This window comes from Mytilus edulis, chromosome 8, assembly GCF_963676685.1.
Source record: "Mytilus edulis chromosome 8, xbMytEdul2.2, whole genome shotgun sequence".
Classification (NCBI taxonomy): domain Eukaryota; kingdom Metazoa; phylum Mollusca; class Bivalvia; order Mytilida; family Mytilidae; genus Mytilus; species Mytilus edulis.
The window spans coordinates 20795249-20919608 of record NC_092351.1 but is presented as its reverse complement, the minus strand read 5'-3'; the positions used below and the strand labels follow the sequence as shown (position 1 = coordinate 20919608).

General features: G+C 31.9%; 2 protein-coding genes across 2 annotated transcripts; one reads left to right on the top strand and one right to left on the bottom strand.

Moving 5' to 3' along the window:
• Positions 1-3316: 3316 nt before the first annotated feature.
• LOC139483989 (uncharacterized) lies at positions 3317-6024 on the bottom strand. Its single transcript, XM_071267708.1, has 3 exons — positions 5823-6024; positions 4742-5624; positions 3317-4139 (listed from the first exon to the last, which is right to left on the bottom strand). The coding sequence occupies exons 1-3, from the start codon at positions 6022-6024 to the stop codon at positions 3317-3319; spliced, it is 1908 nt and encodes a 635-aa protein (XP_071123809.1).
• A 17879-nt stretch (positions 6025-23903) lies between these two features.
• LOC139483988 (macrophage mannose receptor 1-like) lies at positions 23904-79185 on the top strand. Its single transcript, XM_071267707.1, has 11 exons — positions 23904-23937; positions 24102-24282; positions 26077-26171; positions 27485-27595; positions 28189-28528; positions 66563-66654; positions 67621-67734; positions 68367-68550; positions 73340-73434; positions 75050-75160; positions 76406-79185. Exons 1-11 carry the CDS (start codon positions 23904-23906, stop codon positions 76678-76680), a joined length of 1632 nt encoding a protein of 543 aa, XP_071123808.1. The 3' UTR covers positions 76681-79185.
• Positions 79186-124360: the final 45175 nt, after the last annotated feature.

Genomic DNA, 124360 nt, shown 5'->3' with positions numbered 1-124360 from the left:
GAACGCATCTATCCATCGAATTGGAGATAAAGGATACTACAGATACAGTTAAGTCAGCTTCATATCTTGACTTACATCTAGAAATTGACAATGAGGGTCGGTTGAAGACAAAACTTTACGACAAAAGAGATGATTTCAGCTTTCCAATTGTGAACTTTCCATTTCTAAGTAGCAACATTCCAGCAGCACCTGCATACGGGGTATATATCTCTCAATTGATACGATATTCCCGTGCTTGCATTTCCTATCATGATTTTCTTGATAGAGGGTTACTGCTCACAAGGAAGCTATTAAATCAAGAGTTCCAAATGGTGAAGTTGAAATCATCCCTTCGTAAATTTTACGGACGCCATCACGAGTTGGTTGACCGTTATGGAATAACCATTTCACAAATGATATCGGATATGTTCCTCACGTCGTAACTACAATCTCCTTCCCTTTCATGAATTTGACCTACCGAATTAGACTATTTACCGGATTTGTAATCACATAAGCAACACGACGGGTGCCGCATGTGGAGCAGGATCTGCTTACCCTTCCGGAGCACCTGAGATCACCCCTAGTTTTTGGTGGGGTTCGTGTTGTTTATTCTTTAGTTTTCTATGTTGTGTCATGTGTACTATTGTTTTTCTGTTTGTCTTTTTCATTTTTAGCCATGGCGTTGTCAGTTTGTTTTAGATTTATGAGTTTGACTGTCCCTTTGGTATCTTTCGTCCCTCTTTTATTCAAAATATCGCATCAGAAACAAATATCAGTAGTTTTCATACCTCAGACTGACTAATGTTACAAAATTATTTGTCTGTATCAATCAAAACTGACCATATTTGACAGCATCAACCAAAACTGACCATATTTGACCACATCAACCAAAACTGACCATATTTGCTCTTTTTTATACAACTCTTAAAGTCACATAGTAAATCTGTAATATTTTTATGTAAGGATGGAGTGTATAATCATTATAATACAAAAAAATCTATATTATAGGGTTATTGCATGAATATTGGGGAATATTGTTCCGAGTAGAATTTTATATTGCGCGTGCTTATATTTTTATTGTTTTGATTGTTCAATATAAACATGATAAAGGAAAGCAACATTGGAAAACAAAATTATGCTCGCATCAGTTTAAAGTGCCAGCATGTCCTCTTTTTAATCAAAATTTTGAATCGTAAACTAATTTCAGTAGTTTTGATATCTCAGACTGACTCATGGATATAACAAAATTATTTGTCCGCATCAACCAAAACCACGAAAACTGACCATATTTGACCGCATCAACCAAAACTGACCATATGTGACAGCATCAACCAAAACTGACCATATTTACACTTTATAATGTAAATTTAATATATATAGCCGCATAGTAAAGCACTTATACATGTAGTTACATATCACGATGGATTGTATAATTCAAATGACAGCAATATTGTAATACATTGGCTAAAAATAAATTTCACATCAATTTAGAGTACCAGCAATTTTCTGCAAGTCCTCTTTTTATTCAAAATATTGAATTGTAAACAAATTTCAGTAGTTTCGATATACATGTATCAGACTGAGTCCTTTTAACAAAATTATTTTACCATATCAACCAAAACTGAACTTATTTACACTTATCATGTAAATATATATACATGTATATGGCCTCATTGTAACTTAAACCAATAATATTTCTATGTCAGGACGGATCGTAAAAAAAAATGACACCAACTTTGGAACACAATACACCTATGTTGCTTATCCTGGCTGACCCGGCCTCTTGAACTTTTGAAGCATACAACAATAAATCATTTTTTGAATTATTCTTTCATCAAGTTGAAAATAAACTACGCTAAACCATTAAGTTTATTCTACAACTATCATAAACTTATTACCATGGTGATACGGTCTGATTAGTCAGAGGCTAGACGTCAGGTTCGGGTAAATCTGTTAATGGTATTTCATTCGTTATAAATACTATTTAATGGCTATTTCCGGAATGATTATGGGGAAAATGAAGATCATATTAACGTCTGATTGGCTAATAATGCGTCGTATGCATTATGTGTCAACGTGTCCGTATGTGCGGCCGGATAAAAAGCATGATAGTAGGTCATCGGTATAAATTGTAATGAAGTGTTCATTTGCTATCGTAAAGAGCTATTATAATGCTTATTAACGAAGCATTGTCAATATAGTGCAATCAGTTAAATCAATACAATTCTGTGATAATAAAATCATGTACGTTATCTTGAAATTATGTTGCAATTTTGGTACGAGGCTGTATATTTATGTATCATTGGTCAACTTTAAAAATAGAACAGTAATACACACAATCTACACTTTAAACTGTGTAATTAAACGATTGAATGATTGAGATACTTTAGTGTTAGATTTCTTCGTGAGCATAGATTTTAAATAATAGATATACAAAATGTATGCTCTAAGTATAAAAATAATAACCATTTTCATTTTTCATTGCTTGTACATATTGATTAGAAAATATGTTATTTCGTTTCCCGCGCTTTCATCGCTTCATTGATTTCTGGTGTAAATAAACAAAACCAGAAAAACAACTGAATGATTAGAAGAATACAAAACTCACAAGGTGAGCAATATGGTTTCTTGTGTGCAAAGAAGCCTACATCAAGCATCACGGTATAGTTATCGACAAGGGTTACAGTGACCTATAGTGTCAGCTTTTACAAGTTTACTGTTGACATCCCATAAATTGTACTGTGCATTATACAGGTTGGGAACAAACCCTTTATATGGTGATTATACCTGTATAGAGGGATAATCCTTCTATAGAGGGGTATTTTTGTTTAGACTGGATTTAAATCAAAATAGGGCAGAATGGCATTCTCTACTTATTATGGCAGTAACCTGAAACAGTTGATGCATCAATTGATGTACTTCTTCTTCTTCTTCTTCTTTAGGTTTTCAGTAGTCCTTCAATGATCTGGCGTGGCCTATATATATATATATATATATATATATATATATATATATATATATATATATATATATATATATATATATATATATATATATATATATATATATATATATATATATATATATATATATATATTTACAATATTTACAAAGACAAAAAACAAAAATATTTGGAAATAAATTTGAGGTGCGTAATTTAACTTTTTTTTTTTAAAAAGGTGATTTAAACTATGTACATAGGCTAATAATGAGTTGGATGAATTTGTGGAGAACAGCTGGCGTGAGCTGTTTTCTAAAAGTGTCAACTGTGGCGACAGCGACTGTTTGCATTGGCATAAGTTCCATTGAGTTATGGTATATGGAAAAAAATGAATATTTATATGTATCTTTTTTGGTTGAAATGTGGTCTAAAAGTATAATTATGGTTTTTGCGGGTTCTACTGTCTGATGGTATAGCTACGATTTGATGTACTATTTTGTAGAACATTATTAATCTTGTGCGTGTTCTTCTTTCCTGTAGAGTTGGCCAGTTTAGGGTGTTTATCATATCTGTCGGGGTACTGATGTTATGGTATCTGTTACAGACATATCTGGCAGCTCGCCTTTGGACCATCTCGATTTTGGAGGTTTGTTCAACTGTGTGAGGGTCCCACACTGAACATGAATATTCCAGTTTTGGACGGACTAGTGCCAGATATGCCTGAGTTTTAATGTTCTGACATGAGGTTTTTAAGTTTCTTTTTAATAAGCCCAGAGATTTGTTGCCAATAGCTATGATGTTGTCTGTATGTTTTGACCATTTTAGGTTTGCTTGAAGTGTAATGCCCAGATATTTAGCCGAAGAGACAAGTTCCAGTTTGTGATTGTGGTGAATATAGTCATGTTTAAATGGGTTTTTCTTCTGTGAGACTGTAAGGACTGTGCATTTGTCTGGATGGAAAGCCATCAACCAGTCTTGCTTCCACCTAGCAGCTGCATCTAAATCTAACTGGAGTGCATCACAGTCACTTTGAGATTTGATGGTTTTGTAGATGATACTGTCGTCGGCAAACAGTCTGAGCTTACTGGATTGTAAGTATTCTGGTAGGTCGTTGATATATACCAAGAATAATACTGGGCCCAGGACTGTGCCTTGAGGGACACCTGAGGTGACTGGAGCCAGGTCAGATGACTCTCCATCCAGGACAACTGTTTGTGTTCTGTCATTTAAAAAGGCAGCGACCCAGTTGAGTGTTTCTTTTTGAATACCAGGAAATACATGTTAATGATATTGGGCGGTAATTTTCTGGCTTGTATTTTTCCCCTTTTTTAAATGCTGGTGCTATATTGGCGTGTTTCCAGTCTGTTGGTGTTATGCCAGTTTCAAATGATGTTTTAAAGATTAGTGTAAGAATTGGAGCTGTTTGATCTTTGAGTTCTTTTAATATTCTATCACTGATGTTGTCTGGGCCAGTTGCCTTATGAGGGTTTATGTTGTGTAGTAGTTTTTTGACACCAGGTAAAGATATTTCAAGTGGTGTTATCACAGGGTGTGAGCTAGGACCTTTGTCTTGAATGGTGTTATTTGATTCAGTTGTAAACACTGATTGGAACTGTGTGTTGAGGATGTCTGCCTTTTGCTTTGTGTCTGCTATTAACTGTCCTTCTTTTTTTAAGGGAGCTACACCGGTGTTATCAGTGCGCAGCGATTTTATGAAGGAAAACAGTTTTTTTAGGTTTTGACTGATTGTTACATGGTTGGTCCGGTTCATTTATTGGTAAATCCAATATCATTTTTTCAATGTAACCCCAATATGCTAACCTTTGTTCTTTTTGTACTTGTTTTTTCAGATGTTTGTACTTGTCTGCATACTTGGTGTTTTGTTTCATTTTATAATATAATTTATTTTTCCTATTTATCATTTTCCTAAGGTTGTTATGAATCCAAGGTAGTCTGTTTTTGTATGTTAGGAACTTGTGTGGGATGTTGTTTTCCACTGATTGCGTAAGATTTGTTTTAAGTGTGTTCCACATATCATTTACATTTGTTTTGTCCTGTAGGTTTTGTAGATCATTGTATGTTTTTTCTAGATCTAACTTTATGTTATCCCAGTTAGCTTTATTGTATTTTAGTATTTTTCTGGGTTTTTCTCTCACCCTGCGTAACCAGATGTCAGGTTCTACATAGACAATGTCGTGGTCACTAAGGCCTATTGGTGGTAGTGTACTGACTTTGTTAATGTTAGAAGGATTATTGATGAGTACTAAGTCCAGGATTCTTTCTTTACGTGTTGGTATGTTAACTATTTGGTGTAAATTATGATCATAAAGAAGTTCTAAAAGTGAATTATGCTGTTCTTGATCTGGTTTCCCTGGTATTACTTCAGGGACAGACCAGTCAATGTGGCCTAGGTTGAAATCGCCACCTACTAATATGTTACTGTTTGAAGTTTGATTTATTCTACTTAACGATAAGTCTAATTGTTTTATGGAGTTCCCATCATCTGATGGTGGCCTATAATAACTTCCAACTAGCAGGTTTTTTGGACCCGATATGTTTATTTGTGCCCAAATGATTTCACAGTCAGTTTTTAGTTCTTGGATTTCTGTGCTAATAAATTCTTTGGTGACTGCAAGTAATACCCCACCATAGCTTTGGTTGTTTTTACTTGGTGGCCTATCAGTTCTATAGATGTTATAAAGATCTGTTGGGAAGTATTCAAATGAGGATGAGTTTTTGTCAAGCTATGTTTCAGTACCAAGGATGATATCTGGTTTTGCAGAGTCTATCAATTGTAGAAGTTCTGTTTTTTTTTTATTTCGGATGGACTGGAAATTAATGTTAAGAACTCTAATAGGTTTTCTGTTTTTATTTGTAGTACGCTGTTTCTTTTTATTTTTACATTGTTTAGGTATCGGTGATGATGTGGCTTTTGGAGCACCTGGGCTCCCTAATACTGAGTTGTCATTTAATGTGTCATATAGATTTGATGTTTCAATAGTCGAGTGGTTAAACAGACTAGTTGAGAAGTTGGGCATACCACATTGTATGCATTCCCAGCTGATGTTACTGGCATTCATACATCCATAGTGTTGAGGTGACATTCCTTGACAATCAATGTGATACCAAACATCACAACTGTCACAACAACGTGCTTTGTGTTTCCATGTAACAGCCTTTTGACATGTTCCGGCCACATAGGACCTGGGTTTGTTTCTGTGTCAAAGGCATTACTTAATTTAATATGCACATGCTTAGTTTGATGCTTATCTGACTAAATATAAAATCTATTGTTCACCATGATTGAAAGCTGTGATGATCAGGTAAATTCTACACACTTATGCCTGACTGAACAGAATTTCTATTGTTAGATTTAACATGAAATTTAAAGGTCAACTATACCTTTTGTTGTTGATCAGGTGTTCAGATAGGTATACAATAGATTGCAAGTTTTGTAACTTTAGCAAAAAACTGGTTATCCCAATTTTTAGTAAAGTGCATATATTGATGCATATAATGCTAGAGATTATAGCCAATATAACTAGAAAAGGCCATTTTGCCATAATTTGCTTTAAATCCAGTGCAAACAAAAAAAACCCTCTATAGAGGGATAATTCTATCCCTCTAAAGAAGGATTATTCCTCTATACAGGTATAATCACCATACAGATGGTTTGTTCCCAACCTGTTATACACCTTATCGCTAATCCCGGCTGACCCGGCCGCTTGAACTTTTGACGTCAACAACAATCACTTTTCCATTGTGGCGTCAGATATTTTGTTTTATGACGTCAAAATTTTACGGGAACCTGTGTGATATCCACTAATGGCGGACAAATAGCGATAAGGTGTATTATCACTGAGAAACAATTATGAGTTACCAAACTTGACAATGCATGTTAATAAAAAATCAAAGCTAAGTGTGCAGACAAAATAAGAAAAAATGTCCTTAGGTGAACGACTTTATATCAACATAACTGGATACAGATGTATGTCTAACCCCTCTATAGCTGGACGTCCTCGACTAGAGAGGAATCTCGACTATAGATGATATTATTATTGAAGGCAGCAAATTATACGATCATATCTTATTTCCTTCAAACCAAAAATACTTGCAACACAGCTGTCTCCCAAAAGATGTTCGGGGTAGACAGCTTGATGTATACTCGTACATGATGATTCTTTTGAGTTGTCAGAGGCAGATTTAGAGGGCGGTCCAGGAGGCCCCCCCCCTTTTTCTCAGAAAATTTGGTTGTTGGACCTGGGACTATTATAGTACATGTATAAGCAGTCATTGTCAATTGATATATCAACAGCACTGAGAACTGCATTTGATATGTCTGATTTCAATTTATTCACATCATCAGGTCTTACAATTAGTACATTTTTTCATGATGATATAATTACTATTTGGTTAATTATGTAGGGAATCACTGAAGCATGACGGGAGAAGTCTCCCCCCTTAATTGTCCTAGCTGACCTGAGAATCTGTCCCTTTTCAACCATTGACGTCATACAACAATTACTTTTCCATTGTAGCATCAGCAGAGGCGGATTTAGACTTTGAAATTTATTATGAGCATTCACCTTTCATAAACTTTTAACTATTGTACAGGTAGCTACATCTTCGCTAGCCAAGAGTTACGATCCACTCCCGTTCTCTTCACCCTTGGCGGATTGAGCTAACATTTCGGAGACACAAGGTAAGTATTTTTATTGGTTGCAGTAGAAGCTCGCTGCATCCAATCTAAAAGCGCCTATAACATGATCACGTGTAAATGTAGAAAGTGTTTGTAAACAATTGCCACGTGTTTATTGTGCAACAAGTCTTACCACACTAAACATACGACTATATTTAGTGACAACTCGAATATTTTTAATCAACCAATAGCAGTTCCTATGTATGTTTCATGCACAAATGCATGAATGTTGACGTATATTTTCGTTCCCGGCTTTACCAAGTGTGTAGAATCTAGACGTGATTTTACCTCCAAATTGAAGAGTTCAAGTGCTACCATTGGTCAAGAATAATATATTCGGAATGGGCGTGACTTTAATCTTCCGATAGATGGGGCAAAATTGATATCACAAATGTTAGCTCAATCCGCCAAGGGTGAAGAGAACGGGAGTGGATTGTAACCCTTGGCTAGCGAAGATGAGGTAGCTACAATTGTTGGTTTTTTTTTAATATTAACTTCGAATTCCTAATCCTTCCACGTCTTTATTAGTAGATGATACACTGCGGTTAATACGTAACTATTAGAAAGTCTGTATATAACATACCAAAATAAAGATCCTTATACATTTGTATAAGCACTAAGTACCTTCTTATACATACAAGTTAAAGCTAAAATGATTGACACATATCACGCCTGGATATATCTTAATATATATAATACGGGGCAATGTCCTTAAGTGATTAACTTGAAGTTGCAACTCTTTTAGTTCAATAAGTTAACCTTTCATTCTAATTACAATCAAAATAGTTAATTTAAAGTGTTTTAACAGCAAGTGAATGGCGAAGGAGTTTATATTTATCATTCCTCTTTGCGCATTATTCGTTAATGGTAAGGTACTGTTTTCCTAATTTGACAGATATTTGTATCAAATTTTTACAACTTTAATTAAGTCTGCTTCTTCTTTTAATTGGAATAACAATTTTGAAGGCAAAGAGTTTGTTTGTTTAAAATGAAATTATGTATGATTTTCTCAATTCTATTACATCACTGCACTCTCAAATTTTTGACTTTACAAAATATGACGTGATATTCATAATGTTTTATATGGCTTTGATTGGTTTGTTCGAAGCCAGTTGAAATGTAAGATTTCAGTCCAAATCATAAGTTCCTCTTTTTCAAGTGTCAGTTGAAATTCCTTCTCTTCATTGCGGTCCACCTATTTTGCTGACCAACCTATTTGATTTGATTTTTTTCTAACTGTTTTTGTGAATCAGGCCGTTAAATGTTTGAATATAAAACAAGCTTTTATTACTGAAAATGATCTAAACACCAAGACAAAGAACTTGTCCACGGTATGTATTTGTGCACTTACATTCTGTTAGAATGTTTGTTAATTCATAGAAGTTTTAACGCATTACATATCAATCTATCCAAAGGTAAAAGTGAAATGAAATATTTGTTTTTGCTTTCAGCCACATTCACATGCACTGGATCAGACTGGGTGTTGGATGGGTCTAAATGTTATAAAATCATTTCTGGCAGTCCGGAGGATGGTCAAGCTCAATGTAGCATCGAAAATGTAGGTGCTGCATTGATGTTAGCTCCAACAAATATAGCGGCTATCAATATCGGTGCTTTGTTGTAAGTAGAGGCTTGTATTTCATGTTATTAAGAATATCGATGTTTTGGTGTGTAAACATTCAGAGCACACAACAAATGCATGTACTAAGTCAACAATTTTATTTTATATCTGCTGTTTGTACTGTTGTTCTGCCCTGTATTTCATTTCTCTATTCATTTTTTTATTAATTTTTATCAAGCTTAAGCATACATTATTTTTTAAGAATAATCTTAGCTATGCATATATATTTTGACAAATCACTGCTAAAAGGTTTATAAGCAGTCATGAGAACCAAACTTCACAAACAGTGCCAATCTCGTTAATTCAAATGAGTCCACAGCATAGTTCCCAATTGCTTGAAACAGCCCAACATGGCTGTCGAACGAGTTTGAAAAAAAACGGTGGTCATAAGACGACTGAATTATCTGGAAAAAAAGGGGGGGGGGGGTAAATGAAATTTCGATTTTAGATCCAGATAATAAAACTTCATTAATATTAAGTCGCTAATAATAAGTCCCTGATCAGACATGAGGTTTTGGATAGTTGTGGTTAAACAAAACAGCGTGACGATGTCTTGCCAGCAAACAAAAGATGAGGACATAATATTAACCTTCAGCTAAGTGAATGATATTTTAGTCCATTTTTGTACGTGATGCGAAACAGTTTTTCAGTTCATTGAACAAACAAATTATTGGTGCAAATTGATGAGTAAATGGCACTGACGTCGGATTTTTTTCCCCGAGGGTTTTACCGACCCAGTAGTCATCATATCTGTGTTGACATTTTAAAGTATCATTGATATGTTCATACTTATGAATTAACAGTTTACAAAACTTTGAACTTTTTAAATACTGAGACTTTTCTACCTCAGGAATAGATTACCTTAACTGTATTTGGAAAAACCTTCAGCAAATTTTGGTCCTCAATGCTCTTCAACTGCTTACTTTATTTAGCCTTTTTTAACATATGTTTTAATCGAGCATCACTGATGAGTCTTTTGTAGGCGAAACACTCGTCTGGCGTAAATACAAAATTATAATCCTGGTTTCTATGATGAGGTTATTAAATTTTAAATGGTATATGTAAAGAAATGAGGATACATATATTTACAAGTATATTTAAATATACTCATTTTGAAATGAAGTAAATCGTGACAATTACAGGTCGTGGAAACATTTTATAATTTAAAAATTGAAGCGCTGATATATCCTGTTGACACAAAAGCAGACAAAGAAAAAGTAGTAATTAATATGCAAAAGGCACCTTCATTCATTAGGCTATATAGAGATATATTATGTTTGAGGACCACTTTATCAACGTATGTTGCATAAAAGAAAAATTTTATATAAAAATATATACTTAGTCAGTATCGCTGAATTTCATCCAAACGGTTTTGTACTTTTTTTCATCTTTGACCGACATTGATACAAGAGTATGTGTGCTTAGGAACAAATGTTATGTTCTGCATCATAAATATACATATTGGACCTCAACTTGAAAATGAGATTAATTGGATAGGGACAGAAATGTGACCTTGCAGCATACATGTTACACCTGTGGTGTTCGAAAAAAGGTGTTACAAAGGTTCTTGGCGTACATGAATCGTGCCTCTCTCACTACACGAGGCATTAAATTTCACGTCCCTATTCTTATAAAGTGGTGCATGAAATTACATCCTTCACATTCAAACTGACGTCAAATTTAAGAAACCATTCACTATCGACCAGTAAAAGACCAAGCATATTTCTATTCCCCAGTCATTCTCGGGGTATGCACAAGTTAGAAGTCATAGCATGCATGCAAGTTAACTTAAGTTGACCATGCATTCTTGGCAATAATCTTAGTGACCAAACACGACACGGCCTCGCTTGGATGTGTTCTAAGTCAGCATTGAAATGACAACGATTTTAAATACTATGAAAAAAGTGTTGTAAGCCCGATCTTCGTGCGTACAATACTTATTGTTTTGTTTTTTTAATTTTCATCAGCTACTTCGGGGTCATATCAGTATATTATTATAAACCAGAAGAAATCAAAATAGATCAGACAAAAAATGGTTGTCAACGACCCTTCCCAGCTATTAATTATTTATTAATTGGTTTTTACTATAATTTTTTTTCAGGGGGAGATGCAGTCTTTTTGTGTTCCAATCATAATGTGTTGGTAAAGTAACCAACCTCTCTATTCACAAAAAAATATAAAACTAATATAAAAAGATGAGCAATATCATCTTGTACAATAAGGTTATACTCATTTATGCATTGAAGTAAAACAATATCTTAACAGGATTTTGCAACATATTTCAACTCTGAATGATACGTAAACGAATATGAATTGGTGTTGGTAATTGCTGTAAATCTGTTTGAAATGCAACCAATATCAGTTACAAAAATACATTCGTATCTCTCAAAAATTGCAAAATAAGTTATAAATAATAAACTTGTTTATCTTTACCAGTAGGAACAATAGTAAAAATATATAATCCTAAATAATAAGTCTTTTAATTTTTAACAAAGACGATAATAATACATAAGATTGAAGGTTGATTCAAAAAAGATTTGAGTCGCTGGATATCATGTATGCACTGGTTTAAATGTTTTGATTGTGCCCATATTAGTTTGTACGGAGAAAAATGTAACAGTTCTTTTCCATTCGTTTGATGTGTTTGACCTCTTAATTTTGTCATTTGATTAGGGACTTTTCGTTTTGAATTTTCCTCGGAGTTCAGCATTTTTGTATATAAAACTTTAATTAGATGTGGATACTGAAAACTTAAAAAAGAGTTATTGGTGAATTTACAATCTCAATCGTTAAAACATTGTACCAAATTTTTCAAATCTTTATACCACTATTCCACATACTAAACTGAAAGCTCGACTGAAAGAACTCGTCCGCTTATATCTCTTTAACAAAAAGGGCACTAGACGTTTTAAATATCTAGTTTTGGGCTGGAATTCACCTTACTTTGTGAAAAATCATACAGAGTCAAGGAAAAAATATACGGACGACGGTATCACTGCCATACTGGACTTTTTAATTGACAAAATATTTGTTGAATTTGGAGGTTTGGTCTTCAAACAGACTATTTAAATCCCAATGGGTACCAATTGCGCTCCTCTTTTTGCAGATTTGTTTTCATATTCCTATGAAGCAGAATTTATCCAAGGGCTTGTACAGAAAGGAGAAAAGAAATTAGCTCAGTCTTTTAATTTGACCTTTCAGTATATTGATGATGTACTATCTCTGAGAATAGATTCAGTGATCACTTACATTTAATATATCCAAGTGAACTTGAAATTAAAGATACTACCGACACTGATAAATCTGCTTCATATTTATACCTTTTTTCTCGAAATAACTACTGATGGTAGGTTGAATACCAAAATTTTTGACAAACGCGATGATTTTAATTTTCCTATAGTCAACTTTCCATTTCTGTGTAGCAACATCCCTGAGGTACCAGCATATGGAGTATATGTGTCTCAATTGATAGAGCTAGTTCAAAGTACGTTGATTTTGTTGAACGAGGAATACTGCTTTTTCAGAAGTTGTTAAGACAGGGCTATGAATCAATCAAATTTAGGTCATCACTCAAGAAATTTTACGGTCGCCATCATGAGTTGAATGGCCATTATGACAAAAGTGTGTCAGAAATCATATTTGATATTCTTCATCAGTCATAACAACCTTCCATCATTACCGAACTTAACAAAGAAATAACACGACGGGTGCCGTATACGGTGCAGGAAATGCTTACCCTTCCGGAGCACCTGATTTCACTCCCGGTTTTTAGTGGAGTTCGTGTTGTTTCTTAATTATTCATTATAACTGTTGATGTAAATGTCCTTTGGTTTTTTTAGCCTTTGTTTACTCCTTGGTTTTGATTGTTATTGTCTTTAATGAAACGAGTATTTTTATATAAAGTAACCATCATATGGAACAAAAAACTAAATAAATGACATATGGAAAAAAGTAAAATAACAAAATTAACGCACTCCAAGGAATTTAAATATATATTTCGGATTTCTTATTGCTAATTTCAGATTCTTAAAAAGTACAGTTACATACCTTCTGGCGTGTACATATTTTAGTTTATTCTATAATACTAATTAAAAGCTTTTTTTAAGAATAGCTAAAATTAAACTTTTAATTAAAGTAAGGCAGTATTCAGATGTGCTATTTGAATTGTTAACACAATTCTCATTGGTTTAGTTTAATTTTAAATACATTAAAACTACAAACAAACTTTTAAAATTTGCTTTTATTAGGATGCACTACATATGATATATATATACTCAATTTAAGACGGCGGTTGACGCCGGTTAATATTCACGAAAAAAAAAACATGTGTTGTTGCCAAATTTACTTTCAAATTAAACTAGTGCTAGTAAAAGTTTAACCATAAAAATACCAAATATCGAGGAGAATCCAAAACGGAACTTTTGTTTCTTTAGATTTCGTTAGCAATTTTTTCACAAACACATTAATTAGATTTTTCACGGTGTTGAACAGTTTTGATCAAAGGGAGGCGTGATTTGCATATGGCCCAAAATGGTATGAAATTGACGTTTAGTTGGCACTCTGAGAAAAGACAGGTTTTACAGCATTATAGCGTCTCAAATGTCTATTCAATTTCAAATATTAATTTGGAAAAATCAATGATTCAAACTTAGCTTCATTTAATTAAAAAGTGTGAGGACTTGAAATGTCAAGATCTTTTTTCAATGCAAAACAGGATATTAAATATATAATGCTGAGCTATTGAATGTTATCTAGCTGTTAGGCGTCGAACCATAAATAACATTTCAAGGATCTATTGTAGATTTACATGTATTATTAGAATTATTTAAGAAACATGATTTTCCATTGAAATTGGTATGTAGGTATTTATATCAATACCGTTGCCGTTTCAGCCGACAGACCTGATACAAAAGATGACGTATCATAACAAAAAATTATTAGAAATATATAACAAACTAAATTTGGGCCTTCTTCGTTAATGTCGTACGTAAATTTTAGCTTTCATTACTTTTTTTCGACGTTTTATTTTAAATAATATGGAAACAGTCAGGTCTTACTTTTTAAATTTGTTATAAAACCCGCTGCCCCTGCAGTAGCGTCAAATTGAATTAAAGTTAATCGTAACGTGTCTCTTCAATAACGCATGCTTTTTGAATCATATAAACAGTTTTCGTGTATTAAAACATGTTTTCAAGAGAACTCCGTGAAATGTCAAAGACTGGAAATATTGTTGGATTTTATCGACAATGTATTTTGAATACTCTATTAATATGTATTATTCATATTATTCTCAAATGTATGTATATTAAATCTTGTCTATTTGTCAAGGTCAACGATCAAGGTAATTTTATAGCAGTTATGTATAAGGCAGTGATATTTCCATTTAACGTGTTACCTGTGAAATTATTTTTTTAAATACGTTGTCCTGATGTCATTTTCTTGTATGAGGTCGGAACTAAAGCATCTGTGAATAGTACTAAGTCTTCATGTTTTATTTATTGAATGAGTTATAGATAAAAACGTCTGCAGTGTGTGTTTCTCTAGATTAAAACATTTTACCTTGATGTTTTTTCTTTAATCGGGTACTAGCTAATTATATCACAAATTTAGAATATAATTTTATTTGTTCATTGATAATAAAAGTAAAATAGTGAAATAATAATTTGCTTTTTAACAGCTTGTATAGTTCCATTTTGTCAAAAAAAGCTAAACAAAACATGGATGATGAATTATCTACTTGTAAAAGAATATACCGACCTCGTTGAATCTGTATATGCATGTTAACTTCAATTAAACACCTCACTTAGTAATATATAACTCATGAATTATGCATGTTCAGTTATTAAAAGGAACAGAATGAAAACATTAAAAATAATGTGAGGGTAAGTATTTTGATTGACTGAACCCATTCACATGACTTCATTGATATACAGGTATATATGAAATTAAACATGCCTATAAAATCCAATTGCACGAGCTCGCTTTATATTTAGATCTCTATTTATGTTTACATCGTTCATATATGTCATCGGAGGTAAACTCGATAGCTAATTAGATGGCGTTTAGACTTAAATACATACTAAACAATGAAACATATTATCGAGCCAATGCCTAGTTAATTGTTTATTTCAGCCTTTTTATGATTTGAATAAATGGTTTGATATGTTATTTATCAAATGTATCAATTTGAGTCAAATCGTTGAACATTAATTTCAAATGAGCTTTTTTTTCAATTCCATGAGGTATGTATTCAATTTAAATGACTAAAATTGTCCTCTCTGTCGCTCAGCTATATCTCGTCTGCTGACAATGGCCAGAGGCTCCTGACTTGGGTAAGGCGCAAAAATGCGGCTGGGTACATGCATAGATCAACGATTTGCATCTGTTCATTACCAATATAAATTGTTGAGGTAGTCCGCGGTAATCACACCTTCAAGAAATGCATACCACTAGATTTTTCACTATTCTTGTTCAATCTCAATTTGTTGCACCGGTTAAGAGCAATTTATATATCACGTTCTTTTTCAGTCTATAAATCTATATCATAGGCGTATAACAATTTACTGATATGTTCGCTTTACACTTGGATATCTCTGTTCAAATCTTTAATTTAAACAGTCATTAAAGTCATAAGAAACCTCAAATTAAAAAAAATAATGCATATGATTTTTTATAACTCAATGGATAGTTTTAATTATAAAACTTATGTACATATACTTTTTTCTGAAGAACATTCTTTAATTTATTCATATTTAATAGTTTTTTTAGAAGTTTACTTCATATTTACCGTATGCAAAGTGACCTCAGTGTGACCCATCTCGTAAAAATCCGTTGATCGCAATACGCATAGATGTCCTTAAAATAAACTATTATCTGAATTTACATGTTAAACACGTGCTCAATTTCCATGCTTTTTTGTTGCTTTTTTGTTGATTGTTGACAAACAGGTGACAATCATTAAACTTCGGCTTCAAAACACGAAAATACCTGCCATATGTTCACAATAATACTGACCGATTGAAAAAAAATGACGATTATACGAAATGTATGCAAAAAAAATGAAACATTCTTGAACAGAAGACTAAGTTTATGATGTTTGTATGCATTGGTTCAAGAATTGGAAGAACATTATTTTTCACCGGTCACTCGTTTTTTTATGACTTTAATGAAGAACGAAAAAGCGTTAATGAACGGTCCTCTCCCTGTGGGACACCATTTGTAAAAAGGAACCAGTTCGTTTTCAATTCGTTGATACGCACACAAGATTTAGTGTTTTCATATAAACTGCAAGATAAAGCGTTGTAATTGTAACCATCTATTTTTGTCTTCAATGCTCTTCACTTCGTACTTAGTCCTTTCTAACATTTTTGATAAGTCTTTTGTAAACGAAACGCGCGTCTGGCGCAAAAAAGAAATTTCAATCCAGGTATCTATGATGAGGTTATTTTCATTCCAAAATAAAGGTTTATAATGTAGTAAATTGCGATCGATAAAATCTAAAGCTGTCTGCAAATCAACGAACATTACTTTCGAATTAATCACATTGTTTTTTACTAATACTATTAATATGTTTAATGTGAACACATGGTACAAACATGATCTATCTTTTTTTCGAACAAATTATATAAACATATTCAAGGTTATCTGCTATTTAAACTCGAACTATAACACTTGACTACTACACAAAGCAGACGGATACCACGTTAGTTTAAAGGAATTTGTTTTTGTAATTGTTTACCTTTTGGAATCGGATAACAAATAGCCTTTCCTCACATTGAGGGTTATTTCCCAATTTCGAAACATAATTGGAATAACTTGTGTAACACAGACATAACATTATTACTCTTAATAATTTCATTATGCTAATGTGCACTGCCTGGCAATTTCCATTCCTTTAAATTAAAACCAACCTTTTTCACTTCGAAATTATTTCATTATAATTTTTGTATTGCTCAACAAGAGGGTTGACCAAAATGTCTCCTTGTAACTGCTTATGTTACATATCATTCAAATTAAAGGCATCATCATAGTAAGTATAAGCGTTTATGTTTCTATACAAATTCGAGAAATCCGATTCCTACTTATGTAAATCTGCTGTTCTGTCACGCGTTATATCACCACATCCTAGATAACACCAAATTGGTACAGTGAAACCTGTGTAAACTAAGCCTCTTCGGGACTTACGATTTTGTTCGGTTTCAGCCGATGTTCGGTTTTATCAGGTTCAAAATGCACACAATTTGATATGACGGTGCTTACGAATATGTTTGGTTTATACAGGATTTGGTTTAGTCAGGTATCACTGTTTATATATTATATTTATCTTACGTCTTATCGATGTTTAGGGATATGATTGGTTAAGGGACTACACGTGGTAACTGTATATACTTGATATAGGGTGTCCTAAAACATATGGTTAGTAACATGTACCAAATGGGGTTAGTACCATCGTTCAAAACCAAAACAAGATGCACGTCTCTTCATAAAAACAACACGGTGTTGAGGGAAAATTTACAATGTTTCAACAGACCACGTAATTGGTGATGAATGATTGAAATAAGCTCACAAAACATATTCAAAGCTAGCTAGTTGTTCGTGTTGGCATTAAGGAGTTACTTCCCTTTCAAAACAAAAAAAAGAAATCTGAACGGTTTCAACAGATGAAGAAATTGATACATGTAATCATCGATTGAAATAAATTCGTAAAACACGTACAAGTGACAACTCTATGACAGATTAAATACAACGGATCACCAATGATAGTTATACAAGGCTGAAAACACATTATTTATATTATATAATTTGTCTAAATAACAGTCCAACAATGTTAGATCTGTATATTTACGGAAGCCGGGATTCTAACTCGTGCTACTGAGATAACTCACTATTCTCGACGCACTAGACCACTCGACCATTAGCTATAGGTTGCACCTTGTAAATACAGCTGTTTCTCAAACCACGCCTCTTTTGGGGAGATTTAGAATATTCATAGAAAACTAATATTTGTTTACATACTGGTTCCCAGTTATGATCTCTGTGTTCCATCTCATAGAGACATAACTTGTGAATGTTACCAATAAATATACATGTGCAATTTGTTAATATTGAAATCTGTGGTAACCTTTTATTTGAGGTAACGGTAGTTAAAAAAAAAATTAGTGTTAGTTTAAACTGTTAGAAGTTCAGGCCATATAAACGTTTGAAAATATGCCGCACAGCCCTATATTTTGACCTTTGAAAAAAATTGTAGTGCATATAAACTTTCATTTCTAGGATAAGATTTTATATAAAACTTTATAGTAAAAGTGGTACAGTTTTAGCCGTAAAAGGAGTTCCTATGGGAAATTGCATTGTCTATATTTACAGAAATGCAACATATAGGCTCTACAATAATAAAGCTTTTAGTGGCCGGGTGTTACATTTCCTCGTGAGTTTTCAGAATTATCTATCGTAAAGGATCTTACAAATCAATGCAGGATGCAGTCACAGAAATAATTATAAAAGGCTTGCACTAAAACAGAAACGACAAAGATAAGAATTACTTGCAGTATAATAATTCAAACGTAATAACTGAAACAAAAGGCTAAATCGAGAGTTAATGTCGACTTAAAAGTGACTAATTCAAAAGGCAAAGTCAAATAGTAAATGGTTAATTCAAAAGTATAAATTTTAAAGTCGACTAATGAATCGCTAATTCGAGAGTTAATATCGCCTAAAAAGATGGCATAATACAAGTACATTCTACCCAGAATATCAAATAAAAAAGTTTCAGCGTCTCTTCTCAATGGTGAGGACGCTGATGGCAGGTAATATGTAAATACATATAATGAAGTGCTTATCCCAATTGGCCATCGATAACTTTGTCCGCAGCACATGCAAATACGTAATTTCTAACGATTAAATTGATTCCCGTGACATAGTATGTCTACTCCAAAGTATCTAAAGTTGAAATTATTCCCTCGTAAATGTTACGGACGCCAAAGCTAGTTTCTTGACAGTTTGGGAATATCTATTTCACAGATGAAAGCAGATATGTTCCAGATGTCGTAACGACAATCCCGTCCCTTTTCCGCCGAATACGACCTACCGAATAAGAACGGGTGTGTAATAATATGAGCACATAACGGGTGCCACATGCGGAGCAAGAACTGCTTACCCTTCCATGATATAACCCCAATTTTTTGTTGAGCCTCTTGTTGCTCAGTCTTTGTGTTTGTATGTGGTGTGTTGTGTAATTTTGTTTTTCTGCTGGTCTTATTTTTGTTTTAGCCAGTCGGCAGTTTTTTTGACTTATGAGTGTGAATGTCCGTTTGGAATCTATCACTTCTGTTTCGTTTGGAATTTGTCTTTTGACCTCAGCGTTTATCGGAACATTTACTTCTCAAATATATCGTGTTTTATTAGCATATATAGTTTTAAAATAAAGCACAATATAAACTAATGTTTTTTCAATGCACGATAAAATTTTGGCAAAAGTATGAACATACATGTATGTTGTGTATTTTTTATTTTTTTATATAACTTCCATATTACAATACTGCAGCAAACCAAACATGTATTTTAAATAAAAATGGTAGTTCAAAATATTCATCTTTCACTAACATCTGTCATTTTTGTGTCTTAACTTTTAGGTTCCTTCCATTTATTGTAAATTTTCATACATAAAAAACAATTTTTCTTACTCTTAGTATGCATGCCAGTACCACATGAATCTTTTATGAATGTAAAATGTGAAATATATTTGTAGCCCGAATGACAAAACATGGGTTGGACTTCGATTCAAAAATGGCGATGAATGGATCTGGGATAATGGATCAACAGGGCCGATCAATTGGGACAGTAAGTATAAAATATTCAACATTCCTCCCTTCAAAGTGGCAACAATTATCTGATCAATTTGTTTTTAAAAGGACATTTCTGTTAAAAGGGAAAGTGAGGTAGTGGTATACAAGTTTCGTTTGATAATATCACTTTTTAATATCTCATGTCGTGTGTAAATGATTAAAGAGTCGGTTCTTTTGAACATATTAAGGTATACTCGATAGGCAGAATAAACTAAAAATAGCATGACTTCTCTGATAACTTTGATATATGTCAAAAGGAGGTGCATATATAGTCTCGATCTATCATTTCCAGATATGTGTTCCCTGCAGATGAGAATGAATCGTAATTTTGTAATGTACTTCTTCAGTGTCAGGAATGTACAATATTAAGTTCAGAAAATAACAATTCATCAATTTTATTTTATTTTAAACTCCAACATTTGCCTGTATGTCCCTATTCAAGTCAATGGTCACCATTCTGGTATTGCATTATTTTGGTCGTTATTGTCGTCCTTGATGTTGTCTCGGAAGTTGTGGATGTTGTTTATTATTGTAGTTTGTAGAAATGATTTTTGATAAGTTCTCTTACCCCTTATATAATTTTTAATTCTGCATTGCAATTCGTAACAGAACTAATGTTTTGCTCACTTGATCATTTTAATAAACACATATAGTGTATACACTACCAGAACGTATACACATCCTGTGACAGTTTATCGGTTCTGTTTTTCAAAACGGTGATTGGGGACTTGCTAATTTGAATTGTCCTCGAAGATCAGTTTTTTTTTGTGATTTGATTTTACTTTTTCTTAAATATTCCAAAAATAATCTTAATCTCAATATGAGAGGTACATTATGTTATTTGCATTTTTTTTAGCAATGGCATACCAAATCTGCTAATTTTCGTTCCAACTCAGTTTTTTACAGTATCATGTATTTGTTTATCAATAATGAATATAAACAAAACAAATAAGATTGCATTTGAAGTCAACGTGCAATTCTATGACACAGAAATACAAAAATTCATAGTCGTAGTTTAATTAATTATTTACACAATGTGTCAGGCTATATATAGTTGTTATCAAATAGTTCGTTTCTATGTTTGTTTGTGTTTATTTTTGTTGCACTTCAGTGTTCTTTTTTTTCTCTAATAGTTAAAGTGTTTTCCTCGGTTTTTGTGTGTGACCCGGATTTGGTTTTTTTTCTAAATCGATTTACCAATTTTAAAAACCTGTATACTATTTTTGCCTTTCTATATATTGTGATAAATTTAACAGAAACAACTAAAGAGACTATGATTTTATACATACATCGTTCTCCAACGTAATCTTGTTGTTTATGCCTGTTACTTACTTAATATAATGAAGATTTGTTTATTAAGGTGATCCCGTGTTGCCTCAATTGTGTATTGGTGTTGTTGGTGCTTGGGCTGATAATTTAAACCTTGGCGACATGTATGATCGATTCTGCTTTAGTAGAGATGGACTTATTTGCCAGACTAAAACCGACACATCAGGTATATGTTCATTATAAGATATTGTTTATCTAAAATGTGGATTATGAGGAACTTATCTTTTGATATTTATTCGAATGCAAACTATTCAATTTTTTTTTTTTGAGAAATATCATTATTCCTAAATCATTACTTAGTTTTCCAAACATTATTTTATATATGATCATATATGTATCTCGTACAATTTACAAAAAATAATGATTCTTTTAACGCAGATTAGTCTAAGCTTTTGAAAACATGCACGTTAATATATCTATGTCATTCGAACTCAGGGCCTGGTGAATAGTAGATTCAATCTCAACAATCCATCATCTCCTTACTGTTTTATCAATTTTACGCGCTTAAAGAATATCAGTTTTTAGTCTGCTTTAGGGTCGACATTTCTACTAAGCTGTTTTTTTTTTATATCATCCAAGCAAAACCCAATTCCAAAAATTCAATGGTTGCCAATGTTGTAACAACATTTTATTGTTTATCTAATCACATAATGCATGTTGTGCATCTGACCACTGTTTCAATCAGTTCTGCCCAAACGTTCAATCGTTTTTTAAGAGAAATCATTGTGAAAGCTTGAAGAAACCTTGCATGTACAATACAATCAATTCTCCATGCTAATCACACCCCTGTTCAAAGTAGTTATTGGCAAAGTATGATCCCCTTTTCATGTTTTTGTTACGGATATGACTTATTTGTTCTATTCATTTTCTGACTAGATATAGCTTCAAAGTTTTGAAGTAGACATTTCTTATTTATTACATGTTACTAACTAATAAGTAGTTCCATGCATGTGGCATTCGCCGTTTAAGGTATCGTGTCGACGCAAACATCCATTGGTATTCGTAACATTAATTAAATGCGTACCGATTATTAATATTTATTATAAGAGATTTAATTTTGGAAAATGTAAAAAGACAAATATAAGTTTTCAAAACAAAAATATAGAAACCAATAAACATTAAATACTGTACTACATTAACACATGAATCAGTACCTTGTCCTCGTTTTATTCATGTTTGCCACGTTCACGTGTAGTAACTGTTGTGTATGTATTTATATAACAGCACAGGTAGATGCTTGACATTGGCATAATTTTGTAAAAGTACATGTAGTAGACTAATGTTGTGTAAGCCACATGTATTCCTTGATTACTGTCGAAGTACGTGTATTTCCTTTGCTTGGAAACCAAATCTAGGTTGCCATTAAAACAAGACTACATCATGACCAAACTTTCATTCTGTTCAGTTGTACTCTAATGCAATAAAATTGTTTCACTAAAGCGCAATTATCAAGACTTTAGTATGAAAAGAAATTCTCAATGTTTGCTACCTAAATAATACGTCACGAATGAAAAGGGCATAAAGCCTGTTCAGACAGAAATAAAATATCGCTTCTGGTTGTCAAACCTTACTATCATTTAAAAATTAAATGCGCCTTTTCTTTATATTCATTGGATGTAAAAGAGTTGACAATAGTACATTTTACACAGTTGTGCTTCTTTCCAATCAATGTTTGCCTGGTCAACGCTTTAACAACCATTTGAATTTACTAAAAGAAGAATTCAATAATTGACATAACATGCCTTTGATTGGAATCATAAAACACAATTGATATCAAGTCTATCTTTCATTTACCTATGTACTTTATTGTGGAAGCTCGTGTCATCATGAATGGTACATTTCAGTTTGAAATGAAAGTTAATTTCAGAATGATGCCAAATTGCTGTTGACCAATCAAAATAACATATCATAACGAAACATACATGTAATATAATTGTTATCAGGTCCAGATAATATTTCATAAGAATTCAATATATAGATGAATCGTTTGAGGGTGTATTCAGCACTATACCTAAAAAACTGTCGTTTATGTTTTCTTGTTTTTATCTCTAAGTTATGCGTTTATCTTTTTACTGTTTTTATCTTATTGATAAGTTATGCCTAGATGAAAATCATGTGTAAACAAAAAAGTTTTAAATCGTTGATAAATAAGATATGGCCACCCAAATATGGCATATGTCACATGGTAATTGATTTTTTAACCGGAAATACATGTATTTTTTTTCTAAATTTAGCCTAAATTGACATAAGCATAGTTAATATGATTTCAGGCAATTTTGAGTTGAGTTGATTGATTCCCTTCACTTGCAGGTTTTTGTTTCTTAATATGAATTTTAGTCTAAAATAAAATCGGGGGTATTAGATGAAGCAATCAAAATGAATATGATTGGTCAAATATTTTTAGATTAAAAAATGTAAAAAAATATAAGTTTAAACAATGAAAGTAACGTTTAATATCTTCCATGCGTCCGAGACCATTTTGTCTGATAAATGTATGATATTGAATGTTTAAAACAAGTTCCAGGTATGTGTTTTGTTGATACCTGATTTTCCTGACATACGATTTTTGTAAATTTCAATAGAACGTTAGCAATGCATAAGCGTTATTAATTAAATTTCCGTGAAAAAGATGAAAATTAACAAACACGTATACCTTTAGAGACAACCTTTGCTTATGACTTAATACAGGTTCCTGTGAATCCGATTGGACAAAAATTGGATCTCTTTGCTACAAAAAACTACACGAGAGTGGTTCTGGTGTAACCTATAGTGAGGCAAGAATACTTTGTACTAATGAGAATGCCAAGGTAATGATGCCACAGTCAAAGAATGAAGCGAAATTAATTACAACAACTCTAAACTGTGGTTTGTAAGTAGTAATGATTTGTGGAAGAAATGAATTTAATACAACATAACATTTTTTGATAATAGATTGTATGTCTTTTTGGTGTCTTTTTGGGTTAAGCCATTTCAATTGATATTTTTGGTGTATCTTTCAATAATGTGACGATATACTTTTGTTACAGATTCAAATGTATAGGTGATGGTTTGTACATTTTAAAACGTTTAAACCCGCAACATGTGTTTGCACTAGTGATGAGTCAGAAACCTGATGTTCAGTGGTTGTCGTTTATAAAAGTGTTTCTCGTTTAACCATTTTTTTAATAGATTAAATCATTGGTTTTCTTGTTTGTATATGGTTTTACACTCAGTCTGGTAATTTTCTGGGCCCTTTATAGAATTTTGTAGTGTATGAACCAATGATCGGTGTTGATGACCGTACTATGACCTATAATGTGTTCATATTTACAAATTGTGACTTGGATACAGACATGGCTCACTATCTTTAATTGTTTTTACATAGGCGGTAATGGTAACGTTTTTTCCTGTAGCTCAGTCCATATCGTAAATTTGGATATGTATGATAGCTCGTTTCGAAGCTGTGACATTTTCACATATGTGGTTAAATTTTCGGGGTACGAAGTGAGATTACTTTTCCCGTAAATTAGCAAACCCCGAACATCCTTTTGTGATGCGGCTCCATGTGGTAAAATATCCCCTTTTCAACACAATAAGTTCTTTGAAAATTTAATACTCTGAACACATTCAATAGCTCCATAGTTTTTACACATTTATTCTATGTTCCTCTACTTTCCTAATCACCACAAATAATTAAGTTCAGTTATTTGTTAAAAATAGAAACATGTCCAATATCACTACACAGAGATTTTTTCTTTACACGTGACTTTTGAGTTCCTCATTTCGAGGCGCATTAGGGATGTTGTCCCACATGTTTCATTTGCACTCATACCACATATGTCTATTTACAACAAAAGAGATGATTACAGCTTGCCAACTTTAAACTTGATATTTCTATGTAGTAACAGTACTAGTCAAGCCTCGCTTGCATAAAGAGTATATATCTAGAAGTTGATACGATATTCTAGGGCTTTTATTTTCTATCATGAATTCCTTGTTAGAGGGTTGCTGCTTACAAGGAAGCTTTTAAACCATTAATTTCAAACGGTGGAGTTGCAATCATCTCTTCGTTAGTTTTTCTGACGCCAGCATGGGTACTGGTTAAACTGTACGGAATATCCGTTTCACAGATGATAACGATGTGTTCCTAATTTCATTACTTCGAATCTGTCCCCTTTTCTGGAATGAGACTTACCGAATTACACTTATTCCAGGGTTTTTCCTAAGATGAACACCAAGACGGGTACCACATGCACATTTAGAGTAGAATCTGCTTACATTTCCAGTGCATTTCACATCATCCCTGTTTTTGGTGGGGTTCCTGTTGATCAGTCTTTAGTTTTCTATGTTGTGTTTTGTGTACAATTGTGTGTCTGTTGTTCTGATTTTTAGCCATGGCATTGCCAGTTTATTTTTTACTTTAAATGTACCTCTGGTAATGTTTGCCTCATTGGTACAAGCTCCGCTGTATTCCTCATGTGAAGCTTTTACATGAAACTAAACGCATATTACTTAAGGAACAAATCTTCAAGAAGATGACGACAGTTGGTTCTCAAAGGAATAGCGATTAAAAAACAGTGTTTTTAATACATAATAAACAATATATTTTGTCTTTAAAATATATGTATTATTATCATATTATCTTATCATCATTTTTAAATTATTAAATATCTTTCCTTTTAAGGAACTGTTGGGTAGGATTAGCTGATTTTGATGCAGATCATATATACACATGGGAAGACGGTACTGAGGAAAGTCAATCGAATCTCTATTTTGGTAGTAAGTATGTTATATTGTTTTACATTAATATTACATGTTTCTTGTCGTTTTATAAGCATTATGATCATCAATTTTCATGATATCAATTATTTTTTATTTAAATTGAGAATGGAAATGGGAAATGTGTAAAAGAGACAACAACCCGACCATAGAGCAGACAACAGCCGAAGGCCACTAATGGGTTTTCAATGTAGCGAGAAACTCCCGCACCCGGAGGAGTCCTTCATCTTGCCCCTCAACAAATATATATACTAGTTCATTGATAATGGATTTATAGTATTGCTTTTATTATTAATGTATCTTTTTTTTATTGTTATTCATTTCATTTTTATTACATATTTATATTATAATAAAACTAATTAGGTCTTTCTGAGAAAAATACCTTTTGTATTTGTTCCGATTTTTACTTTTTTAATTTACTTCTTCTTCCATTTTTATTTCTTGAATGCAACTTTTGTTTCTCAAGATGTTGCTTGAAAGTTTGGTATATGATATTGCATAGTTTCGGGGCCTTTAAAACCAATCCCGCTTAACTAATAAATTTTTACAAAATTGCTCGTTACAAATGTTTATCCTTAGGATTTTATGTGCAATTTTGACTTTCTAAATTATATGTGTATATGAAGCTATCACCTTGATTACCTATAAGATTTTAAAAGAACACATTTAGACTCTAGATAAAGCCTAAATGTTAAATATTGGTCATGTTTTTGTGATGTCAATTGTAAATTAAGATTGTCTTTTACAAAGGAGGCTCTGTTTTGGTATAAATGTGTATCTCGCATTATTAAGCCATGTATTGTCTCATAAAACCTTTGCTTGCTTGGATGAAAAGTACAACCGTACGTCTCAATTCTTCAGTGAGCTGTTGTATTTTTTCTTGTATCATTGGACGTCTTATTACTAATTTTGGCTTCAGAGTCGAAATTTTGAACCGGGTTTATCATTTTTCTGGGTACAGAGTGTATTAGGTATCTATTGTCTTTTTAAGACATGAATACATATTTTCTCACAAGCTAGCTGATTGCAGTATAGTCTTACGATAATAAGTCTTATAATATCTTACGTCAAATAACTTTTTATTAACCGCCTGGTTGCCATCTTTGAGCCTGCGATATTTGTGTGCGTGTCATGTACAAGAGAATGAAAATATTTTTTTAAACGACGGACTTGAATACCTAGATTTGAAGCTTGGACAGACGGAATTTCGAGTAATTGCATGTAAAGCATTGTTTACATTCAGGATACCTCAATATCTTTTTTTTTGTCACGCTTGTATAATTTGATTAAATGTTTTGTGTTCTAATTTATAGATAATGAGCCCAACCATCGAAATCTAGATTACATCTGTGCATATATAGAGAATGATACATTTTTTAACAGAGAGTGTACAGCAACAGAAAATGTCATTTGCGAGATAGCAGGTACAGTAAAAGTGTTGCACATTTGAGAAAATAAATAAGCTGACATATATGCGTAAATAAAACACAAACATAACATAAATGAAAACATGCATAATACAAATAAAGACATGGATGATACAAATGAAACATATGCATAATATAATAGATACTCAACGTGCATACATCATGCTAGCCATTTAAAACAATTATCTAGCCAGCAACATTTTTATTCGTAAACAATGTATACGTATTCTGCAGTTTTATATAGGATAGTGTTGAATTACTTTGTAATTCTAATGGCGGGGCGAAAGATACTAGAGGGACAGTCAAACTCATAGATCGAAAATAAACTGACAACGTCATGACTAAAAATGAAAAAGAAAAACAGACAAATAATAGTTCACATGAGACAAAAAAGAAAACTAAAGACTAAGCAACACGAACCCAACACAAAACCTGGGGATGATCTCAGGTGCTCCGGAAGGGTAATCAGATCCTGATCAACATATGGCATCCGTCGTGTTGCTATGTTATAACAAACCCGGTAAATTATATAATTCGGCAGGTCACATTCATGCAAGGGACTGTATCATTTTTTCCATTGACTGTTTAAGCAATTGAAAACTTGTCAACCACGACAACAGTCCAATTCTCTATAGAGACAGAACGAACATTAGCTGATATAACAACAATGATGAAAACATCTCCATTCACGACCAATCCTTCAACTGCGGCTACAGAATCAACTACTTTACATTACACCACCGCATCTGGAAATCCAGGCAAAGAAATGCACACAAAAGACATGCCAAGCACATTGCAAGCACTTACTGTGTCAGCAACCCAGTTGACATGCATCAATAAATGTACAACTCACAGCTCAAGTTATGTTAATGGAACCGCTGGTGCAATTATGAATATGCCTTACAAAGTTGATGTAAAATCATTATCATCGTACCGCAGACGCCACCAAAGTGCTCCTGATTCACGAATGTCTTCATTTTATATAGGATGCGTCGGTAGTGTTATCCTTGTAATGTCTTTTCTTTTGATAATAATGCTGGATTTTCTACCGAATGCATAACTTTAACTAGTTTTGGATAAAAATGCGTTTTAGATAAACCAAGCATTATACAATGTATTTATTATACTGTTCCTTCAATTTATAAAAAGAATACACTTTTTTGAATTTCGTTCTAAAAGTAAAATCACAAAAATACTGAAAATACTGAACTCCGAGGAAAATTCAAAATGGAAAGTCCCTAAATCAAAAGCTCAAAGACATCAAATGAATTGATAACAACTGTCATATTCCTTACATGGTACGCGCCTATGAACTTATGTATCTTCCAGTCATTTGTTTATGTTATTAATGTTAAATTCAAATACCGCTGATGGTGATGTATAACGTGTGTGTTTTTCGGTATATACAATGTACATAATTGGGTTCGGGGATGTGGTATGATTGATAATGAGACTACTTTCAATGAGAGACCAAATGACACAAAAATTGTCATTGTACGGCCTTCAACAATGGGCAAATCGAAAACTGCATAGTCAACTATAAAAGGCCCTGAAATGACAAATGTAAAACAATTCAAATTATAAAACTAACGGCCTAATTAATGTACAAAACAGAGGACAAAAAAATATTTAACACATTAATAAACGACAACCATTACATAACAGGGTACTGATCATGACTTGGGACAAGCACACGCATACAGCATGTAGCGGGGTTAAACATGTCAGTGGGATCCAAACACTCCTAACCTGGGACAATGGTGTAACAGTTGTCCTTAAGAAAGAACTAAAAAAAATCAGTACACAAATTCAAAAGATGGATGCAAATAACATACATCCAACTAAAACAGAAAGTGGACGTGGTCGGGTACTTGTATATCCCAACAACCAAAAGACACTATGCCCTGATCTGAGGGTACTGAACATTTCTGATAGTTAGTTCAAAGCCACTTTCAATATGATCAACTTATACATGTGATAAATAAATCGTGCATCGAAAACTAAGAGCGCACAGTTTTCACCAAAAAGAATCCTACTCACATATGTTACTTGATAAATCAATAAGATAGGAGGAGTGATTTGGTATAAAATGAGGGTTAATCACTGTAGAACCATTGTTGAAAGTTTTATTTGAATGAAAAAATTAGAAGAACAGATATTTTAAGTTGACGTCATCTTTTGTAAGTTTAAGTAGTTACTATTACTATATTTTGCCTTACGCCTGTATAGCTGCTTGAATGCTTGAAATTGCAAAATGTAAAAAAAGAAAGCCAAGGAGCTGTATATGATTTAGTGGGTTTTTTAAAGGTGTGTTCTGACTTCGTGTTAAACTTAAAATCCTAATTTAACGACAATATATCAAGTCGATCATCCTTGAATATTTATACATCAAACGACATAAATAGTTTATGCAAAATATAGAATTGGTGCTAAACGCCTGCAAATACAAGTTATCACAACTTGGTTATTCACCTGATTTAAATTCAAATTATCTGGATCTTTTTAAAAGTTCACTAAAGGCAGTTATAGCATGAACAATATGAGACCTCTGCAATACTTACTACTTTCAACTCTTAAAGTCTCAATTTATTTGTTGACTGTAAACGATTTGTTGAATGTAATTGTACATTTTTTTAGATTTATTTGTCGTTAATCATGTTACATGTTACTATTTTTGATAGCTTTGTGTAGATCTGTAATGTTACAAATCGTGTCTTTATTTTGATATTGTAATGATGTGAATAAGTGTGGGTTGACAGCGTGTGTCATGCATGGCATGCAAAGCAGACGAAGATAGATTTTCTTGTTAATACATACGATCCTGTTTCTTTTCGATTCTTTCTCTTTTTGGCTCTTGTTACCTTAATCAGAATGTTTCGATTAGATTTATTAGAATTGAACAACGTTAAAATACTGTTACTTCTAAATGGCGCGGAAACTAATCAAACGAACAATAAAGCGTCAAAAACACGCAAGAACCAAACCCCAGTGCAAAAAGCTTCCTCAAAATGCAAAATACATACAATTATGTCTTGATTGTTTTTTTATACTGTTTATGTCGCATATGTGTATTTGTTTAATTAAAAGTTTTATTCAATCAAAATGAATTGTGTATATCATGCCGATATTCAATTTTATCATATGTTTAGTACAAAATACAGCAATTTTGTATATCTAATAAAGGTTCTTTTTTCCAGTCTGTATCACCTACCCTGTATCGCATACCCCGTATCGCATGGCTAAACCCGTATCGCATACCCCGTATCGCATGGCAAAACCCGTATCGCATACCTGGCATGACGTCACAATTCGAATGACGTCAACGTTTGACATATGACGTTCAGTTGCTGTATTTCCTGGCATAGGAACAAAAATTATGAGTTCCGATTAAAAAAAAATGTCCTATCATTTCCAAAAATTATTACCCAGTAACTTTACGATCGATTTTTACAAAGACACAATAAGATATAAAATACATGTATATGAAGTTCAATTGTTTATTTGGTCATAATTTTGGTGAAGTTTGTTTTCATTACCTGATGGATTAAACACAAATGTTAATTTTTACGGTTTAATTTTTGGTTAGAATACATGTAGATAGCAATTTTTTCAAGAAATATTTGTCTTGCTGTCCAACTCTTCAGTAAATTAAAATGATCATGAATGATATCATCGCCAAATAAACAATAAAACTTTTAACATTTCTACATCTTATATTTATTTGATAAATGTTAATTTTAGTTGAAATAATAGGACAGTATCGTCAGTGGATGCATTTTAATACATGGTCTTCAACATATATTGAGAATGTAATAAGATTATAGGGGGCATTACGATGTGGATATTAAGCAAATAAGGATGTCTATAAAAAAAACCAAGTTAGCTGGAAAAATACAGGGAAATCATAATAGAATTGAGAATGGTAATGGGGAATGTGTCAAAGAGACAACAACTCGACCATAGAGCAGACAGCAGCTGAGGTCCACCACTGGGTCTTTGCTAACTTATAATTTCAGACGATTTAAAACAAAAAAATGGATATCCCATAAATCTGATTCTATGAAAATATATGATAAACAGAATAATACATGGCAAAATCCGTATCGCATGCTGTATCACCACTCGACCAATATCAGCCCTCGGGACCTTCGGCCCTCGGGACTGATATTGGTTTCTCGTGGTGATACAGCATGCGATACGGATTTTGTCATGTATTATTCTATATATTCCTATGATAGGATACCTCTATACATAACAGAAAAAGGTAAAATATCAAAAGTACCAATATCCATGGAAAATTCAAAAGGAAAGGCTTATATCAAATTAAAAGCTCAAATACGTCAAACGGATTGAAAATAAATGGTATATTCCTAAATTAGAACAGACATTTCCTTACTTTATGCGCCTTTTATCGATATGTTGTTTTTTTTAAATATGAGTAGGGAAAATATAGTCTGTATAGCTGTGAATACAAGGAATGTTCTGATACATCAGCATTTGAGGAAAATAGTGTAACAGTAAAAAGCCACAAATATTATCTGAATGTACAGAGGCGTGTGACAATGTCAAATTATTAAACGTTCTTTTCATGTTTACTTAATGTGGTAATTTTAGTTTCGAGTATTATGGTAATATAATTTGACAATTGATGGTCCTCTTTTCAGATGAAAACAGGTGTTAATCGTACTTTATATGTATACTAGAACACACCCGCGAAATCGCGGGCATTCAGAGCGTAGTTTAAAGTATGTAAAGTGTTGTTGGAAGAATTTTGTAAAATACAGAATGACTGGAGAATTTCAGCAAAAGTATCATAAGACATAGGTTATTGGTGACAGGAATTTTTTTTTTTACTCTCCACCTTTATTTCCAAAGATCCCAATTTTTGGTTTTCTATCAACTTCAATATGAACATACAACATTTAAGTAAGGAACCTGTAATTCAGTGGTTGTCGTTTGTTTATGTGTTACATATTTGTTTTTCGTTCAGTTTTTGTACATAAATAAGGCCGCTAGTTTTCTCGTTTGCATTGTTTTACATTGTCATTTCGGGGCCTTTCGAAGCTGAGTATGCGGTATGCGGTATGCGGTATGGGCTTTGTTCTTTGTTGAAGGCCGTACGGTGACCTATAGTTGTTAATTTCTGGGTCATTTTGGTCTCTTCTGGAGAGTTGTCTCAACATGGCAATCATACCACATCTTCTTTTTTTTGTAATCAATGAATTTTGTAAAAGATTTAATGACTGGAGATATCAAAAGTTCACATGAATAATTTTAGCGCTTATCTGTATATTATGAACATGCATTACTGTATTAATAAAGCATATACAATGTATGTATTTACTCAGTTTCAATTCTAAGTCAAGTTACTAATCGATCCATGGTGATCATTGATATAGTATACAGACCCTCTCTATTTAATAAACTCTGTGACCGACGTGGATAGTAAACTTGAAAATGATAGCAGATAAAATTCTGAAAATACACTTTATTCGTAGTATATGTATGTTCAAAGTATACAGAAAAACGCAAATCGGAAGTATAATGTGACTTAAAATTTCGTCCAATGACGGGACAATATCCGGATGCCTTTTTACTCATTTTTCTCCTAAAATAACTCAATCTGAATAATCATATGAATGGATGACAAATACGACTATGCACTGTATCTATAGGACACAGAGGCGTATTGATTAATTTATTGTTGAAAGAAGAGAAGCGACACACAAAATGAGGTCTTCTCGTTTAATAGTATAGATATGATTGGTTTCTTATATGGCACCATTTATACAGGATCATGTAAGAGTAAACACGATATTGTTGACTTTCACTGGACACAACATCGATATCTAAGTCGATTTTGCTTAGAAATATTATTGTATCGTATTCTTTCGAATGTACTATATCGTGATTTGATTCGACAAATTGTATATGTGCTATAAGACTTTTATTATTTGATAATTACATTAAAAGCTATACCTCTGACATGTCTGAGACAGTTTAAAACAAAAACGTTATCGTGTTTAAGATGATTGTTTGCAATCATGTGTAATAGACCATAATATACAGTGATCTTGATCAGTCCATTTTTTTTAGTAGTGTGAATCAATCAATATGTTGGCTATTTAACACACAATTTAATTCCTCTGTTGTACAAAACAGGGGGCATTTTGTACTGCTAAATGTGAAATATTCCTTTTTTAGTTGTCTTTATCGTCATGGGGTTAGTGCATACTCTTTACTCGTTTTACGATATGTTACACTATTTTGAAAAAAAAGTAAGCAGATTAATCAATTTACTACTATTCATAAGCCTTTGACAACAGACATATTTCGGTATGTATCGTCTATTAACAAAGTACTGATGGCTAGCCATATGCAAAGATTTATGAGTAACAATACCACACTGTTATACCTAAACCTGTTCTTGGCGTTGTGAAACAGAATAAAAAACACAACACAACTAAAATTCTCAGTACAACTTTTGCAAAATGGATAACATGTTCAACTAAAGAAATAATCCAATGCAATGTATCATAGTTAGAGCTCATCCCACTAACACCAAGCATTTGGCTCTATTTTCTGTTGGTGAAAATAAGCATTGGTTCTGGATACGTGTCACTGATACAAACAACCTAATATCTTCAAACGAAAAAAAAACGATGATGAAACAAATTTCATAAAAACCTCATTACAAATGTTATACGAGGACGAACATGAATGGTTTCTCAATATAACATATCAGCTACATTTAGAAGGTGTAATCAATCATACCAGCTGTCCCGCTGATAAAATCTAGAAACGTTACAGTTTCATGTCGTCTATACATTGTAAAAAAACACGAACTTCAATCAATTGGACCATTTAGTATTTGGAGTTGATAAACAACACAATCATTAACTGCATAAGTGTAATAAAATACTAGATAATATATGATTAATTATTGAATTTAAAAGTTAAAAACAATCATGTCTTGAAGACATACATTATACATGCATATTACAGAAGATATATACAGAGATACTAAGGTTCTTGGCATGGTAAGTCAGATATTTTCATAGTAAAAGCGCCGTTGTCTTGTGTGGCAATATTTATAAAATGATGTGAATGATTTTGAGTAGTACAAGACAGGGATAAGGTGGTCTTTCTCTCGTTCTTTTGTCCATAACGTTTGATTTTGTCATTTTTTATGGACTTCCCCTCTTTTTATTTTCCTTGAAAATTGATCCAATACTTCCTTGGAAAGCTTCGTGTAAAAAGTAAAATCACAAAAAAATCTGAATCTGAAAATATCAAACGCAAAGTCCCTAATCAAATGGCAAAATCAAATGATAAAACTCTTCAAACGAATGGACAACAACTGTCATATTCCTGAGTTGATACAGGCATTTTCAAATGTAGAAAATTGTTAATTCACCTTGTGTTATAGCGCTAAACCTCTCACAGTCGCATCCAATTCCATTAAATCAACAACGAAACAGACATAATAGGTAAATAGTCAAAATATGGGTACAGCAGCCCTCGATGTGTCACAATCTGAAAACAAACAAATATTTAACAAAAAAGCACAAAAAGCATCTGTAGATATCTCACTTTGGCCAAAGATCGCAAGTTATAAGGTAACATTTAAATCTCATGAACCATAAAAAACTGAAAACGCCATGCACAATACATAACAAAAAACCACAAATAGACAAACATGTCCATAAATATAACACAAATACTAAACTCCAAACAAATTTCAAAAATGGAAAGTAAAAACAAAATGAAACAATCAAAACCCATTTTTCAACGAAATACGTGACCAACCCTGGAAGACAAAAGAGGTTAAATTGACAATAATTGGGATCAAGTAGCCAAAACTGTGCAAAAGTACACCAGGATGCATAAATATCCTGTAAGTTAGAAAGAAATATTACAATAAAAAATGTTAAACAAATAATGCATTATATAAAATGTATCTGAAATATAACAAATAAATAAGACATACATTAAGATTGCATTATAAAAATACACATGATACACAGACACTAAGACTGTACATGTACCATGCGATACGTATTAAACCAATAAATATATGCATGCGCCCGGCCAATACATTGACACAAATATACAGTATACTTCACTAGTAGCACGATTTCAGTCTGAAACGGTCATTTTGGTCTGATCGTATCTTAATTGACTGGATTTACCGCTAGAGTAAAACGTCAAGATTTGTCAGATCGTTAAGTCTCCATTCGGATCGATAGTCTCATTAAGTAAATTAGTCCGTTAAGGCATGTCAAGATATTTAAGACTGTATCTTCTAGCGAGCTGTTTAGATCCGTTAAGACCGTGTCAGACCAAAACAGACCATGGATACAAACTGACGTCAAGATGTTGTCAGACCGTGTCCAGTCGTGTTCAGATTTTAATAATTTGGACACAAAACGAGTGAAACTTTCCCATTATTTATCAGGGGTTGCTCCCCTTTCAAGAATAAAATAAAACTGTGAAAGAAGACGATTTTTTTTAACTGAAAGTCTACCACGTCCACTTAATCATGTTATTTAAATAAAACAAATATTCAATTTGAATTCTAACTTCTTCCTATTTAATTATTTAACAAAGTCATACTGCTGCACAAATCGCCGCGAATTGACTAAAAAAATCAACAGATTGCCGAAATAATATTTATTTACTGAATATAAGCACCTGAACCTTTATATTTAATGGTTTACAAGTGATTGCAATACGTTTTATATGCAATTACAGACTGCCGTACGTGGTGAAGAATTTTGTCATTCATTTTTACACCCTTATTTAATAATAACGGGTGTCGGCCTTGAACACTTGAAAACGTGATCTTAATATGTTAAATTAAATTTAAGATGTAACTATTTTTAAATATTGTAAATGAATGCATTATCATTCATCTTTTTATGTTACCTATATAAATTGCATTTGAGTAAATTTGAGACAGGGAAAAAAAAATATATATAACTGTCTTTTATCGTTTTCCGTTTATTGTCATGACATTGTCCGTTTATTTTTGCCAGACTCATGCGTTTGACTTTCCATCTTTATTTTTTAATGTGTCTATAATTCGATAGCCTTTTGTAAAAAAAACTACATACCAGAAGCCTTCGTTAAAAAATAAAGTTTGAATATTATAGCAGAAAAAGGCTTATAAATTCATTCAAATTTATATTTGAAATAGGATAAATAATCAAGAAAATGTTTATAAATACGTCAGACACTGTACTTAAAGTACATTTAAAGACCAGGTTACATATATATTACATGCATACAGCATAATAAAGCTGGTTTAATTTGAATGACTATCCATTAGGGACATTTTTCGACGATAATTAATCAAATCTGACAAGTTTAATTAAAAACGGAAAATAATTCTTCGCCCGTAAACGATTTAACGTTACCCTCTTTATTTTTGTTGCATTCATGTCGCATGTGTGTCGGCAGTGTCAGCGCTTCTAATAGCTAACTTATTTTACACAAAATCGTTGACATGGTAGAAGGAAACTATAGTACAATATAAGCTGAGCTGGAAATTGCAATTGGTGAGTAGAAATGAATATTTTAATACATGTCTATCAGAATAATCATTGATCATGGGTCATCACCCAAGAGTTTGAAGGAAAAATGTTCACATTTGTTAAATTTGTGCATACAGGTATGAATCGACGTTCCAATACTCCACACTCTTGGATAGTAGCCTGTTCAAAGGCAAAGTAAGAATTTGGGCTTGTTAAAAAATTGTTCCTGTGATTGGACCCCCCCCCTTTTTCATGTTTTTTGGAAGATCAATGCATGATTTAAAAAGTTACATATAAACTAGTATGGTTTAAACCCCCTTTTAAAAATGGCTGGATCCACCCCTGTTTATTGCCTAACATGCATTGAAATGTGGGGTATTCACAATGGTATGGTTGTGCGGGATGGCCTATTACAACAGTTACAAGACCTAAACCCCTGATCGAGTAATCCTACATATTGTATGTTAATGTATTGATAACTGTCACGTCCTAAATTTGCATGAAATATTTGTCACTTTTTTTTATTAACCAATAACCAACCAATCTTCACATGTTACGATGTAGTCCGAGACAAGCTTGTCTGGCAAAACAGCCGTTTGGCCGTCAGAGTAATCTCGGACTAGTTACGACGATGATATATATATACCTATTTAAATAGCCACTGGTGGGTGATGTACAATAATTATAATTTGTCACATATGTGTTATGAATACCTTCAGACGGCGTGCACAAAATTGACGGCAACTGTAAAATGCGCCTTTTAGATAGTTTTATACAACCGTGTTTAAAATATTTTTGAATAAGAATAGGAATAAGAATTTTTTTATGATAAAATGATGAATGCATGCCATTAAAATCCACATTACTAGTAAGGTAAATTAAAATTTAATCTATAAAGCACGAAACGGGCATATAGAAAACAGCAAAAATACGATGTAACTTGTAACATTAAATAAGCATAAATTAGAGTTTTTGGCCTAAAACTTGTACAAATTCAACATATTTCCCTGCATTTTCGTATTACAGAATTGTTCGGATTCGGACTCGGACATCACACGAAATTCATCGCAAAAAAAATCAAAAACGATCATGGTAGATAAGTTTGGAATGGTCTTCGTTATGTGTAAGAAGTAGTAATTTGGAAGGATTAATAATCGAAATGAAAGAATCGACAAGAACAATATGTAATTACAATCTTTTTATTTTCAAAATAACTTGGTATTCCAAATGTGCATAACCAGAGGTTTAAAATAATCCTCAAAATATGAATGATTCGATAGTCCAGACTGAACACCTGATTTTTTTTAATGTCCAGCTAGTATGTTACAATCTTAAGAAATGACGTTTTAACGCTATTTTCTGAAAAGGGTCCACGACATAATCGCTAATCATTTCCATTTCACTGCTCTTAGCATATATCTATTTATATTTCCAGAATGTGCATTTGCTGCACTTTTTTGTTCGAAAGAAAAAAGAAATATGTTGAACGTAAATATTTAAAGTTATGTGATAAACTAAGTGTCCAGTGTTTTTGTTACGCGCTTGTTTTCTGGAGGAAAATGCCGACGTCGTTAATGGTTTTAGTAATCTGAAGACGTTACGTTTGTGGACTCAGCTTTGTGCACACCGTCTCAACATGTTCAAGGCTTGGGTTTGTATATATGCAATAACCTCAAAATTGCCCGGGGCAAAAAAAGAGGATATTGATATTGTGCCCTGACATGCCTGATTCCAAATGATGAGACGGCATTGCGTCCTTAACAACAATTTTTAACACTTTTCATCTTTTGTGATAAGAAATTTAAGATTTTACCGGGTATGATTCATTATTTTGTTATAAATGATTTGTTATGCTCTAAATTTTGTAGAACTTAAATATATGTTATAACAGAAGAAAAAGAAATTATGTTGAAATTTTTATTTTTATCTTTTGTATATTATTCACTGTCATGACTGTCATGACTAAATAAAAATTAGATCCCACGCATGCGCGGCATAGTTAAATAAGTGCCCGACACGTTATCATCAGTATGTTGATGGATTATAAAGAAGAAGAAGAAGAATCTTATAAATACTATTTGCTTTGTCACCATATCACGTTGGTTGTAATATTCAACAAATTCTATTTTAAAATAAAAAAGTATTATAAATTGATCACAACAAGTATAGTGCTATAGCCTCTATTAGACAGTAACCCTTCAATGAAGTTTACACCTAAGAAAACATTGATGTAGAAAGAGAGAACATTTTGTTTTAGAAATAGAACCTCAATAGCTTGCGTATTGTAATTTTAAATAGTATAGACCGATTCGTGTTTTAAAATCAAACAAACGCTACTGCTTGCACTGATGGTCAAAAAAATACTTTTATATATATATAAAAAAACAATGTATTTGTTACATGTTATTGGTATTAAATTGTATATTTTGAAGATCATATTCCGTAATGTTATGCCCTGAATTCTATTCGATGTCTATAAAGCAAATAAAATCTATTTGTACTCGTAACAAAAAGGAGAAAAGATCGGGCTGCCTCTCTTCAATTTTGTCCAGTTACCAAAGTAAAATCAAAATTAAATTCTCCGACAATGCACATGTTGATATATTGTATATGTCATTCCAACACTTACACTTGTTCTTTTATTTGTGTGGCAATTTTAATGACCATTTTAATTCAAAGCTTGGATTTGCATCCTTCATTCTCCAGTACGTTTGAACAAGGACGTATAACTAACATAATCTAATATACGTCCTTGGTTTGAATTTCTACATACATCACAGTCAGTAATTAAAGTTGTGTGTTAAACGTCAATACGAAAGCAAACAATCCATAGTAAAAAAGATATTTAGAGAGCACATATGTATCTTTCGTCTGACAGCATATAAACATATAAAAAAAATCGAATTATTTTTTTTTAAGACAAAAAAGAGAAAAGAACTGATAAGTGCGGGTAATCCATGCGCCTTGCCTCCTTTATATTTCGATATCTTAAAAATTAATTATTCTTTTATCTATTATAACACGTGAAAACTACACCGGTGAGTTCCATACATGTCATAAACTTACAGCTGGTCCTGAACATGCATGAAGTATTTGCCACTGGACTTTAAACAACAATCAATCACACTACAACTTATAGTATATATAGTTGTGAAATACAAAATGTATATTATAATGATACATTTAGATAAATAAATAGAATACAAATACACACTACTTTATATAACTGACACAATTTAAAGGAATACTCTCTAAACTATATAAGTAGAGAAGTGAAACGTTTCTTTTGAATACTAAACAAACTTCCTAACAGTACATGTTTTTTTAATGGTTTTACATGCGGCGCTCAAATATTTTGCATGGTCTTTTGGTATAGTGTTTAGACATATATGATATTGTAAGAACCTTTAACGTATAATAGATTCACATTCGTTACTTTGCTCAATATAAAAAAACATAAGCATTAATTTATATTAAAAACTGAAGGTCAGACATCACTAATACGTGTTCATTCATTCTTTATTAAAGTTTAGACCTTTTTATCAAGAATGATGATGAGAGTAATTGTAAAATATAATAGGCATGTACTTTCTTACGTTATGGATCATTGATTTTGTTACCTGTTGACCCGGTTGATTACTAGCACGTGCCATTGAACTCGACCGTTTTAACTAAAACAGATTTTATTTTAAATCAACGCCATATATATATATACAAAGTATATACAAAGTACTATATACATATTATATGGATAAGAAAATAAATATTATAAGGATATATTGTTTGAATGAAAATTTTTATACGGTGATACTTTTACACCGTCCCGACAGAGACTGAATGCAGTATAGAATAGAATAGAATAGAATAGAATATCTTTTATTTCCATAAGAGGTACCCTCAAGGGGCATAGTGCATATACATTCATGACAATATAGACAGTATATGATCAGGTTTCGGGATCCGGGAAGTCTTTTTTCGAATTTCCGAATGTCGGGAATATTTTTTTCCAACTTTAATAGAGTAACTCGCACGAAAAAAAAAAATAAACATACCAAAAAAGCAACAGCTTCAACGGTAAACTAGGATATATATTAACAGAAAACGAATTAAAGAAACTGTCATGCATAAAACAAAAATATGCATGACTGTGTTAATTTACCTCCGCTGCATTTCTGTGGATTGTCTCATTGGCAATCATACCACATCTCCTCAACTTTTTTAGGTTACGTTTAGGATTTTCCGTTACTAATCTTCAAATACAAAAAACATTTTTACCGGTGTTCACAACATTTCAAGGTTAAATTTATGGCATACATTCTGGTGTGTATACAATTAACGTATGTCCTTGCATTTAATTATCAATATATATTTATATAAACTAACATTTATTAAAAAATAAACAACATATATATATATAGACGAATAATTTATTAGTTCCTCAACAAAACAAGAAAAGAAATAAAGAATTAACACAAGATTTAATCTTTTTTTTTTTAATTAATCAAAATATACTTCAAATTCTAATAATAAAATACATATATACATGTATTAATCTAAAATGCATTATCGAGTAGAAGGGGCGCAACTCGTGGTATCAAACCGGTATACTGAACGGATCTAAACAGGGTCTGAAAATTTATATGGGGACGAAGTCCCCAATAACAGTAGAAAATTCAATAAAAAAAAAAATTCGGGAAAATTTCCCGAATTTTTCATTGTACTAATGAACTCAAAATCGTTCAATTTTTTTTATGTCATGTTTTGAAATCCCGGACCTGCGCAGAAATGTACAATATACTTCCTTTTTCCGGTCTCGTTTGTATGAAACTTTGAGTAAAATATATATTTATCAGTCTAGCATAAAATAGGAAGAAACGCGCAATACCAATTTCATTTTTAATAATTCCTTGATATGAAAAAAACGTTACCTAATGATAGCGTTTCTTTGTTTACATTGCATATGACGTCATAGTTTAAATAACGTCACAACTAAAATCCCTAACAACAGAACCAAACTCGGAAACGTTACGGTATTTCCGTTTCTTTTTTTTTTAACAAATAATTAGTTACAAAAAAATAATTCATACAGACTTCGTCCCCATTTACAGGTAATGCCTGCCTCATATTAATGTTCTTTTGTATCCATGGTCTGTTTTGGTCTGACACGGTCTTAACGGGTCTAAACAACCCGCTAGACGATTCAGTCTTTTCCGTCTTGACACGCCTTAACGAACTGATTTACCTGATGAGGCTATCGATCTGAACGGCGACTTAACTATCTTAAATATCTTGACGATTTTTTCTAGCGGTAAATCCAGTCAATCAAGATGTGATCAGACCAAAATGACCGTTTCAGACTGAAATCGTGCTACTAGTGCTTGTGATAAATGTTACGAGTGTGGACAAATACATTTCCTAATCTCCAATTGTAAAGAACTATAAGGATAAAACGCATTTGTAAAGGAATGTATTGGTGCATAAACTGGACTTATTCACTCACAAACATATCATCAAGGTTCTATGAAATTTTATTTGTTTGTGAGTGAATTGGTCGAGTTTAAACACCAATGAATGTCTTTAATAAGGCGTTTTATCCTAATAAAAATACAATATCCCAAAAAGAGATTTAACATATTATGTATGTGAACCGAACTTACATATAAGTTTAAATGTAATTGTGTCATAATTGTTGTTCACAGTAAATATATACTTTTTATAAACTTGTTCCGGAATTCAGATAACCAAAGATTTAAATTTAGTGAAGTAATTATGAAAATTGGCAATATCAGTTGCATCTTTGGCAAATTAAAATACCCGACTAATCATCGGGGTTTGTACTTACAAGAACAACATATAGGTTACAAGAGAGTTATTTGCGTACCATTCCGGAGCATCTGATATCTCCTAGGTGTTTTAAGGTTCATGTTGCGCAGTTTTTAGTTTCTATGATGTATTGTGTATATTGTTGTTTGTCTTCTTGTCATTTTGCGTTGCAAAGTTATTGTTAGTTCGTTTTTGACTCATGCGTCATTTAACTTCGTTAAACTAAATTAATACGATGTATGAATATACTAGATAAATAAAAATAAGATGTTGCACATGTTTTATTGCCACAGATACCAACGAATGTTTAGTAATCGTTACAAAAAGCGATGTTGGGATTCCCAAGTCCAAAGGTCGATGGAAATTGAACAGTACTTTTTGTGAGGAGGTCTTTTAATGTGAATTTTAAGTTATCATAGAGGTTTTACAAACTTCCGAACCATCAAAAACATAAAAAAATTGCACAACAAAAACTTTCAGAGGACAATTTTTGCTGAATTGGACGAGTCTTAATATATTCAACTCAAATGATGGATACAACAGACTCAGTCTGATGCACTAAATAGACAAGTAACAGTTTCCTAACTGTATTGTAAATGACCAATTAAGATTTATGACCCCTTCTGTGGCCATGTGGATTATAAAATTTTCAAACTGCAATAGTATCAAATATAATGAATAATACAAATGGGCATTTTTAAAATGTACCAAAGGGAAACTTCATGCAAAGCATTATTAATTATTATTTCATTGCATTAAAAAGAACCAGGGGATTTTGCGGCAACATATTTGTAGAGAATCAACATATTTCATCTGATCGTCACTTATGGGGATTATGTAGACAAAACGCGCGTTTGGTGTATCAACTTCGGATATTTGTTTTAACCACTGGGTCGATGTCACTGTTGTTGGACGTTTCATCCCCGAGGGTATCATCATCTTCCGAGTAGTCATAACTTCGGTGTTGGCATAAAATTCAATTATATGGACATTTTTATAAATTTTCAGTTTGCAAAAGTATGAATTATTCGAAACACTAAGGATTTAATTATCCCAGGGATAGATTACATAAGCCATATTTGGCACAACATTTTGGAATATTAGGTCCTCAATGCTTTTCAATTTTTTACTTTGGCTTTCTAACTTTTTTAATCTGAACGTCATTCATAAGTCTTGTGTAGACAAAACGCTCGTCTGGCGTATCAAAATTATACGCCTGGTACCTTTGATAACTATTTACACCACTTGGTGATGCCACTGCTGGTGGACGTTTCGACCCCGATAGTATCACCAGCCTAGGAGTCACCACTTTGGTGGGTGTAATGCAAATGTTCGTTGATTTTTGTGGATACAGGTTATTTATATTCAAGATGTCAATTAGTCCAAATATTGGTGTGCAGCGAATCGATATATGACAGGACTATTAGCTTTCTGTTCAACTTTCCTCACTCTAAACGAATTCTGGTTCACATTTTGGCTTTCTATTTCTGACCATTGAACTCTGCAAAAAATGTTCTGCTGGCAAACGCTTCAATATATCGAAGTCTAACAACTTTGTGTTCCTGACTATTCAAAATATTTCTTTGATAAGCAGGTTAAACTTCGTATATGACAGGGCTTAACACACTGCATATTTCATTTTCATGTAGGAATCTGTGCATATATGACTTGCTGGTAAGTGACCCTGTCCAGCCTATAATATTAGTTGGGCTTTTGATTTCGTTAACGGACAGAAATGTATACAATGAAGAATGACAGCTTATTCGAGAACTCACAAGCCTTTTTTGCCTTCTCAACTGTTTGTCAGTGAAGATTGAGCGCAGAATCATTCATGTTATTTATATGTTTTTTTAATTTTTTAACCAACAGCTCATCCTGTAATGTAAACCATTGATATATCTCCTGAATTTGAATTTGTATTTGTAGCGTACTAAACAATGTCTTCAAGTACTCGTATATTAGGTATATGAAAGGAATAATTGGACATGTAAACGTTTTTTGATGAACAGTACAGTTTACAATAGTTTTTGATATGAGTCGCAACATAAGTTAAGAGTAATTTGTGTTTCCTAACAATAATTTGAAATCTTTTTAAAAACATTTAGAAAACGATTAGCAACTCCTCTTAACTTTGTTTTAGGGACATGTATACATGTCGACTACGATGATGCACTGTCAGTTGACTAAAACGCACCTCACTTTAATCGGACGCCTACACGAATCAACTGAAGGGTGGCTTACCTTAAAGACTGCTCTTGCAATGACATTAAACCGTCAATTAACTCTGTTTCAGTTTCTATATATCTTCCAATTTTTACCCGCTAACACTTCAGGCGCATCTTATATCATCTCTATGTTTTAGTTTGATTCGTATTGATCAAATTCTAGTGTTCACTGTGGTAGTTTGTGAATTTGGCTTTATTTTTGTCGTCTTTTGCTTTTAAAATGGTGTTGTCAGTTTATTTCGAATTATGAGTTTCAAATATCCATTTGTGATCTGTTTCTTCTTTTTTATTATGTAAAAAAACAACGCTGTCAGATAATGAATACAGTCTTGAATTTGCTTAAACTCGTCTATAGCAATGCTGATGCATACATCGCCTAACTTTGCTTGGGCGACACAAAAGTCATGTAAATACGACGTTTATTTATAGTTCTTGTCCCGAATCTATGCAATAACTTCATGGATATCCATAAATAGAATGGGGAGAATGTACACTTTGCAACTTAAAGAAAAATAATCTGTAATACCCTCAACTTTTCGAAGTTTATCTGTTAGGTACAAGAAACGGTTTCTGTGATTGGGGTTTCAATTGAAAAGTAGGTTAATTGGTACTAGTGTAATTTAAGGGGAATTATTTAAGTTTCCAATATTGTGCTAAAGAGCGCTAGCAGCAGCGAGAAGATCATTGCTGTTCATTCAATTTGTCCTTGAAAACAGAAGCGTATTTATACAATCTGAAGTTCTTAAATAAACTTCAATAAAACAATAGACTACTTTCGAGTTATGTCATTCACCAGAAAAGTTCTTTAATTGACATGCACGCCTTTATGCCGTCATTTACCAGCAGGAAAGGATCGCCTGTTCCCTGCACTATTAAAGTTCACCAAACATCTTCGTGGTCATATGTATGCAGGATTAACTAGAACAATTTTTTGTTCCGTAGTTACTTAATAACAATTCCCTAATGACAGCAGTGCTGATTATCAAATGTAAGAATTTAATTTGGATAATCATTCGGCCAACGTAGCATCAAATTTGTTCAACTGTTCGCTCAACATGATGGTAACAGAAGTGACGATGCTGCTAAACGCACGTATGATATTCACTAAACTCAAAGTTTTTGACGTAAATGCAACGAACTCGAAAATGGTCTATTTTAGTAATTAAGTTTATAATACGATGTTGACTGTTTTACCTCTATATTTGACAGTTTTACCTATTATGTCTGTTTATATTGTGTTCACACATCATTGTCAATATAATGGAATTGTATACGACTGTCATACGAGTGAGCGGTTAAGATAGCTTCAAAACCAGGTTTAATCCACCATTAACTACATCAGAAAATGCCTTTACTAGGTCAGGAATATTGCAGTTTTTATCCATTCGTTTTAATTGTTTAAGCTTTTGATTAAGCCATTTGCTTAGTGGTTTTCTATTTAGAATTTACCTCGGAATTCGGTATTTTTGTTATCTTACTTTTTAATTGATGTCAAAATGCATGCACCAAAAAATAAGCCTGTGTTCTGAAAATATCACATCAGAACAACAATATGTGATTAAAAAAAGTTGAAGTTAAATTCGAAAATATCCAACTATATACAGTTCGATAAACTACACTATTGCACTAAACAACGGTAAACAAAAACGACATAATACAATGTAATAATTGAACTTGATAAAGATCAATATACAAAAAATATCGTTTTATATGAAATATCTATAATCAAGAAAAGGTAATAGCGTTTTTTTTAAGTCTATTCTTACATACGTAAAGACATGTAGTATTAGAAAAATCGTGTCCGATTTTTAAGGACAAACATGTTAAATTTCTCATTGACTCAACTTTTAAGTAACATAATTGTGCTCGGAATGGTATTGCATATATATCTTACACATTCCGATGATTTGTGCATCAAAAGTATTTATGAACAGAGCCTGAAATTGAATAAAACATTTTTTCTTTCTCTTTAAATTTACTTCCCGAAACCATGACTTGAGCGGTACCTCGTAAACTGGCCTTACCTACAAAAAAAAGTTACCAAAGAAGAATTCTTAGACAAGATGAAAATTGAAATATGGATATGATCTATCTCTACATTAACTGTTCAATTAATTGTACTTTTTATGGTTAGCTCTCCCAGGTAAGGTCCCCATCCCCCAAACAAAAACATTTTTAAACCCGACACTTTCTGTAGCCGTTTTTGGCACAATTCTTTTTTGAATTCAGTATTTGTATTTTGTTGATGAATGTTATATCTATTATTTCGTTTGTGTTTTTTTTACATAAATACGGCCGTTGTTCCTCTCGATTTGATTGTTTTATATTTCATTTGTCGGTGCCTTTATTGATTGCTCATTGTTGAATGCCGTACGGTGGTCAACATCTGCTAACAACTATGTCATTTGGTCTCTGGTGGATAGTCGTCTCATTTACAATCATACCATATTTCCTTATTTTATATTTAACAATACCATAAAGTTTTATTAGAGATTTCTAATAAACTGACATACGTACCTAACTCGACTTACGCACATAACGGGACCAGTGATTGCTAACCAATTTATTTGTTAAATGCGTCACTCAAGTTTTAACTAAGTATTCCTAAATTATAAAACCCATTCATAATAAATTTTATCAATATCAAGTATTTCTAAGATGATGAAAAACGAAAGAAATCATGACTTTTATGTATCACATGATTTTTTTAGATTCCCGCCTAAACTTCACAGTCATAAGACCACGTATATATACGTAACATTACCTATCATACGATTCATCTGAGTTGTCTTTCATGCTTTTGACCATGACTTTGTTTTTCCGATATACTTTTATTCTTTTTAAAATTTATTGGACCTTTTATTATTTAATCTTTTTATTGCTTTTGTTTGTCGTTATCGGATTGTTGTCACTTCTTCTTTTCGTTTTTTTAAAATGTTTTGTTATATTAAATTTCCGTGGGTATCTATTATGAAATAAACTTTTCTTAGCAACTTCAGAACAATTAAACTCATAGGTGTTTAATCAGAATGTGGCTCTGCTAAAGTTGATAACTGGGATTGCATCATACTTTATTACGCATCATTTCAAACGTTTTCTTTTTCTACAGTTAATCTCCTTAATTTACAATCTCCGATATTTATTTCAACTGGGAAAACGTACGGCAACGGGATCTGTATATTTAAGAAAAATTCAAACAGGTCTTGTACTTCTATAAATTTTAATAGTTGACAAAAACCTTATCCCATATTTGGTATAGATAAAGACGAAAAAGTACTATTTGATAAATATATCAATGATATGAATGTTTGCCAACATCAAATTATCTTCAATAAAATTATAGAAAAATAATATTGAAAACAAATAGTCGAGTACACCTTTTACATTCGGGTTGTTGGAATCTACTTTAAACGTTTAATCTTGTAAAAACAAAAACAAAAGACAGCCTGTTCGCTTCGGAATTCATTATTTTAATATTTTTATCCTTACTTTTGTCTTGGTAGTTTTTAAAATTCCTAATTCTAGAAGAACTAAAACATGGGTCAAGTGAAATAGCAAGAAATGATGGGTGTATTTTGTAAATTACAAGTTGCTAACTTACTTATTCCATTACAATATTTGCGTCATAATGACAAAATATTCAAAGATTAAAAAAATTAGTTAGGGTTGATTTTTAAATAAAGTGTATTCCAGCAAAAACTGCTTGTTCAAAGAGCAAAATATGCATGCAGTGTATTCTCCCCTCCGTCATGCTTCAATGCAATAGGACGAAATACGTTGAGTTCGGTCGGTTATGTCGAGTAAAGTCATTTTATTGGAAATCTCTTTAACGAGTGACACTGCGTATGAAGAATTGACGTATTTCCACTTATGAGCAAAGAAGTGTTCCAGAAGACTTTCATTTGCATCATAACTAAAAATATTTAACGTTAACAGTGACTGTTGAGTGGCGTCAGATCCTTATCTAAAGAGTCAATTAGATCAAATGTAACCCAAACTATAATTACGTTTATTCGTTGACCTTTTATATAACAATTTTTCTTATTAGCATACCCATATTAAGTACGATCGCACTCTTTGATACTCGGAAATCAATTAAAAAAAAAAAGAAATACACTCATTAATGCCGCATACATTCAATATCAACATACAACTAGACAATTAATTATGAACATTCACCATTTATACACTTTTAACTATTTTCGTTTTTAATTTTGTCTTTCAAATCCATCCAAGACTTTAGTATAGAATACACTGAGAAGCTTATAAGTAAGCATTATCAGATCTTTGTGTAAAATATCAAAATGGAGATCCTAATATTGACACTAACTTACTTCTAACATATACAAGTTAATGCTAAAATGATTGACACATATCATGTATATGTATAGATATGTATATGTAAAAGACGAGGCTATGCCCTTAAGTGATTGACTTGAAGGTGCAACTTGTTTGGACCAATAGGTTAATCTTGAATAGTATTTACAAGCAACTACAGTTAAAATACATGCAGTCATTTTCAACATCCAGAGAATGACGAAGGAGTTTATATTCATCATTCCTCTGTGTGCATTATTCGTCAATGGTAAGATATTTTTTTCCTAATCTGACATAGTTTTTTTCAAATAAAATACCTATAATTTATTTTAATTCTTTTTCAATTTCACATACAATTTAAATTTTGAAGGGAATGTGTTTATGTGTTTTTTTTTAGATATCTGACTTCACTGAATACGACATGATATGCATTACAGTGTTTGTTTACCCTCAACATCAAATATGATATAGAATCTATCTCACCTTGAAATCATAGTGATGTTATACCAGAGATATGTTATCATAGAGATAAGAAATTTAATGTAATGGCGATAATCTTGTCATTTTCAAGCACAAGCGTACGATTAATGTTCCTCCTTTCTAGATTTGTTCCGGGTATGTTTAAAAGGTTCGAAATACGTATATTTTACAAAACAAGATTGTTTGAACTTATGAAAAAAAAATAAACAAATTAAACAAATAACTTCAAAATAGAGAAAACTCAACAATTCAAAAAACGAGAGGGATGTTGGATTATTTGATACTTTTTTTTATGTTATTTGATAAGAAAGACATGATGTCATAACACCCGATGTCTAGATAGGGTATTGAAGGTGATATTTGAATATTTTGTTCATAATGTCTGTGATTTTAATAGATTTTGCTTTGTTGCTATAAAGTTCTCTAGTTGCAATCAACGGTTTGCTTACTGGTGTATGATACACAAATGTAGTCTGTAATGGTATTCATTCATCAGGTTATGTTTACGATTTTTGCTGGAATTAGGTTTTTTTTCGGTTCATGTTGAGGAATATCTGAAACCGTTTCCTAGAATCATTCATGATGTGTTTAAAAGGTTAAAAAATAAGTTTTTTATAAGAAAGAATATATGAATCAATGAAACTAACTAAAAATTGTACATCAATTTTTTGAAATACGGAATTTCAGGTATAAACTTTAATTCTTCTGGAATTTTGTTTCAAAAATAGGAATGCGTTTATACTTTAAAATTCCCACGAAACCACAAAGGAGGATAATGTGATATAACAAGATTTTGTCTAAATGCCAATCTCTTGCTTTATAGTTTCTGTTTACAAAATGTGCATTCAATAGCTATCTACTTAAATGATTTAAGATTGTATTTAATTGTTCTTATTCCTTCGATTATTGATTTCGATTCTTTTCGCCATTGGAAATACGTTTATTAAAATTGTATTGGTTCAGAAGAGGATAAAGAAGATTATTTCATTCACATGCAATTTCAAATTTCTTGGAAACTATTTTTCTATTTCAGTATTTGATTTCATAGTCATTTTTTTTTCTTTTCGTTTGAAAAAATCTTTCTTGTATTTCCTATTTCTTCTATGTATAGCTGTTATTCCATACTGCCATTACCCACTTGTGGTGTCAAATGAATGCAATTTCATTTTTATTCAATTGACCATGCATGTTCTACGGTGTGACATAAGAGAAAGATTCGATTGATTGCTACAACAAATAAGAATGAAAACTATACAGAATACTTTTTACATCCGAAACACATGCGTGAATCTAGTTAACGTAAGGGTATCCAGATTTCACCTATATTGACAGATTTTCACCTACGTTTTCTTTGCTCCAAACATTAATTTCCATTCTGGGTTTATTTTGTAGTGTATCCCATTTTACTATATCCAACATATCGATTTAATTTTGAATCAATATTGAATCATTGAAAATGGGTCGGAATTGACCTCTAAACGATACATAATTCTATAAGAGGGGAGTACCCCAATTGCATCGATGCTTAAATTCACACCCTCATAAATCGTATAACAGATGTTTTGTACTAGTTCTTCAAATATGTAGAACAATTTGACATTAGTCCACATTTACTATTCTTTTTGAAATGAATGCTTGTAACAAATTTTATTTGCTCATTTTTAAAAGTTGACCTTTGTCTACATAAGTGACGTTTCCGTAGATTTTACTTTTACAGTAAATACGTTGCCTGTTAAGATATACTGTGAACGTTTCCGTAGATTTTACTTTTACAGTAAATACTTTGCCTGTTAAGATATACTGTGAAAGTTTCCGTAGATTTTACTTTTACAGTAAATACGTTGCCTGTTAAGATATACTGTGAACGTTTTGTTTCATATTTAAATGTATGTACTTGATATGCTGAAATATGTATATAATGTCGAATCATACAAGTACAAATTGTTTAGTCTCAAATAAACTTGTAAGAGTTCCGCAACTATCTTTGTCCCGTAAGTGCAATTTGGATACTATGACGTTATAGATCTTTGTTTATGCATACAACTAAATATGAAGAAGATTTTGCTTGGCAAAAGAAACCAATTGTTTTAAGACTGATAAGTAAAGTAAATGCAGTTTTAAATGGTTTTCTTCAGGCACATTTACATGTACAGGATTGGACTGGGTATTGGATGGATCTAAATGTTTGAAAATGTTAAATATACTGTGCTACATTTACAACGTAATTTGTAGAATATCCCATCCAATTAGTAAATTATGCACAACCTATGGATCCGACATAATATTTTGGTGTAAAATACAAAGATGATCGATTTTTTGTAATGCATTCGTGTCCTCAACGACAAAATGTGTTCTAAACTTCAGTAAAAAGGATGTTTCACATCTGGAATAAATACATGTATCGTTAAAGGGAAACTTCGCAAAAAAATCAAAAATTGATATTATGTCCATTCTGTATAAAAAGGCTCAAATTTATAGATATTAAAGTTTTATTCCGCTAGATAAGAGATCAACATCGATTTTAAAATTTGAGTATCAATTTTCTACGCTCCGCCATCTTGTCATCTTCTACGATTATAATCACGATATGTCTATAAAACACAAAGGACCAAAACTACAGTAACCGATGTAGTCGTAATTGCGTGTCGATATCTTGTCAATCGTACGATTGTTTTATCTGACTAACTATAAACTTGATACGGAAAATGTTCTTATTTTTTTTTTAAATGACCATTATTATATATCTGTTATTTTTAAACTGTTAATATTGGAATTAGTTAAAGAGTCACAGTTCAAATAATAAATAAGTGTTCCGTGAAAATTGTTTTCAAAAATCTAATTCGTTCATAATTCTTTAAAGTAATAAACAATGGGATGTCAATATTACGAGATTATGTTTAAGTTTAAAGGATTGAAAGTTAAAATTACGATATTCACAAAAGTAAGTAAATGTTTATTATTGTGACATGTATAATAACACTTTAACCAAATACAAATATATTACAACAACAATAAAATACACCCGACACATTGGGTTTATAAGTCACTTATAAAATCATAAAACATATTTCTTTTATCACGGATTTGAAACAAAATATGAAAAATAATATTGTTAGCTAAAATAAGTAATTCATAATGAAGAATTGAAAATAAATTGGTTTAGCAAATATTATGTCGCTGTTTTTTTTTTTCTCTCGTTTGAATTAGTTCTAAGTGTGCCATTTCTCGTTGTTGAAGGTCGTAAGGACTGTGTTGTCTCTATTGGCGGTTCTAGTTATCTATATATATCTAATCAAACTTTAATGATTCAGCATCCATTTTCTGTAAAAAAAAAAAAGTCCGAATTGTCTTTTTAGACGGTTCGACTTATCTCCAAAGAGGATCAGAATAGTCTTTAATAGAAATTTTCAATTTATATTAATACATCCGAGTTGACTGGCACTTGGGTTTGGCTGATATTCGGTTTATGATTTGTGAACATTACCAATAAGACAAGACGTGCGGCAAGATAAGCATTTTTCAGAATTGTCTCACAACTTGATGTTTTGTATGGAACGCAATGACTGCCTTGTGTTAATGATCAGCATTATATGCAGTGCTCACAACATTATATGCAGTGCTCACACCATTATTTGCAGTGCTCACACCATTATATGCAGTGCTTACAACATTATATTAAGTGCTCACAACATTATATTAAGTGCTCACAAAATTATCCGCAGTGGTCCAAACATTATATGCAGTGGTCACAACATTATATGAAGTGGTCAAAACATTATATGAAGTGCTCACAACATTATATGAAGTGCTCACAACATTATACGTTTTTTGTTGTATGATGAGATTGATGTATGATGAGATTGATGAATGATGAGAACATTCGGTAAACTTCGTTTTTTAGCGGACATTACCGAATCCATAATTGGTAAATTACGGTAATGCCCAGCAAACAAATTTAAACAGTTATTAAAGTCATGTTATCATAAGGCAGTATACAATATTTAAAACTGATTGAAATAAGTAAGAAAAAGATGAAACCAAGAGGTGAATGATTGAAGTAGTTCTGTTCGTCGTAAGAAATACGAATGGCAAAATGTAAGTTAAATAATAAAATGTTTATTTAATGAAATATCGAAGGAAAATTTGTATGATATATTCATCGAGTTCATTTCCTACTGAAGAACTTTAGCAAGGTGCCACTTTATAGTCCGTACTCAGTTTTAAAAAGCTTAATTACCTTTTAAATAAAACAGTCAGCTTTCTATAACACATAAGTGCCATATTACGCTAGCTTATATATGTCATGATAAAGTCATTTTTGGCATCGATTTTCAGAATTTGGCATTTTTACATGAATAAGTATCTAACAGATATGGAAAATGAAGTTTAAACCATTTCATTGTAGGTGTTAAACATAACTTTACATCAATTATTCCATTTTTTTACAAGCTTTTTAGCACGCCAAGTAGTTTGTCTTCTAAGTATGATCAGCAGTCTTATATAGAAATATAAACTTTCATAAGAAAAAATTACCCTTTCAAGACCCAGTTTAACATCTTCATTTTAAGTTATCATCTCTTATGAAAACTGAGTTTGTGGGGATGAATAAAACGTTTACTACGTTTGTTCGTCAGTTTGCACGGTTAATATGTAGGACTCGAAGGTGAGATGGGGACGCTGAAGTGCGATGGTCACGCTGAAGTGCGATGGTCTACGCCGAAGTGAGATGGTCTGTACGTTGAAGTGCGATGGTCTTTTTGACGCATGGTCGCTAGATAAACCTCCTTTCTACAGACGTTCATTTATCATTATAAGTAGATTTTTTCATAGATTTTTTTTTAAATTTATATCTATTATAATTGTTTATGGCTGTCCTTAATTCAGTTATAGGCTAAATGAGATCTCGTCCCTGCAGGCACACTTTGTTGAATCAACATTGAATCTTTGTTGATTTTAGGTTATACATTGATCAACAAATATTCAGCATTGATTCAACGTTGACAATGCAACGTTGAAATTAGTACATTGTTTCAACGTTGAATTAACATTGTGTTGAAATACCAACTCTGAATCAACGTTGGCTAATAAATATATAAAACCCAGTAGTTGTGGATACCAGAATTGTCAAATAAGAAGTATTGGACATATCACAATTATTTTTAAATTGACAACGATATTCACATTAAATAAAATATTTAGCAGAATTATCACTAATTGTTGTGGTGATTATAGGATAGCACATAAAACAATCGCAGTGTATATAAGCATTTACTGATTAATCAATTTCAATTTCCTACATGTGGACATAATTCTAAATCATCATTTTATCTAGGCCTATACGTTGTTTCTCTCATGAGTGCCTCGTGTATAATCACTTTAATGAAGAAAGTTCGTCTGCAGACCCGAATGTATTGAGAGAATATTATGCACCATCGTACGTTAAACAGAACCTTTTGTAGATTTCCCATATCCACCCAAAAATACTCCCCGTTTCACGTAGTATTAAAATATTATAAGACCAGTATCATAACAGTAACTGCTAGTAGTCCTTTTTTTTTTAGTTTATCATTGTCATTTTGCTTATACAATTAGTTAATTTTGTTACCTATTCTGACATCGGACACTAACTTCTTTTAAACTGAGGTTTACTGTGTGTATTATTGTTGTTTTGTTTTGTTCAATCTACATTGGCTAGAGGTATAGGGGAACGGGGTTGATTTTTCACTAAGCATGTTTAAACCCGTCGCATTTTTGCGCCTGTGCAAAGTCAGAAGCCTCTGGCCTTTGTAGGTCTTGTTTTTTTGTTTTATTTTAGTTCATTTTTATAATTAGGAATTTAGCATGACGTTCATTTTCAATGAACTAGTACACTTTTTAGTTTATTGACCAGCTGAAGTCCGTCTCCAAGTGTAGGCTGTTTTCACTGTGGTGAAGACCCACCATTTGGTTACCTTCTGTTGTTTTATTCTACTCTATCTTCGAGTTGTTGTTTCTTTGACACATTCCCCATTTCAGTCTCTATTTTACATTGACTTGTACATCGACAAGAAAAGCTTAGCAAATGAGGTGAACATTTTGTCCTGGTGATTTATTTATTGACGTGGTGAATTATGGATGATGGGCGTTGACGACAAAGTACCTTCACAACACAGAATTAGCAAAACTGAGTTCCTGCCAATCAGTTACAAATGGGCATGTATAACACAGAAAATGCATGTATATTAGATAATGCATTACTCTTAAATTTTATTTATTGCTTGTCATATTGTTGAATCGTATAATAAGTTAAATCTACTAGATTTTTTAAAAGTTAGATCTTTTTTAAAGAATGTTTATAGAACAAAAGTTACACATGGAGGCTCAAATACACATGTGATAAAGGTTTAATGAAGTTATAATTGAATACCATTGTATAGGGCCAACCGTGCAGCTAATATTTTTTGTTTACGTCTGCAACAAAAGCATTATTGCCAGAAGGATGGTTAGTAGTTTGAACATTTAATATATTTCAGATAAATGAATATATACTCTGGTATAATTCATGGATCTGGACAATATCCCCTTCTCGTTTTCATTGGTTAAAAATAAATATTCTTGTATGATTGACTGTTAAAAAGTTTCAATTGCCAATCTATCAAATGGATTGAGAGGTTTCTATAATATCCCAAAGAATATGTTAAATTCAGTGCTAAATGTTTTCATTTACTATTGCTAATTGTCAACTACAATGCGGTTTGTGTAGACCATCGCACTTCAGCGTTACCACCATCGCACTTCGGCGTGGCTATCAACACGATAGCGTCAAAATAACACCATCGCACTTCGGCGTGATCAAAAACGCACTTCAAACCATCGCATCTCAGCGTGACCATCGCGGTTCGGAGTACCATCGCGGTTCAGAGTCCTACATATATATATATATAAAAAAGTGGTATGCTTGCCAATGAAACAACTTTCCACAAGAGACAAAATGAAATCACAGAAATTAACAACTAAACGGCCACAGTACGGCCTTCAACAATGAGCAAAGCCCATACCGCATAGTCAGCTATAGAAGGCCCCGAAATGATTAACGTAAAACATTCCTAATTTATGTACAAACAAACGATCTAAAAACCAACATGTATATAACACATTAACAAACGACAACCACTGAAATAAAGGCTCCTCCTGACTTGGGACAGCCACATATATACAGAATGTGAGGTGGGTTTTAACATGTTAGCGGAATACCAACCCTCCCTCTAACCTGGGACAGTGGTGTAACAGAACAACATAAGAACGAACTATGAAAATCAGTTGAAAAAGGCTTAACTCATCAGATGGGTACAAATATAAATACATCTAACAAAAATATAGAGTGGACGTGGGCGGGTACTTGTATATCCCAACAACGAAAAGACACTATAAGTACTGATCTGAGAGTACTCGCAGTTACTGACAGCTAGTTCAAAGCCACTAACAACTAATAAAAATAAACATGCATCTAAGTTTTGCATTTAGGTAAAGATTGAAACAAACTGTGAGTAAAAAAGAATGATTTACTATTATTGGATAGTAACGACTGTCCATGAAAAAAGAGTCATTTTCAATGCTCTTCAACTTTGTACTTGTTTGGATTTATAAATATTTTGATATGAGCGTCACTGTATTTGTTATTTTGCACCAAACATTGCTGTGACATGCCTTTTTAAAATATGATTGAAAATCGTAAATGTTTAAGTAAAATTCTATTTGCAATTGCTGACCAACGTTGATAAAAAAAAATGTAATGAACAGTATACTTCTGACAGATATTTGGTTCTCCTTGAAAAATACTGGGTCATAACATATCTTAATTACAATCCCGAGTAATCTGAATATATTTATTCAGAAATGCACAATATATGTGTATAAATCTACATGTTTTAATACGACTGCAAGAAAAGATGAAAAAAAAAATGGTCGTATATTGCTATCACGTCGTCGTCGTCAGCGTCGCCGAAGACAGCTGTTTTCCGGATAATAACTTGTGTTTAAGTAAATAGAAATCAATCAAATTTTAACACAAGGTTTATAACCACTGAAGAAAGGTTGAGATTGATTTGGGGGGGGAGGGGGGGGGGGGTTATGTATTAACTGTTTAGGCATTAGGAGCCAAAAAGGGGGTCGAAATAAACATTTTTGTAGTTTCCAGTCATTAACTGTATGAATCTCTCTGCAATTATACCACAAGTTTCCAAAACTACAAAAGGGATGGTTATGATTTGTTCGGAGGGGTAGGTGGGGGAGGTGTTATGGCTCAAACCGTTTAGGAATTAGAGGCAAAAAAGAGGGAAAAACAAGGGTTTCTTGGCTAATGGTCAATTAAGACAATTTGAAACAAGTGTAAGGAAGGTAATCCAAATATATTAAGGTAATCGAGACATGTTTAATTACCTCCCTTACACTGCTTTAAAATTATGTGTAAAGATTTTTTTTTCCATATCAGATTTCAGAAATTAAAAAGAAAAAAAAGTGGGGGATACATTTTTCTTTTCTTGAGTTTGGGGTCAGTATGCAACAGCATAGTATATTGCACAAAACAACAAAAAAAGGAGGGTATTTTTTTAATTTTTGGAGGGGGTGGGGCACTTCTCAACAGCGTACAATGTAGTACAAAAGCAAAACATTAAGTATAAATTCAAATTATATAACCAATTGTTAGTTCTTTGACTACAGTTATTTTGTGTCAGAAACCTATTATGTGTCAAATATTTAATTACATTCCAAATTCAGACCTGAATAAAGCGTGAATAGTGTGTCCATTTTTGTCCGAACGGTTCAGGGTTGGACCTCTGCGGTCGTATCCAACTGCGTTCGGTGAAGCAATTTAATAAAGACTTAAATATAATTTTATATACATATTAAGTTGTGAATATGGTGAAACTGATCCTCAAAATAAGTTTAAACTGCCCTGGTGTGGAATAAATTTGTGTTAAATTGATCATACTTCTTAATTTACTTATTTCAATCAGTTTTAAATATTGTATACTGCCTTAATGAAAACAAATATAATAATAACTGTTGAAATTTGTTTGCTAGGCATTAATTTACCGTAATTTACCAATTATGGATTCGGTAATTTCCGCTAAAAAAACGAAGTTTACCGAATGATCTCATCATACATCAATCTCATCATCCATCAATCTCATCATACAACAAAAACATATAATGTTGTGACCACTTCATATAATGTTGTGAGCACTTCATATAATGTTTTGACCACTTCATATAATGTTGTGACCACTGCATATAATGTTTTGGACCACTGCGGTTAAAGGAAAAGTTTGCAATGACAATTGTTGTTTTAATATTGTAGTATTTAGTATTTTAGTATTTAAACGATATTTAGTAGATAGACAATGAAACAAACATTTGTAATCAAAAAATTTTAAAACAACACGTTTAATAGTTTCTTGCGTCCGAAGCGCTTTTAATAAATACCTCAAGTGATCATAGCGCTTCAGCTATAAAAGTCATACAAACGAAAAGCCTTTTTTCCTACGATGAAAACTAAAAGAAAAGGCACTGCACATATTAAGCTTATTCAATTATTATGGGTTTATGGATGTTAATTTTGTAATTTGTGTAACTGTTGCAAAATATCCTAATTCGTTTAACGTGCATTTAAGTTATCACACAACAATGTGAAAAATAATCCTATCTTAAATGCTGATATCAAAAACTTTGCTCAATGCTCAACTCATCATACCTACTAGAAAGTGTTTTGTTGGTCATACCATTTTCAAACATCCTTACACACATGTGTTCGTTTGTCAAAAAAAGGCAAAGCATTATTAGAAGAACTCCTGTTACTGCTTTGTCAATAGATAGCATGGTCGTCTAAGAGCAGTAGATTATGGAATTGATTCTCCGCCGGTCAAACAAACAAGAACATTAGTATATGCTGATTCTCAGTTAAGCGTGATCATTTTGGAGAAAGACTAATCGTGTCCGAGAATAAACAATGTGTTCGGGGAGGGAGCATGGGTAGGGAGGGGGGGGTTAGAAAATTCCTGTAAAATGGTCATCTTGTGAACTAGAACGTAAAAATCTCACTCTATATAATTTTGTAACAAAAGAGGGTTCATAATAATATAAATCAACGAGTGTTGCATTCAATATTACCGATTACGATTAACAATAAGTGAATGGTTCTGATAAGAGTCAAAGTAAAATAGTTTAAATGAAAGGGGTGATATCAAAATAATAACGTTATTGTAAACTTATCATTATAGTATTAATTGAAAAGTTGTTTTCGGCGATTGACGAAACAATGGTTACTAACTATGGTTTTAATTAGTTATCAAAGGTACCAGGATTATAATTTAGCACGCCAGACGCGCGTTTCGTCTACATAAGACCCATCAGTGACGCACATATCAAAATATTTATAAAGCCTAACAAGTACAAAGTTGAAGAGCAATGAGGAACCAAAATTCCAAAATGTTGTGCCAAATACGGATAAGGTAATCTATACCTGGAGTACATTTAAGTGTGTGATGACGAAGCCTTTAGCAGGTCTAATGACTTTATCGCATTTCAATTATCCAATAAAATGTTCAACAAAGACACGGTATTTTGAAATATGGTTATTTTAACCAATGTTCTTGCAATCTGCTGTCTTGGATTTGCAGTGTATAGCTGATAGAAGATTATAAGATAATTACCTCTTTCTCGCAATGAAGACCAGGAGCCACTTACTCCTGCAAAAGCAGTAGCGGAACCTGAACTTCAAAAACGGGAAGTAGGCCTGATAATAAAGCGATACAAATGCAGGTAATGCTACAGTTAAAGCTGAAGAAATTGCCAAAGATAATGCTACAGCCAGAACTTTAGATAACATTTTAAATACTCTTACTTAAAGCTTAAGCTGCAAGAAAGGAAAATCTAAGAAACACAATAGACTTTGGAACTCTATTCTCTATTTTATTCTTGACTTTATTTTAATCGCCAATCAATTCATATATCAATTCAGGTATCATAGTCATGGAGCTGTATAAACATATTTCATTTTTGTTATTCTTTCTACATCAACCTTCGTCATTCAAAATGAATGTTCTCTAAATACAAATGTCTCATTAACCAGTTTTCTTTTATTACAATCATGGTAAATCGTTAGTTTTCTTCAATGTTACATTTAGTGATTTGAAAGAAAGAAGGATTGATTTGATTGATTGTTCATCGTGAAATATCCAGTAGCAAATATTGCAAGAAAATTGATACCGTTAATTTTATTACTATCACTGGGTCGATGCCTCTGCCGGTGGACTATTAGTCCCCGAGGGTATCACCAGCCCAGTAGCCAGTACTTCGGTACTGGCATGAAAATACGGATTTTTTTGTGTTATTAAAATTTGCTGTTACAAAATGATAGAAATTATTATAAATTAAGGAATGTATCTCCCTCATGCAAGGCTCTGATTCCTTTCACGGATTTGGCTATACTTTTTGGACCTTTTGGATTATAGCTCTTCATCTTTTATGTAAGCTTTGGATTTCAAATATTTTGGCCACGAGCATCACTGAAGAGACATGTATTGTCGAAATGCGCATCTGGTGCAAGAAAATTGATACCGTTAATTTTATTGCATGCATATTAAGGACGAGAATAAAATTGATTAACAATAATTACAATAGGTAGGTCCTGTAAAAGAGGCCGTTCGGGATGATGGTCGGGGAAATTTTGACTTTCTCTAGAAAATGAGGGTGTAATAGATACCAGTAGAACTATTGCTTGCAAAAAAAACACTACGGACCCCTTAAAGAATTGTTGCAAAGATTGTTAACGGGTAGAGAGGGTGGCACTTGTTTTACACAAGGCATCATATTTGTCGTCCAGAGTCAACTGCGTACTTGTAATTCAAACTCACGCCTGACTTTACCAAGGCATTTAATGCTGTTCAGAGAATGACTTTGATGACCATATTTATATTCTCTTGTCATCCATAAGGGACAATAAGAATTACCGTGGATTAAAAAAAACCAACAGATAGTGTACTTTAATGAAACTGTATCACCAAAAGTAATATTAAAATTATTGTTTGTGGTATGTGTTTTACATTTTATTTTCGTGCGCACTGTTTTACATAGAGTGTAATTCTAATTAAATAACTATATATCGACTAAAAGCCAAGGAATATTTACGAACAGATGCATATTATGGCAAAATGATGATTTGACAAAAAAAAATGTTGAATTATTTTAATCAAATATGTATACCAGCATGATATTATTGTTAATATCGCACCTTGTTTGGAAAAATATTAAATATTAATTATAATTAAGTGTTTGTTTCAAGTAAAGGAAATCGATTTTCATGCTGTATTTGATAATATTGTTGTAAAAGGAGGCGTTTTTTTCGTATGGTACAAAATGTTATGAAATTGACGTTTCTATAGCATTCCAAACAATTTGAGAAAAGAAACACTTGATACAATATTGTAACGTCTCAAGTGTCAATTTTATTTGGAATATTAATTTCGAAAATAGGTATATAAGAATTAGTTCCTTTTATTACAATTTTGAAATTGTTTGTTGATTAAATGCCAAAATGATATTTCAATTCCAAATATCAATTATCTATCAATTATTGAAATCGTGTCATCTGGCTCTTTTGTGTAATACCATTCATATCAGTTCGAAGATCTATTTAAACACTAACGCTTATTTCATGAACTTATGTTTGCCTGTGAATAATTTAGTATTTACAATTGTTAATATCAAAATGATACGTTTATTTATTCTCATAGTGCCACCCACCTAACTGTGACGCAAGCGCCTTCGTACTATTATTGAAATATTGTTTTCGTTCGCACTGTTTTACATAGAGTGTAATTCTAATTAAATAACTATGTATCGACTAAAAGCCAAAGAATATTTACGAACACATGCATATTATGGTATTGATGATTTGACAAAAATAAATGTTGAATTATTTTAATCAAATATGTACACCAGCATGATATTATTGTTAATATCGCACCTTGTTTGGAAAAATATTAAATATTAATTATAATTAAGTGTTTGTTTCAAGTAAAGGAAATCGATTTCCATGCTGTATTTGATAATATTGTTGTAAAAGGAGGCGTTTTTTTCGTATGGTACAAAATGTTATGAAATTGACGTTTCTATAGCATTCCAAACAATTTGAGAAAAAAAACACTTGTTACAATATTGTAACGTCTCAAGTGTCAATTTTATTTGGAATAATATGAGGCAGGCATAACCTGTGAATGGGGACGAAGTCTGTATGTATTATTTTTTTACTTCAAACATGTTAATAAAGGATACGGAAATACCGTAACGTTCCCGATTTTGGTTCTATTGTTAGGGATTTAGCTGTGACGTTCTTTGAGTTATGACGTCATATTCAATGTAAACAAAAGAAACGCGTCCATCAGGTAACGTTTTTTTTTTCAAATCAAACAATTATTAAAAATGAAACTGTATTGAGTTCCAATCTTATATTTTACTAGACTGATAAAGATAATTTTTTTCAAAGTCTCATGCAAACAAGACAGATTTCTGCGCAAATTTTTGAGTTCATTAGTAGAATGAAAAATTCGGGAAACTTTCCCGATTTTTTTTTAATTTTTTTTTTAATTGATTTTTCTACCGTAATTGGGGACTTCGTCCCCATATTAATTTCGAAAATAGGTATATAAGAATTAGTTCCTTTTATTACAATTTTGAAATTGTTTGTTGATTAAATGCCAAAATGATATTTCAATTCCAAATATCAATTATCTATCAATTATTGAAATCGTGTCATCTGGCTCTTTTTGTAATACCATTCATATCAGTTCTAAGATCTATTTAAACACTTACGCTTATTCCATGAACTTGTGTTTGCCTGTGAATAATTTAGTATTTACAATTGTTAATATCAAAATGATACGTTTATTTATTCTCATAGTGCCACCCACCAAACTGTGACGCAAGCGCCTTCGTACTGAGGTGAATTGTCATTAATAACTGGGTGTTTAATGTCCGTTGGCAAATATCATTGTGTTTATGTCAGGAGTGAAATGCCCCAAAAAAATCAATAATGGAATTCCTGCAAAGTAGTCGATCAGATTGCCGGGCTGCATGTGGACGGATTGGGACATTAAATATTCCCTTGTCCGTCCGTATATTCATCCCAAACTAAGTTTTAGTTCTCAGATGCCTCAACCAATTGATATGAAACTTATAAACAATGGTAACTGCCATAAAACAGATCAAGTTCTAATTTGGTTGACATTACTTTTACAGTTAAAATTGAAAATGGAAATGGGGAATGTGTAAGAGAGACAACAACCCGACCAAAAAGCATACAACAGCCGAAGGTCACCAATGGGTCTTCATTACAGCGTGAAACTCCCACACCTGGAGACGTACGTCAGCTGGCCTCTAAACAAAATGTATAGTAGTTCAGTGATAATGGACGTCATATTAAACTTCGAAATATACACAAAAACCTCAAATTTAAAATCTATCAAGACTAATAAAGCCCAAATTTGTTAATTAATGTACTCATTTAAAGTGCGTATTCTCACGCCATATTTCTTGAAGGATGAAATATGTGTGCACATTTGATTCGTATACATACTTATGTACATGAATATATGGATGATGATTTTAATATAACCATTGTCATGCAAAAGAACGTCTTGAGATCGTCTCTATTTTCTAAAAAAAATCTTCGGAAGATACCAAAACCGTGTTGATAAATACTATAGACACCTAACTTTCAACTTTAAAAATAAAACATGATGGTCTTGACATATAAATGCTATGACCTGACGTTGTATATCATCTTAACTATGTGTTAGAGTATTCTTGTTATTTAATTTTGGCCATAAACTTTTGGAATGGCTCAGTATACATACATGCTGCCATTGTATTTTTGTGTGATGGTCTTTTCTGTATTCGTGTGTTTCATTCTTGCTGCTAATGCGACTTGTTTATAGAGTGTGAATATCTTTCTGGACATAATTTGATTTTTTAGTGATTAAGATTATTACACAATGTTGACATCTATATCCCATTTTATGACATTTTGACCTATTATGTTTGTTTGATTTGTACACACATCGTTGGTAAGATAATGGCATTTGTTTGCGACTGATATACAAGTGACAGGTTTAGCTAATTATAAGACCAGTTTAACTCACCATTTTCTATATACAGCAATCCCTGTACCAAATCACGTATATGACATCTGCATTCTGTTTGTTACCTGTGTTTAAATATAAGATAATTATACCTCACTATACAAAAAATAATCCTCCTTTTTGAGTTTAATCAGCTTTTGAGTGTTAGTTAAAGATTTTTGATTCCACAAATTTGGCCTCGATAATTTCTGAAGATGCATGAATTATCGAAGTGCGCATTTAAAGTTGAAATCTGCAGTGGTAAATAATAAAATAGAAATAGTTACAATATGAATTACACTTGAAAAATAAAGCACTGTTTTGACACAATATATCAACACGTTCAATGAAATCCCCTCATTCTACTGTTACATCTCTGCAAATAAAAAACTGATGATCATATTCAAATGAGTTAAGAGAAGGCTTTTTATCAAATTTAGGATTAAGGAGCACTGGCGAGACATTGGCCTGTATAAACTCATTACATTAGATACCAAACAAAAATGAAATCAAGAAGGCTTGCCCAATGATATTTTAGTTTATATATATATCATTCATATGATAAAAAAAAACCTTTAAATAGACATATTAAGAAGGGATATAGTTACGATACTATTGTCTGGTCATTAAAGATTGCATATTTCGGCGTTAATATTGATACACTTATAGGGTCTTTGCATCGGAACTAAACACATTTATTTAAAAACCAGTTGTTGGCATGACACGGGTTATGTTCTACTCAAATATGTTATGATGATATGATACTAAACCCCTTACGGGAAGGATTGTGCATGATATTCATATGATGAAGACATAATCTTTCAATCAGTTTAATTGAAGTTTGGAGCTGGCATGTCAGTTAACTGCAGCTAGTAGTCTGTTGTTATTTATGTATTATTGTCATTTTGTTTATTTTTTTTTTTGGTTACATCTTCTGACATCAGACTCGGACTGCTCTTGGACTTAATTTTAATGTGCGTATTGTTATGCGTTTAATTTTCTACATTGGCTAGAGGTATAGGGGGAGGGTTGAGATCTCATAAACATGTTTAACCCCGCCGCATTGTTGTGCCTGTCCTAAGTCAGGAGCCTCTGACCTTTGTTAGCCCTACTTTAGTTTCTTGTGTACAATTTTGAGTTAAGTATGGCATTCATTATCACTGAACTAGTATATATATATGTGTGTTTAGTGACCAGCTGAACGACGCCTCCGGGTACGGGAATTTCTCGCTGCATTGGATACCTGTTGGTGACCTTCTGTTGTTGTCTGTTCAATGTTCGGGTTGTTGTCTCTTTGACACATTCCCCATTTCACCATTTATGTTTATTCTCTGTCCATGAGAATAGAATTCACATTGCTCATTTTCCGATCTTACAACATGTTATATATTTATCAATATTCTTAAAATTGAAATCCTTTTGTAGTCCTGGTGAAAACATATGGGTTGGACTACGGTTCCTTTATGGCGCAGATTGGACGTGGGATGGTGGATCTTTAGGATCAATAACATCAGGCGGTGAGTTATATTCATCAGTTCAATTTGGTTATTACATTTTGGAAATACCCGTAAGGGCAGACTATTACTTTGATTGTTCATAGTTTTTCATTGACATTTATCTCATATTTAAGGGAATGCTTTCCCTTATTTTTAAACAAATTAATAGATAATTCTTTTATTTAATGATATGCTGCACTTTTCGCTATGCTACGGTCACTTAAAAGTCCCATATTTTTTAAATGATTTTCTGATTTTTCATCAATTTTTATCTATTTTGGGGCTATTTTCATGAACAAAATCACAGTTTTACAATCAAACTTATTTATACTTTCACTAAAGTTTGGACCGATCTGAAAAAATTTAACTAAAAAACATTGTGTTGATGTCTAACTTAGAAAATGTTATATCATATAAAAAAGAAGATGTGGTATGACTGTCAATGAGACAACTGTCCACAAGAGACCAAAATGACACAGACATTAACAACTATAGGTCACCGTACGGCCTTAAACAATGAGCAAAGCCCATACCGCATAGTCAGCTATACAAGGCCCTATAAGACAATGTAAAACAATTCAAACGAGAAAACTAACGGCCTTATTTATATATTCATTTTTTTTTCGGAACAAACAAAAAGCATATTTTTTAACTTTTTAGTTACATTATAAATGATTGAAAAATACATATCTAAAAACTTTGAATAGACAAAAGTTGAATGTACATATTTTGGGTAAAATTTCTTTGTAAATGAATTTGTCTTTAGCATTGCTCTTTCATCGATTCAAACATTAAAGAGCTGATTAAACCGACATGAATCTATTGTAAAATTTACAGTATGTGTTGAGCTCTAAGGGGACTTGACCCTAGAAGAGTTGTAAATATAGTTTAATTGAAATTTAATAGGCTATATCTGTACAATGTGCATTGGCAGACATTAGCTAGTAGTATTTGAATCGATAAAATAATCGGATACCGTTTTTTTAGATAAATCTACGGAACCTCAACTATGTATCGGTGTTTGGAGTAACGGGTTCATGTTTGATTATCACTGCTTCAGTACAAGTGGAGTGATTTGCCAGAGAAGTATCGACGGATCAGGTATGCGTGAACAACCAATTGCAAATATAATGCAAATATGAACGGTCTACGATTTGTTTTGTGTATTTTGTTATAATATAATTTTGGATCATTTCATTGATGAATAACAAAACTTCACAAACATAATATGATATAAACTGTTTGTCTTCAATATCTACGAATATAAAATTTGATAAAAAAAAGAAACGAAAATAAAAATTATGATAATTATAGATTATTGTTGATCAACTTAACGAGATTGATATTCTCGCTTGAGCCGGGACGGCGAAAGCGAGAAAGACAATCGAGTTGAGATGATCAATGATAATCTGTTTACCGCTATTTTACCTATGACGACGCGTAATAATTTCATGTCAGTTGCGTTAGCAACGCCACGTGCTTGCTTAGTTTCAAGCAATAATCTTCCATCTCAAGCCAGTAGCATGATATGAAAATTATCACAAAAAAAGATCAAAGGAAAAAAGCACAAAATAGCGATAATCATTGCTAATACCCACCAACACATATTTATTGTACAAATTAAATGTTCAAAGACGTGAACAATGCAATTATATTCTTATCAAAAAGGGTCGCTGGTTATTGACAGAAAACATTTTTTTTTCATATGCACCCTTTCCTTTTTCTAAATATAGGTAATTGTGATCCAGGTTGGGAAAAATTTGGCGGCACGATGTGTTACAAACGACTACGACACTTTAGTTCTGGTTTGCGTTTCAAAAATGCGAAGATACTCTGTAGTACAGAGAATGCCTACATTATGATGCCACAATCACAAATCGACGCCAAATCGATTGCAACTGCTTTAGACTGTGGCAAGTAAGTTGCTTTTTATTCTTGGAAAGAAACGCAAAGTGGTCAAAGAAATAAAATTGTCAGTTATGTACCTAAATATTCTTTTTTAACATGTTTAAAGGTTTAACTTAACGTATTTAATCAATTTGATTACTTGTATACGTTATATTGCGAAACATAATGTGAAGGAAACGATTTAATTTCTCATAATAATAATTTCCAAATAGTATCTTGAATTAATGCGCAGATGCGTCTGAAAGGCAGTTTTAAGAAAACGTAACTGGCATGAAACCACGAATTTTGTCTGCACCTGCTGCTGTCAGTTCATGTATAGATATGAAGATATTGTATGATTGCCAATAAGATATAGGAAATGAATGAATCTAACAAAGTTTATGCTCACTATGCTATGCAAAAGCTTCTTTTTAAGCTCTGTAAAATTCAAAGAAATTCTTTATACAGATAGATATGTGTGTCTGTCTCAAGCCTAGTTCGATTTAAATAGTGCTAGCAACACCATGAGAGTCAAGAATTTGAACGAAAATAGTTATGATGAAACGATAGACAAAATAATACTACATTTAAGATTGAGCAACACAAACCGAATTTAAAATCAGTGTTTTCTATAAATAACAAAATGTTTGTTAGTGATTTGTTTTTCCAATTTCAAAGACAAAAGAACAGATAATCGAATTGAACGAAGGGATCCACAGTTAATTGACATTTTTGTTTTGTAGCAAAATACAAGTTCCATGACAACATTATTTTGTTTTGATCAAAATCAGACTGTGAAAATCCTCTTCTTATGTTTCATTTTCAAATTCTATAAGGTAGAAACACATTATCAAGACATGGCATTATCATTTGTAAAGCAACAAGATCTAAATAAATCTAGGTGTTTAATCGGTCAGATTGAATTACTAATAATGAACCTCACTATGACGCAAATGAGAAATGGACAATGAAACCAGATTTATTCTAGAATATTTATACGAGGTAAAAATGTCGTTACACAACAGTGGAAAGAGAGTTAAAAATGTATCAATTTGAAGCGTCTTTTTAAAACATTTACAAAAAAACTTTTTATTACAAAACAAAATTATGGTCCAGTGTTTTGTTCAATTGATTGACAACTGCACATGTTTACCTTGATACACAAATATTTCAATATATGAAGGCAACAACAGTTTACCGATGTTTCAATTTAACTAATCGATTAGGAAAGTCTAAGAATACAATTCATGTAACACGCAAAACACTGCGAAAGTTGCATGCATAACCGGGTGTTTAACCATGCCACATCTACCATGTGAATTTATATTAAGTTAAATGATCATGATTTTGAGGTTATGGATCGGCCGACCTTACTCGTATCTACAGATATAAGATATCGAAACATGTCGCCAGTGAATTGATACACTGACATATCGTATCTATCAACCAACACGTAATGGTGACCGGAAAACTTACGTAATTTCGGTTTCAGTCTTTCTTCTTCATAAATCTGTTTTTTGTATAAGGAACACATCCCATTAATAAAGTTTGAGTAGCGTGAACATGTACGATCGCCATGTATTAAATGATATTTGTAAAGGCCATAAAATGGTAAAAAGGATATGTTATTGCTGAGAAATAGTTCGAGGTTAATGAAAAAAAATTAGGGAGGGCTAGTAAAGATTTCATCACAGTAATACAACGGGGCTAGTCAAAATGTTGTTTAAAACTTGGAATTTCACAAAACTTTAATTGTCAACAAATCCCAGTTTTAATTTACAACCCATTCGTTAATACTCGAACGATAACGTTTGCTCCAATCTTTCATAAACATAAAATTGCTGGGGGTTTATCCATTCCCAATAATTTACATCCTCTCTCTTGGTTGAACAAGGCAAACATCGTATGACCAAGTTTCTTCAAGTTGAAAATAAGAAATTGTATGCAAATCATTCTTTAAACGCGAAAGCTTGACTGTACCCCTTAATTGATTATCTATATCCAAATAAAGTTAATTCAAGCAGTGATTCTGCAAACAAATTATGGTCACATGCAAGTTTGTATGTTTACATAAGTTGAGAGCCATATGCTTTTAGGTGGAAATATATGAGATATCCCTAAAGTAAGGTCTGCAATGCTTCTGGTTATTTAAGGCCAGCACATAATTTTAATCTGATAAAGAGCTGAGATGGAAGTGCCTTTTTAATTTATTTTGATAATGCATTCTATCTAGGGAAAGAATTGAAACTGTAAAAGACTTGCATGTACTTTAATAAATAACTGATAACATGCATTTATTTTTGTTTTTCATTTTTCTAATATTTTTTTAGAGTAGTTGTAGTCATATGACATGATTGTTTGAAATGACATTGAAAGTCTACGAAACTTACAGTGGTTTTTCAGATAACTAGAATAAAATCATGAAAGGAAGCTCCTTGACGTAATAAAACTCCTCAATTTTCTGGTTTTTCATGGAAAACATCATATATGGATACCCACTTCTCCCTAAAGTCAAAGTATGTGTTAATATCCGATTTTACCAGTAGAACCTCGTCCTACAAAAAGAGAAATCCCAACCAAACAACTGCAGAAAAGAAGGAGTTCATTCAGAATTGTGACAAAAGATAAAGCGCAAACCTTTACTCTTTGATTGGTTCATTTTTTAAATCCCTGTTTTATTGTCGAAAATTCTAAAGATCTACTGCTAAATATCAGATTACAATATCTGCAATTTAGCAGCAATATTAAGACATATTCTACGCTAAACACATCTGTTTCCCCATGCTCATTTGAAAGATAGCTTTTACCATCTCATTTAACACAGAGTTTTTTTTGTTGTTTTTTTTTTTTTATATAAAATTGGGAATCGTAGATAAAAATTTCTTAAATTGGGAAATGATAATTCTTTATTTGTGAATACCCACATCGGTTCTGTCATTTAAAAAACCCAGTGAAGATCATATTATCAAAATGCTGGAATTTTAAGCGACAATATATTTGTTGAGTTTAGAGGATTGATATTTCAATCGACAATCGGTATTCAAATAGGTACTAATTGTTCACCCTTTCTGGCAGATTTTTTTTTGTACTCGTATGAAGCAGAATTAATTCCGAACCTTCAAAAGGACAAATAAAAAACAGCACCTTGCAAATTTCTTTAACTTTAGATTTATTGATTATATCCTATCATATACCCATATTTCAGTCAGTACGTGCATCTTATATAACCCAGTGAACTTGAAATTAAAGCTACAAGATACAAGAAGGACTGTTTCATACCTTGATATTTTCCTCAAAATTGGCACAGTTGGACGACTTCACCATAAAATCTATGACAAACGGGAGGATTTCAAATTCCCAATTATCAATTTCCAATTTCTCTACAGTAAGACTCCCTCTGCTCCGTCGTATAATGTATTCATATCTCAATTCATACGTTTTGCTCGTGCATTTTTACACTGACCTGAATGCATACATGTATATAGGAGAGTGTTCCTTACGCATACACTGCTCCAACAGTTTTATGAAAAGAAATGGTTCAAATTACACCATTATGAATTGGTTGATGATGTGTCTGTGTCTAAATAAACTAATTACATTTTTACCCCGTCTTAGATTGTGGTTCAACATGAATGTTGTCTGTCTGCTCTGTACCGAACCACAATATTCCCGAATATAACTGTTATACCGAGTGTGAATTTGCATTCCTATACTACGTGTCTAAGTATTTTGTACATCAAACATTCATATATTTATTTGTGATTTTTTGTAATGGTTTCGGTTTCATAATGTGTTATGTCGTACCGTTTGTTGTCTAACTCATTATGAAATTTCTTTTCAATACCAATATTGTCATATTCCCGAACATGACTGTCACACTAAATATGAATTTAAATTGTTGTACGGCGTGTCTTGTAGTTTTGTACATTCAGCATTCATTGATTCATTTTTGTTGTTTCTGTTATGGTTTCGGAATGACAATCTGTTATGACTTATCGTTTGTAGTCCTAATAGTTATACAATTGCCTTTCAATATCATTATTGTCATAGAAATTGTTATTATTTATTATTATAAAACGTTCGAGATTGCATTTCAGTTACGTAAGCGCGTCACTGTATTCGATATTCTGTGCTGTTTGTCGTTCATAGAATATGTTCGTTGTTGTTCTACGGTTTGTATGTTGTGTCTACTAAAGTATTTTTTCTGTGTGCGTTTCTCTGTTATGAATAACAACCGTATTTGTTTTCTCTCGATCGATTTATGACTTTTGAACACAGATATACTGCTGTTGTCTTTATTTATCTTCTTCATTACAAACAATGATAATGAGAAGGATAATGAAATATTGACCTAACTTGGTCTACAAAATATTAGCAAAACAGTTAGATTCCATGGAAAAAGCATGTTTAAAACCATCTGCAAATGCTTCAGAACACAAGAATTTGGTTCATATATCTTAAAATTTTGTGTAGGTGCGTATGGCCCCTGATCCTCATAAAAAGAGTCATGTACTTGTAAGGCGAGTGAAGTTATATTAGACTACATGTAGAAGAATGAAAACTTACCTTGCCCTACAGGCTAGTATAGGAATGAAGTCAGTGTCAAACCTAAAAAAAAAGGCTTCAACATGACAAACTGTGAAACGAGGAAACCAACCGATTAAACAGTAAACCATGGGTTAAGGATGATTTAAACCTCATCAACTCTAAACAATAATATAGCTTTTAATTAAGACCTTCTTTATCTACCTTAAAGAAGAATGGATGTTGTCTACCAGTACATTGATCCAATTTTAAAATACTATACTTTTCTCTTAAGCAAATGCTGGATAGGAATAACGGATTTTGATGCTGATCATACTTACACGTGGGAAGATGGCACTAATGAAATTCAGTCAAACCTGTATTTTGGTCGTAAGCATCTTTAAACTGTATTATAGTTTCATCATCATCATCATCATCATCATCATCATCATCATCATCATCATCATCATCATCATCATCATCATCATCATCATCATCATCATCATCATCATCATCATCATCATCATCATCATCATCATCATCATCATCATCATCATCATCATCATCATCATCATCATCATCATCATCATCATCATCATCATCATCATCATCATCATCATCATCATCATCATCATCATCATCATCATCATCATCATCATTATCATCATCATCATCATCATCATCATCATCATCATCATCATCATCCTCCTCCTCATCATCATCATCATCATCATCATCATCATCATCATCATCATCATCATCATCATCATCATCATCATCATCATCATCATCATCATCATCATCATCATCATCATCATCATCATCATCATCATCATCATCATCATCATCATCATCATCATCATCATCATCATCATCATCATCATCATCATCATCATCATCATCATCATCATCATCATCATCCTCATCATCATCATCATCCTCATCATCATCATCATCCTCATCATCATCATCATCCTCATCATCATCATCATCATCATCATCATCATCATCATCATCATCATCATCATCATCATCATCATCATCATCATCATCATCATCATCATCATCATCATCATCATCATCATCATCATCATCATCATCATCATCATCAATCTGTTGTTGTAATTGCAATTAAAGATTCCTCGTTATATCTTATATCTTTATATCTTAATATGATTATAATACAACCAGCATATTTGAACCCACTATACTCGGACTTCATACATTTTAAAGATAAACCTTGAAATAGTTCACATAATCTAAGATAATAATGTCAATGTTATTCCTTAAACGTGATTTCAAAACAAGTTGATTCTAAAACCTACTTTCCTTTTTACTGATGGTCCCTTTGTTTAGATGTAAATATACTGCTATTAAGGTAATATCTAATTGTAAAATACTACTTGGTTGTATTAAAGCGGTTCTATATAGTCAGACAGGGAACTAAGATGTTATTCGTCGAATTGATACTATTTTTTTGTTTTGCTTTTGTGTCCATTGTTTTGTGTCAAATTGCAATTTGATTCCTATCAGAGAATTTAAAGTTTCAAATGAAACTTACTAACGTTAATGCAGGTAACTGAGAGCTAAAACTAGAAATTAGTCTCCATCATGAAAAGTAATTATCTAAACTTTCCACCAAAGAATTGAGAACTAATCATTACCAATATACAAAATTCTTTTAACTCTTCAATATAGTTTGACAATGCAGTACTTTACAGGTCATAATTCTACAGAAGTAATAATTATATCTTCTAAAACCAAAGTTAGATTTAGATAAGAAATATAGGAATATCAAACTAATATATGAAATACAAATATCCTGAAATACCACATTCAACCTAACAGCCCTATTACATACACTTGCTCCTTATTCTGGTTATCATGAAAACATAACTACTTCCTCGTAATATGTGTCAAATATTATACAACCTATCAACTTGGTAGTTACACGCTGCGAGAACAATTTAAGTACAAATGAAATAATTTGCTTTTTTATTCAAAGTCGGTGAACCAAACCATCGAGATCAGCATTACATGTGTGCATTTATCCAGGATGGTCCGTTTAATAATGGAGAATGTGCAGATACAAAAAAAGTAATTTGTGAAATAGATGGTGAGTTATTAGTACTTTTACATTCCTTTCAATTTTATTATCAACATTGTCATCATTTTCAAAATTTATTATCAAATTATTAGTATTATCATTATTACTATCATTATTATTATTATTATTATTATTATTATTATTATTATTATTATTATTATTATTATTATTATTATTATTATTATTATTATCATTATCATTATCATTATTATTATTATTATTATTATTATTATTATTATTATTATTATTATTATTATTATTATTATTATTATTATTATTATTATTATTATTATTATTATCATTAATATTATTACTATTACTATTATTATTTTTATTATCATTTTCAAAACTTTGATCTCGTTTTAACGAGGAGTACATAACAGCTTTTTTGTGTACTATCCTTTATTATTTTACGTTTCCATTGTAATTCTGGATCTGTGGTTAACCTGTCGAAATGATCTTTTGTATTATTTATTTATGTATTTCTCTGCCCGGATTATTCTTGCATTATTTTGAACTGTGTTCCTGTAATGTAATGTTGTCATGTTAGTGGTATAATTACATTGCCATAAAAGTGCGAAGTTTGGTTAGCCACAAAACCAGGTTCATTCCACCTTTTATTTCGTAAAATGTCCAGTACCAAGTCAGTAAAATGGCAGTTGTTGTCTAATAGTTCGTTTCTATGTATTTTGCATTGTCGTTTGGTTTTTGTTGCACTTCAGGGCGTATGTTGTTTTCCTCCTATAGTTTAAGTGTTTCCCTCGGTAGTTTGTTACCCGGATTTGTTTTCTCTGAATCGATTCATAACTTTTGAACAGCGGTATACTACTGTTTTGAAAATTAACTGCAATTTCCAGGTTATAACATTAAAAATCTGAAGAACATATAGAATTGATTAAGTTATATAATATTAAGATACACTGCCTGAATTCTTAATCTGAATGACAGTTATCAAATTGATTCGAAACATAATGATATTTTGTAATTATATATGTCGCAAGAGATATAATTATATAAAGTTTGTAATTTTATGATTGTGTTTAATTTTATTTCTGGAAACATTTCAAAATCTATAAAGTCATTGTTATGTAGAAAACTTCTTCATTTGTGCAGTTATACATGTAGCTCAAAAAATATAAATCCTTCGTGTATTTTAATTTGAGAGCACCTATTGTCAAAACTTCTTTTTTTCTAAATCAAAACTATTGTTGAATTTGCATTGACACCAAATCTTTTCTGACATTGCATTTTTAGCAAGTGACAGGAAGACCACCACAATGTCAGTATCTGGGATGGTCTGCATTGATAAATGTACAAGCTACTGCTCAGAGTATACTAATGGTTCCGTTGATGCAAGACAAAATGTGCCGTACAGAGTTGATAGGAAATCATTATCCTCTTATCGAAGACGCCATCGCAGCGAACCTGACCCAAGAACGTCCTCATTATACATTGGATGTGTCGGTTGTGTTATCCTCATTATGACTGTTCTCTTCATAATCATGTTAGATTTTCTACCGAGTGCGTGATTGTTTTTTTTTTATTCCCTGTTGTGAAACAAAATGATATACACCAAGCAGAATAAAGTTGTATTAATACCAAGGCAATAGCCGTTTTTGTCATGACCATCAATAACCATTAGTATTTTTTCTTAATATTTACTCTGAAAAAAACCCACTTACAATAAAAAAAATCTTCAAACACAATTTACAGAATGAGTAAAAAAAAGGGTTAAAACCTTAAAATAAAAGTCAACGAGAAAAACAATTTCCCACTGAGATTTATTTACATCATATATGACCGCATATCTAATCGGTTACAATGTATTTAAGGTACGTTTGAATATGTACATATGATTACCTAAAGTTACTTTTAGATACCTTGGAGAATCTACATGGTGGAACATCAATATTATGAGAGATAAATTTGTATATATTGTCTTTGTTTTAACTCTATGAGGAAATTTCATCTCCATTCGTTCTATGCAAAGACTTACTTGTACAAAAGATATTCATTCAGTTATATTAGAAGCACTGTTAATGTCAAAAACGTCAATTTTTATGTAGATTTTTAGAAATGACTTATATTTTGAATATATCCATCAGTTAGAGCTCAAAATGTTATATTTGTTTTGTTTTGCAAAATCCTTCAAACATCTAAGCCTGTTTTTTTATCTATAATTGACCTTAAATTGTCAATAAGGACCAACACTTCTGAACAATAACTAGTTCCTAACAAAGAGGAAAGATTCAAGGATAAACTTTAAATTATATGTTGTTAAAATTTTTGGCCGGTATGTTTGGAAGGGGAATGACGAATTGCATACAAACATAAAGACAACCATGTTATTCACATTAATAATAGCCAGAAGATGTTTAAAGTTATTTAGTAATAAGACGTGATTCTCTCACTTTGTAAAGCCTTGGTTACACCTTAACGAATAGCTCGAACGGATCAGGATGCAGAACGGATAACTTTTTTTCAATCCGTACATGTCCGTTCTTATCCGTTAGACGTCTGTCCATATCAGTTTCATGTCCGTTTAGAGTATATCTTATCTGTCGACGTCCGTTTTGTCCGTTTGAAATAAATTTTGAGCATGTTCAAAACTTTGAACGGACGTCCAACGGATGACGTGTCTGTTGAACGTCCGGAAGGCGTCAGTTTTGTACGGTACTCAACCGTTTCGTTTCCGTTTGGATCAGTTACTTATACATTATGTACATCCGTTGGAGGTCTGGTTGGCAAATTCACCAACATACTTCTACCAAACGTTTAACGGATAAAACGGATTTTCAACGAATGTGAAACAGACTTCTACCGTACGTATAACGAATAAAACGTTCGATGACGGATCAGAAACGGATAAATGCCAATTAGAAATTTCGCGTCAGAATTGCCAATTATTGAAATGACAGATATCTTGAGTGTCATGAATTCTTATTATTCATAATCGACTTTAGAGTAAGGGCACGTCTTCACTATCAAGCAGTTCTAATCCAGGCCAGACAAAACCCAATGGTGGCATTTTCAAGAACAAACCAAAACCAGTTACACAGAAACTTTTTGAATATTCATGCGATTTAAATGTTTTATTATTGTCGCCTATAATTTTTTCGTATATCTTGTTCATCTGTTTTATCCGGTACGCTTCCAAAGATGTCCGTTTTATGCAATACTCGTCCGTTGGGTGTACGTTCGACATCCATTCTGTCCGGTACGTTTCCGTTTCTCGTACGTTGCATATCCGGTGTGTGTCCGTTATGCATTCGTTACGCGTCCGTTTGATTTGGTCTGTACATCAACGGACTCCCAACGGATAACACTTTTGCCAACGGAAAACTTTTATTTTCATCCGTTAGACGTCCGTTCGTGCTATCGGTAGGTGAGACCACAGCTTAAACAACAGCTCGTGAAATTAGTACCTTATCTATTATTTACAAAGCTCAGACTAAAAAATGTAACAATTCATTTGCCACGTAAACACTTTTTTTGCTAGAGTTTAATTAAAGAAACAGCATGTATTGAGTAAAAAGAACAGTTACCTACACGCACACTCATCTAATGAATGACAAACGTTTTACTTGAATGTTTCGGCAGGGCTATTAATTACTTCTATCGAGGAATAAATCGTCTTTCCCATTGTGAAACCAGACAAAGAACGTTGTGATCATGAAATCAAAAACTGAAGATAATGCCGAAAAGTACATCTGGGATTATTTACAAACCATCCCAAATTAAATAGTCATTACGGAAAACAACAAACTGCAGATTTCATACTACCGTTAAGACAGAGCATTTGGTTGATTTGATGTGCAAGACAAAAAAGCGAAAAACAAAACCATGTCTCCTCATTTGAGTCTTTTTTTATATTGCAATTAGATCAAATACTTCACTACACTAACTTCAGTGCAACTTTTGACTTTATAGTGTGTTTTTCAAAAATTTTGTAGTCTTGTGATAATTTTGATATGATGAGTAATATTATGCCTATAATAATACTCATTCCAACCACGCAACTTGGTTGCAAGTTAGATGTATATATCTACTGCTATATATGTGTTCTTTTTTGGTGTCGTTTTTTCTATGTTCTACATTGTAAAGTTTATATTTATTACTTTGTAATTGTGTATCAAATATTCCTTACAACTTTACATCTTTTTCCTTCTCAATATTTTTGTAGTGTGTTGCGAAGATTTGTTTCGATATGATATTAAACTTGTACCATCTTATAATGTGTATGTATACACATGGAAAAAAGTATTGCAACACCAAATTGAATTTCAAATTAAAAAAAAACACTCTTTATTTTTTTGTGATATAATTTGTTGAAATAGAACTAGTTAAACATTATTTAATATTACTTGAGTTTAATCAATAAATTTCGACTCGATAAGTTCCTATCTGCACATGCAGCTACTGTACTCGTAAACAGCAAAACAGATGTTTTATTCTCATTGTTTTCAACACTTTAAATAAGTTTATAAAATTATGTGATTGACACCATGTAATAGGTCATCAACAACTCATAACTGCAGCAAGATGGCAGATAATCAGCATGAGAGAAGCAGATATGTCGCTGTGACAATTGCATGTATTGTTGGTCATCACCATTCCACTATAAGTTGTTTTGAGAATACAAATCAGGCAACAAACGATGTTAAAGACCTTCCGAGATCAAGAAGACCCCCTGTAACATCTGCTAGGGAAAATCAAGCATAATGAAGGTTGGTCAGAAGGAAACCCATTACAAACAATACAATCCTAAACAGGGAATGATGACCATACATGAGCCTTTAAACAAGAACTGTTCGAGATCGGCTCATCGCTACTGGTTATCGTGCAATAAGACCATTTCGGGGACCTTTGCCTACGAACAGACACACAGTTGCCCGTATCCAATATAGTGTAGAGCTCGCAAAAGTTGGAAATAAGCATCGTGGAGGAAGATCCATTGTTCCAATGGAATTCTGTTTATCTTCCGTGGCCCGATCGTAGCCCGAATTTGAACTATCTCGGGCATATATGGGACACTATTTGGCGTAAAGTGCACGAAAAGACACCCCAATTCAAACACGTCATAAAATAAACAATACCCTTCGTCAGGAATGGTTGCTGTTCCCTAAGCAACAAGTTAGTCGACTTATGGCAGGTATCCGAAGACGATTATCCGTTTGAATTGAGGCTGCGCACAAAGTACTTATTTTTTGGCCAATAACGATCAACCATGATGTGAACAATCATCTATAGATTAATTTTGAAATGTCTGACATTGTAAAGTTCGACTACAGTAAAAGTTGTAAAATGCATGTTTTTGTACAAAAAACACTTCATTTTGTAATAAAAATTTTGGTTCCATAAAATATATTTTTTCATACATTTTTTGTTTGTTTTAATGCCAATGTTATCATTAACTACGTTTCAATATAATTTTACAAATATTTTATCATATTCCATCCAAAATAAGAGGCTGATTTTTCAAGTTTTAAAAAATCAAGGTGTTGCAATACTTTTTTCCATGTGTATATATAAAACTATAATTTTTTTGGTAAATCCACTTATTATAGTTTTCCAAAAATAAACTGTTGTTATTGACTGTAAAACTCGTACATTAGTTTAAATAAAGAAAAATCAAGTCTGTTTTGTATCTGCCTTTCAATATTACTTTAAAGGCCTTTATTTCGTTATTTCCAAATAATTGATACAGTTACGATATGGATAAAATTGACGTTTATCAATTATCTTTGCTTGGTTTTTATTCCATTTTCTGCTTATCTGTTACATAATTCACAAATATTTATATTGATTAAGATTATAACACAAAATTGACAGCTGTATCCCGATTTTTTATATTTTTATCTGTTATGTCACAAAAGTTCAAAATTCAAAACGGAAAGTCCCTAATCAAATGGCAAAATCAAATGATAAAACACATCAAACGGATGACAACAACTGTCATATTCCTGACTTGGTACAGGCATTTTCAAATGTAGAAAACGGTGGATTCAACCTGGTTTTATAGAACAAAAGAAATTTGTGTTGGCAAAAGAACTATATTATTATTTTATCGGAGAAAATGGGTATTTTTCATTTCAACCGAAGAAAAAACTAATTATTTGATAAGCTATATTCCATTCCAGATACAAAAATGTAACCTTAGAATACCGGATTTTACGTATAGTTTTCAAAATTTTCTTTGAGGAGGGGGGGGGGGCATGCCCTCAAACCATCCTTGACGTTCAGATCACTTCGTGATCCTCACAGGTGACACAACATTTTGTGTGTTTAGTAAACAATTCGGCCTAGTGTTTTTTTTTATTCAACTGACCATTTTGGCTCTTTTGAATACTGCTTCAAAACGTTCTGAGCACAAACTAGGTGTCAATAATATACATGTACATGGCAATTATCAATCAAACAGGTTTTTTTTGTTTATAACAAAAGATCTGTATCTTGACTAAATGACTCACACAACATTTTTCAAATAAATTTAAACCATGGAAAACCAACAAACAAAAACATAATAAAACTACAACAAAAACATATTCAAGATGTTCAAGCTAGCTAGTTTATAGTTCTTCCACAGTCTACAAGGTATTAGAACATTAGAGGATGAAAAAGCACAGGGGATGGTAGACTTGTATGTATTGAAATATTTCTGAACAAAGTAGGCTGCCATGCATCTGTATCAATTGAATATCACACGACAGGAAATGAACTTTAAAAACGGGAAAAAATCCAAAGCCCCCCTCCCCCCCCGAAAATCAAACGGCTGCTGCCTTAGGGAATTAAGGACATATGCGATATCATATGTATAACGGATATTCAATAACGGTAAACCAACTCATGATGGCGTCCATTTAATTTACGAAGTGATGAATTCAACTTCACCATTTAGAATTTTCGGTTTAAAAATGAAAAGGTCACAATTTGGATTCTGAAATCACCTATTTCGTCGTAAAGTTTAGTTACGAAGACCGGATCAACAAAAAAAACGTTTCTTTCTTACAAACACATGTAGCCCAGCAAGTAACATTATCACTGCTGATCTATTAGTTTTGACAAAAACAAATACATTAAAAAGATATGCATATCACATAATCTACTCTCATGGTTGTTACGTTTGGAGGACGTGTTTTTCAACAAATTTTCGGCATTCCAATAGGAACCAACTGTGTTCCTCATCTAGCCGACTTGTTCTTTAATTCTGATGAGGCTGACTTTAGAATTAAGACAAGTCATTAGCAGTATCCTTTAACTTTACTCTCCGCTATTTAGAAGATGTTCTTTAACTTAATAATTCAAAATGTGGTGACTATGTTGAACACATCTATCCAATCGAACTCAAGATAAAGGATACAACATATACAGTTTAAGTATAAACATACTTATTTATAGTGGATTGGGAAACACTTTATTGCAACTTATATTAATCCCTTTCCACTTTGCAGGTGCGAGTGTTGAATTGTAGCGGCATTAGTTTGCCCTATTTCGAAATCTACAAAGGGTGTCTTTTACGTGCAAGAGATATGGTTCTCTCTTAACTCGGGTCAGCCTTTCCGACGGACTATCATCGTTTCTCAAGACCATACTCGCAAATAGTGTCGAAGGAGAGCCGAAAATTTTGTCCCTGAAATTTTCGGAACCTGTCTGTTAGAAGTTCGATGCACTAACTACTACACCACGGCTGTCTTACATATACAGTTAAGTCTGCCTCATATCTTGACTTACATCAACAAATTGACAATTATGGTTGGTTTAAACCTTAACTTAACGACAAAAGAGATGATTCCAGCTTTCTAATTGTGAACTTTTCCTTTTTGTATAGCAACATTCCAGCAGCGCATAAGGCGTTTATATCTCCTAATTGATACGATATTCCCGAGCTTGTATTTCCTATCATGAATTACTTGATAGAGTGTTCCTACTCACAAAGAAGTTATTAAACCAAGAGTTACATAGGGTGCAGTTAAAATCATTCCTTTGTAAATTTTACGCACACCATCACGAGTTCGTTTACCGTTATGGAATATTCGTTTCACAGATGCTATTGGATAGTAAAGTATGTTCCTACATTATCACTGCACTGGTTTACATATTTGTTTAGGGGCCAGCTGAAGGACGCATCCGGGTGAGGGAGTTTCTCGCTACATTGAAGACCCATTGGTGACCTTCGGCTATTGTCTGCTCTTATGTAGACAAAACGCGCGTCTGGCGTACGAAATTATAAGCCAGGTACCTTTGATAGCTATATATGGTCGGGTTGTTGTCACTTTGACACATTCCCAATTTCAATTCTCAATTTTATCCTCATGTCGTTACTACAATCCCGTTCCTTTTTCACGAATGTGACCTACCGAAGTAAACCTATAACTGAATGTGTACTAACATGAGCAACACCGTGGGTACCAAATATGGAGCAGGATCTGCGTACTGTGCAGGAAATCACCACCAGTTTTGATGGGGTTCGTGTTGCTTAGTCTTTTTTTCTATGTTGTGGTTTGTTTACTTTAGTTTGTCTGTTTGTCTTTTTCTTTTTCAGCCATGACGTTTAATTTGATTTTCGATCTATGACTTTGAATGTTCCTTTGGTATCTTTCGTCATTTTTTTGCACTATTTTGTTTGGCATTCTTAGATATCCAGTTAGTTATATCATCACTCGCCTCGGTAATCAAGTGGAAGCATGTTCATCTTAAATGCGGGAGGTCATGGGTTCGAATCCCGACTGTGGCAAATAGAAGACTCAAACTTGGTACTTGCTGCAGCTCCAATCGGCACTTAGTAGTAAGAGCAAAGATCCCGGTAGGGTAACAGGTGTTGCTGCTAACTATTGTGAAATAGCCCGCTCAATACACGACTAAGAGTGACAGTCTAATTCAACGTATTAGACAAGTTTGAAAAGTTTGTTTCTTTATGTGGTGAATTTTATTATTTGTGTTCTTGTTTGGGAACCGAAATAAATTTCATAAAACCGTTATAACCACTTCATGCACTTTTAGTATTGGAATATTCCTTACTTCTGTCTTTCCCGAAATCTTTGTCTTCGTGTGTCATAAAAACATTTGAGGATCATATACTACTAGCTTACAAATAAAGTTAAAACTTTTGGTTCTGTATGATGTCGACATAAATAAATCATCACTTACATCTTCTTATATATTGTTTGCAATCATTTCATTCATTTTTTTCTGAATACTCTGGAATACAGCTGTGCAATGAAAAATTTAATCGGTAACCTTAAAATGCGAAAAAAAATGATCCAAAAATATTTGTGTTTATTCTTTTTTTTAATTTTAAATCTAAATACATTACGCGAATCCATCTACTATGTACAATAACAGGTATGAGTCTTTTAAACTCATTTTACCAGTGTACGCTAAAATGATTTTAAGCTAAAATAAACATAGCAGTTACTCATTTGATTTAATTGCCTTGTGAAATATTTGTGACTGGCAATAAATACACATCAAATTGACTTCGATTCTTTTTAGCCGTAAGTTGTTCTCTAATCAAGGTAAAGGAACCATGTGTGTTATTTCTTATTTAAATGAAAACACTTGCAATCGTAAAAATAATGATTACATGTAGATCCAAAGATTTATACATTATATAGCAGTATATTTTAAAATCAGTGTGAGAAGTTATTACAAGCTATTTCATATAATTTGAAATACAGCATTCTTTTTCAAACTAGCCAGTGGTAAGTTTTCTTATTATATCTTGATTAGGATACAATGAAAACTGACAGTTGTTGTAATTCATGCGTGATTATCAGTACACGGAAAAATTATGTAATATGAAAATTAGAAAGCAAATTCAAGCAATTTAATTGGACGAGCAGTTGTAAGTATTGCTAAGTAACGTTATAGATTTCTACAATTTAGGGTCAATAGTTATAACTCTGTGACCTCTAATATTTTTTATGATTGTCATAATTGCAGATCTTGTCTTGAAGAATCTACTGTATATTTGCAATTTACACTGGTCAACTACCTTTCATACCCATGAACGTGTATACCATTTTCAAAATACCATATTAAATCATGATTAAGGTAAACATTGACATTCAGGGACAATAACCCTTAGACTAGTGAGCAAATTGTCATATGCTGACTTACAAATTATTGTCTTAATAAGGGGGCATGTTCATATTTTAATCATACCATGGTACTTTATCTATAATTATAGTTCAAGAAATTATGATATTTTTTAAGCAAAGAGGAAAGCGTTTGACTTCTTATTAAATCTAAACTTCGAAATAAACGGCATTGTGTAAGATCAATATAAAATGGGAATAGCTGTACAGTTATTTAAAAATCTAAGTTGATTTAAAAAAGTAAAGTTGAGACCAAATTTGAATACAGTCGGAATTTCGTAGAGTCATGTCAAATTTGTGCTCGATCAGTAAAACATTGTGATTTCAGATTCTGAGTGGTTTGTAGTGTAATAGAACACATACTTTTTTCCACATGCAAGTAGACATATTTTCTTGCAATTTTCTGGCGTAAATACAATATTTCAATACTGGTATCTACGATGAGTCAATTTGAAGGTGGAGCAAATTTTACTATTCATTGAATTTATGGTTTAGTTGTAAGCATTAAAACACAACCCTAATGTTTAGGAATACAACACAATATCATGTTATGATCAATCGATATGCGAGTAGTATTGATCAGTAAAAAGTATTAAAGACAAACGGACATTTTACGAATTATAGGATACGAGAGTGTGTTGATATTTGTTCATGACCCTATGTCGATCTCTTCTCATTTAAAAAACCAAGCAGTTTATTCAATACATACATTGATTTATAAATACAGGGGCCAGCTGAAGGACGCCTCCGGGTGCGGGAATTTCTCGCTTCATTGAAAACCTGTTGATGACCTTCTGCTGTTGTTTTTTTCTATGGTCGGGTTGTTGTCTCTTTGGCACATTCCTCATTTCCATTCTCAATTTTATAGTATACTTAAAATTTTTATATATCCTCGTTAAGCAGCGTCAGGGCATTAAGACACCAGATTTACACGAGAAATATTGTCTTGCCATGTTGCTGATTATTTATGCGATTTTATCTTGTGTTTTTTTGTTTCCTTTCGTGTCATCATGTTTTCACACAAGAATATGGTATAAAAATTCAGCCAATTTTTTCTAGTGTATTATTTGTTTCCGTAGACACGAATAACGAAATAGTTCGAAATTGTTCGAATCTAGCCAGAATCAATAACGAAGAATGCAAATCAAATGGAGTTTCTTAATTGTGTTCAATATAGTTCTCAGGGCATTTACGAATGAATTAAACGTACAGCAGTATTTTCAATTGTTCAAAAGACTTAATTTTGATTGATCTTTAAAATATTTGATTTCTTAAGAATGTTTTGCAACCCTTATCATGCACTAAAGAGGTTTAAGCAAAAACAGCACATAAGTGCGATTAAAATAATGACTTCACAGACTTTTAACATGTACAAAGCCGATTTTAAATCGCATCACTATAAAATTCGTGATACTCGGTTCGCTCGGATAGAAAATGCAACATTTAATGTAAGAAGCTCTTTAACCTTATATGAAACAACATCATATCGAAACATATTGAATTGTAGGTGCAAAAAGGTAAAATCACAAAAAACTGAACTGTAAGGAAAATTCAAAACGGAAAGTCCGCTATCAAATTGCAAAATCAAATGGTAAACACATCAAACGAATTGACAACAACTGTCATGAAAAAGATGCCAGATAAGGATACAAAACGTTAAATGTAATGCTATCTGGAAAGATGCTTGCGAATTTGAGGTGTTTTTCGGATTTTATAAATCTATCTATCGAATGGCATTGTCGGTGCTGTGTGAACTTCAGAAATTTGATAAAAATATACCAAAAAAAGTTCTATAAACTCCAATTTTGTATTTTGTTCTTGTCATTATTTTTTAAGCCATCTGGTCTATCCAAAAAGAGTTTTGGCAATCATTTGCAATAGTTTTTAATTACATTTGAACCAAAAAATGCAATTATGTATATTCCGTATGGATTTACATAACGTTTTGCTTTCGATAGGGGAATATTATACAGCATTCCAATCCTCTAAGCATTCTAAAATTATAGCACTAATTCAAAGATCATATCTCATGCACTTTAAAACGATATACATAATTACATAAATTAAATGAATTCCATTGTCATCTTCAGTGTGTATATGTCAGTCTTTGAAACTATAAAAAATCATTTTCAGCCTTATCGCCTATTTTGTGACAGTTTTGTAATTCTGCAATATATTGGTGAAAATTACTTGATACATGTATTTATTGGTTTTACTGTAATGATATGAAAATAAAGCTGACAAAAAAAAATAACCAGTACACACACTGCTTTTATTAGTACATTACTGAAATTTACTGCCTAAATATTTTGAAACATGTTGTACGGGAGACAATTCTTGATATGCATCTCATTATACGCATAAAAAACTCGTTCAATTTGAAGAATAACACTGTTGCATGTTTACACACAGAAGGACAAATTAAAGAAAATTTCCATGTTTTGAATATATTTTCCCGCATTTCCACATGAATTACATATGTAACACTCCCAAACGTGTCCTCCCCCCAAACGTGTCCGATTCCCCCAAACTTAAAATTGAGAATGGAAATGGGGAATGTGTCAAAGAGACAACAACCCGACCAAATAAAAAACAACAGCAGAAGGTCACCAACAGGTCTTCAATGTAGCGAGAAATTCCCGCACCCGGAGGCGTCCTTCAGCTGGCCCCTAAACAAATATATACTAGTTCAGTGATAATGAACGCCATACTAATTTCCAAATTGTACACAAGAAACTAATATAAAAATAATACAAGACTAGCAAAGGCCAGAGGCTCCTGACTTGGGACAGGCGCAAAAATGCGGCGGGGTTAAACATGTTTGTGAGATCTCAACCCTCCCCCTATACCTCTAACCAATGTAGAAAAATAAACGCATAACAATACGCACATTAAAATTTAGTTCAAAAGAAGTCCGAGTCTGATGTCAGAAGATGTAACCAAAGAAAATAAACAAAATGACAATAATACATAAATAACAACAGACTACTAGCAGTTAACTGACATGCCAGCTCCAGACTTCAATTAAACTGACTGAAAGATTATGATTTCATCATATGAACATCAGGCACAATCCTTCCCGTTAGGGGTTTAGTATCATACCATCATAACATATATGAGAAAAACATAACCCGTGTCATGCCAACAACTGTTTTTAGAATAAATGTCTTTAGTTCCGACGCAAAGACCTTATCAGTGACTCAATATTAACGCCAAAATATGCAATCTTTAATGACTTGACAACAGTATCGTAATTATATCCCTTCTTAATCAGTCTATTTAAAGGTTTTGTAAGTTTCTGAGGTGAATACTGACACCTTTGTGCTTTATAAAGAATATTTCCATAAAAAATTGGATGTGAAATACCTGAACGTATAAAAAGTCTGCATGTTGAGCTATATTTACGAATGATGTCTTTATGCCGATGATAAAATTTAGTAAAAGTTTTGACTAGTTTGTGATATCGAAAACCCTGGTGTAATAATTTTTCAGTAATACATAAATTTCTCTCGTTAAAATCTAAAACATTGTTACAACCACGAGCGAATCGTACAAGTTGAGATATATAAACACCGTAAGATGGTGACAAGGGAACGTCACCATCTAAAAACGGATAATTAACGATAGGAAATGAAAAATCATCCCTTTTATCATAAATTTTAGTATTCAGCTTTCCGTTAGTGATATAGATATCAAGATCGAGGAAAGGGCAGTGGTCATTATTAGTATTAGCTTTATTTAAAGTAAGTTCAGCAGGATAAATTTCATTAATATACATACTGAAGTCGTCATTATTGAGAGCCAAAATATCATCCAAATATCTAAAAGTATTATTAAATTTGTTTATCAGATGTTGTTTTGATGGGTCTTTGCTTATTTTTGTCATAAATTGTAACTCATAACAATACAAAAAGAGGTCCGCAATAAGTGGTGCACAGTTAGTCCCCATTGAAATTCCGATAATCTGACGATATACGGAATCCCCAAAGCGAACAAAAATGTTATCTAGTAAACATTCAAGGGCATATATAGTATCAAAGCATGTCCAATTAACATAGTTTTTTTGTTTATTGCTACTAAAAAATGACCTAAAAGAGTTTGAACATATATATTCACATTCTGATTTTTTGAATGCCCATTTAATTAGGTGTGTAAATTTTTTCTTAATGAGAATGTGAGGCAATGTGGTATACAGGGTAGAAAAATCAAAACTTTGAACAGATTCAAAATCACCAATATGAGCATGCAATTTATCAAGTACTTCCAACGAGTTCTTGACACTCCAAAAGTAATTTATTCCACTATTTTCGAAGGCCTTATTTGAACAATTTATTATAAGGTTTTTAATTGTACCAAGTGTGCTGGTAAGAAGAATAGACAATTTAGTAGTTGAACAATGGCTTGAAGACGAAATAAATCTATATTTGTAAGGGGTTTTGTGTAGCTTTGGAAGCCAATATATAGTTGGGACTTTCATTGTATTTGGCTCTGCTTGTAAAGCGGTGGCTAAAAGTTTATGTTTGTTACAGATTTCGTTTTCTGAAAATGGAGTCAGTTGGAATGTTGGTGAATTGGTGATTTCCTTTTTCAGAACCTCAATGTAAAATTTACGTCAAACAATAATAATATTATTTGCAGCTTTATCGGCCGGGACAAAAACAAATTCCTTGGCTAGTTCTTTTAGTTTATGTTTGATACGAGAAATAGGTTTATTGTGGTTATTGTTAATAGTAAAATGTTCTTTAAAATGTTGAATACGTATATCAACTGTCTTTTCTCCCCAAACGTGTCCATAATATGCAATATTCCCCAAACGTGTCCGATAATTGTTATTCACCGACACGTGTCCACTTTTACACGCCAGAACGCCTCACATCTTTTAGAGCTAATACATGTATTTTCTAAATGAAATAGATAACGTTAATCTGTAACTATGAATTATCTTTAGACTGAAATTGCTTATTGTCCAGTTGCAAGTATTTCATACTCATTAGAGAGAACATACCAATAATACCAGAGTTGAATTAATCGTTTACTATATAAATTAATTTGTACTAATAAACTCCGATGATACCTATTACATCAATCCGAATATTGCACGGCGGGCTTTCAGCAGAATTGGCTTCACTCTTCTAATACTGTAAAAGCTCTTCAAATCATGAACGGGTTTGATAAATTTTAGGTTTCCAGCATCACTTAAGTCACACGATCAAGAGACATAACGTCCAGTGCCAAATATTTCATGTATTATTTGAACAACATCATGTTAACAATACACATATACTGTAGATAGGTTCTACAAATGTATTATCATACCGGGAAATATTGGATTCGGCCTAAATTTTTACGGTTATTCAGGAATTTAGATTAAACAATAGTTGGGATCTTTTTTGAGAAACATTTAAGAGCGAGTAGAGACCAAATTTTTTTTTATGACTTCAGTAAGAAACTACTTCAATCTCCGTTATGTTATACAATGCCGTTTTAAATAAAATGTGAGGTAATTTTGTTTTTAAATGTTACCTTCAGAAATACAACTTACGGCACCATGAAAGACTGAAATGCTACAAAGGTTTTAATGCGCAGAGAAAGTGACATACTCCCTACAAAAGGGCATCTGATTTAATATCTACAATTTAACTGGCTGCTTACAATTACGTCCTACATAGCCGAACGGACGCCCCCACTTTTTCCCATGTTATACTGCCGGTTTAAAAAAGACCTAAAGTAATTTATTTCTATTTTTTAATGAAATAGTAAAATGAGTTTCCATAATGAAAAAGCAATAACTAAATAACGTACGTATTTGTAAAATGAACACGTATGATAGTTCCAATTAAAGAAAAAAAAAGATTGATATGGACACGTTTCGTGGATTGGACACGTTTGGGGTTTATACAAATGACAAGACTTGGAGCCCTTTTACAACTAGAAAAGTTTTGCAGTTCAGTGACGTCGATGTGGACACGTTTTGGGGAATCGGACACGTTTGGGGGGAAGCACACAATTCTGAGTGTTGCACATATACTGTATGGCTATATGTTACACTGTACTTTTCATTTGATACTTTTATCAAGTGCGTTAGGTTTATAGGACAAAATGCACCGTATAGGTTAGCTCTAAATCAAAAGTTCTTGAAGCCAAATTTGCATATCAAAAATGATAGAGCACCGACAACCAACATTTACACATAAAAACTCCAGTTATCGAAGAGCGTACATTCGTTCATGTACAGTAATTAGATAAAAAGTTGAAGACATGTATACGTACATGTATGATACCAGTTTGTAGAGCACATGGCGTATTTCGTGGTCATGCTATTTTGAATGTATTTGGCACATAATCACCAATATCTTAAACGTCAATAATTCTAAGTATGATAGTGTGTGCTAATTTTCTGGATTTTGAAGTTATTAAAACTATCACAAATAGTTCTCATTTTCGCTAGAAACTGACGTAACATCAAAACAATGAAAAATGCAAAATTTGCTGAATTTGATTGATGGCCTCTATTCATAGACTTACACAACTTTGAAAAGTTTATCTAGCTTTCAAAACTGTTGATGCAATGGTATATATGTTCTATTCACTTAAGCCTCTCAATATTTATATTGACTCTATATTAGTGTATAGGCGTTTTATTATCGGTAGAGCACATGAAAATCTCAAAAAAATATTCATAACGAATAGTTCCTTTTTAAATGAAATAAAATGGAAAGTTTAAACACATCAAAGTCAAAGAAAAGACTTGTCATTTTCCTGATTTAGTACAGTTTTGTCCTTTTGCAGATAACGGTGAACCTACTCTGGTTCTATTTCTAACTAAATGTCCTGCTGGTATGGCACATGTGACAGTTGTATAGAATTTCATAATGTTGACAACGATGTGCCAAGATTTCAGTATAGAGTTTTAGTTCGACGTCCTGTCCATTTGATACGCATATATACTCGGCGACCTTTCACAGGTTGACATTGCCGTGTTATATTATCGTTTTCATTGTACTGTGATATATCGTCGGTTTAGTTCCACAAAATTCACATGTGTTATGAGACTTTTTTTTTTAGTATTGTGATATTTACACCATTTAAACACCATTCCTCGTGTTAATCTGTTCTTTTTATCAGAATTATAAGAATGTAGCCATATTTTGACTATTTTAAACACAATTTCACTCCTCTGTTATATTGCATAGGAAACATTTTGTACTGTTGTATGCGATTTCTGTTCTAATTGTGTTTATTGTCTTTGGGTTAAAATTTGCTGCTGACCCCTTTTTGAAATAATGTTCAAACTTAAATTAAGTCCTTTTGGATTCTCTTTTTCAAAATAATAATCACACAATAATGTACTCCTTTTTATTCGCAACTATCCACGACAGACAAATTTCGCATTGCATCGTCTCTTATCCAACTAATGATAGTTACCAATATATAAAGCTTGAGTAAGAAAAGGTATCCTTCTTTTCTACCTTCCTGAATATACACCTGTGTTGTACATGTATACGTTGAATTTCAACCCGAAATAAATATAAGATGACACAGCAAAAATCTGTATAACTAGTGCAAAATTGATTCCGATATTTATTACCTGTTAACGCATCATAACCCGAAGCCAAAACTTTGACGTTATGTAATGTTTGTGATCTGTTAGCATGGGATTTTGCTATTAGGTTTTATTTTTAAACGATAAAATGATGAAGAAAGAATTTTCATACAAACGCAACACAGATATAATATAAGGACGAACAGAAGTATTAATGATATGTCAATGTGACATGCCTGCTACATTTAGGCGATTCCGAAAGATGTTTGTGGATTTTGTCATTCAATCATTTATTTTCTAATTAACAATGCAATCAACAAAATCAGCTGTCCCACTGATTAAACAAAGACACTATATAGATACATGGCGTCCAACCATTGTAAAAAATTGACGTCAATCATCATTAGAAATTATAAGACGTAGTATGAGTGCCAATGCGACAACTCCTCATCCAAATGACGATGTGTTAAAAGTACACAATTATAGGTCAAATATATAAAGGAAGATTTGGTGTGAGTGCCAATGAGACAACTCTCCATCCAAATAACAATTTTAAAAAAGTAAACCATTATAGGTCAATGTACGGCCTTCAACACGGAGCCTTGGCTCACACCTAACAACAAGCTATTAAGGGCCCCAAAATTACTAGTGTAAAACCATTCAAACGGGAAAACCAAAGCACATTTGTATTTGAAGTTGATATTCGACACATGCATTAACTTTTAGGTTGTGATAAAAATAGTAAATACTATAATTTGTATGATTATTTATTAAATCTAAAAGTTAAAAAATGATTGTGTATTTCAAAAACAAACAACAAATATGACAAACATAACAAATAAACCATAAGACATACATGTTTATTACATAAGCTATATACAGAGTTACTAAGACCCTTATTGAAATGGTAAGTCAGATATTATGAAGGAGTTTTTTTGTTGTTGTCATAGTATTGATAATATCTTCTTGAGCGGCTATAGATAGCAACAAAGCTGAGAACGATTGGGAGTAGTGCAAATCTTAGATACGGTTGTCCTTCACTCGTTCTGTTAGTGAATATAGTAAATCTTGTCAGTCTCTATCGACTACCCTCCTAAAATTGCCCCCTTTTTTAGCTTAAATTTCCAATTGGGATTTATTGACCAATAACACAATGAAATCTAGCTAATATATAGACTAAATAGGAAATAAGCCTTTCCTTAAAATAACGTTCCTGCGTTTTATTAATGACGTCACAAATAGTACTTATTTGGATTTTTCACGCAAAAGTCAATGAAAATGTGTAAATTACCATCGATTATTGGACTGGAAACATAGAGCGCCTACGTCGACAACAAAAATCTTTTACAATAATGTTTGTACAGACTTTTTACATGTTACCTTGAATATCTAGTTTGTCGACGCCTGCGCTCCATGTTTTCTGGTCCTACACTTGGTTGAAATTCGGCCGATTTTGTCACATTTTGCCAAAATCTCTTATCTTCACCTATGTAAAAATTAACGCTTTGGAATAAAACTTTGACAAAAAAAAGTTCTTTTTAACTTTCTCAAATGTCTTCATGTTTCATCTTGTAGCTTTGAACTTTATAATCGGGGCCATTTATGGCCCTTATCGAACTAACTCCTTTGTATTAAACACCAATATCGATCAATAAATCAATAAGTTATATATTTTTAAAAGTGTCCTGTTATAGAGTTTTGATAAAATCCCAACATACCAAGGTTACATTTAAATTGTAGAGAAATTTAAACCGCCACAAGAAATAACGGAGATCATAAATAGATATACATTTCATTAAAACATAACAAAAAAACTGAACTCCAAGGCCAATATAAACAAGGGGAAGTACACAACAATTGAAAAAAATCAACGCCAGCAATCAACGAAACAAGTGGAAATTAAATTTATAGTTTCATATCTAGCTAAACATACGACTTGTATGACATTAGATTATAATTCCTTTATATCGACAAAACTCGGAGTCAGAGCAATTAGGAAAAGGTCAACATGATAATAATTAGGTTTCAGCATCCAAAACTAAAACGCAACTAACAAGAGATTTAAAAACAACTAACACAAAAATCTAAAAGAAACGACAACATAAAAAGGTGAAGTACAATGTGTGGAAAAATGTAACAATGACATCAACAAAAACTATTTTGTGTTTAATAGTACATACCGAATATATGGTATACACATTATCGATAAGGTACACATTAAGCAAATACAAAACCAATACTATACTATAAACAAACTTTTATGCCCGAATTGATCCGTAAAACCAACCTTCATCGGGATGGCCCATTATTCAAAAAGCTAAGACAAAACGTTTGGGGGTGCATAGATATCCCGTCCCGTCCCGTGTTACGGTAAGAAAAGGAAAAAACAAATAATATTTTACTTAAGAAAACATATAAAATATAACAAGTAAATAAGACACAGACACTAAGACTCTAACTGTCAGAAATATGAAACCCTAATGAAATCGATGAATTGGTTTAAAATATTTTTACAACTAGTACATCGACATAATATGATCTAATATGTATAACCTGAATATTACTATAATATGTTTTAAGGATGTTCGCTCCTCTTGTTTTTGAACTTTTGCAAGTTATCCGGGCTCATTTGGTTTTCTCCATGTGAGGTCATTACAACTGTTTCTGCTAACACCTTTTTCTTTTTTTATAATGTTATTACAATTAGTTTAAAAGTCATATTTGAAAATGCTTTAAACCTTTGTCATATACAATATTAAATGTATGAAAAGTGTAGAGTAGTATTTCCAGCCGAATTTTCAAAGGCTTAAATCTCATATACAAGCACACGGACCCTTAATTTTAATCTGCGTTTTTAGTTTCATTTTTTATATGCAATCAATTTAAAACAGTCTTTACAAAAGCTAGTTATTTTGACATAGAGCAGCGACCATCCTTAAATAGCATTTATAATTAAGTCACACATAGAGCATATTGCGTTTGAAGTACAATCGCACAACTGGTAATGCAGTAATATTTGTACCTCTAATTTAATATATTGTAATTCACCGCGTTCCCCAGATTCAGCTAAACAATCTTTGTTTTATCTACACTAAGCTTCACTGTATTTGAATGCGTTAATTTGTGTTTCGAATGTCACATTAAACCACAATTTATGAAAATAAAGGATACACAAAGCAACCAACTTAAATAAACTAGCAGAAACATTTTGAGGACAACAGCTGTTAACATAATATACCGAGCACTAAGTGGGTGTATACAGTATATGTGTAAAAAGAAAGGCCCATATTAAGTAAGTTTGCTACAGAATTCTACCAATATTAAGAACGATTTCTACACAGCTTGGTAAACTATCTATATTAAGACCAGTGTTGCACGAAAGGTTTAATCTTATACACTTTAGACTTTAGAGTATGAAAAAAGAACACTTATATATATAAATACATGAAATATAAATGTACTATACTCATTTAAAAAAAATAGTTTCAGTTTTTAAAATATTACTCTAAATCAGTCAAATGTCATCGACAGTATGAAACTTTAAGGCCATCATTCATTAAACATTCGATTTATATAATTTTCGTTCTTTTCTGAAATGTTAAAGTACAAAATTGCATTGGACATCATGCACTTGGTAAACAATCCAACATTATAATAAAAAGAATAGACAGGACAAGGACAGCTATTCCCACACAACCAATGTAGAACGATGACATTCTAGGATCGTCGGCACTCTTGTATCTTCTTCTGTAAGATGACAATGATTTTAAATCAACTTTATAAGGAATATTAATAGGTCGTGCATCAACATTACTATCATCATTTTCAGAAGGTTGGCTTGTACACTGGATGATGCATTCCATATCAGATGCAGATATGATAGGCCCTAAAAACGTACACGGCATGATTGTGGCATTATCGTATTGTATAACTGGCTCGTCTACCGTGGTAACTGTTTTATCTGCACTTCTGTTAGTTCCCGTTGAAGTTGTACCAGATGCGGTATTTACATCATTAGGTGTTGATGCTTTCGCCCATTTCGTAAGTGTTGTCTTGATTGCAGATGTGTAAACCGTTGTTATTACTTCAGCTGATGTTTCTTCCATCTGTGTTGAGATTTTTGATAGTGTGGTAGGATTGGTCATGAATGCAGATGAAGGTGTCGTTATTTGTATTTCATTTGAAGTGCTTTCCATCGGTGTAGAAATTTGGGTTGAAGCGTTGGTTTGCGAGTTACATCTATCAATAGCTGAAAAATCAATATCCGAATAGGTGGTTATATATCTTATGTATGTAAACCAAACTTACAAATAGAGTTAATTAGTATCGTTCCATATTTTTCTTCATAGGAATGCTTTTACTTATTTCAAAATAAGCAGAGAATGATATTTCAATTTAACGAAATGAGAATGAAAAAATCATGTTTTTTTTCAAATTTACAATAATGTTATCTGTGTCAACAGAGATCACCCCCAGTTTAAGGTGAGATTTGTGTTGCGAAGTCTTCATTTTTCTTTGTTGTATTTTTTGTACTTTTTTGTGTCTGTCTTTTTTTTTTTACCCATGACATTGTAAGTGTATAGTTATCAAAGGTACCAGGCTCATAATTTAGTACGCCAGACGTCTACATAAGACTCATCCGTGACGCTCATATCGAAATATTTATAAAGCTAAACAAGTACAAAATTGAAGAGCATTGAGGATCCAAAATTCCGAAAAGTTGTGCCAAATACGGCTAAGGTAAGCTATGCCTGGAATACGAAGAACATTAGTTTTTCCAAAAATTTAAAGTTTTGTAAACAGGAAATTTATAAACATGACCACATTATTGATATGCATGTCAATACCGAAATGTTGACTACTGGGCTGGTGATACCCTCGGGGAAGAAACTTCCACCAGCAGTGGCATCGACTCAGTGGTTTAAATAGTTATCAAAGGTACCAGGATTATAATTTAGTACGCCAGACGCGCGTTTCGTCTACATAAGACTCATCAGAGACGCTCATATCGAAATAATTATAAATCCAAACAAGTAAAAAGTTGAAGAGCATTGAGGATCCAAAATTCCAAAAAGTTGTGCCAAATACGGCTAAGGTAAGCTACACCTGGAATAAGAAAATCCTTAGTTTTTCGAAAAATTAAAAGTTTTGTAAACAGGAAATTTATAAAATGACAAAATTATTGATATTCATGTCAACACCGAAATGTTGACTTCTGGGCTGGTGATACCCTCGAGGACGAAACGTCCACCAACAGTGGCATCGACCCAGTAGTTTAAATAGTTATGAAAGGTACCAGGATTATAATTAAGTACGCCAGATGCGCGTATCTAAAATTTATAAGTTTGACTGTCCGTCTGGTATTTTTCGCCCGTCTTTTATAACAGACTTTATTATTTTAATTTTAGTTTCTTGTGTACAATATGGAAATTAGTATGGCGTTCATTATCACTGGACTAGTATATATTTGTTTAGGGGCAAGCTGAAGGACGCCTCCGGGTGCGGGAATTTCTCGCTACATTGAAGACCTGTTGGTGACCCTCTGCTGTTGTTTTCTATTTGGTCGGGTTGTTGTCTCTTTGACACATTCCCCATTTCCATTCTCAATTTTATTAAACCCAGGTATGTTCTAAAATGAGCAACACAGTGAGTATATTACATTTGGTGCAGCATATGCTAACCTTTTCTGTGATTAAGTTTTTGTTGAGTTCTTGTATCTCATTCTTTAGTTTTTACGTTGCATGGCGTTGTGTGTATTGCTGTTTTTTTATTTCATCGGTTTCCGTTTTTAGCCAATATATTGTCAGGTCGTTTTGGACTTATGAATTTGATATTCTGTAGTTTTTTTGTCTTATCTTGACTTCTCAAACACTTCATGCTTCATTTTCAGTTCGTCATTTAAAAGTGTACTTTGTATGAATAAAATTGATTTAAACATGATAAATGATAAAATTATATCGTGTGTCATTGCCAATCAAACGACTGTCAACCAGAGATACAAGGACATGCGAATGAATGTAGGCATTTAAGACACAACTACGAATGATGAAAATATCGTATAGTAAACTAAAAATCCTTAGAATTTAACACATCTAAAACAAATCAAACGAGAACACGAACACGAACGGTTCGAATAATGCTGCCAATATACCAAGAAAATGACACAATAACTAACGACAAGTACTTCATTGCAGGTTTAATTTAATACATGCACTTAACGAACTTAGCCGTGTAAATAGAAAGATTAACATATGTAGTATGATTGATGATAACCGAGTATCAATACAATACAATTGAAAATGGAAATGGGGAATTTGTCAAAGAGACGACAACCAGACCATAGGGCAGACAACAACCGCATGCCACCAATAGGTCTTCAATGCAGCGAGAAACTCCCGCACCCGGTGGCATCATTAAGCTGGCCCCTAAACAAATATGTATACTAGTTCAGTGATAATGTATGTCATACTAAACTCCGAATTATACAGCAAAAACTTAAATTAAAAATCATACAAGACTAACAAAGGTTAGAGTCTCCTGACCTGGGACAGGCGCAAAAATGCGGCGGGGTTAAACATATTTTTTAAAAATCATACAAATGTAACCAAACTTCTAATTATAACCTTAATGTGTGAAAAAGGATAAAATACTTAAGTGCATATGCTTTAACTTATTCGTGAAAACGAAACCCTTGACTTAATTTACATGTGAAACTAAATTATATTCGAATATATCTTAAACATCACTTCATCCAAAGGTCAAGCAAAAAGTGGGGACATATACACATAATACTAAAATAGACAAAAGAAAATTCATCGTCCTTAAAAGGAAGATTATCACGAAATATTATTTTGTCGTAAATTTTTGTTTAGAGATTTCCGTGTGAAAATGGTCTAACATGAACTTGATAAGACAACCATTGTTAATTTCAAAGATCTGTCTAAAACCAGTGGTCATAGATGAATTTCCTCTGTAAAAAAAGACAACTCTTGATTACAGATATCAAAAATATCATAAAGGTACGGTAAGTCTTTTGGGTTCTCTTTTAAGTTTGGTAGCAACGAGCATGTAACATAGACCATGAGTTTGTCATAATAAAGGCAATACAAGCAAACACAAGAAGATTCAAAAATTATACATACAAATTAAATTTGCTTACCATTTATCTCACAAATCACTCTTTCTGGTGTTGTACATTCTCCATTGTAGAAGTTACCATCTTGAATATATGCACAAATGTTGTCTTGATACCGCTTGTTTGGTTCACTAGGGCCTGAACAAACATACAATATAATTCAATGATTCCATAAAATTATTCACATTCGAATAATTTTGTTCTTTGAGTTGTGACATAAATATAAAACAGTCTCTATAAATAATTTTTCAATGTTTACAGCGCATCCATATGACGAAACCTACATCTAAATTGTTGATAAAAATGTACTATAATAATGCATTTACAACTGAAGTAATCCCTCACTATCAATAAGAGTACTTCAGACAATTGTTAAATTTACAGTAATATTGGTTGTGTTTCAATATAAAATCATCAAACCATGAATTCGTTTAGACCATGTATGACGTAAATAATAAACAGGTCAGTACTTGGTGATTGCCTGATGTGATTACCAGGCTATAATAGACACTCTTGCTCTCTATATGCAGTCATTTATAATAGAAATAGATTATGCTTTAGATTCATTTATTCGGTATAATTGCTACTATTAATTACCCGATGATTTCCATAACTTTTTTTTTAATATAATTCCCAACTGACATTATCAATAAACATTTCTAAAACGTTTAGTTAATACATCGAGAAATGGAGGGTAAAAATATTATAACAATGTATCATAATTGTCAAAGACTTCAATTGAGAGAAAAAAGGGACATTTTCAACTATCTGCATTCAAAAGATTTTGATATGTATTGTCTTCAAGACATACATTTTATTGCTAATAAAATAGATCTAGATGTTAACAACTTGTATGTCATAAAATAAATGTTCACAATTTGTATATCATAAAATACACAAAGACATCAAACATCTGCATTGTTATAATGAATGTCAGTTTCAAAAACGTTGTTATCATGTCAAAAACTTCGGTTTGAGCTTGCTTTTTTTTTCATTTTAGTTGCATTTCTATATATTTAGTAAGATATAATTGTTAACATTGTTTCCTTTTATTAAATCAATATTAAATATTTTCAATTTTTCTAAAATTTAATTTATTGCACTATTGCTGTTATAATGAATACCATGTCATAACATTGGACAGGGCACCCCTGTAGGATTAGTTTTACTGAAATATTAAAGCAGAATATTCTCCGTTTGTTACGTTTCTTGGTTCTGTTTTTTTTTCTTATATTTTGCTAATTAGTCTAACAGTTTATGTGTTTACCATTCACTCTCAGACGTTTTCTTGATAGACAATGAATGTTGAATAAAGCTAATGTACGAGCTCTTTGTATTTGTTCGTCTTCAATGGCAGGGAACACTTTATTCGTATGTTATCTGGTTTGAGATTCGAAAGATTACAAAGATATTTTGTGGCTGTTAGGAATTATGACTGGAGCTTTATCTTTGTTGTTATTATTGTCATCATCTTTTTTTACTTATTTTTCTTCACTTAGCCCATTAGATTATGACTTGGTTCAAGTTGTTAGCACCGTGCGTTGCAACCTGACTTTAGATTTTTGTTGATTTCGTACGACCTAAAATTTAAATTAGTTACTGAATATGTTCTTGTTGAGTTCTTTACACAATTGATCAATGTTTGGCTACATGTTATTGTACTCAGGGACCAACCATAATTTCAAGGGGTTTATATTTGTTGACCGAGTGAGAAAAACAATTCCACCAAACCGCGAACATTTTTATTCAACTTTTACACGCTATCAATCTAATCATTTTATGGCAATTAAATAATTTTTTTAAATAACCCCCTTTGAGTGGAAAGGTCTTTCCCTTAGTCTATAGATATTATTTCAATTGTACGAGCATACTCTTGTTCAACCTTCGTATACCAAGGGACGTATCCAATCACTTTGAAAAATTTTCACTATACATTTTTGAAATGATACTCAGGTTTGATTTATTACTCAGCCTATTTCTTTAATCGTTTAATGTAGCTACATTTTCCTAAATTTTTGCATTGAATAGACTAGTCAATTCAATTAATCTTGCGACTTCTTATTTAATACAGAAAACATTACAATATTTATTAACTTTTTTATCAGTTAGATCGAGAATTTATAATTGAAAACTTCCTATTGCTTTAATACATTGAATTACTAAGTCTTAAATGGTATTCATGATGGCAAGTCATAAACTTCACATGTATTTTCATTGTGTACAATTTGTTGTCTCCGTCCCACACTTTTCCATGCAGATATTCCAAAGTACGCCTCGTATGGTATTTTTATGTAAGGAATAGATTACCTGAACTTAAATCTATCAAATGATGATATGTAATAGATGTATCATTTTCATTTTAAGGTTAATTTTTCAAAATTCGTCTCTATTTATCGTTATTTCCCTCTTCGGCGCCATTCTTAATGTTTTGTTTTTCTTGTGTACTACGTCATTTTGAGGGCGAAGCCAAAAGTATAAATATTAAGTTTGCGTGCACCGAGTAGGCTTTTTCACCTCCGTTGTCTACCATATTGTACCAAGCTGCGTAGTTGGTGTTAAGTGAGATTACTTGATGAAAAAGTATTTGTATTTCATAGAATGATTTTGAATATTTAAATATAAGTCTTTGATTTATCCTTATAAAATTATGAGGTCAAATATAAATCACCTGCACCAAACAGGGTCTCAAATTATTTGCTGTATGCCAACTAGCTTTCTTTGCTCCAAGGGCAAAATAGGACTAGTTATTTAGATTTTGTGGACAATTTACCTGTATTTATAGTAAGATATCTCTATTCATGTGTTTTATGAACCACTGTATTTGTTGTATTGCTTATACAGGAATAATAGAAATAATACAATATTTTAACTCCAATATGAGGTTTATTACTATTTCCTTCGCCTGAGGCCCAAAAATGTAACAACGCGTAGCCTGACAAGAAAACCCAGGAAAGTAACATTGGTGTCACGTTCCAGGGTTATCTTGTCAAGATACATATATGTATAGAAGAATAATTTTATGAAGCTAGGTAAAATTATTTTTTTTATAGTTATAACATCCACTTCAACTACATCAAGTACAACAACAATATAAAAACCAGCAACAACATAAATAATAATGATAATAATTATACTCTCAAAAATGATAGCCAAGTTTAAATGAAAAGATACTTACTTAGAAAGTACAAACTCGACTGATGTATATTGGAACCATTCTCCCATGTGTAAGTGTGATCTGCGTCAAAATCTGTTAGTCCTACCCAACCGCGTCTTCAAAGAAAAAAATATTGATCAGATTCATGCTTCATATGATAGGAACACATGTATATTTTAATATCAAGAGTCAAAATGTCGACAATCACATGTTTTAATGTTTTACAAAAATAGCATAAAGTTCATAAGAACAATTTCGTCAATGTTTAATGGACTAGATCCACATAATCTCTAGAACGCACTTTAGAACGAAGATTCACAAAAAAGTAAAATTGATACTAAAACTGTATGGTTATTTCAAAAAGAAATACAAATATTTTATATGGTTTATAAGAAGAAATCATATTTGATTCAATATATCTAACAATATTAACAAACATGAACGTGATGAAAGGGAACATATATCGTTTCATCGCAGTTATTTATAATGGTTGAAGGGTTTCAATATAGCTAGTTATTTATATATTTAACAAATACCGATATGGATGGGTTGCACTTAGTCTGTTTCTCGGCCGTTACTGAAATTCTTGACAATACTTGTATATTCCGAAGGCATACTGAATGTTTTACGGAGGGAACCAACCTAGGTTGTACTGTACTATACCATGCTTTAAAAATTAGAAATAAATATGGTTCAGTGTAGATTTGAATAGTTTCAAAACTATCAAGTTCTTTATGATATGCAGGTTACCAAAGTAAGACAATCAATGGGGAACGAGAAAAGTCTTAGTAAGGCTATTAAGACTATATTGACACATGGGTGAGAATTATTTTTTGTAAATTTCAACATTGGTGTATTTTGTAGAGTGTACAGGATCCCTAGAGGCAACTTTGAACTTAACTCAGTGTTGTGTTGATGTCCACACGACACATAATATAAACTTCAATAAAATTGTGAATGTAAATGGGGAATGTGTCAAGGGACAACAACCCGACCATAGAGAAGACAGCAGCAGAAGGTCACCAAATGTTTACATTCAGATAAAATATGTTTTCATTGCATGCAGTCGATATACAATGTAGACCGTGTGTAGGTTAACTGTACAATACTCTTAATAGTCAAACATTGTTATTATTAATATTTATGGAAAAAAGTAAAATAAAAAAAAAATACTGAACTCAGAGGAAAATCAGATCGGAAAGTCCTGAATCACATGGCAATTCAAATTATAAAACACATCAAAAACGAATGGACAACAACTGTCATATTCCTGACTTTGTACAGGCATTGTCAAATGTAGAAAATTGAAGACATATCTGTCGAATAAAAAATGAAAATACTTACATTATGGTTCTTCTGTCATGTTTCTAATTTTTTAAATGTTTTCGTTTTATATTATGTCGTTATTATTCTCATTCGAGTTATTTGGTATGTTTAAATTCAGGACCATTCATAGGCGATCTGCTCTATGTTTTTTTTTCTCTTTGTAGAATACAGTATGGCTGCCTATAATTGCTTACAATAATTTCATTTCAAATTTGATTGATAGTTTTGTCAGTTGCAATCATACCACATCTCCGTATTTTTATAGTATAGATTACTGTATTTGTTCAAAAGCTCAAAATATAGCTTAGGCATTTTAAAACAAATAAATTTTGCCTATTGACCAACAGATGTCTATCAAATTGAGGGGACTCCTAATAATTATCTTATTTGGACCAAATTTTTTTTTAATTTGGTTATAAAAAAAACTAAAGAATAAAAACATCTAAAATTTACACAGAACCAATTTATTTAATTATTTGTTTATCCCCTCCTCCAACCCCGACCCCAACACACAGACACACATGACGAATATGTCCTGCTACAGAAGACAAACAGTTCATTATGTAAATACGGTTCAATAAAACAATCCCTACCCATCCCAGTCCTCATAAACACACATATACATATACATATACGTTTTTTAGTTTCAATATTGCAATTGATTTCCTTATAAATAAAGAACTAAATTTTCGTTGCATTCAAATTTGGCTACTACTTTTTTTTATTAATCCCTGTGGAACAAACTATCAACCCTTCCTTCCTGCTCATTCCCGTCAATTGTGCAGATCAGGGCGATAATGAAAATGACTACGATATAACTCAGAACACAATTTTGCTTAGTAAGACGGTGGGAATCACAATATATTTTACATTTTGGACAATATTTCGAAAATCCTTCATGAATAGAATAACAAAAAACACTGAACCAATCATGTTAGAAATCTAATTTTGTATAAGATGTTCATTTATTAATATACTGGTACGGTAATTGAAGCCGATGCACAACAGTAAACAATAAGAGAAATCACTGTTAAATACAAGAAACAAATTAAAAACAGGTTAAGAGTTCGCGACGTTTGGTGTGAACACTGTTTTAATTGCATTCACAAGGTTTTGCCGTGGCAAGCAATAATACACATGGTTTTGGATTTAAACATATTAAAAAAATGGTTTTGGGTTTAAAGAACTGAAATAAATGCTTTTGAATTTAAACATATAAAACATATTTGAGCAAAAAAACAGCCCGATGCCACCAATGAGTCTTTAAAGCACCAAATGTTTCAACACCCGTATGTGGGCTTCAGCTGACCACTAAACAATAAGGTATAATAGTTCCATAATGGGTATCACACTAAACAACAAAACATACAAATGAACCCAAGCTATACTAAAACCATACAAGACTAACAAAGGCTAGACGTTCCTGACTTTGGAGAACCAAAACTAACACGGACAAAGTGATATGGTCCTGTGAATGACAAGAAAAAAAGGAAAACAAACGCAGAATTACTACTAGACATGGTGTATCCCTTAGTCCAAGATGAGACATGAAACTTAATATTTTTCCTATCATTTACATGTATTATAAAGGGTAAACCTGGGTTGTGGGAGATAACTTTTACATTTGTGTTGCAATCATTAGCGGTCCTTTTAACCAAGAAGCAATATTGAAACATTGATCAACCTTTATTTATGTTTCAATTGGTTATGAGAATGATGAATGAGCAAGTATGATCATTGGAAATTTTTGACTTAACTCCACCTAGCAGTAATTTTGAAGAAGTACATATCATTTGAAATATTTAAAAATCAAAAACCGAAAAGGTACAAAATCAAGTTCATACATGACCAGAATGCCTTCATAACACTAGACATGAATGATTTTTTTTAATAACTCTTGACATCATTTAGATATTTTAGAAGGTTTGGAAAATTGAAATGAAAAATGAAGTTACATAAGTTTTCAATTGTTAGCTATAAGTTAATAAGCTCTGCTTAACTGCATGTCTCCGGTTTTCAAATACAAGCGACAACATTTTAGTTTATATTATCTTCACATTTATCATTTTAGATATTACAATAACTGTCGGAGTACGAATTAATATGATACAGGTAGCCATATGGATGATCTCAAAATAATGTGTATGCTAAGTGTTACCATCTTGAATATTTGGTATGTGATAGTTCATAACCATTTATCATGTCAAAATTGTATATGTCTATATTATAGTTAGAGTTTTAATTTGAAATTAAAAAAATACTAAGATATTAAGGTATGGTTATATATACAAACAGTTATGTTTAAACATGCTTAATATGTTTTAGATTTTACTATAAAGATTTAATAGTAAAGTTTATAACTAAGTGTACAGTATTGATGATTAATCATTACACGTAGTTACAAGCTTGATCATTGGATATGTATAGTAAAATATTATGAACATCGATTCGTTTATTTTACATGTAGTCTTTGATATTCACTTCATTTTCGTAAATGAACTAATCAAATGTGACGTTTTATCACATAATTGTGTGACAGAAAAAAAGTTTGGTTAACATATTTTGATATATCTTGCTTTTTGTCAAGATCTTCATAATAATTACCATAAACATCGACAAAAGGATTGGACAATACTCTCAGACTATAAAATATATCGTCAAAAACTTACTTTTACTCAAACGATGTTCCTGTCTGACAATTTTGATTAACTACTTACTCAAGGTCTAAATTTGATGCAATTTCTGATGCTTCACTTTGTGACTGTGGCATCATTACGAAGGCATTTTCGTTACTACAAAGTATCCTTGCATTGCTAAAACTGACACCGGAATTTCGCAGTTTTTTGAAGCAAAAAGATCCAAAAATGTCCCAATCCGGATCACAGAGACCTACGTTGAATAAAAGTAGAAAATACGTAATATAGCTAACAAAGAAATTGCAAAAAAGAGGCATATGTCTTTCAAATAAATAAAATCTACACAGTAACATTTAATTACGAGAGAAAGAAAAAGAAACTTATTTCACAACATTTCAATGATCTAAATCAGTTATTAGTGCTTTTTTGGCATATTACTTTCAATTAAACAATAATATGTTTGTATTGACTTGAATAAAAGTTTTATATTTTCTTATCTAATCATATTACTAATATAGGAATGACTAGTATTGTTGATACATCTTAATAATGTCATATAGAAAATGTTCTTTCCAGATTAAAATTCACACCCCGTTGACATCTTAATTTTAAACTTAGAACTTTTTTCACTATAAATACCTGATTTGTTTAAATCTTTCTGGCAAACTAGTCCATCTGTTTTGTAGCAATCATAATCATACATACCCCCATGTTTCCAAACTCCTGTACATAACTGAGGTAGAAAAGCTGTACCTTAAAAAAATTATTTATGTTATTGTGAGATTACAGTTTAATAGTTTCTGATGTATAGAGTTCACCATTCAATTATTTTACCTCGAAGTTCTATTTTAATACTTTTTTGTAAAGATATTTATGTCCTCAGACAATAGTAGGAAGTACAAAACTATGTGGTTCTCATTGTTTCCTGATTATCATTTAACGTGGTTAACGTATACTTACTTATATCTGGTCCTTTTGAACCATTGTCCCAAAACCATTCTGTACCATTGCGGAACCGAAGTCCCACCCATACTTTCTCACTAGAACTACAATGATTTAAAATTTTCAACATTCATTTAAATAAAAATGACAGAGATAGTTAGATTTAAAACGTATAATGAAATCTGAATTTCGTCCTATAAAACCGTGAAACCCATTCCTGCAAAAGTCATACCAATTTCATTACGACCATCATCCTTACTAGCATCATACAGTCTTTTGATTATTATTCAATATGTGCCTGTCCAAAGACACGAACCTTATTTTAGTGGTTGCCGTTGGTTGTTGTCTGTACTATCTGTTTTGCTTTTTGGTGTCTTGCATTTTTATTTATCAGGCAGTTGTCGAAATTGTTTAAATGTTGACAATTTCAAATACAGACCCTTTTATAGCTGACTTTACGATATGGGGGTCTGCTCATTGTTTCAGGCCGTTTGGTGGCAAATATGTGCATGTTGTCTAAACAAAGTTGGATAGTTGGCCAATTTGCAATCATACTACTTATAAATATTTTACATTGAAAGACAATTGATCACTTGGACGAACGATGGTCATCCTGTTACCTTTTGTTTTCTTGTTTATAATTTACAATGTTTACAATTTCTTGCTACATAAATTAGTTTCGTTCGAAAAACGCAAATATGGGAAAAAAATTATATTTCGACCGTGTTGATATTCTTGTAGAAATAGAAAAGCTGTTTTGCTTTTTAGTGTTGCTGTCCACAACTTTCCTATATAATAGGATTAAACACATGTTTACACATCAATAACCTGTAGAAAAAATGGGTTTAATCCTTATAATTCTTTAACAAAATATTTACGATTTTAAATTGACATTTTTTTTTATGTAAAGGTTCTATATTTACCATGAAATGCGCAATTGGCATTTTGTAACTAAAGAAGTTGGTCGCCAGATTGACTTTCAAAAAACCATAAATGTTCGATAGATTCAACGGCATTTACAAACTAGAGGCTCTAAAGAGCCTGTGTCGCCCACCTTGGTCTTGTGCATATTAAACAATGGACACAGATAAATTCATGACATAATTGTGTTTTAGTGAAGGTGATGTGTTTGTAGATCTTACTTTACTGAACATTCTTGTTGCTACAATTATCTCTATCTATAATAAACTTGGCCCAGTATTTACAGTGGAAACCATTTTCTAAAAATTAACAAAAATATATGAAAAATGTTAAAAATTAACTATAAAGGGCAATAACTCCTTAAGGGGTCAATTCACTATTTTGGTTATGCAAACTTATTTGTAAATCTTATTTTGCTGAACGTTATTGCTGTAAACAGTTAATCTCTATCTGTAATAATATTCAAGATAATAACAAAAACGGCAAAATGTCCTTACAATTACCAATTCAGGACAGTAACCTAACAACGGATTGTCTGATCCATGTGAAAATATCAGGGCAAATAGATCTTGACCTGACAAACAATTAAACCCTGTCAGATTTTCTCTTAATGCTTCAGTTTTTGAGTTATAAGCCAAAAACTGCATTTTACCCCTATGTTCTATTATTAGCCATGGCAGCAATTTTGGTTGAATGGCCGGGTCACCGGACACATTTTTTAAACTAAATACCCCAAAGATGATTGTGGCTAAGTTTGGATTAATTTTGCCCAGTAGTTTCAGAGGAGAAGATTTTTGTAAAAGATTATTAAAATTTACGAAAAATGGTTAAAAATTGACTATAAAGGGCAATAACTCCTAAAGGGGTCCACTGATCATTTCGGTCGTGCTGACTTATTTATAAATCTTACTTTGCTGAACATTATTGCTGTTTACAGTTTATCTCTATCTATAATAATATTCAAGATAATAACCAAAAACAGCAAAATTTCCTTAAAAATACCAATTCAGGGGCAGCAACCCAACAACAGGTTGTCCGATTCATATGAAAATTTTAGGACAGATAGATCTTGCCCTGATAAACACTTTTACCACTTGTCAGATTTGCTCTAAATGCTTTGGTTTTTGACTTATAAGCCAAAAACTGCATTTTACCCCTATGTTCTATTTTCTAATTTTCGCGGAATTTTATTTAAATTTAAATTTAATACATTTTTGAAGCTTTAGTTATCAGGTGTTATTTGATACGTGTGTGTGAAAAAACTTGTAGACGTAGAAATTTCATATATTGTTAGTCGTACTTAATTTCATATTTTCTAATGCACTATATACATTAGTCTATGCATGCTGGTGGAGATTTATTTTCCCGAGGGTATCACCAGCCCAGTAGTCAGCTTTTTGTGCTGACATGAATTATCATTGATATGGTTATATTTATAAATTAACTGTATACAAAATTTAGAATTTTTGAAATACTAAGGCTTTTCTACTCAGGCATAGATTACCTTAGCGGGATTTGGCAAAACTTTTAGGAATTTTGGTCCTCAATGCTCTTCAACTTCGTACTTTATGTGTTCTTTTTAACTTTTTTGGATTCGAGCGTCACTGATGAGTCTTTTGTAGACGAAACGCGCGTCTGGCGTATATACAAAATTTAATAAGGTTATATTGCGTTAATTAAAACCATGTCAGTCTTTAATTATACCTGATTATATTTTTTTTAGTTTGTCCATATAAAAGATGACATATTTCTTTTGAAGTATGGTTTGATTATCTTTTATTCAATATACTGGATCCTAAATTGAACAATCACATTCAAATGGAAACCTACTTTAAGTAATAAATTGATACTTCTAATTTACCTAAATAAACAGTAGAAAATCAAAGATGATAATTGAACATGTTGAACGTCTGTTTCTTCAGAATTCAGAGTACAAATGTATACATAGACTTTGGCTGTGTACAACCAATAATGACAGACTGTATAAGTTCTATCTTTCCGGATACGTTTTTATTCTAGCTATGTTCTACTTACAACAATGTACTGAGTTTGTTTGCCTCTTCACTGGTAGGAGCAAGAACCAATGTGGCATTTGGATCTTCGCTGCTACATAGATTCGTTCCATCTGAAGGACTTCCAGAAATCGTCTTATAACATCTCGATCCATCTGACACCCAATCTGTGCCTAAATGTCAAATTATGTGTATCTTTTAATATCAAGTTAAAGTAACTGACCTGTGATATGCTCTAACCGACACGTTTCAATATATTTCGTATATAAGTCATTATTTTCTTATGCAACTCATTTATGTCAATTATGAAAACAAATGAGTTTTCTTTATAAATGTTTAAACTAAAATGTATTGCATGCTTAATTTAGGTTTAATCTATGTGCATTACCGCAATGATAATAGCAATATAAAACAAAAGAAATAACAAATAACATAACAAAACAAAACAATACCAAAATTTAATCAACACAAATCGAGAACGTACCATATATCTGTTGTTTATCAGTACTTTCAACTATGGTAGGATCTATGTATAAAACTCCTGTAATGCAAAGTTTCAATATCTGAAGTTACTGATTCATGCACAATATATATATATATGGCATGAGATAACATTATTTCGTTATGCTTTTTTATATGACTTTTGTATATTAATTGTTTGATATTCAATTCATAACGTCTTATTATCCAAATTGCACCGAGTATCCGAATTGCACCTATTCAACACAAATAGTTGCGGAAATTTATAAGTTTTCTTTGAGACTAAAAAATTTGTATTTTTATTATTTGACATTATACACGTCTTCTAACATAGCTGAATATATTTTCATATACACAAAACTATTACAGTAAATATCACCAGTTGAAGCAGTGTATCACAATTCATATAGACCCAACTCCCAAAAAAATCAAAACATATAGGGATTTTAGTAATTATGTGATCTTTTTTCTATGACCCTGAATTATATGCAATTCTATTCCATAGCACAGTATCACGTTGAATTTAATTTGTTTATAAAAAAGATATATGATTTTGAAAGTGACATTGCATAACATAAGTCAGGCTAGTAGTTCACCTTTTTTTTAAGCTATTTCACATTTTGTCATACCTGTCTCTCTTTAGCAATTCTACAGTACAGGTTCGCTCATTGTTAAAAGCCATTTGTCAATACTGCTAGATCTCCTTATTTATAGGACACAATAAGAAAAAATACTAGTCTGGTTAAAATGATGGCATACAAATTACAAAATGTAAGAAGCCAGTCATAAATTGATAATGATTATCAACTTGTATAATGAAGCTGATATTTGTATTACTATAGACAAAAATCAAGTTATCAAAATAAGAAAATCATCTTTAATCATATGCAATTTCCTGCATACTTGATTTTTTTTTAATTCATTAGTGGAAAGATCATTATAATCTTTTAATTTTAAAACGTGTTAATGCAGTAAATAGTGAACTCTGCACCAGTTTTAAAATTGTTGTTTGAGGGTTGTCAAACCACTTTCTTTTTTTTACATGAACATGTTCAGCGTAAGTAATTAGCGTGATATCAAATAAATAAGTATAATTATCATAACTTACCTGATACAATTATTGGTCCAAACAGGCCCAATCGTATCAGTGCCAGCAACATTCTCAACACAATGCTGCGTTTTCTGACTGAAAAACTATCGTAGTTTCAGTATATATACAAGGTTAGTTGGTCGACAAAAAGGCGGTGTTAACTAATCAATCAAATGTTTATTCATTATTTGTTCCTTCAACTGTACATTATGCATAATCTGCATAAGAAGCAAATGTATCTATCATAATTAGAGCACGTGGTATAGATTGATAATGATGGTTAAACCTTATTTTATTTTTGAACCATTATTTTAAAATGATACTGCTGTATATCTATAATGCAAGCAACAGCTCAGGAAGAAGAAAAAAAAGATATTATCTTGTTTACCTTATTGTATGAGTGTGGTATAAATGTCGCTGGTGATCGTGCTATGTTTTCCTATCAATATGTATTAATCGGTAACAGTATACATAAGTATTTTTTATTCGAAACAAATAGGAACTGATTAATTTACTTAGTTTCTTTTATCACGTAATCAAAGCTTCTTCACCGATTGGAATGACATGTACAGCAAACAGTTATGTGTTTAACAATTTTTAGAAGTCTATGTTTGTCGTCCTTGATACCAGAATTATATTTACATACAACGTAATATTGTTAGTTCTGCTAAATACTACACGTAACCTATTTTTAAACTATTAACATCAGTTTATTAGCAATTAAAACCGTCGAAAGTATACATCCTCGATCTCTGCACAACAATAAAAAGCATTTGACTTATCTACCCTTTTCACTAGTTCTCTGTCGATATTCAAAGTTAGGACGAAAAATAAAAACAAGATATGAAGAAGTTTCCAATGAGACATTTAAACTCAACAAGGTCGAAAACAAACTGACAATATTTATCTAAAAAAAGAAAAACACAGAAAAAAATACTTCACCCTATTCTTTGTTTCATTAAAAAAAAGACTGATGTTCAAATATTTTTTTGACTAAGGGAAAATATTGCTTTGTTTAAAAACAAAACTACGCTGACAAATACACAAATTTCTCTGACCCTTGTCTAATCAAGAACATGGCATTTCAAGAACTACGTACATGTATGATTTAACGTATGAATACAGATTCTGTCACAGATAACCGGAATGCTTATAGGAACCACTTGTACGCCTATTCTTATTCAATATGAAACATAATTCAATATTTTTCATAAAATTGTTTTAAAAATCTAGCATTATATAATGACTACATTTTACTAAATTATTTTTTGTTGATAATGTTGTACTCATCTATCTAAATGAGTTTAAAATAAAGGATACAGCAAATTCATTGATGAAATAAACTAATTATTTTAGATCTTTTTTATAAGTATATCGTAAGACATGGTTAGTGTCTATTTTGTGTTTAATAACATTGCAAACTTCACAGAAAAGGTTTATTTGCATTTGCCTGACAAATTCCTGGTCAGGCAGAAGCCTGTTGTTCAGTGTTTGTCGTTTGTTGGTGTGATTTATACGAGTTTCACTTTTCTTGTTAATTTGTATAGATTAAAGTTTTGGCCTGCATGTTTGAAGTATTTTTAAAAAGTCATGTTGGGTCCCTTAATACATGTTACTTGCTGTTCTGTGCGAGTAAAGACTAAGTGTTAAATGCGGTTCTTTACCCTATAAAAGTTAACTTTTTATACATTGTAACTGGAATTGAGATTTGTCTCATTGACACTTATACAACCCCTTCATTTTTTATTAATACGGATTTCACTAAAATTATCATATTTAATCTATAACAAACTAACACATATATCCAAAATACGAAAGATCTAACATTGGCATTTGACAATGCATTGACTAGATAATATTTGTCAGCATTTTGGATATCTTTTAATTTTGATACCTTTAACTTACCTCCGAAGACTGCCGCCGATGGTTTTGTAAACAGTTATAAACATAAATTCATATAGCCATCACGTATTGTATATCATAATTGTTTGATTAAGTAATTTGACTTATTGAATTGAATATAATAAGTACTTTAAGCCTTGTTTCATCAATATAATTACAAAAATATTATTTCCATATGGACAACATTCCTGATGTGTCCGATGGAGGTCTGTGTAAGACTTATTAATTCAAAATTTTAGTTTTAAGCAAATTTTTATCAAAGTTTTAAAATATCAAAATTCTAAAGTTTTGAAAACTTTTGAAATTTTGAAATGTTTACCAAATTGTTTAACCTAAAATTCTAAAATACGTTTTTAAATTTGATACTTTAGATCTTTGATCAAACTTTAAATGTACTAAACTTAACGTTCAATTTTGAATATTTCGCTTTCTGATAGTTTTATTTTTCAAATTTTTGATTAAAATATCAAAAATACAAAAGGGGTGAAAAAAGCGGTACCTGTAAACTGCAAAATGAAACGAATAATTCAGAACAACAGTAAAAACTGACCAACTCGTAGTAAGCTAAATAGTATAGTAGGGTTGATGGGTATATATTCTACTGAACTTTAAGCAATAAAATGGCTAGATAAGTTAAGATAAACACGATTGTGTCCATGTCACACGGATGCCTAACTCGCACTATTATTTACTATATCTTCAGTGGACCGTGATACTAGTGTCTTTAACTTTCAAACTCAAATAACAAAAACTATATCATAGGGAACATGTGTACTGTGTTTCAAGTTGTTTGGACTTCAACTTCATACAAAAATACCATGGCCAAAACATTAACCTGATTCGGGACAGACGGACGGACAGACGCACACACTTACAAACATAATGTTCGTGGGTGTTTTCATTTATATGAGTTTACGTTGAAAGCAGAATAGAACTATATGCTCAATACGTTTTGTTTATATACAGTTTTGATTTTGAAGAAAATCCAACATGTTTAGAAAAACAAAAACTACCACAGTGACTATACAAACACAATTCTTTTTTAATATTCTTGTCATGGTTAGAAAAAAATTCCCATAAAAACACAATTTCAAACTCAATCCCAAATTAAATTACTCTACTACATGCCTATATATAAAACAAATCTATTTTATTTTTAAAAATGTACAATTTGACACAGGTATACTACCGTTGCTTTTTTGTGTGACGTTGATTTATTTATGTGACGCGCAGTTTATATTTTGTTTGTTGAGTCTTGTGTGCTATCGTAAATTCATAAGAGATGGAGGTTTCCGTTGTTATTCTGCGGTTAACATGTTGTTATTTACTTATATATTATTTTTGTATATATTTGTTTGTGCTGAGTGTTGCTTAGTATGTTTGTGCTGTATTCCTGTCACGTTGTGTTGTCATTTTAGTGGTATTTGCAAAGTTGTCATATCAGCGGCTAGCTATAAACAAAGTTTAACCCACTAGGTATATGTAGTCTTTTAATGTCCTGTCTGAAGACAGGAACATGACAGTTGTTACTTTGTACTTGTTTGTCTTTATAAATATTTTGATATGAGCGTCACTGATGAGTCTTATGTAGACGAAACGCGCGGCTGGCGTACTAAATCATAATCCTGTTACCTTAAATAACTAGTTATCCTCAGTCCCTTTATATATAGGTTGGTGTTTGCTTTTTTTTTGGTTCAGGGCTCAATTGTTTTCCTCTAATGATTGATGTGTTACCATAATAAAAAAATATCAGGCTTTGTTTTTGTTAATTCCAATCATGACTGTTGAACAGCGATAAACTACTGGTGCATGTATGTCTACCTGTAAACAAATATGTATATGGATGGAATCGAAATGGTTTACCCTTGTTTCAGTTGCAATGTTGACATACTTTTCCTTTAAAAGGTTAAACACTCATAGAACATACCAAACCGCTTATCAGCTTGACGTTTTAATAGAAGGTTATATGAATTCGCAGTAACAGGAGGTTGAATAATTGACTTTCAAGTCAATAATATCAAATTTATGAATGCAAGCCCACCCTGACGTCTTTCAACGAAGTGGGTTTTTTTTTAAATCCGTTTTTTTAAAATTGATCCAAACAAAAAGAATTGTATTTTTTAAAATTTTGTATTAATCGTATCTTTTTCTACTGTAAAAAATGAATAGTTTTGAAAATTTTGAATGAGAGACTTTACAACTGAAACGCAATTTATTTCAACACCAATTAAAACTAATGTTGAGTAATATAGGAAAAGACCAACCCGTTTGCTTAAACCATGAAACACTTGTGACTCTATATAAAGTATTGTGAAGTAACCGAAGGGATTACATTAATATTCCCGATAATGACATCACGACAAACTGCAACAGAGTCAATATCTTTTATCATCTATCAGTCATTTGTATAATGTGTAGAACTTTCAGTTAAAATGCTGTAAAACCTCAAAGTTACAAATATCAAGACTACTTTATCAATTCTACTGAGATTTAATAGTGTTAAGGCATTACAACTATTTTACCAACTGTTGTTCGTGAAGTATGAAATGTAATTAACCACTTGTAAGCTACATTTATGCCTGAAGTTTTGTAGAAGTTTACATAATTTATTGACAAGCAATGTCACAAAATATATTGATTGTGAGCCCTTACTTTTTAAATTTAAAATATTTCATGTCTGAGTAAATACATGATAATGAGTTTATTTCAACTGACATATTCGTGATATTATCACCTTAAATGTTCGAATGGAATAAAGGATTTGTGTTACATGGCTTTTTTTTAATTTATAAAGTGGATGTTTTGTCAATTATATTATTTGTGTTACGTCTAAAATAGAAGTATTGTAAATTTCTGTACTACTTCATTCATTGTTAAACCTTACACGCCCAATAATAAACATTTTGATTTGAGTGGTGGTGTCTTTATTTGAAATATATTTATAAGAAAAACGAACAAAGATTTAAACTTATTGATTCGGTACATCAAGAGTGTATGTTTTGACAATTATAAATGACAATCATATTTAGCAAACCACTTATGAAAAAGGTGTAACAAATACCGAACTTCAAGGGAAATTCAAAACGAAAAGTCTCTAATCAAATGACAAAGGCAAAACCTCAAACACATTAAACGAGACGGAGTGGAAAACAATTGTCATATTCCTAACTTGTAACAGGCATTCCTCATAAAGAAAATGATGGAGTTAACCATGGCCAAGTAAATTGATTTTCATTATCAAAATTCAATACTATGTGTGAATAAGTGATAAAAGCCATAATGTTTTTGTTGTAGAAATTTATTTTAGAATGACTGCTGCAAGATTATAAAATAAAATATTTCGAACTTAAACGTTGTAAAGAAACCATGACACACATTGGTTTCTTCAACATCTTTTTTTAATTGTATGGCTGAGTTTTATTTGTTTTTGTAAAGATTATAATTATATCGGATACCTACACAAATGTTTTCCGTAAATACTAATAATGTTCATAAATTATGCATTATGATATTCTATCGAAATGTATAAATAACGAACGGATAATAATTATTAATACAATTTTACTTTGTTATAACTCAGTACGTAATCGTTGAGACACAAAGTGGTCCTGTTGTAGGCTATTATTATAAAACAATTATAAAAGTGACACACTTATTAAATATCATAATTATTATACAAATTGTACTCTAAGTAATTGGACTCTTTTTTGAATTAAATATAGAAAGCACTTTAAGCCTTCATTTATCAATATAATTTTCAAAAATATTATTTCTTGTATAACTTTGGCCCTTAAACATGCTTAAGAAGAAGAAGAAGAAGAAGAAGAAGAAGAAGAAGAAGAAGAAGAAGAAGAAGAAGAAGAAGAAGAAGAAGAAGAAGAAGAAGAAGAAGAAGAAGAAGAAGAAGAAGAAGAATGATAATAGTAATAATTAATAAGGCCATGACCCATTCAACTTTATACTAAGACGTAAACTCGTCAATCCAAATATATAACTTCATTTTCGTAGTACGTTTATTTGGATGAAATCATTATCATTTTGACAGTTTTGAATAAGGTGAATTCACCCTAGTAATCTAGAATACATGCAATTTGTCAAAACTTTACACTAGAGATTCCTTCATCATAAATCAAAACGTACAAAATTGTTTTAAGATGTCAAATTCCCTTTTAATTTGATATTGGTTAATGGCAATCCTTTAATAAAACGCTTGTATTCTGATTTCTGTAAGAGGAATAAATAGTTGTATTTCAACAATCAAAATTGAATATAAACCATGGACATTGCTGTAGTGTGTGTATCATTGGCACTAGAACTGATGAGTGCAACAACGACAAATAACCAAGACAAATGTACTAATATAAACGAAAATTATGTCTTGATGTTGTATAGTTGAATTTATGTAATAATATATTTAAGACCATACTTAATAACTGTGCATGTACACGTGTAATCCTGCTTTATTATTTTTTGTCTTTATATCAAAAATGAATAAATTAAAAAACACTATTTAGGAAAACGCTTAAGAAAGAGTGCTTCACATTTTTATTATCATAAAAGGAGCATAAGTGAATCAGCGATAAAATTTGTAATATTGAAATAAGTTACATTCGGTCTCTTGTGGAGAGTTGTCTCATTGATCATTATACCACATCTCCTTTTTTTATATCTACAGGCATGAATTTATAGAGTAATATTTCTCGAACTAATACGGTGTACGTAAACCATGTCACAAAGTGTTCTTATTGATTCCATTCATTGAATTTAAAGTTTTATTTACTTTTATAATGATAATGATTATCTCTGACGAATAAACAAGCTCTGTGTTAAATTCTACAAGTAATCATATATTATACATAATGATATACAATTAAAATGTATCAATACAGAAAATATATGATTAGCGCAATTACATTTGAATGTTGACTTGTCATAACTGAATGCAATGTACATAATCATTGACATACATGTTGTATGAGATCTTTTTCGATGCTATTATTATAAAGCAATTATAAATTTGACAGAAACAGAATATCTGTCTTGTATCAATCCCATATTTGTCATGAACAAACTTTAAAAAAAACACAAAAAAAGTCATATGGATTGCCTAAAAGTACATTCGAAAGAGTGAAAAATCAAAATCAAATCAAACAGAGAAAGTTTTAAAGTAAGGCAAAAAATATGAAAACAACACGTTTATTAATTATCTGCGTCCGGAGCGCTTTTCTGGATTTACCTTCATACTGAACGCTCAAAACCAAACATTTGAAATCCGAAGATGTATCAGTATCGAAACCGTTGAAGAGCTACATGACAAAATACATAAAATAAAAAGCCAAATTCATCTAAAGTCAACTTTGCCTGAGGGAGTTGAAACCTTAGTTTCTTAATTATTTTAACATTTATAAACGGACAATTTTAGAAAAGATTGCTAAACCCTGTCAGTGCTGAATTACTGATTACATAAGATATGATCGTTTGCCTGTCAATGAGAAAGCTCATAGTTTCAAACAGAACCTTGATTAGACAAAAACATAATCAAATATTACATTAATTAACAAATTAACATCGTGCATACCTCGGAAAACAAAGTTATGAAAGTATTTACCCCTTACCAATTCTTATTCAGTTATTATGATATAGCAAAATACCTGTTTTGAAATCTTTAGAAAAATTTGAAAACATTTTGTTTACGTGTTTGTGTAAAAAAAAATGAACTATATAGATCAATACAAATGTTTTTATGACACAGGAGTACTCAATATGTAGCACAATGAATTGTTCTGTTTCATGCACTGAAAATAAGATGGATTCATAAATTATCACACCCTTTCATGTCTCCTTTTCGAATTCTCTTCTTTGAAAATATAGAAAAAGTAAAAATATCAATTTAGCTGGTCGAGAACTTTAAGGAAAACTCAAAAAGAAAAGACTTTTATAAAATGGTAATATCAAAAGCTCAAACATCAATCGAATGGGAAACAACTGTCACATTTTCAGACTTGGTGCAGTCGAAAATGGTGGATGAGACCTGGTTTTATAGCTTAAAACGTCTTATTGTATGACAGTCGCATATCATTCCATCATATTGACACCAATGTGTGAACAAATCAAACGCACATAATAAGTAAATAAAGGCAACAGTAGTATACCGCTGTTCAAAAGTTATAAATCGGTTAAGAGAAAACTAATCAGCAAAACTGTCGCATTAGGAGGCAATCTTAAGCTGGTCTCTTTACATTAAAGACACCAGGCCACCGTTTCACAAAGCCTTCTTAACTTACGATCATCGTATCAGTTTACGATCGGTTTACGTGTGGTTCTACGTTCCCGTTACGTGTGTTTCACAAAGGCATCGTAAAGAACTACTAAGTTGATCGCAAGTTACGTCGTGTGTATCATCGTAAGTGTATCGTAAACCGAAAAGAGTGCTTTCTTTCACGTCCGCATTTTTATCGAGTATGGCATGCCAAATAAACATTTTTAAAAATAATTATTATGGATGGCGAATTATGGCGATATTTTTATATCATCATTAATACAACTAAAGAATTTCAGTCCGTTTTCAATATAAATTCAAGATGAATGACCGCTTACAGTCATAGGACAAAAGTGAGTTCCCACTCAAAAAATGTCCTATTATTTCAACTAAAATCGGTATTTTTCAAAAAAATATTACCAAGTAGGTCTATGAGTGATTTTTATAAAATAGATACCATAAGATGCAGAAATGTCTGAAGTTTAATTGTTTATTTAGCCATATTTAAGTGAGGTGCTTTTTCATTATTCAATGGGTTAAACACAAATGCAATTTTTAACGATTTTAATTTGGTAAGAATTCATAGCAAACTTTGCCGTGAGTCAAGCAATATTTTTCTTTGTGTTCACCTCGTCAGTAATAATACATATATTAACAACACTTTGTACCAATATTCTATTTGGAGACAAAAACAGTAAAATATATTAAACGAAACTATCCGACACAGTGAGGGTCTAGATTAGTGGCAACGAGGTGGGGAGGGGGTAGCATTTATTTGTTCTGTAATTCTTTTAGCCATTCTTATCTTTTCAGCATTAAAAAATATGCTAATACTTTAAGTTATGTGCCCCTTTAGAATTTGCACTAAACAAATGAAACCATTTATCAATTTTGTTAAAGGGGCACTAGCTACGAGATATATAAAAAATCTAAAGCGATGGGAAACTTAATGAAATTGTTTGCGCTCAGAGCGTTTTTTTCTTCACTTTGACAAAACAACCATATCCCCACTTTTGAAGTTAAATGGTTGCACCCTTAGACAACGGTTTGGACTGATGCTTGTACAAAGTATACCCATTTACCATAATATATCCATTAGGGGCCCTAAAGGACCAACCACTGTTTTCAAATAGAAAATACAGGAAATGTATTTTTTGTTTGTTTGAAGGGATATCATTGTTCCGTATTTGTTACTTGTGCATTTTTAAGGGCATATCCATGAACAGTTTATTTCTGACGGTGAGAATTTCGTCCCTTTAAGATATATAGGCTATTTTTACCTTCTTAAATCAAATATTTAATAAAAAAATATACCTTCATGTGCTACTTTTTGAGTAAAACGAGGTCGAAATTTCAGATCTTTGCTCGAAATTCTGATTTGTGGACGTATTTTTCCTTCCGACAGAAATGCACAACTTTTTTGTTTTAAAAGATAAACACAAGCTGTTTTTTGATAAATTATTTATAAGTCCTCTTTTAAATATGTATTATATAAATTTATTTAATATTTTGTTTATAAATATCTTAAATTTATCAAATGTTCAGGAACAACCTATTTTAAATTATCCATTTTTTGTTGCCAGTGACAAATATTTCATGAGTGTTCAGGAACAAATAAGCAATAAACCCAACAGTTAGCCTGTTATTCATATGATGAAGTTATTATCTTTGAATTAGCTTAATTGAGGTCTGGAGCTGGCATTTGTCAGTAACTGCTAGCTTTATATATAGTAGTCCTTTGTTAACTTATTATCATTGTCATTTTGATTAGTTGCTTTTGTTTCCTTTTCTGACATGGGACTTGGATTTCTTTTAAAGTGCGTTTAACTGTGTGTATTGCTGTGGGTTTGTTTTTTCTACATTGGTTAGATGTATAGGGGAAGGATTGTGATCTCACGAAACATGTTTACCCCGCCGCGTTAGTGCGCCTGTCCCAATTCAGGAGCCTCTGGTCTTACAAGTTTTGTATGATTTTAATTTTAGTTCATTGTTATATTTCGTAGTTAAGTTAGTATGACGTATATTATCACTGAACCATCACTGCACCATCACTGAACCAGGGTTGTGTTCAATACCGTAGCCGCTACGTAGCTGCTATAAGTTGCATGCGACTGTAGCGCTTTTCTGGATCTACCTTCATCAGCCTCAGGAACGCCAAAAAGGCGAATAATACTATTTTGCCTACTGCGAGTTGGTTTCACTGTTACCTCTAAATTTTTGGCACTGGGAACACCAAATAGCTCTTATTTATTTTTTATTTTTTTAATTCAAACGCTATCTTTTTATCAAATATTTAAATCAATTTATTTGATGCCGGTTTGAATAGGATATTTTTCATAATAGATGCACAACTTTAAAATTTCAGGATACTGTTATCCCAGGTGATGTCTAATATGTTTTATAAAAAAAACGACTTCTTCTTTTATTGTTTATTTTGTTATAAAAAGTGATTTGATATATTTCGAGCTATTAATTCCAAACTAAAAATCGGAGCAGTGTTTACAGATACCCCTCTTTTCGCCCTTTTTCTCTTTTTGATATTTTAATCAAAAATCTAAAAAATCAAACTTTCAATAAGTGAAATAATCAAAATTGCACATTAGGTTTAGTATTTTAAAAGTTTGATCAAATTTCTAAACTATCAAATATATAAAAGATATTTAGAATTTTAGAATTTTAATATTTTAATTATTTGGTTAACATTTAAAAATTTCAAAACTTTTACACAATTTGGAATTTTGATATTTTGAAACTTTGATCAAAATTCCAAAAATGTAAAATTTCTATTTTTTTTTTTCAAACTTTCAATTGATAAGTGTTACACGGACCACGTAGGAATCATTCTGGCGAAAGAGACGTCCCTTAAAACTATCCATAAATTTTGAAATTATAAAGAAACTAAGGTTTCAACTCCATTAGACAAAGTTGATCTTCGTCTGCATGATTTGGCTATTTATTAGGTTCTGTTTGGTCTGATAGCTCTCCAACTGTTTCTGTTCTTTATGTGCATGCCTCGTTCCAAAAATCGAGAATTATAGCTCTTTGATTGTATGACTAGTTGTTGTATTTTTTTTCAGCTGTACATAGCTTTTTGTTGTCAATGGCTATTTTTGTCGGAACTCTTTCACGAAATTTCATTGTTGTAATAATTATTGACACAATGTAGGAGAAGGATGTAAGGTTAACTAAGTCTGCAATGGTGGACGAAAATACCGATGATTATTAATGAACATAATTTGCATGTTTCTTGTAGTGTAACGAAAAGCGGGAAATGCGCGTTTATGTAGTTAAAAATTTGTAATTTTAAATTATTAACTTTTTTATATTTAGTTCTCCTTTTTTTCTAAATTGTTACATTATTTGGAGAATTGCGAAATAATGTTATTTTTTTGTATCGTTTCTATCAAATTTTATTTTTATATTAAAACTAGAATTTGACCTGTTGTCTCACAAGGAAACAGCTGTTTTGACGTTTTTTTCTAGAAAAGTTCCTAAATATTCTAAAATCTTTGCACACACATTATGTCTTCAATTCAGTGAGCAATATTGAATTTTATGCTAAATACAGGAGCTTACCAGATTAAATTGACGCGACCTATTAAAATAGTCAAAACAATAAGTTTTTAACCCAACTACAATTGAACTTTTTATATCTATTCGAGATTTATGTCATGTTGATCTGTAATTTATTTACATGTATTTGTATTAAAAC

What these genes read in the sequence shown, in the direction of transcription:
- LOC139483989 (XM_071267708.1), bottom strand. Translation starts at nt 6,024, where the DNA reads ATGTCACCTCAACACTATGGATGTATGAATGCCAGTAACATCAGCTGG. An exon ending in ATCACCGATACCTAAACAAT is followed by an intron (nt 5,625 to 5,822) that starts GTAAAAATAAAA and finishes ACTTCCCAACAG; the next exon opens with ATCTTTATAACATCTATAGA. An exon ending in CAAGTACAAAAAGAACAAAG is followed by an intron (nt 4,140 to 4,741) that starts GTTAGCATATTG and finishes TTTAAATGACAG; the next exon opens with AACACAAACAGTTGTCCTGG.
- LOC139483988 (XM_071267707.1), top strand. Translation starts at nt 23,904, where the DNA reads ATGTATGATATTGAATGTTTAAAACAAGTTCCAG. An exon ending in ATCGAATCTCTATTTTGGTA is followed by an intron (nt 26,172 to 27,484) that starts GTAAGTATGTTA and finishes TCTAATTTATAG; the next exon opens with ATAATGAGCCCAACCATCGA. An exon ending in TGTCATTTGCGAGATAGCAG is followed by an intron (nt 27,596 to 28,188) that starts GTACAGTAAAAG and finishes TGACTGTTTAAG; the next exon opens with CAATTGAAAACTTGTCAACC.